A 129,248-nucleotide genomic window follows, 5' to 3' on the forward strand; every position below is an offset into this window, starting at 1 on the left:
CTACCTAGGGGAGTTGTTGGTATGCTCAGCTCAGTTTTGAACTCTCGGGTGAGTTTCTTTGCCTCATGTACGAAGCTGCTAAGTTTGAGCCGATTCTTTGTGTAGCCATCTAGCTTGGCTTTCATGGGATGGTCTTGAAAAGACCTGAACGTCTCTGCTTGAAGCAGAACCTTTGCATGTCTTCTGTCTTGTAACGGCTGTGCGCCTGTTAGCTTCTCCATGAAGGAGATTGGTGTAGACTTTGTAGCACCTGTCATGATCCGCAATGCTTGGTTCTGAACCTTGTCTAAAGCCTGTTGGTTAGTTTTAGGCAGCCAAATAATAAGACAAGACTGCATATATTTTGATTCTATTTTTATTCCAGACCAATTATCTATTTGATTACCTTACAGGCAAAATTTAAAAGAATAAAGGGGAAGGCAAGCTTGCCTGTTTAAATGTTAAGCTTGTTAGGTCTTCTTGAATTTTAAAGGCAATGAAAGAACTTCTAAATTCAGTTTTAAAAATATAAAAAATGTGAACAATGCATTATCTGATCAAATGGCAGCCATTTTGTTTCCATGGCAACTTAAACAAAATGGCAAATTTGATATCCATTAGAATATTATTTGGATAATATTTTCTTAATTCTGAAAAATAACTGACTTATTTTACCAACTAAGATGACCAGACAACATAATATGGTTTGCATTGCTTCCCTTCAAGTACAAAAAGGGAGATAATTTGAAAATAGTAAATACAAAGTTAAAGTTCCATAAGGCTTTTGGTTTCATATTTAAAAATGTATAAACCAGGTGTCCAATTAGAAAATATGTGTAATTAAAAGGTTAGGAAAACAATACTTTCAATATTACACATGAACTTATACAGTCAGAGTCATAAAGGGAGGTAATCAAAACAACATATTCAATAATACTTACTTCTGTATTGATCAAATGAAACTACAGGTGTAGGTGTGCCAATATGGCTAGATGGCACAAACAGCCATAATTACTGACATTTTTATTATATCTCTTTGCTTCATATTTACCTTGGTATTTTCATTTTCCATATTTTCCACAAACTTCAAGTAAAATTTACCTTAATATTTCACCTTTAGTTTTTACCTTAAACAATTAAAGATTTAAATAAAGAAAAAAAACAACAATTAAATCTAAATTCCCTTTAATAGTTTGAAAGCTATTGTCCGGAGAAAAATGTGTGATGCACAGACAGACGGATGGATGGACAGAAATTTCTATATCCTTCCCGATTATGAAACAGTGGGTTCTGAACGGGCCTCTTCCCATTCAAAAATGAAAATTAGCCAGGGCCTCTTAGTTACCTCCCTTGTGTTTATTTTCATCCGGGTTACGTCTGATGCAATATGGCGGAAAGACTGTAACCTAGCTGACTTACTTTCACAACTAAATGAAATGTATTCTGGAGTAATCGCATACCTAAACTGGAAGCATTCGTTACATTTACGACCGAATTACAATTAGAGACTAAAATTTTTAATCATGGAGAACGATTTAGAAATATTCGAACCAACAGAGATGGAAAAGCTGCCTGCAAATTTGCCTCCAGAGGTAACGGTTTTGTTGTTTTATTTGTTTTATTTTATATATTAACTGAAGAAATGACAAGTTGTATTATTTTCATTATGGATTCGCTTTTTGATTTATTGACTTTTTAAGTACTGTAGCTTTTGTTTACATGACATCATCTCGGTATTTATTTTGACAGCTGATTTCATGCGGTCCTGCAATAAACCACTAAGGACCACTAAGGACCGCTAAGGACCACTAAGGAGGCACAAAGGACCACTAAGGACCTCTAAGTGAGCACTAAGGACCACTAAGGGGTGACTTAGGGTACAATAAGGACCCTTAAGAAAAATGTAAGAAATAAATGTTAAAATAAAAAAGATATGAGTAAATTATTTCAGGCAGTTTTCCTAGCAAAGACCGCTAAGGAGGCACTGTGGGCCACTAAGGACTATTAAAGATACACAATGGACGAATTAGGGGCAATTATGATAATAATTATTGAAAGCAGTGCCAATAGATTGTATTACTTTAATTTTCAAGTTTAAATTTTAATTATAAGATAGCATGGCTAGCTATATAACTGAGTGTTTATAAATGTCTCATGAATAAATATGCATTTTGACTGTATCACATAACAACACAATAAAAAATTAGTAACTTTATTGTCATCAATTTAAAATCATGAAATCTTATTTAACCTTATTTATTGATATAATAATTATAATATATTGATATAATGTACCTTAACAAATTCATATACTATATGTCATATCAAGAAATCAGATATTAAATATTTACAGAATAATAAAACACACAATTATATTGCTTACAAACATACTAATCACTAAAAGTCATTGAAAATTTTGATTAACCTTACCGTATTTTAATTTTGTACCTTAACAAATTCATATACTATATTATATGTCATTTCAAGAAATCAGATATATATTTATAGAATATTAAGTTATCAAAAGTTCTATATACAAACATACTAATCACTAAAGTCATTGAAAATTTTGATTGACCTTATTTTAATTTTGTACCTTAACAAATTCATATACTATATTATATGTCATTTCAAGAAATCAGAAAAGTAAAACCATTATATAATGTAACATCAAAAGTATGCCCACTTATTTAGCCTGATTAATGTATAATAAACAAGATTATCATTACCATACAAATCTATATAATCAAAAAGTGTGCCCACTTAATCAGCCTGATTAATGTGTGATAAACAAGATATTAAAGGGCAGTGCTATACTGCTACTTGATTATACAGTAGCAAACATGCATCTAACCTAATCAAAGTTGACATGTGGGGAAGAACTTTTGTGTTCAAATAATTCATAATTAATATTTTATAAAAATAAGGGAGAAGCTTTTCAAATTGTCAATATTATTTCGAGATTATTTTAAAATATCATATGTTAACTCAAGTCAAGTCAAGTCAAGTCAAGGCAAATAGTTTATTTACGTCTCTTCATACGTATAGCATGGTAAAACATTTATATATACAATATTTTCAAAAAAAACACGTATGCCTTTCTATACAGAAATATAAGAGACAATGTGATCTATACACATTTACATATTCTAAAACCTAATATCTATTAAGATGACTAAGTCACCAACATAAAACTATTAAAATCTTTATATGCAGAAATACCTTCAAAAGGTTACTTACATAAAATTAAACAAGTAAAAAATTAAGAAGCATGAGGAAACTGTGAATCTATCTGTGGCTAGGTGCAGATAATTACTGTAGGGAAATTTTGTGTCTAAGATGTTATATGGAAATTTGAATCTATATGTGACCAAATAAAGTTAATAAGCGCTGTCAGAGGACAGCAACGCTCAACTATTCGACAGCCTTGTCAATTGAATGAAAATTAAAGTCAGTAAAGGGGCATAACCTGTAAAATTCCATAACAGGGTTAAGGAACTATAATGGGTTTAAATTAAATAAACTAAATTTCAATTTCATGTCAAGGAAATATGTGACAGATTCAATAATCCTTTACTGCTTATCAAGCAGATTGTTAAATTTACTTAGACTTTAATATTTAATTTGTAATTCTTTAAACAACGGACATACTAGAATATTCTGTTATATATTTTTTGGCATCGTTAATAAACATAACATTTTTAGTAAAATCAAATAATATCAAATTAGTAATTATTCATACATCAGACATACTAGAATATTCTGTTATATTATTTTTTTCAGCATAACATTATTCTAGTAAAATCAGATAATATTTTATTCATACAACGGTCATACTAGAATATTCTGTTATGTTATATTATATATTTTTTTTTTATTCTGTTATATTATATTATTTTTGCATCATTAAGCAGCATAACATACATCTCTGAGTCTGTACATAGGTTTTTTTACGTGGTCTTGCAGGCATAATGACAGACTTTAAACAGTAGCAACGCTCGAACATGTATATCATAAAAGATGATAAATTTAGGTGGAAATTTTAACATTAGAGTCAGTGTACCCGGTTTCGCACACATTTCCTAAGAATACCTTCATGTCTAGCTAAAAATGATTAAATTTGAATTTACCTCTATATGTTTTAATAAACACACTTATTTCGGTTTGAAACACGCTACTTTCACTTCCCACTACAATGACGTCATACCTCTAAGTGTACTTGATTCGGATAACATATTTTGACCAGTTGTTGCATTTAAGTGTACCCGGTTTCGCACACCTTGCTATTTATAGAACTCGGTGATAACAATGCAGTTACTCAACAGAAAAATATTAATTAACTTTTTAACCATTTATATAATTCAATTTAAACATGTATTTTCCAATAAAACATCTGAAAGTGAAATTTAAAAGCAGTTATGAAGTGAAAGCTAGGTACCAAACCCTGTTTTTACTTCTAAAAGCAGAAAAGGCTAAAACAACTGAATACATGAAACAAAAATAAAACAATAGAAGCTGTTGAATCACAAAAGACCCCCACAAGTCTAATTATTCGATTAAGTTCTCTGTTTTAATAAAAACGTAAAGCAAACAATCAAATTCATGAGACATTTATAAACACTCAGTTATATAGCTAGCCATGCTATCTTATAATTAAAATTTAAACTTGAAAATTAAAATAATACAATCTATTGGCACTGCTTTCAACAATTATTATCATAATTGCCCCTAATTTGTCCATTGTGTATCTTTAATAGTACTTAGTGCCTCCTTAGCGGTCTTTGCTAGGAAAACTGCCTGAAATAATTTACTCATATCTTTTTTATTTTAACATTTATTTCTTAGATTTTTCTTAAGGGTCTTTATTGTACCCTAAGTCACCCCTTAGTGGTCCTTAGTGCTCACTTAGAGGTCCTTAGTGGTCCTTTGTGCCTCCTTAGTGGTCCTTAGCGGTCCTTAGTGGTCCTTAGTGGTATATTGCAGGACCCTATTTCATGAACTTGGCCTACTTTTGAGACATAAACAAGGTAAATGTAAGCTTTATTCAAGATGCATATAAATAACAGATCATATGCACCTAGAAAGACCTTATCATCATTATGCAACAAACTAGCACTCCAGCAGTCCAAATAATAGTATGTTTGGGGACAGCATGATAACTTTTGCCTAGCTGCCCTGTCAGGTCCAAACTTACTGAACAACATATTTTCTGTTAGGAAATCCCCAATGAATTAAATCCTTTGGGAACATTTCCTGGTATATTTGTTATGATTACATCTCCACGGTGAGGATGCGTACACCGGATATTGCCACCAAGTGATAAGGTATTTTCCGAAAACATGATTATTTTTCGTCAACAAGGTAAGTAAAATCCCGATTTACTATTGTATTATACTACTACAGAAGAAAAGATCATTACTTTTCATAACTAGATACTATGTATATGCTTTCATAAGCGTAAAATGGGTCAATCTTAAGTAGAAATGCTAAATATTTTGATAAAATGACAAGTTTATCATTTGATAAATGCATGCCGTAAAAACATTTGTCCCGATACCATAACATGTTTGCATTGTGGGGAAAATCTGAATCGTACGTTTTATTTAGTCACATACAAAGAAAAAATGTGCAAAATTTCAGCTTTGTAAATGTTCAAATTACGGAGAAATCGGTGATAAATGAGCGTCGATTGTGTACTGTGTATTGAGTTTTCAAGGTAATATTTGTACTGTGTATTGCAGTTTGGTGTACTGAGTATTGATATTGAAAAATGTGCATGTTTTCAGCATTTATGGTCATAAGATAGACGAGGCATGTAATTCCATTGGCCTAAATGATGGAATGTCTTTTTCTGTTTGCAGATGAAATTTAACTTCACAGCGAAAATAACAAGCACCAGTTTGAACACTGTTATTACAACTTACAATTACAGCGATATGCCAGTATCACTCCGAGAAACTGTCTAGATTGGCCACTGCCGAGTAAAGACCCAGCCACAAGTTCAGCCGTGAATTTAAGTTTTATAATAATGGAACACAGGATATGATGACAAGTGTGGAAAAGGTCTCACTTTATAAGAAGAGCAAACATGAAAATATGTTATCCTTTCGCTTTCATACTACAAAGAGACATAAACCTTGGTCAGTAGACGACCTTTATCGATTATTGTGTCAATAGTTCAAAGGTCAATATGGTAGGGGCTTTGAACTTTTAAAGTTGTTCCTCCTCAATAACCCTAGACACATTTAACGCAAAACTTTCGAACTAGTTTCACTTGAAATGTTCTTAAATAATATAATCAAAGCTATTCATATTGGTTTAAATGCATTGTTCTGAAAGGTAATTAGCTCACCACTTGCTTCATACGAAACAAAACAGGAGTCATATGCACTGAGCAATTTGTGTTAAATGTAGGAGGAATCAGTGCAATTCGTTATCACTTTTATGTGACCAACTTCCCTGTTGACCAAAATTGTATATTTATTGTCAAGGTCAACTTCGAACTATAAAAAAGATCGGGAACTCACTTGTAGATCATTTCGATTTTTTTCATGTATACAAACTGTTGAATGTCAAATGTTTATGATCTTTGGTTTAAACATATATTTATTCCCAACAATATACATAACTATATTTATATACTAACATTACAAGTACAGTTGGTGGAAAGGATTAGAATGAAAAACAAATCTTATAGAGTTCTTCTACCATCTTATTATTATCTTTGCTATTTTATGAATTTGTTATTACGTTTCAAGTTTATTTAATAAATATTTCAATGTACATGGCTTTTTTACTTTATCAAAGTAAAACATTACTTTTACAATATTACTTGGTGGTAAAATAAATCTGTCACAAGGAACCTATTTCAGTATCAATGCCCAATCTTAGTGGAAGTAATGTACACTCATCACATTTATGCAGTAACTAGCTGCTTCTTTTAATGTCAATAAGTATTCGTCTGTCTTGCTTTTCTCTTTCCTCTTAATTTAGCGTCAGAAACGCGGTCTCTGTTATGCAAGAAGTTGTATAACTGTAAAATCAGTGGAAGAGTTATAAGCCAGCTCTTCAGAACAACTTGTAGTCTTCACTAAACCTCGTATTAACCAAGTTGTCGATGAAAACATTTTGCGACGTCAAGAAATATAGGGAACTATAAAATCGAAGAAAACATTTCTTGGCATCTAAACTGATTAAAGGTTATTTATTCATCCATCGTATTTTGTCACATTCTTCATAGACTGGATAACAATACTCCCTGAAAACCCTGGCTATGGAATTGCACTCTGTGTAACATTGAAAGTTCCATGTACACTGCCGTGTATGTGTCTCTACATTATATTTTTGTACTGGTAGCATGTGTAAATGGTGAGTTCTGCTAGATGGTGAGGTAGGTAGCATACATTTCCACTGCCGTCAATGAACAGGCTACTCACCATTTGTACAAATCAAAGGTTTCTTTCTGTTGCAAATTGGTCCCTTTTGTGAACGGGTTCCTTTTTGAAACAAGTATGTTGATATTATCTGAATCAACAGTGTTTTCTGCTTTTTTTCTTTGCATATGTCTGGTGCAATCTTGTAATTTACTTTTTTGCCGTTTTGGTCGTTAGCGTACTATAATATTCTCGTCATTTGGGTGGTGTTCAACAAAATGACATACAATGGCCTTAAATTCGTTCGTCCAGCCAGCCATAAACACACATAAACAAGTTGAATCTGCAAGGAAAAAATCACAATTTAGTATTTATTAGTAGGGCTGGACTTTCTGCTAGATATTGACAGTAAGTCTTAGTGACATCCCAATGCAAAATTATAAACTGTTTTTGAGATAATTCGTGTAAAATCAACTTAAAATCAATGCTCAATGGAAGAATAGAATATATATTTACAACTGCTAAACGTAACAAAACATATTACCCGCTGTTGCACTATGGTGACTGAGAGTTGCGTTTAGAGCTTATTACATGAATTACAACAGAGTAAACGCTATAAAAATCAATGTAAAACATCACGTGTCTTCAGGGCTAAAGAAAATACTGTTTTGTACTTTGGAAAGGAAATGATAATGTACATTTTGTAAGATTAATTCTATAAAACTCAGCGATAATGTAAACAATACACAGTACAGTAAAATTTGATACAAGTCAATACTCAGTACATATATTTGCAATACACAGTACACCATCGACGCTCATTTATCATCAGTTTCTCCGTCATTTGAACATTTACAAAGCTGAAATTTTGCACATATTTTCTTTGTATGTAACTAAATAAATCATACGATTCAGAATTTTTATCACAAGACAATAAGTGACGATACCGGGAGAAATGTGTCCCTGACCTGCATTTATCAGATGATAAAGATGCCATTTTATCACAAATTTTAGCATTTCCTTATAAGATTGACTAATTTTACGCTTGTGAAAGCATATACGCAGTATCTAGTTATTAAAAACAATGCTCTTTTCTTCTATAGAAGTATAATACAATAGGCAATAGGTGTTTTACTTACCTTGTTGACGAAAAATAAACACGTTTTCGGAAAAATACCTTATCATTAAGGTGGCCCCGCTGACCTTTTCTGAATATAGATTAAAGTGTGTTTTGTTTCATGACAGTCAATGTAGATATCCCCTCGCACCTGTTCACAACACATTTCCAAATATTTAAAGTCTCTTAGGCCATCCTTAAAAAATTGTTTGTTTGCAGTAACGCGACCCAGAATTTTTAGTGTGGGTAGGTAGGTAGGGATTTTTTTTTTTCGTTTTTTTTTTTTTGTATGCTAATTGTACAACACCTGCATTTTCTTTTTAACCCTCTGGTTTATACACCTTTTGGGTACTAACACTTCTCTGTAGAATGCTAACTTGATTGTAACATATCTGCAAGGGTGATAGTTTTCACATAGTATGAATACTAATATTAATATCACCTTTTTAATAACAATAAAAATAACAGATAGCCTGACACCAGTCAGAAACAGAGTTTATTATCTCCATATGAAACTAAAAAATTTAAGATTATCAATATATTAAACAAAAATAATTGGGGAGACCTTTTGAATGGCCTTGCACTGGCTGGGGTAATAAAAAAAACATTACATTCCTTAGGATTCCTACTACAATGGACAGCATTGAAGTACATAGCAAAATCTTTGATATTTTACCCTGTAGACCTGAGTCTGATTACTAGCACCGCACTCCTTCAAAGCCTATGCATCATGTAATTTTTAGACAATACTTAATTGTTTTACATTGTTTACTCAGGGCTAATATTTTAGGGAGAAGTCATTTCTTCCTCAGCTAAGATTATGGAGAAGTGGAGAGATTTTAGGGAGAGGTGGAGTGATTTTAGGGAAACGTGGAAAGATTTTTAATAGCGCCATGACATGCAAGTTGAAAATGGAACTAAATATACTTATTTTTTTTTATTATTTCCTGTCTTTGTTTAAGTCTATTGATTTAAAGTAAATAACAAATTCACTGAAAATATCACTGATTCTGTTTTCTTAACCTTCAATGTAAACCTAATTTCTTATCCTTGTGAATCTAATGTGATTAAACTGCAAATTATAATTTTTTTTTCACTCTTGCAATGATTGCCGTAACCAAGAAAAGCCTAATCTGAATATGAATACAATTAAAAAAAGCTAGGTTAATTCCATATCAGCAAAAAATAAATCAAGCTCCCAGTGCTAATGCACTCAAAGTCAAAACACAAAAACCCATAAAATCATTTCACAGTCACTTCTTGAATTAAATACATGTCAATAGCAGTGACATCACTATGACATCACACAGAATACACGTCTTCTTTGATCTGCTAGTGTCTTCTTTGCTACTGTCGGCACACATTAAAAGAAACAGTTGTCAAACAGGTTAAACCCAGTTTCTGATGGCAGGTGTCAAAAATTTGCATGAATTTCAGTTACATTATTTAAGTCACAGAAAGTTTCAGTAATAATAACTATGTTTCTAACGTCTGGGTTTTGAAAAATAGGAAAAAGTGGACCCATGGAAATTTAATTTCACTTAAATAGGAAAATCTAGAAATGTAAACATTATGGATTTCTTTCGCTGGTTTTAGTCATTGCATTGAAAGGATGTTTAACTTTTATAAATAAATTTTCAGGTAAGAAAATTTTGTTTGTCTAATTTTTTTGACGTTTATTGTGCTCTTTCCAAGTGACTTGTGCAGTGTCACTGCACTTTTATCCTCGGGGCAGATTAAAAAGATTACGCAACGACAAAAGATCGAAACTAAAATTATTATTTGTTTGCAAAATTGTTTGAGAAATTATAATAGAATGATATCCAAGAATTTATCTATCCCAGATGTTTTACGTACGAGAAAAATCATTATTTTACAAATCTAAAACGTCTGCAGTATTGCACAGATAACACTATGTACCACGATTTGTTGTGGAATTTTCTAAACAACTTCTTGCATGATTTTTTTGTAGTATATCAGGAAATCGGCAGGGCGTTCGGTAGACCCGAGGTTCTGGGTTTTCACTCGCACTTATCGAGAAAAATTCGTATTTAACCCACACAAAAAATGTCCCGTGCGTCGGCTTGACCCGAGGAAATTTTCTTTTATGCGTCTCGAGTTTGAAAGTACTGCCCCTTGTCAATCAAAATCCCGGTGAATTCCAATATTGTTCGCCGCCATAAGCGGAAGTATGGCAGTAGGCGGAGCTTGGTATATTAATCAGCTTCTGGCAGATGTCAATCATGCCACGCGCCGACTGACACGTGGGCTTCTCGCGGTTTGTATTTGGTACAATAATGTCCGTCATTGCCAAAGGTATTTATTGATCAATGTGTAAAAGTTAATTGATAAACAATGCATAGAAGAGCAGCCTATTATCGTATTTGTGTCACTTGTTAATTAGCGGTATACAGAAAGCGTAACATTCACATATTTTGTTTCTTATCGGTCATATCGATTATTCATGTAGTTGAACCTCAACGAACACTGTCTAGAAAAACTTAGCGATACAAATAGTTACCCAAAAGAAATAACGAAACAGGAAAGAATAAAAACACGGCACCGATAAAAAAAAAATCCGAGTTTTGGGTTAAAAAATTGTTTGAGTCGCGGCGATTTTCGTGAGTCGGTCGCGTTACTGCAAACAAACAATTTTTTAAGGATGGCCTTATTTAAAATGATTCATGTTAAGTTTTTAGCTCGACTATTCGAAGAATAGTCTAGCTATTCTACTCACCCTGGCGTCGGCGTCGGCGTCGGCGTCGGCGTCACACCTTGGTTAAGTTTTTGCATGCAAGTACATACAGCTATCATTTAAAGGCATATAGCTTTGAAACTTATTTATTCTTTTTCTAGGTCAATTACCAACCTCACTGGGTCAAGTTCCATAACTCTAACATGTATTTTGAGCAAATTATGCCCCCTTTTGGACTTAGAAAATTCTGGTTAAAGTTTTACATGCAAGTTACTATCTCCAAAACTAATGCAGATATTGAATTGAAACTTCACATGTGTCTTCGGGGTTATAAAACTAGTTGATAGCACCAAGTCCCATAACTCTGACCTTCATTTTGGCCAAATTATGCCCCCTTTTGTACTTAGAAAATTTTGGTTAAAGTTTTGCGTGCAAGTACATACAGCTATTACTAAAAGGCATATAGATTTGAAACTTATTTTTTCTTTTTCTAGATCAATTACCTACCTCACTGGGTCAAGTCCCATAACTCTGACATGTATTTTGGCCAAATTATGCCCCCTTTTGGACTTAGAAAATTCTGGTTAAAGTTTTGCGTGCAAGTACATACAGCTATTACTAAAAGGCATATTGATTTGAAAACTTATTTTTTCTTTTTCTAGATCAATTACCTACCTCACTGGGCCAAGTCCCATAACTCTGACATGTATTTTGAGCAAATTATGCCCCTTTTGGACTTAGAAAATCCTGGTTAAAGTTTTACATGCAAGTTACTATCTCCAAAACTAATGCAGATATTAAATTGAAACTTCACATGTGTCTTCGGGGTTATAAAACTAGTTGATAGAATCAAGTCCCATAACTCTGACATGTATTTTGGGCAAATTATGCCCCCTTTTGGACTTAGAAAATCCTGGTTAAAGTTTTGCGTGCAAGTACATACAGCTATTACCAAAAGGCATATAGCTTTGAAACTTATTTATTCTTTTTCTAGGTCAGTTACCAACCTCACTGGGTCAAGTTCCATAACTCTTAACATGTATTTTGAGCAAATTATGCCCCCTTTTGGACTTAGAAAATTCTGGTTAAAGTTTTACATGCAAGTTACTATCTCCAAACTAATGCAGATATGGAATTGAAACTTAACATGTTTCTTCGGGGTTATTAAACTAGTTGATAGCATCAAGTCCAATAACTCTGATATGCATTTTGGTCAAATTATGTCCCGTTTCGAACTTAAAACTCTTTTGATATTTAACATTTTGGGTAATAATTTCCTGCTTCTGTGACAATATTTCAAATAGTCGAGCTTGGCTGTCTTACGGACAGCTCTTGTTACATGAGTATTGACATTAAATTTATTGTAGCAAGTAAGTCTGACCACTTGCAAGGTGTATAGGGCCAAGAAGTGGTAAGTATGAGAGGTGTCCCTCTGCTCATGTTAGGGTGGTTAGGGGTCTTCTCTTGAAATTTTTGAAATACATAAAGGTATAAAATGATGATTCTTTTGTCTAAAATTTGAGGTACAGGAGGACGTACCTTCTCATTAGTCGAAGTTGATTAATGTTGAAACTTGAAATTGGCCTGAATGTTCCTTAGGTGGTCTTTTCTTAAAATGATCTTGTGGTTTCACTTGGTTTCACATGATAGGGGCTTCCAGAGCTAAAATTAGAAAGATCTTTAAATGACATCTCCTGAACTACTAGTTGGAATTTGAAATATTTTCACACAAATGGTTCAGCTTCTGTGGCCCTCTTCCAATATTTTCAAATTATTACAACTGGTCTTAAAACATGGCTACCTGAGGGAGTGTGGTCAGTTTTCTGTATACAATGTGTACAAAGAATTAAGATTGCTGAAATTACTCAGATCCATCAAAAAAAAACATGGCTGCAAGGGTGTGTGGTCACTTCCCTATATGTGTATATAACTTGGAACTTTAAAGGTCTTCTTGTATGGAATAGCTGGCCTGATTTTGAAATAATTTCACACGGATGTAACCCGCTGCCATGAGTGTTGGTGTAAGTATATGTATGTTGTAGAAACTTGAAAAATCTTCTTGTTTGATATTATCTCTTAGTGTCCTAAGAGAGAACCATTTGACCCAGAGCCTTAAAACTTCATAGGGTGATAGGATTTACAGAGTAGACGACCCCTATAGTTTTTGGGGTAACTGGATCAAAGGTCATGGTCACAGGGGCCATCCGTCTGTTACACTTCATTTTTCGATCAATTACTGGAGAACCATTTGACCTAGAACCTTCAAATTTCATAGGATGATATGGCCTACAGGGTAGATGACCCCTATTGTTTTTTGGATTACTTGATCAAAGGTCAAGGTCACAGGGGCCTGAATATGGAAAACCGTTTCCTATCAATAACTTGAGAACCATTTGACCCAGAATGTTGAAACTTCATAGGATGACTGGACATGCAGAGAAGATGACCCCTAGTGATTTTTGGATCACTTGATCAGAGGTGAAGGTCACAGGGGCCAGAACCTGGAGAACTATTTCCTATGGAGTATCAATAACTTGAGAACCATTTGACTCAGAACCTTTAAACTTCATAGGGTGATAGTACTTACAGAGTGGATGACCCCTATTGTTTTTGCGGTCACTGGAGCAAAGGTCAAGGTCACAGGGGCCTGAACATGGAAGACTATTTCCAATCTATAACTTGAGAACCACTAGACCCAGAATGTTGAAACTTCTTAGGATGATTGGACATGCAGAGTAGACGAACCCTGTTGCAGCTCACCGTCGGTGTCTCTTTGACTTTCGCTTCTGTCCGCTATTAACTTTTTGCCTGTTACTATTATGCTTTGGGGGAGACATGCGCTTTTCTACAAAAGCATCTTCTTGTTTTTGCATGATTTTAGTAAATTCATGTTACAACAATGATAAATACATTTTATCAGATAACATCTCAAAGCTAATAATTACCAAAATATTTTTATTGACATATTCTGGGGTTTTTTTTTTTTTTCAGGTTGAAGAAGGTAATATAGAATATAAGGTACGTATGCATCACTTTACTTTATTATCAGGAAAAAACTCAATTTAATATACAGTGCATTCGCGGTGCTACGAATCGCAATTTAACGAAATACCGGTATACTACAAAAAGATGTTGTGGTCCAGGCTGCTTTCCTTCTTATTTCTATGTTACAAAGTCGCGGTTTTACGAAAATGCAATTTTACGAAAAATGCGCTCCTGCGAATGTATTTTTATGCCCTTAAAGCCTGTTTTCAATTTTTTTTTAGTTCCGATTTTACGAATACCTGTATCGTCTAAGTTTTCACACCTTCCATAATGGCGTGAAAAAAGCTTTAGAGTGGAAAGTGTCACGATCAATTAACTTGGTGTAAACAGTAATTAAAGTGTGAAAACTTAGTTATTAAATTCGAAACATACGCTGTGTTAGTGGTTATTTTTTTCTTCTCTAACTATCCGATTGGATGGCATATCAGTCACACTTGTTTCAATATCTATACGTCTAAAACAATCACTAGATAAAACAGATAAAAATATTTAAGTCCTGATCGTCTGTAAATTGTCGTTTTATTATACCAAACAATTCAGTGAAGGGTAGCTGAATCGGTATAGGCAATTGCTATTTTTGTTCTCATGCAACAATGTACCCTGTGTATGTTTTATGTACAGTGAATAAAAAGTGAACAAAAACAAAACAACCCGTTTTACATTTCAGATTCGAATAAGATTTGTAGTAGACCCAGATGTACATATAAAATTTGTATACATGTACATGTACTCCGATACGAAAATAACATGTTTAAAAATCACGGGTTACAACGTGTAGATATCAAGGTGCTGTGTAGCGAAATTTCCTATGCTGGGCTCGAACGAAAATGCAATATTACGAAAAAAACGGCCGGTCCCTTGGCTTTTCGTAGGATCGCGATTGTACTGTACTTGAAAAAAAAAGTTAACAATTCAGCGTATATTCTGTAAGATTTTTTCTTTTTTTTTTTTTTAAATGTATAATTTGAATCATAGTTTGTTTGAAAGTAGCTTTGGTTGATTAGAACCTCATCAGAAATACAATTTGAATTAGAGTGTAAAAATCTGTTAATGGATCACTGGTTGTAGGTGTAGGTCAAGGGTTCAGGCAGTAACAACTTCAAGACTCTGCTAAAAGTTTAAAACCTGCAGCCAAAACTGATATCCTAGAACCTGATAATCCTGTCTTCAAATAGAACCAATGACAAGAGTCTTTTTCTTGCATACCATATTTTCTACAAGTAATAGAAAAAGGAATAGTATCTATGAATTCATACATCCATTGATAATACATACATGTAGCAATCATGATGGGGCAATTCTAGTCGAGTGCCCTGAAAGCTTTAAGATATTTCAAGGGCAGCAGTTCTTCAGTGTTACATTTTGAAAGTGTTACAATTCTTCCTTTTATTTGTAACATAAGCAAAACTGAGATCTTTCTGTTTACATTTGTAGCTAAAGCTAGTAAATCCAAGTCCACATAGAATAGAACATTTAGTTACTCAGATGAAATGGAGATTAGAGGAGGGACAAGGGGAGGCAATCTATGAGATAGGGGTGGAAGATAATGGACTGCTGGTTGGTCTGTCACCCATGGAGCTCAGAGCCTCTGTACATACACTGGAAAATATGGCTGAAAGGTTAGTATTTGATGGCATGTATCTTGAACGACTTGATTTTGTGTTGTACATACATCATGTATATTAAAGTTAATTGGTTGGTCTAATGCTAATGGTGCTCTTAACCTCATTGCGTTCACAGTGTATATACTAGAAAATATGGCCGAAGGATTGATTGATTGTATAGGTCAAGCAAATTGATCTGTTGTATACACACACTGCCTGTTTGATCTGTCTCCTGTTGACCTTAAGGCCTTAGTATGATTGACAATATGTAAAACTTGAATTGAGGAGAAACTGTTGAGAAAAATGGTATGTTAGAATACACTTTACAATTTTTTGTCATTCCCATTCTGAAGCTGATATTGCAGTTCACAAAAATAACAGGCAATTAAAGCATGGGTCATATATTTGAAATAGGCAGCTAGACTCAATAATATTGTCTGCTTTTAGATATGACCTTTTAGATCAAAGTGGTATCAGGTTCTGATACAAGTAGGAATATCAGTGATTCTGGCTCTCAGGGTAAGTGTTTTTGCTATAATTGAACCTCATTACCACCAAAACAGTTACCCTAGAACTGAATATTCCTATCTGCCTCTCCTGCCAGTGACATATTGTTATAATACTGTTTTGTCTTATTGGCAAAATTTATCAGTACTATAAATTATGCTCATCTTTTTTTTTTCACAGCTTTCTTGAATAATACAAAATATGTTTAATATGGAAAAAGTGTAAATCTTCATATAATATATTTACAAAGCACTGTTTATTTCAGGCTCGGCGCTACATTAACGATATTGAGAGAACGTTGTGTGGAGGGTGACTATGGTGAGGAGGACAGGAGAGCTCTAGAAATTCTAGTCCGCAGAGTCCCAGACGATCAGAAGGTAGCATTTAGTTAAACTCTGAGAATTGCTAAAACAGCACTGTAGATTGGATATTGTTGAGTGATATTAATTTCATGCTTTGATTGTTAAGGTAGATGAAAGTAATGATTTAGTTTTATATTTATTTAATAAAGGCAAGTCTCTCATTTTCTGTCGGACAGTCATTTTTCAGACCTAAACATAGAAGAGAATCTAAATATGGTAAAAGCAACATGTTTTGTAATATTTCCAGTTTATAGACTTAAGGATGTCGGTGTTAGGGAATGTGGATGCTGGGAAGAGTACACTTCTTGGCGTGTTAACTCACGGAGAGCTAGATAACGGCAGGGGAAGGTCGCGTCTCAACTTATTCCGACATTTACATGAGATACAGTCTGGTAGAACGTCCTGTATTAGTCATGAGATTGTGGGCTTCAACAGTTCAGGAGAGGTATAACTACTGTCCTAGATTGATGTAAACTAGAGTCGCTGAATTATTCCTTAAAAACGCTATATCATCAAAAAGGCAGACAGTGTTTGTTTTATCTGCTATTTAGGTGTAATTATGGAGTAAAGAAGAAGACTACAGCAGGCTTTGTGAAGACAGGTGTCAAGAGTTCAGATACCAGTTCTGTAGAAAGTTACTTTTTATATGGAAAAATAATCATAACATTTTACTGATCAACATTAATAGAATGAGGACAATGAAGTTTAATTGTTGATATAATATATCCTTGGAGTCATATTATGCTTTACTCATGCTGAAGCTGTGAGTAAATTAATTATTCTCTTATCTCAGTTAACTAATAACATAACCAAAACATAAATAGGTTTAAGGTATATATTTGGCTACAGATATCGTGAACAATGTATCGCAGAGTAAATATTCAACACTACAAAATGTCAAATTGTTGTTGTCCTTGACTTTGCCTTCGTCTCTTGACATGACTCATTTGTGAAATGACACTAATATACATATGAAGATCATGTAAAAATATAGATGCAGTAGAATAAAATAGCTATTTCACATATATTGTGCAACAAAGAAGATATTTGACATTTCACTTTAAAATAGGGAAATGATAATGATAAATAAATGAAAGTTAAAGGGGTTCCCTCGTATTGAAAGCCTCAAACAAATTTACCAAATTATCAAATTTAACTGGGGAGGGAGGATGGGCATAAATTTTTATGTGCTTCCAAATGTTAAACTCAAGTGTATAAAACTAATGAAGGATAGTTAATTTCGAAGTGATAATAATTACATTTATCAGTATTGTTGAATTATGGTAAAATAACATTGTGAAGGAGAAAATTGAGTTTTGCATTTCTTGTTTACAGGTAGTTAACTACAGTGAGTCTAGGTCTGTAGAGGAGATCTGTGAAAACTCCACCAAGTTGATTACACTGATGGACCTGGCAGGACATCATAAATACTTGAAGACAACAATCTTTGGTCTGACTTGTTACTCTCCTGACTTCTCAATGCTTGTTGTCAGTGCTAACACTGGAATGGGTAGGTTTACTCAAGATTAAACTGTTACAGCAGTTCTGTGTTTGATAATGTTGCATTCACAGCATATTAACAGAACAAATTCAATATTCTTACAGCTTACAGTTTTATCTTAATTGGATCGTTTAACTTTAGTTATAGTGCGATCAATTCGTAACAGAAAATGCCAAAATACTTCAGAAAATGGGAAAAGCACCAAAATTGGCACAGCTTTTTATTGAAGCATTAAAAATATTTTTCTCATGGGACCCATTTGATATCTGCCAAGATGGCCGATACGGCGGCCATTTTCCAAGATGGCCGCCAAAACTCAATATTTACCTTACAAGATTCTAATGAAAGGTCATTATTTTTACATTCATCCCCAAAATGCACTAAATACAAATGTAAATAATAAAATAAATCCTAAATTTGCATCAAATGCAAAAATAACAATTCAAATGATGTTAGTTTCTTTCTGTTTGCATGGTAACGGCTAAAATCTAACCTTTAAAACTTAGTTTAATATTATCATTGTGTAATTTTCATATTTTAAAGGGTATTTTTTCTTTTACTATATGTAATTTATTTTATTACACTTGCATTCACTCCACAGCAGCATATTGAAACATTGTTGTTATTCCCTTACCAGTGTTTAGCCAGAGTGGGTTTATGGGTTGCCCCTATATGCATGTCAATACGTCAGCCATGCAGAGTTGGATACTGCAATAACTTTAAAACTACAGCAGAATTGTTCATGATACGTGGTACATGGATAGATGGCTATGTAGAGAATGCCAGTGTCATTTAAATTTGTTCCTATGGCAACAAATGTTGTCGCTATGGCAACAAATAGTGCACAAATATGACAAAATGTGTCATCCTGCACTTCTTCAAAACAAGGAGAGATCGTTTCTTGAGAAATTTTACATAGACAGAGGGACAAATTGAAAACATGCTTGTTATCTTATTTTCTCCTTTTGTATTTTGTCCGTCTGTATGTCCGGCCACCATTCGAAAATGGCGGATTCTTCAATACTTCAAAGTGCAAATTCTGAAGACTTCTTTATAAAACCCTTGTTTATAGATGGTAGGTAATATGGAGAATGTGAGGGTCAATTAACTTAGTTTCTATATAAAATTGTAGTTCCTATGACACCAAGTACGACAACTACCCCTTTGAGTATGGGACTTCGAAATGCAAGAATAGATTATAGCGACAAATAGTAGGATCAAATGAAACAATGTTCCTTATTATGCACCACGATACAATAATGAATTGCTAACTGTGTAACAAAGAAGAGTAGACTGAAAATACAAAAATTGCTTTCATGGACAACACTTAGTAACTATTCTGTGAAATATATTAATCTGAACAGTGAGCTGAAATCTGAAATAAGGTAACATGTCAGATACTCTTGTCAGTACACACAAGCTCGAGATTGTCGACAACTTTAGTTAACTTGCATAAGGCAGTGCAGAGCATTTCAGCACTTTTGACAAATTAGCCTTTATCGAGGTTGCAAATGCACTTGAGGAGCTATTGGTACGAGACTCAGGTACTTGAGGCAAAAACTATTGGAAAGGTTCCAATATATCAAAGATATCTCTGGTCAGCCTTATTTGTCTTGACTTGGAATTTTAGGAAAGTGATAGAACACCTGACCCCATATGTGCCCGACCTAATGGGCAACCTTTTTTAGTATGTTCAAGAGGTGTAGCAGACGATGCAGGAATGCACATTATAGTCCTAATCTTTGTGTGAACATATGGTTGATCAGCTACTTGACACGTTTTGCTGTAAAGAAGAGTATCGAAAGCCTCCATTTATACCACAGAAATATTATATGAACAGTTTGTTTGTAGGAAGGTGTAGAAAATGCATTTAAAAGCTTGATTCACCGGTAAGCGCGAGCTGTACTGGTTAGTTTTGTTTGACAAGACAGTGTTATTCTTACATTGGATTGCTTAACTGGAAGTAGAATAGCCTTACAAATGGTAAATTAATAATATTTTTTGTCTTAAAACTAGTAATTTAAATTGGTATTAAAATTGTGTTTCGAATACATGTGCTCATTAGAAAAATCCTCAAGTACTCACATTTAATTTAATTTTAATTTCAGTAAAATGTCCAGAAATAGATATTAGAGCACATTTTTCTGTAGAAATGATAGATTGTGCTCTTAATTTAACCCCCCCCCCCCCCTCCGTTACACTCAGCCACGTTCCCACTACGTCGTAAAAAACTGGCAGGTCGCAGTAAGAACTTGTACAATGTATAAGAAATACAGTAGACACCGATAAGAACATGATGATTATGGTCTCCACGAGGACGCGGTCAAACTTTGGACATGTTCAAAACAAAAGTATTGAAGAGGTGGTCTAATCAGGAAGCAGGAAGAACTAAATAAGGACGTAGTAATGATGTAACTAAAACCTAGTAGGACATAGTACAAACGTGGTGCGGACGGGAAAGACTGTATGGCGTGCTCATTGCGCTGTCATTGGGTTGTCATTGCGTTCTTGCTACGTCAATGGAGTTCTCACTACAACTTATCTACGCTTGTTTGCTATGACCATGCTACGTGCATGCCACGTTGTAGAATACCGCATAAGGTTATCAATACGTTCTTTCGGTGCTTAACACATCTATGTCACGTTTGCAGCAGGTTCTCACTATGATTGGTTCAGATTCTGAAATTGAGTATGAATACTGGATCCAATTCCCATCACTTCGTTTTCAACCAGCAGTGGGTATCGAACATCATCAGGCATTGTCACATAATCATGGACTCAGCAGCACTGGCAGCTTGTAGTGGACTTCTGGACTTCGTATACCCTTCACGCTGCTTTTGCTTTTTACGCCACGGCCTCTCTATAAGACTGCTCTTATTTCTTCGTTGGGAGGGGGGTGGGGGCGGTGCTCGTCGTTTATTGTAATTTATGGTTGTTGAGTGTAGATGCGTACACAATATAACTGGGAGAAGGAATGAAAAGAGGCGCGTGGCGTAGTATTTATAAGTAGCCGACGAATGCAGTGAGAAGGTGATAAGCGTATGGTTAAAGCATGGTAAGCGAGAGGTGCACAATCTGACCGATCGTACTAAGAATGTAGTAAGAACACACTGGACGTGAAGATGCGCGTGGTAAGAAAATTAGTGTGAACATGTTGGACGCCGTGAGAACCTGGCAAGGATGTTGAAAGCGCGCAGTATGAACTTTAGAAAATGCACATTTTTCGAGTTTGACCCCCGTCCCTACCGCGTCAAAATTTTCAGGACGCAGTGTGGTCTTAATGGTCTTTGTCTGAGAATGATCAGGGCATAAGTGACTGTACATTATATGCTTATGACATTAAACTATAATACTATTGCTATGGCACAATGTGCTACAATTTGAAAAAAAAAACAACAACAGATTATTACAGGAACATGCAAATGTAAATTTGATTACGCTGATCAAACGGCAATGACTTTTTCCAAAGAAAACATAATGGTCTGACAGGCCAGGGATGTTCACATGGTCTATCGCACTAACATAGTTAATGAATTATATAGTTTTATTAAGTGTTATTAGTTCTCTTAGTGTAAATAAATTGAAATGAATACAGCAACACTAACAAATTCTGAGTCGCGAAACTAATGACAAAGTGAAACACGTGTCATTTATTCACTAATACACATTACAGACAAACTTCGTTTGCTCAAACTCTGATGATTCGAACACCATTCTTCACTTGAACCTATCGTCAGGTCCCAACCAAATTCCTTTATAATATATTCTCGATCACTCAAACTACCGATAATTTGACTAAATTTTGTCGGTCCTGACGGGTTCCAGTTACCGAAGTTCGAATGTATTTATAATAATTTATAATTGTTGTAAAGTTCTGCACAGGACTGTTGCCATTTTAACATTCTTGAAATGCCAGTTACCATTATATACTTAATTTTGACTCATATAAATGCATTATGACTTTTCTTCTGCCTAATAGCAAATTTTATCCAAGGGAGACAACTTCTTTCATTTTTGTTGGAAAGAGCGGCATTTTTGTTAATATGATATGTTTGAATTTATTCAGACAGGTGATTTTAGATTATGATACTGATGACTGTAAGTGTCTATAGAAGTTTTATATATAATATTAAGTATTTTTGAAGAAATATACATGCATGGCGGCCATCTTGGATTTTTCGGCCATATTGGATTTTTCTGAGTGGGTCTCATGCTCATTTTTAGTATTTTGCCCTAAAGTAGTTATATACCAAGTTTTGTGCTTTTCCCATTTTCTGAAGTATTTTTACACCATTTTACTGGACTATTACTGTCATACCAAATTGAAAGAAACAGTTCACATTTCTTCTGACATACAAGTTGAAAAATAGTGGTTACGTTCTAATTCATTTGTTTATAGTAAGTTAAAGATTTTAAAAAGAGACTTTGCTTAAAAGGAAAATCAGTATTTCATACAATATTAAAAACATTTAAAGAAAACAGACTTTGTTATACATACTTTACTTTGTAGTTGTTGTATTAGAATTTTACGCGTGTATTTTTCACAAGACAGAGATTTGCCCTTCACCTTTGACAGAAATAAGCCCAGTTCCTATTCTCTAGTCGTTTTACATGATGTATTTGTTGCAGCTGGTACTACAAAAGAGCATTTAGGGTTTGCCCTAGCCTTGAAGGTTCCTGTCTTTGTTGTGGTGACAAAGATAGATATGTGTCGCAAGTTTCTGATTGAGAAAACAGTGAGCCAGTTAGAAAAGATACTGAAATCTCCTGGATGTAAGAAGATACCAGTGAGAGTGGAGACTGAAGATGACGCAATTACTGCTGCTCAGAACTTCGATTCTGAAAAGTATGTATGTCAGTACGTGTGTATGTGTATTGAGACATTACTAACACTTTTAGAGCTACTCATTCTTAATAGAAATGAAAAAAGTAAAACATTCGAATTTTACACAGAAAAGGATAGAAAATACAGAGTGTAAACAATAGGTAGTAACAGTGGAAAACTTGGAAGCTGTAGTTGAATAGTGATTGTATTCATTATTTTAAAAGCATCACAGAGTGTTTACTCCTTTCTTAATTCTGTTGTTTGTGCAGTAGATTGGATAATTTCTGTATTACTTTAATCTTGCATTTTTGTTAGACAACAAACATACTTGCGTTGTTAAAAATTCAGACTTCCTAGTTAATTACTTCTGGAGTTAGTAATTGTTAATTTTCGAGAGTGATATGAATTTTTGCATCATTTTGTTCATGGATATTTGTGGAAAAAAAGCATCATAAATTTATCCAGTTTGCAGTACTTCAATACAATGACTATTTGCTAAAATCATGAGCTAGTGAGTTGGTACGATACGTGAGTCAACAAAGTGCATTAAATACAAAATACAGATATTTTAAGCATTTTAGATAGTTATTATGTCCCACACCATACCAAAGACGTAAAAAATGGTACTGGTAACTTCCTCGCTTGGTGCTCAGCATTAAGAGGGTAGTGCTAGGACTGGTCAGCCCGGTGTCAGTATAATGTGACTGGATGGGGTATCATGTCACGTGTATAGGCCATGATATTCCAGTGAGGCAGCACTATAAAGTTGGGCATTGTGCTCACTGCTACAAGTAGACACCTTTGATAATATGACTGAAAAATTGTTGAAAAAGACATTAAACCCTAACACACACACACACACACACAGTATTGATTTATTCCAGTCTGTGTCTGTCAGTCTGTCTGTCACAAAGCTTGTCCACACTCTAAGTCGAACATTTCTCATCCGATCTTTACCAAACTTGAACAAAATGTGTTTGACCATCGGCCAAGTTCGATAACTAGCCAAATCCGCCCAGGCACTTTTGAATTATGGCCCTTGAATTACTGATTGGATTCACTCTTCCAGACTATCAAATTGGATCCACTTGTCTAGACCATCCAGAGAAACTAGACATTTTTAGCTCGACTATTCGAAGAATAGTCTAGCTATTCTACTCACCCTGGCGTCGGCGTCACACCTTGGTTAAGTTTTTGCATGCAAGTACATACAGCTATCATTTAAAGGCATATAGCTTTGAAACTTATTTATTCTTTTTCTAGGTCAATTACCAACCTCACTGGGTCAAGTTCCATAACTCTAACATGTATTTTGAGCAAATTATGCCCCCTTTTGAACTTAGAAAATTCTGGTTAAAGTTTTACATGCAAGATACTATCTCCAAAACTAATGCAGATATTGAATTGAAACTTCACATGTGTCTTCAGGGTTATAAAACTAGTTGATAGCACCAAGTCCCATAACTCTGACCTTCATTTTGGCCAAGTTATGCCCCCTTTTGGACTTAGAAAATTCTGGTTAAAGTTTTGCGTGCAAGTACATACATGTACAACTATTACTAAAAGGCATATAGATTTGAAACTTATTTTTTCTTTTTCTAGATCAATTACCTACCTCACTTGGTCAAGTCCCATAACTCTGACATGTATTTTGGCCAAATTATGCCCCCTTTTGGACTTAGAAAATTCTGGTTAAAGTTTTGCGTGCAAGTACATACAGCTATTACTAAAAGGCATATAGATTTGAAACTTATTTTTTCTTTTTCTAGATCAATTACCAACCTCACTGGGTCAAGTCCCATAACTCTGACATGTATTTTGGCCAAATTATGCCCCCTTTTGGACTTGAAAAATCCTGGTTAAAGTTTTACACGCAAGTAACTATCTCCAAAACTACTACAGATATTAAATTGAAACTTCACATGTGTCTTCGGGGTTATAAAACTAGTTGATAGCGCCAAGTCCCATAACTCTGACATGTATTTTGGGCAAATTATGCCCCCTTTTGGACTTAGAAAATCCTGGTTAATGTTTTACGTGCAAGTACATACAGCTATTACCAAAAGGCATATAGCTTTGAAACTTATTTATTCTTTTTCTAGGTCAATTACCACCCTCACTGGGTCAAGTTCCATAACTCTTAACATGTATTTTGAGCAAATTATGCCCCCTTTTGGACTTAGAAAATTCTGGTTAAAGTTTTACATGCAAGTTTCTATCCCCAAAACTAATGCAGATATTGAATTGAAACTTAACGTTTCTTCGGGGTTATAAAACTAGTTGATAGCATCAAGTACCATAACTCTGATATGTCCCCTTTTGAACTTAAAACTCTTTTGATATTTAACATTTTGGGTAATAATTTCCAGCTTCTGTGACAATATTTCGAATAGTCGAGCTTGGCTGTCTGTCTTACGGACAGCTCTTGTTGATAGGAACCATATTCGTCTGAACAATCCAGACAAACAAGGCAGTTGTGGGAGACATGCGCTTTTCTCAAAAGCATCTCTAGTTTTACCCAAAAAGGGTGAATAAGTGGCTTGAAGAAGAAATAAAATTTGTTGGAATCTTTCTGTGAGTTTTATTGTTTATTAAACTTGTCTGTACAACCCTTTTCCTACTTTCAGAATAGTGCCAATATTCCGAGTGTCATCGGTGACGGGAGCTAACCTAGATCTTTTATTCAAATTCCTTAATGTTATACCACCATTAAATAAAGAGAGGGACAAACTTGTCCAAGGACCAACTGAATACCAGGTATGTTCAACTAATAAATTAATTGTTTTAAGGGTCAAGCCTCCAGATGTCTGTCATCTATAATTATCAAATGAAAGTATAAGTAACAGTATTCTTCAAGTTGTTGTTTTGTGAGAGTGCTACAGAGAATGGTTCAATTTGCATAAAGTTTGTACTGCATAATAAATGCTGTAGATGCTGGGTAGATTAAAATAGTGTTTTGTCTATTGCTAGCCACTAAATAAGAATTGGAAAGTAAACAGAATATTCTTTTGTTTTACTTTTTCAGTTTCTTTACATTTTGATTTTTTTCTCTGTGGCAGAAAATTTACTTTAAATTCATTATTACTGGTATGTGGATTGTTGTTGCTAAAATGGTTGTTACCATTGAGAAAATGATGTGACTCAAAGTATATATTTATATACGTTAGAAGCTAGACATCTGAAATATTGGCTAAAACTTGTCTCTTTTTCATCTTTAAGCAGAATTATCATTGGCTCTATCTATAAACACAAAAAAGATTTTCTCTTGGAAAATTATCACAGTGTTTTATGGTTACAGGTAGATGAGGTATTTAATGTTTTATGGTTACAGGTAGATGAGGTATTTAATGTCCCAGGTGTTGGTAATGTTGTTAGTGGCAGACTTCACAGGTAATTCACATTTATTTATTTTTAGCTTTTCTTAGCACAAAATGCCCAGGAGCATAGGGGTACATCAGCATTCCAGCCTTACAATCCTTAGCAAGTAAAATATTATTATGAAATAAACAGAACCGTTAACTACAGGCATTACAGTAATTAAGAAAGTTTATGACATTTAACTGCTTTCATTCAGTAGTACTCTAGACACCACATTTTGTATTATGTTAAACAGGTCAAGTAAAAACTGCTATATCATTGACTTGGCAAAGATAACTTTATATATACATTTTGTACTAAATCCGAATAAGTACTGAATAACGTCCCTTGCCTTTACAAAGTAATTTTCTGCAGTGTTTTAATTTTTTTAACAACAGTTTCAGTGCTTTGTATTAAATTTTTATCTTTTTTCTGAAACCATATTAACAGATTTATTTTATATTATTATATTTAAATTATTTCAATATTTCCATATAGCAAATTTTGTTTACTTATTAAAGTGGACTGTTCATAGAAACCAAGAAGTTCAACAAATTTGAATTAAAAATCTTTATAGAAAATTCTTGAATCTTCTGTAACAAAACATTCCAAATAAAAACAAATATACTTGATGGCTTCATACTAAAACAGTTGTAGGAATGTAGAATGAAGTAAATGTATAGTTGTTTTAAGGCTTTTTATGAAAAATGATTGATGTAAATCATTTTCAATATGTGTGTTTTTAGTGGGTCTGTACGTGAAGCGGATGAGCTCATGTTGGGTCCATGTGACGATGGTCAGTTTCAGAAGGTCACTGTGAAGACCGTCCACAGAAACAGGCTACCCTGCAGGTTGATACAGGCAGGTCAGGCCTCTACTGTAGCTCTGGAGAATGTTGAAAGGGGGAATCTCAGAAAGGTAGGTTTTCATAGTTCACATATACTTAGACATTGTGTTTGGTTCCTGTGATAATGGCTAGGTCAGAGAGAAGACTTTGCAAAGGCAAATACTACTGCTATATACTGGTACATGCAGACTGGACCAAGGCTTGGTTTTCAACCCAAAAGTATTTAGAGGTTGGGGATAAGACTCTTTTAATTACCCACTTGCACACAATCTGCTTAACTTGCTTGACATATCATAAAAACATTTGTAATTTTTAATTGTTACATTTGCATTTATATTTGGTGCACATTAAATATTCTGTGCATTTCCTATTTTGTTTCTTCCCCTAATTTTTTTATTGGTGCACTTTGCAAAAATGTATGTTTAACTTTGTTGTAGGGTATGGTATTAGTCAGTAAAGAACTGGTTGGATGCAGTTTGGAGTTTGAAGCAGATATATACTTGCTGTACCATGACACACAGATCTGTAAAGGGTTTCAGACCACTATACATATTGGCAATGTCTGTCAGACCGTGCAAGTGATGACAATTAAGGAAAAGGTAAGATTTCCTCTGTACGCTTGCTATATAATGACACACATGATCTCATTTTCTATACTTGGACCCAACAAATCAAGTAGTTTTAGGATTGATTTGTTGGGGAGGCCTTTGTCCATCTGATTCATGGGCAGAGAAATCTTCACTCACTTGAAATATCAGGATTATTGGTAGCAGGCCTTGTTTTTATCATTTTGGAAATAATATCAAAAACAGTAGAATTGGGAAAATATCCATAAGTTTTCTAAATTGGGGGAAATTGGAACCTTTTATATACAGGTGTTTCTTTTGAGTAACGTTTTGTAATTTGGGATGGCATTTTAATAATTATTTACACAACCTAAATAGGTAACAGTTTACAAAGTAGCAAACTATTTTAGAGCAGCAATGAAGAATGATTTGGGAATTTTACACTTATAATTGGGAAAAATATATGTTTTTGCTTCGGGATTGCCTCCTTTTGCCGAAGGTAGCTTTACAGGAAATAAAGCTCTAGGTAGATGTTTTACCTGCAGCTACTATTTAAATCAATTTATTATCTGTTTGGCTAAAAGAGCTGTTGGCCTTAAATGCCAAAGCCCACAGATTCAAATCTAACTTGGTTCGCTTTCACAATTAATAAGTTAAGGATGTACGAGCGAATTTTTTCTAATGTTAAGAATTTTTTCATATCCTGTGATCTTGAAGAACATTAGTTTCTAAGACAAACAAGAGCAGAAAAAACATAGGTCACTGAACTCGTTTTAATTTTGTAGGGCATTGTCTTCACCCATTGCTTAAGCATTTCTGAAATTTTGTAAAATTAGAAAAATGGTGGTACTATATAAAACATATAATATTCTACTTAATCTTATAGGGATTTCAGGTCTTACAGGTTAATATGAGTATATGATGATGTCAGTATTATATAAGCATAAATGTCACTAACAAATCTCTTTAATTTTTACATGTTGACATAATTACCCCACCCACATTATTTTCAGTGGAAAAAACATATTTAGATCTACAAAAAAAAATCTGACGTTAAGATTTTCAAAATATTTTGCAGCATTAAAGACACACAAAAATGCTTCAAAATGGTAAGAAAAAAAGTTGGGGTCACCATGCATCTAAGAGATTTATTAAGAAAAAACTGCTAAAAAGTGGTGAATTTTGATATTTTTTGTTCTTTTTGTTTTAATTTATATTTTCTAGATAATATAAAGTGCTATCTTGAAAACTTTTATTTTATTTATAGCTTAAAATTATATGTATCAGTCAGAAAAATATCAAAACCAAACCTGATCTACTTTAATAGATATTTGAAATTACCTACCCCTACCCCATTGTAAATCTTACGTTAATTTTAGGCAAATGCCAGCCAAAAATAAGGGTGAAAATTTTTTTTCGCAAAAAGCATAATATATTTGGTTAAATGGTACATTTTTAGCCATATTTTAATTATTTAGCATTAATTTTTAGCAAAACTTTTGTTAGAAAGCAATATTCGAAGAAACATTTTTTAAAATGGCGGATATCCCGAAAAAAACGCTCGTACATCCTTAAATACTAGTCTCTTCAGGAGTGTGTTCAGGATTGGTTTTCTTTTTTCATTTGTAATATGAATGCTGAATATTAAAACTAATGACTGTTTTTGTACAGGATGCTGTAAAGACAAACCATAGGGCTCAGGTTGTTTTCAAATTCATGAACCGACCAGAGTATGTTAGGGTTGGGAGCCGACTACTCTTCCGACAGGGAACCACAAAGGGAGTTGGTGAAGTTATAAAAGTTTATCCTTACATTGATATACCTGCACGGTAGACACAGTAAACAAGAGTTGATAAAGGAGGATAATATGAGTACAGCAACAGACCTTTATAGAAATCAGCTCCCAATTCCATATTTATAATTCTGAATGGAGTTTTACTCTAAAATCAAAAAGAGACAGAGACTCTTCAATGTGATTTTATTATATATTTGTGGTGCCAGTCATAGGGAAATTTTAATTTTTTCTTTTTTGAAGTTTCAATTTTTATATAGTCTTTTTTGTCAATATATTGCTTTTTATGATATATTTTATATATTTATCAATGTGTGTGCTTTGTATTGTGCTCATGAATAGTTTAATAAATTTGATTCCCACAATCATTATTGCCTCATAGTTCATAGGGAAGTTGATCATGCATTTAAATAAGGTGACAAATTGATGTAAACTGCTTGGTTTTTGATAATTTTGAGACAGGATTAACCACCAGCTGTTAGCTACTCATTTTAAAACTATGGCATTATTTTTTTGGCTTTTTCATAATACCTTGAACAATGACCTACAGCATTTTAAAGTGTACCACTTAAAAGTTGATTTTTTTTTCTGAGTAAATTGCCTTAAAATTGCTCCCTGAAACAGTTTCTGCTGAAATAAATTATTATTTGTTAAAATGCTGGAGATTTCCAGTCAATCACTGTTGTTATCAGTCATAAAGCCATCAAATGTTCATAAAATACATAAATCTTGTGATCTCCTTTGTCAGTATATATTTGTGTTTAATGTTGTATAATGTCTGTATAAATGTTCAGTGGCAATATAGCAAGTATAGGGCTTTCATGTGGAGGTGAAGTGTGGGGTTCTGACATTTGTGAAGCGTTTTCTTTTTAAAGTTGGGTAAAGTTCGAAGTAATGTTCAGCTGTGTGTAGAGTGGGGAATTATCTCAAATTATAGGTTTTGTCTTGATATTGAAAATTGCCTGGGTTTCAATGAAAATCAGTATGTACATACACAACCAGATAACTTGTCAATGATCAAATTGTGTTTGAAAAATTGTACGCCATAGTTTAATTCAAAATAATGTTTCATTCTTTGGGGGTTTAAGAAGTTGATTTCTATGATGACAGGGTACTGTTTTAATTTTGTTCCCTTTTACTGATTCTAACTTGTACTTTACCAAGGTTAATCTGCTGTCAAGCACAGTCTGAAATATAATGCTTGTCTCAAATTAATTGTTGGAGATCTGGGTTTCCTTTAGAATTATATTGTGTATTTGTTACTGTTGCTGTTCTTTGTTTTGAATATGTTTGATTTTTAATCAGTGAACAAAATGTTGCATATTTGTAATTTTTAAAAGTTATCAGCTGTTCTGTTAAGTTGTTTCAAGATTTCGCTTTGTATTAGAACTGCCTTTGATATCTATCTACCACCTATATCCAGTTTTTTGAATATGATATGATCAAGCATACAAAATTTTCTATACAATCAGTGTATAAAGTAAATAGGTTTAAGAAATTTCCCATACATTCCTCAAAAACATACCCTGATGTTTTAGACTATACAAAACACTTTGTAAGGGACATAAATTACAAAACAAGAGTAAAAAGTTGGGTTTTTTTAAACCGTATTTTCCAGATTTAGAAAATTTGCCTAACTGAGCTAGTTTGATACTTGGTTTCATTATTTAATGTCTTATAATGAAATCTGTTTGTGTGAATTTTTATGCAATTTATTTACAGTGATATATAATACAACTGTATGTGAGATTTTTAAGACTGCATGATTATGGCATATTGAAATCTTTCAAAATCTTATGCAATTTTTAACTTTTTTATTATAATACAGTGGAACTTCCGAAAACCAGACCTTCTAAAAACCGGAAACCTTTGAAAACCGCACGAAACCCAAAGTCCTGTTTTTTTTTGTTTTTTTTCGTTCTTGTATATATTTTTAACCTCTGAAAACCGCACTATTTTACAGGAGAGTTTATATTTTAACGCTAAAATTGAGTTCGGAAAACCGAATAGCAAAATATTTGCGGGATTATAAGTGTCTCCAGTCTTTAACATGTTGTTAAGCCAAAAACGCCTTTGGTAAGTTGTCATCATGTTATTTCTTTTTTTGCGGGGTGTGTTTATTTTGACTCGCGATGTTATCACAATGACCATTTGATGCAAAAGTAAAGATATAATCGGCAATTACTTTAATTTGTTTTCAATTTATGAAATTTAAACGTTATGAATTAAATATCTTACATGTGGAAAGCTTTCTTAATATTTGAATGAAAGATAGATCAGTGTTTTAATTGATTTAGTTACATCGATTAAACTATGCATTATCAACATCAGTTAAATATTGACGAACTTGGGACTTTAAAGACGATAAAATGTAATTGGAAAATATTTGAGGAAATGCTATTATTTTTTTATATACATAATGGCAAGAATGGTGTTTTGCTTCATCAGATTATTGTTGCTTTGCAAAATGTCTGCTACACCTCAATCTAAACGCAAAAGAACAGAATTGTCCCTTGAGGACAAAATATTTTTTTTTTGTGAATTGGAGTCTGTACCAACACCAACACTGAAGGTGTGTATTTTTTAATAAAATAAAAAAGCGGCACAATAATAAACAAGAATAATGAAATGAATTTTAACTTTTCTTTATAAAATACAAATAGGCTCATATTAAATGATCTAATTAGACAATCTGTTCATGTCCGTTTTCGGTATTGCAGTAGCTGATGATTTATTTTTGATAAAAGACATGTTTTTATAATTGTTATTTATGTATAATACATACTTGATTATCCTTAATGTTTGTAATTAATTAATTAATTATTTAATTAATCAATTAATTAATTACTTTACACAAACTTATAACATTAAAACAGATAATATTCCCTTCATCCTCCTACGTGTAAGAAAACATAACTAGTTCACCATGTCCACTTTGCCTGAAAACTTCCAAACTTCTGAATTCCGGAAACTTCCAAATACCAAACTTTTAGGCTGGTCCGGAGGTCGTTCGGTTTTCGTAAGTTACACTGTATATTTTTTATAGCATGTTTCAAGATGCAACAGTGATAAAAAGTCATTTCATATTTAGTTTTAGTTAGATTGAATATAGTACTTATTAATTTATGCCAGATAAATATTTGCATTGCAAATCAGGTTTCTGTCATATCAATTTAAAAATGAAGTTTTTTTTGAAAGAAAATGGTAAGAAACCCCATTAAGAGTACTTTGTTAAGAAAAGCTTTCTTTGTTATTTGCTTGTTTTGACATGCTAGAGTTTGTAACATTATGTCTCATTTTTAATGAATCCAGTTATTTGTGAATAAATTTGTTTAAGTTTTATAACTTAGTTATTGTCTTATAAAATCCAAAAATAGAACTGAGTTATCTTCAAGTGATATTGTTGCTTTCTAAGAAGCATGCTGACAAAAATGAAGTCAATGTGATACTTCGGGATATTTCACGCATGGTAATGTTTAGTTTAATTAACCATATCAGCCCGTCAGCTTACTCAATACAGAGCGCACAGATCTGTGGATTGCGGGTTCGTGATTTTGATTCTTGAGCGAGGTGCATAGTCTCCGTGACGAATTGATAAAAGGTTAGTCGTCCTCTACCTCTTAATCATGTGGGGAAGTTGGCAGTTACTTGCAGAGAACAGGTTTGTACTGGTATAGAATCCAGTAAGACTGGTTAGGTTAATTACCCGCCGTTAAATAACTGAAAAACTGTTAAAAATTATACCCAACAACCATATCATTTAGACTAGAATGTTAATTAACTGTAAACATGAACGTACACTATTACATTAGCAAAAATAAAAACCGATGGGGTTTTTTTTGATAAAATAGTTTTAAAAGTTACCATTCCAATGTATAGTAGTTTCCAAAATACTGACTTCATAGGAATTACATTACACTTGGAGGTGCAGTTGTGAATGTTAGTGTCTGGTTAGTTGCAAGCTGACTGGCAATATGCATAGCTGTGACAAAAGTGTCTATGCCACAGAATCAACTGGTTAGATGTCAACCAATTTGGACGTACAGAACTAAGTCTATGTCCACATATTGGAATATTTTCAGACTGAATGGACTTGTATAAAGTCAAGATCATTTTAAGCTTGATAGAAGAATAAGAGTGGCTATTTTTCTTGCCTTCACTTTTCCCTGTAGGTTAAACTTTTGTTTCAGTATCTTAACATCTGTGACAGACCCGTTTATCGTCAGACATTTCATAATATGACTGGTCTTGGTAAAGGGCAGAAATCTGGTTCGGGATCAGGTACCTTAAGGTCAAGGTCACTTGATTCAGATACTGTAATGGTGCTCTTTAAAGTTATACAAGTTCTTCCTTACATGAGTCCCATGACCATTTGTTCCAGTATCACTTTATGGTGTTCCTCCATATTGTCTCTTAGTAACCACATACACACCTCTTTTTCCTCAGTCCTTTATGTTTATAGTTCAGCTGATGAGATATTGTGATCAGTGGTTGTCCAATAATTTTAGGATTAACAGATTAGAGGCCACATTTCTTGAGCAATCTTGATGAAATTTACATGGCATGCATACAGCCATAAGACCTTGTTCAGTTTCAATAATGGAAAATTGGTGAAAGTTACTACAGAATTATATTCTGTGAGTTACCCTTAGCCACAGTTGTAGTAGTTTTTAGCTCACCAAAGCACAAAGTGCTTAAGGTGATATATTGTGATCACTCTATCTCCGCCAGTCGTTTGTCCACACTTTTCTCCAAACGACAACTCCTCTGGAATCCTGAGGTGGAAGTTGATGATGTTTGTCCTGGATGTTCCTTGAGTGGTCTTCTGTTCTGCTTGGTTGCACATAGGGTCACCAGAGTTAAAAGTAGGAAAAACTTCAATCAACATGTCCTTCTAAACCGCTAGTCCAATTTTAAAGTGATTTTAAAAAAATGGTCCTTATGTAACTTTTTACCACGATTGCTCAAATTATTCAGATTCACAAAAACATGACTGCCAGGGGGTGTGGTCATTTTTCCCTATATCACAGTACATGTTTATACTAGTGGAGTACATGTTTATACTAGTTGAAACTTTAAAAGTCTTCTTAATATATGTAACTGCTGGCTTGATTTTAAAATAATTTCAAACAAATAGTCCTTGTGTGACCCTTTACCAAGAATGTTCAAACTATTCTGATTTCTGAAGAAACATGGTGGCCAGAGGGCATGGCCATTTTTAGCTCGACTATTCATAGAATAGTAGAAATGAATAGTAGAGCTATTGGACTCGCCCATGCGTCGGCATCCACGTCGGCGTCCGCGTCCCGATTTTGGTTAAGGTTTTGTATGTAAGCTGGTATCTCTGTAACCACTTGTGGGAATGGATTGAAACTTCACACACTTATTCACTGTGACAAACTGACTTACATTGCACAGGTTCCATAACTCTATTTTCCTTTTTTACAAAATTATGCCCCTTTTTCTACTTAGAAATTTTTGGTTAAGGTTTTGTATGTAAGCTGGTAACTCAGTAACCACTTGTGGGAATGGATTGAAACTTCACACACTTATTCACTGTGGTGAACTGACCTACATTGCACAGGTTCCATAACTCTATTTTGCTTTTTTACAAAATTATGCCCCTTTTTCGACTTAGAAATTTTTGGTTAAGGTTTTGTATGTAAGCTGGTATCTCAGTACTTACTAATGGGAATGGATTGAAACTTCACATACTTGTTCACTGTCATGATCTGACATGCACTAAGCAAGTCCCATAACTTCTCTTTTTTTTTCAAAATTATGCCCCTTTTTCGACTATGCAGTTTTTGGTTAAATTTTTGTATGTAATCTGATATCTCAGTATCCACTAATTGGAATGGATTGAAACTTCACACACTTGTCACTGACAAGGCTGTTGAATAGTCGAGCGTTGCTGTCCTCTGACAGCTCTTGTTAGCTCAGCTGTCACGTAGTGACAAGGTGAGCTTTTGTGATCGCCCTTCGTCCGTCGTTGTCTGTCCACAATTTCTTGTGAACAAGATAAGAGATCACATTTTGCAATTGATTTTTATCAAACTTGCACACAACTTGTATTGGCATGATATCTTGGTTCCTTTCGAAAACTGGCCAGATCCAATCATGGGTTCCAGAGTTATGGCCCCTTAAAGGGCCAAAATGTGCTATTTTGGCTTGTGAACATGATAGAGACCATAATTTAGAATTGATTTTAATTAAACTTGCACACAACTTGTAATGGCATAATATCTCGGTTCCTTTCGAAAACTGGCCAGATTACATCATGGGTTCCAGAGTAATGGCCCCTTAAAGGGCCAAAATTTGCTATTTTTGGCATGTGAACACAGAGACCACATTTTGCGATCAACAATAATATCTCGGTTCCTTTCGTAAACTGGCCAGATCCCATCATGGGTTGCAGAGTTATGGCCCTTAAAGGGCCAAAATTTGCTATTTTTGGCTTGTGGACACGATACAGACCACATTTTGCAATCAACTTTAGTCAAACTTGCACACAACTTGTATTGGCATAATATCTCGGTTCCATTGGAAACTGGCAAGATCACATTATGGGTTCCAGAGTTATGGCCCCTTGAGGGCCAAAATTTGTTATTTTGGCTTTTGCAGCCATATAGAGACTTCATTTATGGTTTGATTTAATACAAACTTGAAAAATATCTTCAACAACAAAAAATCTTGGATTCCAAAATGAATCTGTCAGATCCAATCATGGGTTCCGGAGTTACGGCCCCTGATTGACCCCTGAAAGAGCTAAAATTTGTTAATTTTTTTCTTGTGAACACGATAGAAGTGACATTTTTTATTTGATTTTAACCGTACTTACATACAACTTAAGTCATAATAAGATCTTGGTTCCTTTCGAAAATCGGCTAGATTCCCTCATGGGTTCTAGAGTTACTGCCCCTGAAATGGGCAAACTTTTCTATTTTGGCCCTTTCAGCCATAAAGAGTTTCATTTATGCTTTGATTTGTTTCAGCTTGTGCAGAATGATTATCTTGATGATCTCTAGGCCTGGATCGAAACTGGGTTATGTCAGATCAAAAAGTAGGTCATCAGGTCAAATCAAAGGAAAAGCTTGTTAACAACCTAGAGGCCACATTTATGACCCTAACTTCATGAAACTTGGTGAGAATGTTTATCTTGATGATTTCTAAGCCAAGTTTGAAACTGGGTCATATGGGGTCAAAAACTAGGTCATCGGGTCAAATCAAAGTAAAAGCTTGTTAACAATAATCAGGCCACATTTATGACCCTGTCTTCATGAAACTTGGTCAGAATGTTTATCTTGATGATTCCTAGGAGGCCAAGTTCGAAACTGGGTCATATGGGGTCAAAAACTAGGTCACCCAGTCAAATCAAAGGAAAATCTTGTTAATACTCTTGATCATTTGATGTGCATGAAACTTGGTCAGAATGTTTGTCTGCATGAAATATCGGATTAATTTTTATCTGGGTCATGTGGGGTCAAAAACTACTTTTTTGGTCCAATGTTAATGACAATTCGTCAGAATATTTGTCTCCATGAAATCACTAGCTAAAACATGTTTACACTGTTATGGTGTGTTACTCAGGTGAGCGACCTAGGGCCATCTTTGCCCTCTTGTTGCCTGTATGTATATATAGTGGAACTTTAAAATCTCGTATGAAACTGCTGGCCTGATTTTAAAGTGATTCATACAAATGGTCCTTGTTGGACCCTCTACTAAGATTATTCAGATTATGCTGATTCGTAAAAATACGTGGCCGACGGGGCTTGGTCACTTTTCCCTATAAGTATATAATGGAAACTTTAAAAATCTTCTTGTATGAAACTACTGGCATGATTTTAAACTAATTTCTTGTATGACTATCTACCAAGATTTTCGAATTATTTTGATTCATCAAAAACATGGCTGCCTGGGGGTTTTCTTTAAAAATTTGTCATAGGCTTTCATAGTGAAAACGTGCTTGTGTTCCTTTCTAAAAATCATTACAACAACAAAAATATTCTAAGAACTCGACACTTTATAAGAATCAGTTTTCTTAAATTATAAATTGTATAATAAAAAGTTTAATCTACCATTAATATGTGTTCTGCAAATTGACTTGTTACAAGTTGAAGGTCATTAAAAAAGCTTAAAACAGTTAATCTGCTTGAAATGTTTGCCCAGGTACGACACCTCTGCATAAATATTCTCATGCATGTAGATAGCTTTTGGCATAAAGCGACTTCGACATTCAACATGTACATTGCGGAATGATTTAGTCTAAATCTGCTTAAAAGGGTTCTGTCCGGTCAATGGTGAGCGACAATTAAATAATAATTTTGATCTCATTAAAATTTTTAATTTTGGCACCAGGAATAGGAGCTATGTTTATACGTACGATGGATTTTATACGGTGTGTCGCGCTTAAACAATTTAAAATACTGGCACATGCGACTTAAATCATGTTTCGATCTATGAAGTCAAAATTAATATATTCAAAAACTCGAGTATGTTTTGACTAGATGATTATTCTCCATGGTGCTAGGAAAATCACTGTCTCTAAGTGAGAACAATATACCGACAATTGCAATTAGGGAACTTTAACATGTGAGAAATATTATGCAGCCAATTCATGCCACCATATCTTTTCGCGTTTTTCTTTCAGATTAATTTTCATTAATTCTCTTGGTGTTATTCTACTGTAAAACACTGGAATGTGACTCGAAATAAAGAAAAGAAAAAAGTAATCTCACAAGGTGATACCCGACGACGAGAAAAACAATCACGTGTTTTTGTTACTTTACCCTCATATTTTTTTTTCTAATCATGCCCATCCAACTTCAAAGAAGAGAGAACATTTATATTGTTTTGCTCATTTTTGGTCTGTCCATCCGTCTGTCTGTCTGTCTGTTAGTAGACCATTTGGTTTCCGATCAATAACCAGAGAATTCTTGACCTCAGAAATCAAACTTCGTAGGATGACTGCACGTTTTTAGTATATGACCACTATTGTTTTGTAGGTCAGTAGGTCAAAAGTAAAGGTCACAGTGGCCATAAGACTGAAAACGCTTTGGTTTACATTCGTCTTCATAGGATGACTGTTTGTGGCCAGTAGATGACCTCACTTGTACTAAGGGTCAGTAGGTCAAAAGTCAAGGTCACAGTGACATCTAAAGTCAAAATGGTTTCCATTCATTACTTTAAGAAGTTTTTGGCTGCCAATATTCCTGCACCTGTTCTTTTTTAGGTCATCTATTCAAAAGTCAAGGCCACATTACACACAATTACATATATCCACTTGCCTCCGACAGGCCAGTATGGGGGCATATGTGTTTTACAAACAGTTCTTTTTTTTTGTTATTTTGCGCGGAATCTTTTCCTTATTCCGTCTTTCCGTTATTTTGCTTGGCATTATTTCGCGGTTAAAAATCCAAAGACGTCACTCTACCCAGATTTGAGTTTATATTTCTTTTTTAGCTCGACTGTTCTAAGAATAAATAGAGCTATCCTACTCACCACGGCGTCGGCGTCACACCCTGGAAGTTTTTCGTACCAGTCCACATTTTGACAAAGTCTTTTGAGATAAAGCTTTGAAACTTTCAACACTTATTTACCATCACCATGTCCAGTTAAAGGCAAGAGTACATAACTCTGTCAAGCATTTTGACTGAATTATGGCCCCTTCTGACTTAGAAATCTTGGTTCAGTTTTTCGTACCAGTTTATATTTTGTGTAAAGAGTTTGACATATGGCTTTGAAACTTTTATATCTTGTTCAGTATTATAATCTCTATCAATAGGCAAGAGTACATAACTCTGTCATCTTTTTTGGCTGAATTATGGCCCTTTTTTAACTTGGAAATTGGTTCTGTTTTCGTATATGTCCATGTTTTGTCAAGACTATTTGACATATGGCTTTTAAACTTTAAACACTTGTTTATCATTATGATTTCCATCTGTAGGCAAGAGTACATAACTCTGACAACTATTTTGGCTGAATTATGGCCCTTTTTGGACTTTGAAATTTTTGACCAAACTATTTGAACTGTGGCTTTGAAACTTTTAACACTAGTATATCAACATGATTTCCATCTATAGGCAAGTGTACATAACTCTGTCAACTATTTTGACTGAATTATGACCCTTTTTGGACATGGAAATTAGTTAAATTTTTTATACAAGTTCATATTTTGCCTAACATATAACTTAACATATTTGCCATCATAGTCACACATCACCATTTAGTGCAAGACTAATCGAAATCCACAAATACAGGAACATTTTTTGTTTAATCCATTGTTTTCTTTTGTCTGAAAATATATGGAAATATTTTGACCCCATTCTTCAATCAATTCTTCGAATAGTCGAGCGCGCTGTCATCCGACAGCTCTTGTTCGAATAACCTGTACTCGGAGCACGTGTACGTATATAGCTCCTATGATGATTTATTCATATCTCATATATGGAGCTATCTCCGCCGTTGAAAGTGGGGCTATATTCGGAGTTCTGAATTTAGCTTCCAGCACAGACCATGAAATATGCATGATATACTTTGAATCACTCTAGATCTAGCGTTTCATAACATTGTAATCCATGTATTATTTTTTTCAAATATACATATATAACTAGCCATATCCCGGATAACTACATGCTTGCTTTCTTGTTTACAACTCCATCACCGTATCAAAGAACTCCCCAAGGAGATATACACGAAGAGACAATGTTATATTTTAGCAAGTAGAAAATTTTATATAGTCTCAATCTATATTTGAGCCGCGCCATCAGAAAACCAACATAGTGGATTTGCGACCAGCATGGATCCAGACCAGCTGTGCATCCGCGCAGTCTGGTCAGGATCCATGCTGATCGCTAACGGTTTCTCTAATTGCAATAGCCTGCTGGTCGCAAAATGCACTATGTTGGTTTTCTCATGGTGCGGCTCAAGTGTCTATGAGTTAAGCAGGCAGGCCATTTAAGTCTTTGAACGCTGATGAAACGACACACGAAGTCTTATTTTTCCCTAAGAGTATATAAAAATCCACCCTCCTCTTCATCGTCATCATCATTATGATCATCTTCCTCCTCCTCCTCATCGTCATCATTATCATCACTGATTGTATTTTGTTATTAGATAAAAATAGAATACAAACATTTTATATTGCGCCATAACTCAATCACCAATTTTCTAAATTTAACGAAAATCTGGCACCCGATAAAGTGCTATCATTGTTAGATGTAAACCGAGACTATCTATAATGAGCAGATTATATTTACTTTCAACTGAGTCAATATTTTCATGTTGATTTCATGACCACTTTAAGTGGAAATCAAGTGTTGGTTTTATGTTCAAAAGGTATTTTTCTAACAGATAACGATTGGGCAAAACAAATATTTTCTTTCCCCCTATCGACAGGTAATCCGTTATTTCTCTGCGATCAGAAGATGGATTTAAAGTTTTTAATTCCACTTAGAAGTTCTTTGATACTGTAATTTGTTGAATGAAACCATTTGTTGAAATTTTATACCGTTTTGTATATGATAATATTTATTTCATTGAGGAGGAAGCATTTTAAACGGAAGGTGTCACTAAAGCTAACAGATCCCGCTTACAGTTTAAAGTGCGACACTTCGAATGTCGTTGAGGGGTGGGGGAGCTGTATCCGGAGTATGGTTAGGATAAGCATTCATGAAGCTATATTCGCCATATATAGCTTCTTTGTTGAAAGCGGGGCTGTAGGGAAAACCTGTACCTTTTACTCGGCGATTTAGTGTATCAAAAACTGACCAGGTAGTTGATCATGAGTTCATTTAAGGACGTAGGATCGTTTTTCTTGTTCTTACGTTAAGAATTATTTGAGCCGTGTCATGAGAAAATCAACATAGTGGCTTTGCGACCAGCATGGATCCAGACCAGCCTGCGCATCCGCGCAGTCTGGTCAGGATCCATGCTGTTCGCTAACAGTTTCTCCAATTCCAATAGGCTTTAAAAGCGAACAGCATGGAGCCTGACCAGACTGCGCGGATGCGCAGGCTGGTCTGGATCCATGCTGGTCGCACACCCACTATGTTGGTTTTCTCATGGCGCGGCTCATTTCATAATCTGTGAGCTTGAAGAACATTAGTTTCTAAGACAAATAAGAGAAGAAAAAGCACAGGTCACCGAACTCGTTTTAATTTTATAGCGCATTTTCTTCACTTTTAAAATAGAAAAAATGGCGGCACTTTATAATACATAATATGATATCCCACTAAATGTTATAGGGATTTTAGGTCTTACCGGTTACTATGAATACAAGGTGACATCAGTATAATATAAGCATAAATGCACTAACACATCTCATTTCATTTTTACATACTGACCGGAAATTTAACCGTGAAATATGCAGGAAAATAGTTCTTGAAGGAGTTTTTATCGTATGACGGAACCGTTCTGTGTTTCGTTATAAAATATTCTTTTCTTATAGGGATCCAACTCTTTGTAATTAGTTTTATTCCTTTAAGTAATTTTAACCGTCTGTCAGAATATACGAAAAATGAAAAATGTCATAACAGGCCAATAACATTTAAGCAACATTTTATGACATTTTCCTGCATATATTAGTCCCCAGAACGGCAAGGGTATAGAATCAAAACAGTAGCAGCTAGTGGTTGGTAAGTAGCTATTTATTAACTTTGATTTTGTTGTATTCTTCTCATGGGTTTCACGGTTAAATTTCCGGTTAACAGTGTATGGCGAGTTTCTACACCGGTCATTACACCATCAGGATTAGAAGTGCAACTGGATAAAACTCATTCCTTCTCCAGACCAACTAGATAGTTTCCTCATCCGAAACAATATCGACCACGAGCAAGCCACAGCACCGAGAGACAAATGTCTAGAAGTCGGAAAACAAGTTAAAAAATGTAGATGTTGAATAACATAAAACATACTACTAAATCACGGGTTTCATAAAGTCTTTATCCAACCTGTTTTAATATAAATGAAATTTTCTATCTTTATTTGTGACATTTTCATTCACTTTTTAAACCTTTTAAGCTTTCTTCATGGCCAGGCTTTCCTTTTTGAACCCTAATACATTTTTTATGCTGGATGAAATATTGACGTAATTAAAAATACATTGGAAAAACATCAAGTAAAGTTTAATAATTATTACCATTTAAACTGAAGTAGATGGATTAATATCACAAACACAGTATTAAACATGTCAATCAAAGTGATCAGATTTAAACTTTTTGATCGGAAAATCTGAAATACTATACTTAATCTATTGGATAAAGTCTAAACTGTATACATTAAACATACAGTGTACCCAGATTCTATAGCTGGCATTGAAGCCAAATACAATAACTGAATTAGCGACGAGCTAAAGTTGCATAGACTGTTGGAAATAAGAACTTATTGATGAGCTGTTTAACAAAGTGTTGAAATACTGACAAAAATATTGCCTCCAATCAGTGCTAAAGTTTTTATTTTTTTTATTTTACATGTTGTAAATTTTGATTTTTTTTTAAGGACATAAATTGAATATTATCAACGGAGAGGATTTTATTGTTTATTATTCAGTCGAAACTTAGATGGTTCTTACTGGATGATAGTGTTTGTACGAGGTAGGTGTATATTTTCTCCTTTAGTCATGGTGTTTATATATCAAGTAATCAAAGTGCCAGAAGGGTTGGAAGTTTGGCTAGACATTTTATAATAAAGACGGAATGAAATATTTAAAAAACAAAACAAATACTAGTGTCATCAGTTCTCTATTGTTGTCGGAAGACAATTTGTTCGTTATTTAAGTTGCCTAATTTGATGCGGATAAAAATGTTGTATCTTTTTTAACTTTTCAAATTGTAATTAAGCGCGATTATAATTCTTTTATCGACATATGTCGACGGCATCCTGCAGATATTGGACAAATTACTGTAAAAAAAAAACAACACACACACAAAAGGCATTCGATATTTAAACACGTAAAAATAATAACCACAAAAGGTAAATTTACACATAATTTTATATCGAGAAGACATCGTACCCTTATCATACCCTGAATCTTGTCGATATCTCTCCGATACGGGCATGCCTGTTATGGTTGGACATTTACGGCAGCGCAAGCCTTGGTTAACCGCTGAAATGCTAAGTAAAATCATCATAAAGTATTAATAATGTTATAATATTTGGAAAGATTTCTTGGGTTATCATATATTCATAACCAAGCTAAGGGTAGGAGTTTGCTTACTTGATGTACTTACTGTTCAGCGATCCTTTCACCCGCCCAATATTATACAAGCATGGAACCAGGGTGGTTAACTGTGCTTTATAGTATCATTTTTGTACGTTATGTAGTATTCATAGATTCAGCCGTAGGGAACTAGTTAAAATTAAAATGTTGTGTATTTCTGTTAGAGAAAAGTTTATGGTTTACACCCTTTATAAAAAAAATGTTCCAAAAATCCGTGTAGTTGTATTTGTTCACCATAGCAGGAAAACAAATTTTAAAGTTCTGAGCATGAAAAATGAAAAGCATTCTGTAAATTATCAGACCAAAATCCGACTGACCAGCATGAGAATTAGACTCGGCATTAGATTTACTTGAAAGTGATATTAAATAAGTTAGTACATGTTCATACAAAACTAAACTTAAATTGTTAGATTCGTCACGTGAGTTCTTTTCCTTAGAGAGGTTCTGTTTTAAAATGTAGAGATGCATCGAGCTCAACAAATAATACCAAAGTTTATCAATCTACTCTCTTCTTGATTTGAACATGCGTCTTTTGTTAGTAAATTGTTCTTTCATACTTGACAGTAAACTTCACACAATGTCAGGATTGATAAAATTGAATAAGAGGATTTTATGGTTTGAAATGTTTAGAAAATCAAGATAAATAGCGATTCAAGTAATAGCTCGCAAATATCGCTGACACTGTCAACGAAAAACGTGTTAAAAAGAAACTTTTGCATTAAAAAAAATTTTGAACGGTGTTGCAACGTAATCAGATATGAGCAGCGCAATGAGAAAACCAACATTGTGCGTTTGCGACCAGCATGGATCCTGACCAGACTGTTGCAATAGGCTTTGAAAGCGAACAGCATGGATCCTGACCAGACTGTGCGGATGCGCAGGCTGGTCGGGATCCATGCTGGTCGCAAAGGCACTATGTTGGTTTTCTCATGGCGCGGCTCATATATTTTTCTATGTATAATAAAGCATCGTGATTGTGTATGTAATATTTTAAGAGAAACTTTTTTTTTTGCAATATGCATTTAAAAGAGTAGGTTAAGTTTAGATGTTGCCTATAAGATTGACGTTCTGCAAGATTATCCCTTTTGACGTGACAACTCACAAAAATGTTTCTGTTTTTTGTTTTATCATTTGCCACTATTTCTTTTTCCCTTTTTTACCATTTTTACACTAAGTTGTTTATATACCATTAACGTTTTTGAATAATTATTTTGTCAATAATTCTGTACCACAAAGGAATGACACTAAAATGACTAAAGTGACATTGTATAGAAGAGAAAGTAAACGGTTTCTTTATGTAAAACTTCAATATTTGTTTAAACCAGACTGACTTATGTTAACAATATTAGAATATTACAACAAAGACCGTTAAAATTGTCTTAGTAATTAACGTTGTTGAGGTAATTTCATGTCACATGACAACGGCTACAACAATTTACCGTATTTCCGGACATGTGAATTTGTTGATTTAAGAAAAAAAGGTAAACAAAATAACCTGTTATTTTTCTTTATTATTTTATTTTCTATTTTATTTTAATTATTTTTTGTTTTAAAATTATTTCTTATTGTATGTCTTCGTCAGAAATAACACGAGACCCTGTTTTGAACACGTTGTGTATACCTTTATGTGTGCGCGCTTATTTACAGTAATCACCGATAAGCCATATGGACGACATCTCAAACTTTTAGTAGAAAGATTGTGCAAGATACAGGCGCTCCAATTTCAGAAGCTTCTCTGGTTCTTTAGCATGTCAGGTGTAAAGTGCACATACACGGAACTCTAGTCCAAATATTACTTATTTTGATTGGAAGAGCGGGTGGTTGAACTCACAACCTCTGGTTTTGTAGTCCAGTGTTTCAGTTGGACCGCTGCACCCACTGTAACGTTGTAACGCGATAAAACGAGCCTTTTACTCCAGTTCTTTGATATTCATATCGTTTCATAGGCATGGATACTGTTTAGTCCGGCAGATTTGTTCTTTTAGTAATAGAAAAAAACAACAGCTTTTGGGTTGGTGAAGCCATTCAGCGATAGGCTATGGCTATGCGCTTTCCGGGTTTGTCCGACGGACATCTCAACGCTCATACACTTGAATTCAGTTACAAAAGTCTGCGGAGATGAATGAGACCAATACATTGATTGCGTTGGTAAAAACTACCGGAAAATTGCCGTTTTTCAAGTTTCTATAAATTGCATTTACAAAAAGTGTCAATTAATTGAAGCAATTGTTTGAAGTTGGAAAAGATGTATGGCTGCCTGTAATGGTGTTATCAATTTTAAAGACAGCCGTACATAACAACTCATTTAAATGTTCAATGGTATCTGGAATGGCATCAATTTTCTTCGAAAGTAATCGATGCTAATGTGAGAAATGGTTAAAGGAGGCGTCTTATGCATCACCTCTTTAACTCATTAATTATTCGTTTACTAATTTCATGTCACTTATGTCAGATAGGTAGCCATATACACTAATACTGTCCAAAAGTAGTGATTCTGGGAGCCGGGCTATAACATATCTTTCGTTTCGACCCAGGCGCGATACAAGGCTACATATGATACACTTTATTTGATACTTGATACCTGATGAAACGCATGTATAATATTTGAGCCGCATATCATGAGAAAATCAACATAGTGTGTTTTGCGACCAGCATGGATCCAGGATCCATGCTGTCCGCTAATGGTTTCTCTAACTGCATTAGGCTTTGAAAGCGAACAGCATGGATCCTGACCAGACTGCGCGGATGCGCAGGCTGGTCTGGATCCATGCTGGTCGCAAACGTTAGGATGTTGGCTTTCTCATGGCGCGGCTCATTTAAGTTTCATCGGTGGTTGCTCGAGATGGACAGAATTTCGTGTATGATTAATTACTTAAAGAAGGTAAACATGCGGTACTTTTGTTCTTTATAAAAAAAATAAAAATTTGCATGTGAAACCGTTGATATCATTAGTTTAGATGTAACAACATAACTTAGTCTGTTTGACTAAGAACAAAGAACTACTCTATGTATCTTCCTCTGTATCGTTGACTGATATTATGAATATCTTCAACTGGAATCCATATCAGGTTTCTAAAACTGAAATATACGCGCATTCTAAAACTTCCTTCATAACTTCTTGCGATCGCCGCTGCACTACAGAATGTGTGACCACACACGACTGCTAGATTAGAATACAAAGAACTCTGTTACATTATCTTTTTATCTAGTCCCTTTCAAGTAAATCTTATGTACGGTTTGATCAGAGAAATAATAAATTATTATAAGATTATAATTAATACCGCTTTGGTATAATTTAGGACATTTTATATATATGGCTGAATTCAGCAAATTTCATAGGTTTGATAGTTATCCAGTGTTCAAAGTCCAAGATATTAAAAATTATTCTCAGATCCTAATTATTTAACCCTGCATTGTGCCAAGATGACTTGGTAAATTTATCGAATTGCAGGCTTAAGTTTTTGCATGTTTAACATCAACAGGTTGCCAAACATCTTATTGTACAACCTACCAGCACGATCACTGAAATTTGCCAAATGGTGGTATCTTGTAGATCGTTTGTAGTAATGAATTTGCATACTTCAATTTTCTTGTATGTCTGATATTGTAATAAACGGATACATACCTTACTCATTAAGACCTTCCAAACTTACAATATAAATACGTTCCAGTTTACTGTAACAAAAATACGTTCCAGATTACTGTAGCATCAAAACGTCCCAGCTTGTTTCAACGGCAAAAAACGTTCCAAGTTACTGTAACATCAATAAATAAAACTGTCAAATTATTGTAACATTAAAACGTTCCAATTTACTGTAGCATCAAAACATTCTAAATAACTGTAACATCTAAACGTTCCAAATTATTGTAACATCAAAACGTTCCAAATTACTGTAACATCAAAACGTTCCAAATTACTGTAACGTCAAAAGGTCGTTCCAAATTATTGTAACATCAAAACGCTCCAAATTACTATAACATCTAAGCGTTCCAAATTATTGTAACATCAAAACGCTCCAAATTACTGTAACATTAAAACGTTCCAAATTATTGTAACATCAAAACATTCCAAATTACTGTAACATCTAAACGTTCCAAATTATTGTAACATCAAAACGTTCCAACTTACTGTAACATCAAAATAGTCCAATAATTCTAACATCAAAACGTTCCAAATTACTGTAACATCTAAACGGTCCAATTATTGTAACATCAAAACGTTCCAAATTACTGTAGCATCTAAACGGTTCAAATTATTGTAAAATCAAAACGTTCCAAATTACTGTAACATCTGTTCGTTCCAAATTATTGTAACATCAAAACGTTCCAAACTATTGTAACATCAAAACATTCAAAATTACTGTAACATTAGTAAATAAAACTGTGTCAACAAAACGGTTCAAATTATTGTAACATCAATACGTTCCAAATTACTGTAACAACAAAACGTTCAAAATTATTGTAACATCAAAACGTTCTAAATTACTGTATTATCAAAACGTTCCAATTATTGTAACATCAAAACGTTCCAAACTACTTTAACATCAAAACATTCAAAATTACTGTAACATCAGTAAATAAAACTGTGTCAACAAAACGGTGTAAATTATTGTAACATCAAAACGTTCCAAGTTACTGTAACAACAAAACGTTCAAAATTATTGTAACATCAAAACGTTCCAAATTACTATCACAACAAAACGTTCCAATTATTGTAACACCAAAAACGTTCCAACTTACTGTAACATCAAAACATTCCAAATTACTGTAATCAATAAATAAAACTGTGTCAGCAAAATGTGTTTTAAATTATTGTAACATCAAAACGTTCCAATACTTGTAACATCAAAACGTTCCAAATTACTGTAACCTCATAAACGTCCAAATACTGTATCATCAAAGCGTTCCAAATTATTGTAACATCAAAACGTTCCAAATTACTGTAACATCTAAGCGTTCCAAATTATTGTAACATCAAAACGTTTCCAAATTACTGTAAATCAAAACGTTCCAAATTATTGTAACATCAAAACGCTCCAAATTACTGTAACATCTAAACGTTCAAATTATGTAACGTCAAAAACGTTCAACATTAATACTGTAACATCAAAACGTTCCAATTACTGTAACGCAAAACGTTCAAACATCTAAGCGTCAAATACGTAACATCAAAACGTTCCAAATTACTGTCACATCAAAACGTTCCAATTATTGTAACACCAAAAACGTTCCAAATTACTGTAACGTCAAAACATTCCAAATTACTGTTACATCAATAAATAAAACTGTGTCAGCAAAATGGTTAAATTATTGTAACATCAAAACGTTCCAACTTACTGTAACATCAAAACGGTCCAAATTACTGTAACCTCAAAACGTTCCAAATTACTGTATCATCAAAGCGTTCCAAATTATTGTAACATCAAAACGTTCCAAATTACTGTAACATCTAAGCGTTCCAAATTATTGTAACATCAAAACTTTCCAAATTACTGTAACATCAAAACGTTCCAAATTATTGTAACATCAAAACGCTCCAAATTACTGTAACATCTAAGCGTTCCAAATTATTGTAACGTCAAAACGTTCAAATTACTGTAACATCAAAACGTTCCAAATTACTGTAACGCCAAAACGTTCCAAACATCTAAGCGTTCCAAATTACTGTAACATCAAAACGTTCCAAATTACTGTCACATCAAAACGTTCCAATTATTGTAACACCAAAAACGTTTCAAATTACTGTAACGTCAAAACATTCCAAATTACTGTTACATCAATAAATAAAACTGTGTCAGCAAAATGGTTAAATTATTGTAACATCAAAACGTTCCAACTTACTGTAACATCAAAACGGTCCAAATTACTGTAACCTCAAAACGTTCCAAATTACTGTATCATCAAAACGTTCCAAATTATTGTAACATCAAAACGTTCCAAATTACTGTAACATCTAAGCGTTCCAAATTATTGTAACATCAAAACTTTCCAAATTACTGTAACATCAGTAATTAAAACTGTGTCTGCAAATTATTTGTCTTAAAGAAAAATCTGATTATTTGTTTCTTTTCAACCACTGATGCACCTTGTGATGTGTATGTTTGTCTGCGTCAAAAATGTGCATAACAGGAGAAAAATCAAATTTTACTGTAATAGACAAAGATTCAAACTGCATTGTGAATGAATACTTTTGGACTTTTTTTTTTGGATAATTTCTCTCTCGAATCTTCTTTTTATATGAACAGGTGACGTCGTGACCTGCTCTTGACTCAAACCCAAATAGTGGTTTCCCTTACATTTACTTACCGGGCCAAAACCCTGTAGTGGCCAGTGTTAATTGAAAATAAAATAGCAGAACCATGATTTTAAATACCGGAAAAACCCGTATATAGAGATTATACGCTTGCGGAGTATTTTCACCTCTTCGTACTATTTCGGCATGTCAAAAATGGTTCTTCGATATATCATTTCTTAAATAAGTTCTGTGACATGTAATCTGGTTGTTATATCAAAGTCGTCAACCTGATCTGATTTCTGATCATTGACTTTATGATCTTGTATAGATATAGGCGATGATGTGACATTTAAAACCTACGCTGGATAAGTATGCCTGCACGAATGTAATGTAATAACTAAACAGCAGTAGTTTTCTCTTGTCGAGGTGACTCAAGAACTAGTCAGTTATATCAGATATGCCAGAAAAGTCGCGGAATTGTCTTCATTTTATGTATTTAACCAAAGTCAATGTGTATAAAGATTATGATGATTTGGATACGGTTTTATTGGTGGCTGCTGACACCAGTGTCAAAAATATATGCCTTGGGGTATGTACCGGTTCTTAAGACCATCCTAACAGTAACCCTAAAATTGTTTCCAACAACAGGCTTTCCAACAACAACAATAATATTAATGATAATATTTTCACAACATGCAGACATGCAGTGCTACTAAGTATGCCATATTTTATTGTAAATTCGGCGACTAAAAACAACATAATGTGGATTTTGAAAAAACAAACAAACAACAACAACAACAACAAAAACATGGATGTAAGTTTTGTCGTAGTTTTCGACACAAATAACCAAATAAAGACCATAACTACACACTATTAAAGACTTAATCAGTCTGTATGTAAACAATGAAAGGCAGTGAAAAAAAACATTACTTTTGAATGAAAGAAATTTCAAAAGCTGAATACTGCTGTAGAGTAAGACACTTTCTTTCTGGTATTTTATCGACGTTGTTGTTTTGGTCAAGTTGTCATCCTGCATCTGTAGAATTAATTTCATATCCATTACTAGATCGATACCTTTTTTACATTGGCAGAAAATCACCTAACGTATTATTATGTTCGAAGACCATTTCCTTTGAGATTAATGTAAGCACGTTCAGGTTGTTGACAACTATGCTTAAATCATTAATCTTCTTTGAAAAAACATTTTGATCAATCCATTAATTGCTTAGATCGTGTATTGCGACCATTAAAGATCTAATTTCGCACTTGCAGACTAACATCAATGCGAAGCTGGACGAGTTTAGATTTCCAATATCTACAAGAATCGGATTTGTTATTTGACTTTACGTAAATTGGTTCACCGATAAGTCTTCAATCAGACAGTTGATTAAATTACATGCACTTACATCAGTCCAGTTATTTCTGATTAGCCAAGTTATCTTAGATAATTCTTCATGCGTTAATTCTATTTTGGAAAAAGATAATTAGTTTTTATAGAATATATATATTTACGTGATAGTCACGTGATAATAGATTTCACGCTAATGTAGTAAATAATATGCATTGTGGTGACTATCAGAAAAACATAAACCCGTAAACTAACTTACTAAATGCTTTTTCAAATGTGTTCTTTCAAACATATATTATGACATTATTTTGCAGAGGTTGGGTGTGTGTGTGTGTGGGGGGGGGGGGGGGGGGGGCGGGAAAAATGAAGAAAAAAACAACAACAAAAAACAACAAAAAACCGGACTCCATCCCATAAATAAATACATCCTAATATTTTTGAAGATCATGAGAATTTTCAGATTTAAATGAATAACAGTTTTGTTACTGTTAAAGTACGTATGCATTTGCTATAAGATTAAGTTAAACCGAAATGAGCTTTAAAACTAAGATTCATTTCGAAGAACAAATTTATTCATACTTTAAGAATATATCTACTGAACTAATGTGGCCGAATTTGAAACTGAAACACTGTACTATCGTGCTTTATTCGTTTTAAAGTGTCTTTAATTACATCTTTCAGTTTTATGTAAACTATATCAGAAATATTTGACACTATATTGATTATGCTACACTGCGAAAGTTTAAGTCGCGGAACAATATGACAGTTTTGTATGTTTGACAGTTTTACGACAATCATCGATAATTTCAGAGTTTATTAACGTGATTTAGTGATAGGAAAATGTTTATTTTAAATCTACCTTAATGCATGTGGACATTTGATGCCATATATTAAGGCATCATAGGAATTTTGTATTCAATTACGGAAATCCATAGTCCACAGGAAGAAAAACCGCGGCAATTATTTTCAAAACAGAAAAGGTTTTGATTTTGACTGAGGTAAGATTTTTTTTTATAACTGAAAACAGCTTTTTTTTTCAAGAAAAAAGAAAATATATTTTTGAAAAACTGTCGATTGAAATACTGTCTATCATTTTATTCATAGAAATTTCAGAACACTGTTCTTCTTTAACAACAGAGGACTGCGTGATCAGTTCTATTTAATTTTACATACTTGTAGATGTAAAACAATTTTTAAAAATGTAATTGTCATTAAACATTTATGTCCAATTGAAGATTTGAATTATTTTCTACATTGATATTAACCGCTTTTTAACATGTTGAAATGAAAAAACCAAATCAATTTAGAACTTTGAAATTTATTTCATATACTTCTATGTAAATATAGTTTATGCATACAATTTTCATAATCGGCTTTTGTAAGGTGAATGAGGGATTTAAATGATCAAAATGTAGGGCGGATTTCAAACAGATATTATATTTAACCCAGTGACACGGATTATCCTTTGATCTTTTAATCTTTAACATGATAAAATACACTAGATTTTAAATGTGGAAATATTTAATTTCATGAAAATGTGTAACTGAATCCGACAGCGAAACTGTTTACCATAGCAGTGATTTTGTGGGTGTAGGCCTCACTGATAGCTCAGACAGGAACCACATCGTCAAATATAGAATGATCGAGGAATAATGTAATAAGTTTGAAAAAGAATACGTCTTTTTGTCAGTTTGCCCTGATTTTCTATGACCACAAAAGTACAAGAAAAGTCGACTTTTCATTTTTCTTTGTACCGCACCTCACGAAATGTCTTTTTATTTTGTCGCCATTGCCAGAATCACACAACGAGACTCGAAAATAAATTACAGAAATTGAAATAAATACGAATCAACTTTTGAATAGACAATACAGTTATGTATTCAAAAATATATATGGAATCTCTTTCTACATATTATGAAAAAGCCCCATAACATTGATAGACTGGTCAGACCAATGACGCAATGGCGACCGCTTTTGTTGGTTTTGTGATTAACCCTTGGACATTATCCACTTACCAGAGTAAATAAAGCTACAGGTTTATTTCACAATGCACACTTTCTAGGTCTAGTACATGTATTGTTCTTCAGAAGTTCTACAAATAAATGTTTTAATTGTATTTTGGTATATGTATTATGATTAAGTTGTTGTATATTTAATACAATGCGGCCGGTTAATGATGATATTTAATCTATTTCAGAGCTGAGGAAAACGAAAATGTAGCTTAGACAATAATTCTATTCCATTGTTGATAGAAGTTAGCTAAAACATCATGTCATCTACGAGTGACGTTTTTCTGGCCGTGAGTGCACAAGCACCGGAACCAAGCGGCAAAAGACATAGTATGCTCACACCAGTGATTGAAGCAGATGACGAGGCCGTAACAGACAGAAACCCTGCTGATAAAGCGGAAATATCGCATCCTGAATTTGACATAAGTTCGGAGGAAAAACAAATATTTTTGACGGAAAGCCAACAGTCGGAATATGTTGCAAGTAAAAATGGCGGCATGTCTATTTCCGGTGATGCACCGGAAGACGTCGTCGATGGACCTGTCGTAAGTGAAAAATTCAATAGTGATGGTGAATATTTTGATGAAATGTACTCTGACAGTAGTAGTGAAGATTCGGACACACAATCTAAAGATGGAGATTATGAAACGGATTTAGAATTTGACGAAGAAAGTAAGTAGTTACGCGTTTGACATCCATAGGTAAAACAGGGTTCTTCACTGTGTTAAAGATATCCGCTGCCTATTTTTCACTAAAATAGATGTTTACATCCTCAACAAATGTATCTTTACTCAACATACAAATTAATTGTGTATGTAGAGAAACATTCATAATTAAACGAACCATTAAGTGTTTCAAACTAATGCATAGTACTATTAATACAAATAAACTTACTTTACGGGCCTAATATTATGTTTACATGAACTATATGTAGTAATTGTTCATATCTCTAGTGTACCTGAGAGAAAACAAAACAAAACTCCTAACTTGAATATGTTATGACAAAATAGCAGTGGTATTAGAATATAAAAAGTTGCTATCCATGCAGAGAAATGTGAGGTGAAGGAGTTAAAGATTAATTTTAAATTTGAATACGGTTTAGAGAACGTACTGTGTAAATATTTAGTAAACTGCAGAATTCAGTATAAACTCTCTATTTCCGAAGTGGTTCAAATATATATATTTATCATTTAGCTCTTTAATTTATACTAACTTGAGTATTTTACAGCCAGCGCACTTCATATTGTTCGGCTTGAGCCACTTTTGGCTCCCCTCCCGATGAATAATTCCAAGTGTTTTTTTTTACCGTTTCAGAATGGCTTTACCCAGAACGGTTCGACATTGACTTGACGGGTAAGGCAAAATATGTCAAAACTTGTGAAGACATGGGTATCAGTCCGACAACATACTTCATTAAACACATTCAAGACAGGGAACTCAAAATGAAATTTCACGGCCTTGGTCCACAAAGAATGAAGGCCTTAGCAGTTCCGTTACAGGTAAGTTAACACCCTTACCTTCTTTGTGAATAAGTAGCAAACACCACATGCCTAAGGTGACTGTCAAAAGTAGTACATATACTATAAATTATATTATAGAATGCATGTCTCTAGACACATGTCATTTGGGTTATCATAGAAAAAGGGTGAGTATAAAAACGTGAAACTGGCAGTAATAATCTTATAATTCAGTGAAAGTCAAAGGTGGTAAAACACTAAGAACCTATCTTATAATTCTGAGAAAGTCAAAGTTGGAAAATACCGACTAGTCTAGTTGTTGCGATAACTTAAAAATTCTGTGTGATAATATGCTAAATGACTCGTTTTGTTTGTCACAAGTTATTGGCTCTACATAACGAACAGTTTTCTGTTTAAACAAGATGGTTTTAATCAGCTGCAGCCTGCTTGACGGCTTCCTTTGACGTTACATATGACGGGTTCTCCCTGTAACGTTCACGACTTCCGGTTTCCAGGCAGAAAGTTTTATTTATTTTTTTGTTTTTGTTGGGTTTAACATCGCACCGACACAAATATAGGTCAGCTTTCGTGGTGGAGGAGGACCCCCAGGTGCTCCTCCGTGTATTATTTCATCATGGGCGGGCACCTGGGTAGATCCACTGACCTTCAGTAGCCAGTTGGATGGCTTCCTCACATTAAGAATTCAACGTCCCGAGTGAGGCTCGAACCCACATCGGTGAGGGGCAAGTGGTTCTAAGTCAGGGACTATGGAGGTCCCACAGAAAGTTTCACACTTAACAAATATATGTCATTGTAAGTTGTAACTTAACCTTCACAAAAAGACGTATTTCATTACCAGTTTCAATTTGCACTTTGCGACCTTAATTCTATCTCTATGTTATGTTGCAGATGAACACAAATATTGAGATACTTAATCTAGAAGGCAATGCAATAGACGAGGATGGTGCAATATGTTTAACTAAAGTACTTCGAGAAAACTTCTTCATAACTGAACTGGTATGAAAAGATCATTTTATAGTAATATGCCCGTTAGACTGTAGTCCGTATCAGTGCTGCCTAGTATCCTTGGATTTGGTAGCAGTGCACGCTTTTCCCCCAAAAAATCAGACAATTTCTTCCCAGTGAAACGGAGGTGGGTGAAGAACGGTTTCTGATATATTGTCTTCTATCAAAAACGTCATGGAAAACTGCCTTGTCCGGGAACCGAGCATGCGACCCTTTGTTAGGCAATATTTGCTTCAACCTAATGAACAATTTCTTCTGGCCGATATTTGCAAGTCTAAATTTACCAAAAATGGCATTTACTTAAAAACATTTAGCATTACAAAGCAATATTATTAAAAAGCATTATTATATACCTTCTTTGATATAGGATCTTAATAGCGTTTTACACCTTGGTTATTACTTCATCGACAAAGAAGTTGTAAATTAAAACTCTCCGGTTTGCCAAATGATTTCCACACAGATCGAAACGTTCAGTAGAGTATAGAAAAGAATTGCCTTGACTTACATGACACAAGATTTAATGATAAGAAATTTATTTCGAATACATAATGTGAGACTTCGCGTTTGTTTGGCAAACAGAGTGATTAAGAATTTTATCTCCCAGATAAGTGTATATCTATATTTTAGACTTGTTTGTATCTCTGAGTGGACCAGTTGTAAATTGCTTTTTAAATTCAACATTTAAAATACCTTTTTTTTTCGGGTTGTCTGAATAAATAAAGACACACACATTGTACTCTAATAAAGAACATGGTGATAAAAAGTTCAATAGAAGTATTTTTCAATATAAAAAGAACGATTTAATTTTGCAGTGATTAGATATCTCTAGACCTATAAATTGATTTAATTTTACTCTTATTCAAACCGTGTATCGATTTAAAAGTCCTCACGTTTTACTTTATTCTTTATACTTCATTTTTCACAAATAAATCTGTCAATAAAGAAGCGAAAGTCAAATCGAATATGTTACTGTTGTGATCAAAACTTCAATGTGTACATGCAATAAATAACTGGCACTTGAAACAATTACAGCTGATTTTGTATAATTGTTATAAAGGTTTATTTGCAGGTGTATATACACACTTCAAATTGATCTGGTCTGTAGTCTCTACTCATATAGGTAGACTGTAACCAAGATTTCACTTTACTGAAGAAAGTAACTGCAGTTTGATCAGCACAAATTATTATTCAACCTAGTGGCCTTTGATCATAGATAATTTCAATTTATGTCTACTGCTGTGTTTTAATGTAGGTGCTTGCAGAAAACAATTTGAGAACTGAGGGAGGCAAAGCCATTGGTGAAATGTTGATCAACAACAGAAATCTGTATAAAGTTGATCTGACAAATAACGACATTGGAGATGGCGCATCAGCCACATTCTGTGAAGTCTTAAACGTGAGTGGAACTTTCAAAATTATTTTAATGTTCTTTTTCAACAGTTTTTCAGTTATACACAGCGGTCAGTTAACCTAGCCATGCAGTGTCTCTAGATTTCATATTTTTAGAAAGTGCTGGCATAAGGCAGGGTCGGCGGTTCTGTCCTGGTGTCCGCCCGCAACTACAGTAATGTATCAATAATGTGAGGAGGGGCACTGTGTTCTTCATCCACCATTTAAAGCTGAAAAGGTGTTAGAGGATGTAAATTCTGTCGGTGTTACTAAAACCCCAACAAAATAATTTACAAGACATAGAAATAACAAGCAATAGAAGCAGGTAAAATTGTAAGACGCTGAGCTAACATTGACAACAAAAACTAAAGTATTTACCAAAATATTTTGAATGTACTAATACAGAATTAATGGTTTGTTCTATATGTTTTCTGTTATACAGTTATTTTAAAACAAGTTTTCCTTTTTTTCCAGAATAACAAACTGTTAAAGATAATGTTGCTTGGCAACAACAGTTTTGAGGACGAGGGTGCTCGATTGTTTAAATCTGCAATATCAGACAATACAACGCTTGAAGTGCTCGATTTAAGTTGGAACAATTTCAAGAATAGAGGTGCCATTTTGCTCGCTGAAGCCCTACAGGTATATGCTTACATACATCACAGACTAATTTTAAGATGTCTTACGTTTTTCCATTTAAATCTTAATTCAGATGTACTGATTAATTTGGTCTACATATTTTAAAAAACGAGTTCTAGATTTCCAGCCATTCACATTGTAAAGTTTTTAAGTGTCCATTTGTAGGAAAATATTGGTTTAAAAAGTTTCAATATGGCCATGGATGGACTAGGGAGAGATGGGGCCGAGGCGATAGCTAGGGCACTGCGAGAAAATAGAACCCTTCTGGAACTAGATATCAGTCTTAACAGGATTAACATGGAGGGAGCAATTGCCCTAGCTAGAGGGGTGAAGGAAAATGACACACTAACGGTGCTGAAGGTACGTTTATACTTAAAAACTTCTAAAACTTCTGGAAGGCATATAATAGCATTTAGTATGACTTCTTTGCTCTGTATTGAAAATAACGTGTCACTGAAAAACATCAAGGAAAGAGGGGTTTTTTGTACAATATAAAACTCAACTGCAAACGGACAAGGATCTTTTATTACAGGTAGACACGTCCAAACAAATGCCCTGTTTACGATGATACCAGTTCGCATTCCATAGACAGGGATCAAAACCCCGACTGGCTATCACGGGAATTATAATCAATTGATTAACGTGCTGTTTTCTTTTCTGAATATAGATTTACATTAGATTTACTACATGTATTTTGTCATTCATCTATTTATATTGTTCTAGTGCGGCTCCAACCCTTTTGATTCTGAAGGTGCAATGGAAATTTTGGAAGCAGTTGACATGAACGATTCAAGTGAATTGAAACTTCTTGATTTCAGCGTAAGTTTATAATTTATCTATTAAAAAAAAAAAAAAACACACGAAACATAACAATAACTTTGATAATCTCTCTTGTGCAGACATAGTATGTTTACATCGAGCGCTTCGTGAGCTGAACCCGAACGTTATGTTTTGTACGCTGAATTAAAAACCTTCCGTTGACTATTTTCATTCATTTAGCTGGGATAGAGCCGTATGCTGTATACGAATGCCATAAACATTTTGTGGAGTTTTCTGTTTTGTGGGTAGCTCTGTACTAAAGTCTAATTCTGATGATGTCACGTATCATGCAGATGTTATAGTCATTATACGATGTAAAAAAACCTAGATCTTTGTCTTCTAGAAACCTTTTGGTTAGAAATTTTGTTCAGCGTATGTAAAAGTAACCGATGATAATTTATAACTCCACTTGTGTGCCAAGGTCTGCAGGTCTCTGTGAGATTTGTCTAACGCCATATTTTCAACACTGATTAGGCCACGTTACTGTGTTCAGTTAATCTAATCCGACCGGGTTTGTTACCGGTGCTAAATATTCTCGAGAAGTAACTGACAACTTCCCCGCATGAGTCAGACGTGGAAGAGGAATATCTTCATACACAAAGGGCTTATTACCCCTTGATTTATATTTGCTCTTGTGCATAGTTTATCTACCGCATAGCCGGACGGGCCTTGCATCTTATTCTATGTGGGATGCTGTTTGGTCTTCAGATAACTATTTAGTATAGATCTTTTGCAGCTGAACTCTGTCTATTTGATTGCAGAATATTATGGTGAAAATGAACTTTGCAAAGTTACAATGTCGACTACAAGATGAACGGGGCATGAAAATTATCAATGAAGGAGTCATTCCGGAATTTGCACGTACAAATAGTGCGCGTCTTACAGCTTTCCGGGTAGATCCGATTGGAACGTTCAAGAATAACGCGGAGCGAGCCGATGTAGACCTTGGCGAACTGCTGGTTCCATACTTGGACGAGGAGTATTCTTTAGACATAAAGGAGTTCAAAACCATAATAAAGGTAAACGAATACTGTAACCAGTTGTTTATAGACGACCCTAGTTAAATGAATCAGGTGCTTGACTCTCAATTTACTGAAGCTGAAAAAGCATTGCTGCAGGCTGGCAAGAGCTATGAAGTCTATGAAAATTCGGAAGTTACTGAAAAAACTCAAATGACTGGAATTCATCTCGCCACAAAAAAAATAATTGTGATGGAAATGAACTTCTTTATTCCGTCTTGGAATCTTTTATATGCAGTTTCTAGTTTTATTGAATATGCGGTTTGACAGGGTAGTCTGCTAAAGAACCCTTCCGCACACTCACACCCACTCACTTACCCACACAACCACACACATCAAATCTTTTTATAATTATGGTTTTCAAGTCTTTCAATATTGATCTTTAATTTCTTTTTGTAATTGCAGAACACAAAGATTGACTTGTCCTCCGAACAAATAAATATTATTGCTCTTCGCCTTTCACTTGATGGAAGAGTCCAATGCAGGTATGTTTTCTAGCAAAATGCAGGGATTTTAATGTTTGATTACAATTATCTAAATCTAATTAAAATATCTGCATTATAATGCTTTTGTCAAATGAATAAAAACGTTCGTTTATCTTTGTGTATTTATTGAAACTATTTTTGAAACTTGGCGTCTATGGTTCTCATACTTTTATAATCGATACGGATCAGCACTTATTACAGATGGCTATCTAAAATGTTATGAAAATAAGACCTGAATCAGTTATTGATCATTCTTCAGTTCAATATTTTACAAAGATATTATCATAATTGCACTAATTATACTCGAAAACAGCTGTGTCATTTACTCACCGAATATTACTGTTTTTTTTTCAGAACTTTATTCGATATAAATGAGGACGAAGGTGATCGCAGTAGCGGAAACAGTAGGGTAGAATCTCCAGCCAATACTGACCGGTCTGACAAGTCAGAACGTAGGGGATCAAGAACAAACAATAAAATGATTCCACCAAAGTTCGTGAAAAACCACGTGGTCACTTAGTACATATTGTTGATGAAACATGAGCCTCAACCTTATTACAGAATTATGAGGGATGTCAGAGAATGGTCGGTATATAGTGTCGTGTGACGGATCATTTGGTTGTTCTGCATGGAATATGGTCCCCCAGAACATCAAATGCTTTGAATCGAGGGGTCATTTAGCTATAAATGATGGAAATGAACTCAGCATAGCAATATACTGTCTTATGAGTCCGATATTGTCTCCGCAGTCAGCGTAACCTCCATGTTAACGACAATTTATGATATCTTCCATTCCATCATTGCGCATCATTTCAATTTATTAAGTTTCATACGGAATAAATAGAATGTTGTACTTTAAAACTGAGGCATTCAGCAGCTTTTTTTTCGGAAGCAGAACGATATGTGTCGAGAAATTCATCTTTAAATATTTCCGTTTGGAATCGTGTCATTTACAAAGAGAGTGCTTTCAACCATATTTTTGTATCAGAACAGGAAATAAATATTTCGTAAAAATATTCTTCTTTATATTTTTTATGAAGGTCAAAAATACGTCCAACAGGTACTTTATTAAATGTTATGTAATGAGACATCTTGCAATTTATTCCAATGACCTTTTTATACTAACAGTAAATAAACGCCGCTCTTGTGATAATATATTTGAATCGACCAGGGAAATATTTTGAACGTAAAGCTGAAAATTAAAATTTGAGCTGCACCATAAAAAACCAACAGTGCATTTGCGACCAGCATGGATCCAGACCAGCCTGCGCAGTCTGGTCAGAATCCATGATGTTCCCTTTTAAAGTCGATTGCAATGAGATAAACCGCTAGCGAACAGGATGGATCCTGACCAGACTGCACGGATGCGCAGGCTTGTCTAGATCCATGCTGGTCGCAAATGCGCTATGTGGGTTTTCTCATGATGCAGCTCTTTTGATGACTATGATGAAGAGACCTCAATTTTACATCAATAATGATTATTGTTTTCATCATGTTTGAAGACTAGACATGCATATGATAACAACTGGAAATTTTAAAATCTGGAAGCGTGCCCAGTAAATGCACATTTTTAATCCTTAACCCGCTAAATTTCTGTAATGAACTTGTCCAGCTTTCAGTTTGGACAGTACCATTAACTGTTAAAAGGGGTGCATACGAAACGATACTGACTGAATGGCGAACAGTGCGTGCCATGACCAGCAGGCTGATCTTGATCTGCACTAGTCGCAATAGCAAAATCAATCGTGTCCAGCATCATAATATAGTTTATAATAAAGCTGTCAAATGTCAGTGTACTTTGGATTAAGAGAGGTCAGTTTATTTAATAATTGTATGTAAACAAGGACATAAATCCAGTTTACAGGGGCTATGTTCAACCGACAACATGAATGGCATGAATAATAGATTCCATAACGATTATGGAAACGTTTGAAATCTTCTAAATTTCAAATGAATTCCTAGCGATCATAACTTAAAATTTGCTTGAAAATTGACTCGAAAAAATAATCGTAAGCGTCGTATTTTTTTTTGTAAGATGACTTTGTATTTTCTATTTATGGCCGACTCATAGGTCCGATACAATCTGAAATCTGCTAAAATCTGCTAAAACATCAGTCGTCCCATTATACTCACCTTTAGTTACTTGAAGCACACATAAATAAGTAGCTGCAAGACAACGGTTCCAGTTCGTATAAGTGCTGTTTTCTTGCATTAGTACTATATAGCCACTATTCAGTTTGAACCGCTGATTAAAGATTGCGTTGGCATTCTACTGAAATAGTTTGGCTGGTAAAGGAAAAATTAGATGTAGTTTGACTTTGAAAATCTGTTCAAGAATTATATAAAAACAAATGCAAAGATCCGATGGGAACAGCAACCTTCAAAGAACGAAGTCCTATATAGTGTTGGCATGTATGACTATGTATATCATAAAACTGTACACCCAAAATACAGACCTTTGTGCGTGGCCTAGGAGAGATAGCGTGTGAATATAGTCATGTAATGGTAAATCAATGAATCAGATATTTTCACAATATCTTTATGAAGAAAGATTTTTAATCCTACACAATGATTTTGTAACATCTGTTTTCTGTGAATCAATAAAAAAAATTCATGTACATTACTTTGTAGCAACTTTTTTTTCATTATAATAAGTAGCTTTCTAATCAACTTATACATCAAAAGTTATAATATATAAGTTTTATATGATAATAATATTCAAAAAAGGAAACATTTTGAGAAAAGGAATTCCATACAGCTAAATCACTCTGTATAAAACGATAAATTAAAAAGAGTTATTTGCTAACAATTGGACTTAAAGAGCACGATCTTTTGAAAACGGTAAGTACCGATGACATACCATTCAAGTTCTTTTTTGAATGCAGGAATTTCTAATATTTCTTTCAATCAATTATGATTACTAGGCGTAATCAGTATATTATCACAGTGATAATTACGTCGTGAGTTGGACTAATGAGAGACATGTCGTTTTGGTGTAGAAAGATATCAAAATGCTTTACAGAAAAGTAAAAAAAAAAAAAAAAAAAAAGTCAAAACAAAAGGCGCAAACGGGCCTAAGTCGCTCACCTGAAGCATCTACGGTGGCACAGAGGTGACACTTTATTTATATTGTGGCCACAAGTTGTGGCCACAGCTTATTAAATTGTGGCCACAACTTAGTAAATCGTGGCCTCAATTTAGTAACTTGGGGCCACAAGTTAGTAAATTGTGGCCACAAGTTAGTAAATCGTAGCCACAATTTAGTAAATCGTGGCCACAACTTAGTAAATTGTGGCCACAATTTAGTAACTTGTGGCCACAACTTAATAAATTGTGGCCACAAGTTATTAAATTGTGGCCACAATTTAGTAAATCGTGGCCTCAATTTAGTAAATTGTGGCCACAATTTGATAAGTTGTGGCCACAATATAATAACTCGTGACCACGACTTATATCAGCCAATCGAAACTATAAATAGATGGATAGACAAACGGACAGATGAATAGATTGGATGATACCTACGTACGTACCTACTTATTTATTTGTCAGCACTTCCGGTCGTCTATCTATCTTCCATTCCTGTCTTACCCTTTGCAGTGACGTAGACATTTTATGCGTCCATTTCGTATGGTTGCTGATTTCTGCCATTTTGCGTTTTCTCCCTGCGACCCTTTTTGAGCGAAAACACGAGATTTAACGATTTAAATGCGGTGACGCAGGCTGAAAACTCTCTATTGAGTGGGGAAGCGGAGCGAAAGCACGATAATTACCGGGGCCACGGGGTGAGAATTAGTAGCTGGTATGTCAGGGGTGGGGAGCGAAAACACGATAATTAGCGCTGCTTCAACATAGTATTTCCGAACCGCGCCCCGACATTCAGTTACCAAATTTTACCCCGCGATCTTGTTAAATATCATGTTTCTGCTCCTTGCCCCCACTAAATAGCGAGTTATCACGCCGGACACCCACCATTTTAACTTATAAATTTCACGTGTTTTCGCTGTGCGCGGTAACCAGGCGAAAACTCGTTATTAAACGTTTAAGCAATGCTAATTATCGTATTTTTGCACCGCGCCCCAGACATACCAGTTACTAAATCGCCCATGTGGGGTTTCGGCCTGCGTTCTCGACATTTTAACTTGCTAATTCTCGTGTTTTCGCTCGACGGGCCCGCGGGCTGAAAATATAATTTAATTGGGCTAAAACGCGATTGGCAGAATTTAGCATCCTTACAAAATGGACGTGAATAAAAGTGTCTACGTCCCTGCAACGGGTTAGACAGGAATGGAAGATAGACAGACGAACAGAAAGACAAATAAATGGGTAGATAGGTAGGTACCATCCAATCCATCCGTCCGTCAATCCATCCGTCCATCGGTCTGTCCCTCCGTCGATCCATTTATATATCTACCTTTTATTCCTGTTTAACATTTGCTTGTACGTAGACACTTTTACGTACTTTTGGGCGCTCCTATTTTGCACTCCTATGCAGCAGCGAAGAAAAAACATTCGTTTCGATTGGCTAATTCTGTCATTCCGCGTTTTAGCCCTATTAAATTATATTTTCGTCTCTCGGCCACGTCGAGAAAAAACACGAGAATAAACAAGTTCAAATGTCGAGAAAGCAGGTCGAAACCCCGCCAGGGAGAATTAGTAACTGGTATGTCTGGGGCGCGGGGCGAAAACACGATAATTAGCGCTGCTTAAACTTTTAATAGCGATTTATCGCCTGGTGACCCCGCCGGGCGAAAACACTTGAAATTTACAACTACTAATGGCAGGGGCTCGGGGTGATAACTCGCTTTATAGCGGGGGCGAGGAGCGGAAACATGATAATTATCAAGATCGCGGGGTGAGATTTAGTAACTGGAATGACGGGGCGCGGTTCGAGAACACTACGTTTAAGCAGCGCTAATCATCGTGTTTTCGCTCCCCATCTCCGGCATACCAGTTACATATTCTCACCCAGCGACCCCTGTAATTATCGTGTTTTCGCTCCGCGTCCCTGCTAAAATAGAGTTTACAACCTGCGTCCCCGCATTTTAACTTGTTAAATCTCGTGTTTTCGCTCGTCAGGTTTGCGGGGAGATAACGCAAAATGGCAGAAATCAGAAACCATACGAAATGAACGCACAAAAATGTCTACGTCACTGCAAAGTGTGATACAGGAAGGGAAGATAGACGGACGGAAGTACAAACAAATAAATTAGTAGGTAGGTACGTAGGTACCATCCAATCTATTCATCCGTCCGTCCGTCTATCCATCTTTTTATCGTTTCGATTGGCTAATAAGTCATGGTCACTAAGTTGTGGCCACAATTTAATAAGTTGAGGCCACGATTTACTAAGTTGTGGCCACAATTTAATAAATTGTGGCCACAATTTACTAACTTGTGGCCACAATTTATTAAGTTGTGGCCACAATTTACTAAGTTTAGGCCACGATTTACTAAGTTGTGACCACAATTTACTTACTTGCGGCCACAATTTACTAAGTTGAGGCCACGATTTACTAAGTTGTGGCCACAATTTAGTAACTTGTGGCCACAATTTACTAAGTTGTGGCCACAAGTTTCTAAATTGTGGCCACGATTTACTAAATTGTGGCCACGATTTACTAAGTTGTGGCCACAATTTAAATACAGTGTTGCGGATGTCACCTCTGTGCCACCGTAAGCATCTGACCTTTCTTCTAACTATAGGTTTGGTGAAAATCGTTTAATCTGTTCATTAAAACAAAAGCTATTTAAAGGTTGTTTCTACATTTTGCTGTCGCACCAAAAACAGATATCCATCAGAAGAAATCATTTCAAGGTTTTTTCTAATATTAACTTTAGTGGCCCCTAAAAGGGCCCAAGTGCCCTAATTTGAACAAATTCGGCATAATACCTTATAGTGATGTTACAGACATAGTTTGATGAAGATCCATCAAGCGGTTCATGAGAAGAAGTACGCAAGTGGTCCCTAAAAGCGGCCAAGTGCCCCCAATTTAACAAACATGGTAAAGGACCTTATAATGATGCCCCAGGCAAGGTTTGATGAAGATCTATCAAGCAGTTCATGAGAAGTTATTTAAAGTAATTTCTATTTTTAACACTATCAGCACCTAAAAGGGACCAAGTGTCCCCAATCGAACACATTTGAGAATAGACCTTTTAATGGGTAGAACCACCGGCCCTTCGTAAGCCAGCTGGATGACTTTCTCACACGAAGAATTCAAAGCTTCGAGTACGGATCGAGTGAGGCTCGAATCCACATCGGTAAGTGCTCAAGTACATAAAATATGAAAATTAATGACCAATAATAAAACTGATAAAAGGAAGAGTCATGATTGTTATCACCTTAACTATATCAAATTAAGTAGAGAATGTATACGTTATTCTCTGTATCTCTGGATGTATCGACACCTTCATATTGTAAATTTACATCTATTTTACCCCACTGAAATAATTTCTCAAAAAGTGTTCAATAAATGACTACTCTAATGAAATGCAATAAATGCATTTGCAGCGTCATTTTATAATACGCATCATTTTGCTATCAATAATACGTAATGAGTACGTTTTTCTAATGTTCAGTTTTGACCTTTGACCTCTCTATGACCTTGAAATGACCATTGAATACGAAAGTACTAAAAGTATGTCTGCAGTCGACCCTTAAAGAAAACATAGATGTCAAGCACTAATACACTTTGCCGCCGGCGGTCACTTTTTCCACATGTATATGCTGACTATATCAATAAGATAGAAACAATTTTTCTTGATACTTTTATCAAATTTATCAATAAATTCGTAAAGGCGTTGAGATGCAATATTTAAACCAACTTACGGGGTTAAATTAAAATAGCACGAGAGTACAGCGGCATAGTTTATTTGTGAATGCACTCATTTGACCTTTGAACTCACTATACCGTAATGCGAAACCCTAGAAGGCGACAGCTCCTTTTGAATTTCACGTTTTTCCTAAGGAACATTCACGTTTTGTCCTAGGGAACAATTTTATACTTATCTGAGCATTGACAAAGAATGCCACCAGACGTTACGTTCTCCTCCATTGGCAGACTATCGATCATGTTGATGTCAAGTCTTTTTTTGCAACAGGATGAAAACTGTGGGAGGAATGGAATATATAAGAAAGTGTGACGGACGAACTGACTGACAAAAGTCAGACAGACGGAAATTTCAAACACTATATGCCGACACCGGGTGCATGCAAATTGCTTGATGAACAGTAGCAAGGGCTCTCCATTAAACAAACCTTTACTTTGAACATTGAAATAATTCAACTGTTATCCCAAATTTGTGAACCCTAGCTTACTTTGAGATAAGATTAAAATGGCATAATCAGAGCATTGGAGCCGTGCCATGAGATAACCAACATAGTGGCTTTGCGATCAGCATGGATCCAGACCAGCCTGCGCATCCGCGCAGTCTGGTCAGGATCCATGCTGTTCGCTTTCAAAGTCTATTGCAATTAGAGAAACTGTTAGCGAACAGCATGGATCCTGACCAGACTGCGCGGATGCGCAGGCTGGTCTGGATCCATGCTGGTCGCAAAGGCCACTATGTTGGTTTTCTCATGGCACGGCTCATTTCTTATCCAAATCTAATATAAAATGCCAAATATAGCAAGGACTCCCAGTCACGGACATGGCGGTAATGAGACTAGTCCTAATTTCTCTGGTGCTGATTTTTCTTACAGTCCATCGTGAGTATTAATAATTATGTTAAGATGATCGAACCAAAGTATGCTTTAAAATTCTAAGAGTAAGGAGTTGAAATTTGTATAAAGTGAGTTTGTTTAAACTTTGGTAAAATTTGCTGATTAGCAGAAACTAAAATCTAGGTTCGTTAATTTACGGTAGAAAAGAAAATTAATTTCATCAACAAAATTGGGACATGTACACGAAAATGTAGATGCATGTTTTGCCCGAATCATTGATTTCACTCTTAAAAGGCCACCATAACTCGATCTATTGCGTTATTACTTTAAGACTAATAAAATCAATTACTAGTCAAATGCTGAAAAAAAAAGAACAGCAATGGTATGTTATGAGGAGTCACGGTCATGGTCGAATTGAATCTGGAAGATCCGAGTAGAGTTTTAGATATCTTATCCACTACACGTAGAAAATGGTTTAGCTACATAGTAGTAAATAATATAAAAATCATGACTATGGAAGGTCTGTGAGCTATGTAACAAAGGCCGATGACTATTTCAAAGATGGATTCGTACACTTATATATTAAATGTTGTTGATTTTGTTGTTTTTTAAAAAATACGCACTTTCGTTTTTCTCAATTAATAATTAGCATTTATCGTATGAAAATGACCGTTTGACTGTCAGTATTTGACATTCAGCATTAATTTGCCAATTGACATTTTCATTAACTGTTTGTCATTTTGAAAATTCTATGTCTTACATAATCAAATGTTACATGATAGAAATCATTGATTCATAATGTTGAAGAATTTGAAAATTAGCGTTTATCATTTAGCAATTAGCATTACCTATCTGACATACAGCATTTACCATCCAGTAACTGGCATAAAGCATTCGGTATGCAGCATTTAAGCATTAAGAAATAGGCACTTAGCATTAAATAATTGGCATTTATCATTAAGTAATTGGCATTTAGCATTAAATATTTGGTATTTGGCATTTGGGAAATAGCAAGGCGCACCTGCCTTCCATAGTGAGCTATGCTAATTGCTAGATGCCCATTACTTAATACTAAATGCTAACTGATAATTTTTTCGAATAACTATGTCAAATAACGATTTTGAAATGGTAGTTGTCTATGGAAGGCCGTTGCGTCATGCTAAATGACAAATAGTTAATTCAAAATGCTACTAGTATGTAAAGATTGAGTATCAAACGGAAATCTTAAATGATAAATGCTGATTGTTAATTGCGAAATATGAAACAATATATGCTAAGTGATTACATGTATTCAGATAACAAGCTAAATATATCAGCGGATGAATGTATCATTTAAAAATCATTGGCTTTTTTACATAATTTTGTCTCAAATTACATTCATCAGATTAAGAGATACAGGTCATATGCCAAATGTTTATTGTGCTTATTCGTCCTTATAAAGTCGTTGACCTATGTTACATAACTTTTTTTCTGTTAAAAGTTTGAACATTAAAGTAAAGAGTTTCGGCCCAGTGTTCCAATCATCGATAAAACATGTTATTGCTTCAGTTAAAATTGATAGAATACTATATGAGCCGCGCCATGAGAATCCAACATAGTGGCTTTGCGACCAGCATAGATCCAGACCAGCCTGCGCATCCACGCAGTCTGGTCAGGATCCATGCTGTTCGCTAACAGTTTCTCTAATTACTATAGGCTTTGAAAGCGAACAGCATGGATCATGACCAGACTGCGCAGATGCGCAGGCTGGTCTGGATCCATGCTGGTTGCAAAGTCACTATGTTGGTTTTCTCATGGCGCGGCTCAAATGTTTTGAAATAATTAAAAGTTACATGTATCTGTTTAAGAGATACAGGTCACTGACTCATAAAGTTACAAAACTGGACAACTAGCATTTATCATTTGGCAATAACTGTAACATTAAGCACTTGGCATTAAGCATATGACATAGAGCATTTTTACGCAGCATTTAGCATTAAGTAATTTTAGCATTTAGCATTATATATGTATTTAGCATTTAGCATTGCCCCTCAACCTTCCATAAGCCCGCCCGCTCAGCTCAGTAGGTAAAGCGTAGATCTACTGATCGCTGGGTCGTGAGATAGATCCCTGGGCGGGGCGAGGCGTATGTTTTCCGTAACGATTTGATAGAAGACATTGTGTCTAAAATCATTCGTCTTCCACCTCTGACTTATGTTGGGAAGTTGGCAGTTACTAGCTTTGTACTGCTACAGAATCCAGGAACACCGGTTAGGTTAACTGTCTGCCGTTACGTAACTGAAATACTGTTGAAAAACGGCGTTAAACCCAAAACAAACAAACAAACAAACTTGGCCGTTGTAACATGACTTCTTTTATATACAATGTCAGTCACACATTCGCATGACCATTAGAAAATGCCGTGGCTGCAACAGACTAGTAGATCAGTCTTTGTTTTCAGATACTAGTAATTGAAAGTTACATTCATTAGTTTGACCACTCGTATTGGGAAAAACAATCACAATAATTATTTCCCATTTGGCAATAAGCAATAACATTTGACACGGACATTTAGCATTAAGTATATGGCATATAACGTGTGGTATTTAGCATATGTTACTATGTATCCGACATAATGCAGCATTCAGTATTTTGCATCTAACATTTTGCAGTTAGCATGGCCCACCAGCTCTCCAATACCTAACTCATGGAATCTCCAATTCAACTGATAATACAACAGATACCTGAAAGAATATTATACATAGGATATGGTATCACTAGTATGATGGTATTTACTTTCTGGTCCTGTGCCAAATGGCGTTTGTATGCAGGCACTACCAAGTGAATTGAATGAAATCGCCATTAGCACACAAGTAAAATAATTTAAAAATCAAATGTAAAAACGGTGTTGGAATATTTGAAACCACAAGGAAGTAAGCAGTGCAGTTGCCACGCGATAGAGGAGCACGAATGAAAATCTGAAGCAGTTTCACCCATTGATATTTCAACAGAAATAGTGTATGTTGTACGGTTTAAAAGTATTGTGTTTCATTATATCTGAAATAAAGGTTGCATGGCTGGAAGACTTCACGTACAGGGCACAAAGTTCGTTAAAGATGGACAGCGCGTGTTCTTATCCGGAACAAACCTAGCTTGGGTAAACTATGCTCATGACTTTGGAAACAACCAATACAGTGGTGTGAGGACGAGGTTTGAGCAATACCTGAGCCAGATCCATGCCTCTGGGGGTAACTCCATAAGTAAGTAAAGCCATAAATAGATTTTTAAAATGTTGATATCTACACAACAAATCTTTTCAGATTTTTTAAACACAATTTGAAAGCTAAACTGAACAATATGAAAGGAATATAGCTTTATGTTAAAAAGCTAGCTTCGTTAAGTTTAGTACGAACCATTCTTAACACAGGTTGGTCACCATACAAGGCGACTGTTCTCCACGACAATTTTATAGCAGACGGTACGTTTTTAAAACTGGCATGAAATCCAGTAAAACTCTAGACAGTTTAACCGACCATCGTAACATACTAGCTACTGATCTACTATTGAAATTGAAAATTAAACCGCCATATCCAACAAACAAACGTTGTATTTTGGTAGAATTCTCGTCATAAATAATTGTTAACTTCACGTAGGGTTCAAAGCCTGTGCTGAAGAACTGTACGGGTGGTTCGAAGTTATAGACAGCGACCAGCCGGCCACGGCCTATATCCAGATCCCGTTTAGAACTGAATCTAATATTAGTTATGGATAAATTATATATAAATTCCACTTCAAAATAGGCATTAACAGACTAAGTATAAGTCAGTCAATATAAATTTCTTCTAAAAGGAGTGTGGCTTCACATCGAAGGGGAGACATCCCCGCATTTCAACAGCCAAGGGTACGTAGACAAGACCGATGCCGCCGGAAGTCTGATTAGCGACATGAGGAGCTTTCTGCACTCCGCCAGACATTACAACATTTTCGTCTTCTTTGTACTTTGGAATGGTGCAAAGAAACAAAGCACTCATTACAGGTATACACAAAGTAATGTATTGTAACGTGTTGGTCGTACTAGAAAACTGCCCATGAAGTCCACAAGGGGTGAAATCGCAGTCCGACTTGCAAAAATTGTTGCTATCTGCTGCCGCATTTTTATATACTGGTATCAACTTCAAATATTAAATGGACTGAAAGGCATTACTACCTGGAAGAATAAAATATGTCGGATGTTTCCAGAAATAGCATTGCAATTGCTCCGTTTTAAAGAGATAAGATGTGAGAAAGAAAAAAAGAAACACATAACAGACAGACTCACGAGTAACGTGCATTTTTAATGATTTATTTCAAAATTAATTATGTACGTGTACTACAATGCCATATTCACTGCATAATGTATACTTGTAAATGTGTTATTTTAGGCTTGATGGTCTAATCAAAGATTCGCACAAACTACAGAGTTACATTGACCACTGCTTAAAGCCGATGGTGAGCGCCTTAAAAAACGAACCAGCCCTCGGAGGATGGGAGATCATGAACGAGCCTGAGGGAGAACTGATACCGGATCACCATAGCAACAACCCGTGCCACGATACATCGCAACTTCATAACAGCGGTGCCGGCTGGGAGGGACACCTGTATTCTGCCGCTCAAATACAGAAGTAATTTCAGCCATAGGCTCAAAATTGAGTTGACACCTGGCAGTTAAAACTTTGAACACTTTTTAATGTCAAGAGGGTTTTGTTAAAATTTCATCAGTACTGATTAGTTTTAACTTTTGATTCATATTATTTAGATCAACACTTTTATCATAGCCAACTTATATATCCAGTTTGTTCAGTTTTACATGGATAGACAAAGCACTCCATTTTTGCATTATGTGCACAGTGCAAAGTAACTAACTCTTATAGCAAACCCATTATGGAAAGGTCTTTTAGGACTTTTTGAAAAAAATTGTAAATTTTCTTGCAGAAGTATTCGGTTTTGTTTTAAGAGATTGTCCTGACCTTCTACTGACTAGTGACATAGTATAATTTAGTATACGTTCATTAAGGTTCGTGAATTGGCAAGCAGATGCTATACGAACGACAGATCCGGGTGCCATGGTTACTGTTGGTGTATGGAACCCTAAATCCAACACAGACAAATTTGGCTTTAAGAACCTGTACTCGGACCACTGTCTTACATCAGCTGGTGGAAAGGCACATGTAAGTAGAGTTAGAATATTTTTTTTTCCAAAATTATAAAATAAGATACAACTTTGCCAACCTAAGATTTCGTAGCATATCTCTCTGCTGCATGTGGAAGCACACCTGGTTTACAAGTTTAATTGATTGAAATAATAATGTTGATCAAACGAAGCACCAATGATTGAAACACAGGTTTAACCATAGAGCATGGAATAAGAAATGCAAAGTATGCGAGAATGAAAATGTTGACTCTCGTGCTTAATGTGCGATACCCGACACAAAAATTCGTAATGTACTTAACTAATTAAAGTACTTTTTTTCTATTGCAGGGAACCCTGACATTTTATCAGATGCATACATACGCCTCCAATGGTCACTTTGATGGATATTCGCCATTTCAGGTTAGTGGCAGTTGTATACTGTTTGTCTGTGTGTAAAAGAGTTTTCATGTGTCAGTAATTGACTTACCTGTCTGAAATAAAATACATTTGTAGACAGAATGTGGTCGTTCTTCAGTTCAACAATTGGGCTGAAACATACCCAAATGCCAGATACATGTCATTTTTGTTAGCGTCAAACTTGAATCTATCTAAAATTACTTAGAAACTGAATATTGTAAATGTAGTCTTTTGTGAAAACTAATTCACAGTGTATAGACCACACCTCTGTACGCCCAAACGGAAGTCGCCAAAAACTAGGCGTTCAAAAATCAAAACAAAAATTTTTGCTGTCGCGGATGGCTTGGATTTTCTTTGTTTATTTCGTTAATATCGCAGAAAGTAAGTGTATTTTTAATTTACATATTGTCTAAGAGCTTCTGTTTACGTAGATACCAAACACGCCTGATAAAACTCATTATATACTTAATTTCATGTCAAATCGATCACGTGTTGATATTTGTTCGATTTTGTAATGAAACTATCATTTCTTTGAAATACATGTATCTTGAGCTTTTGCAAAGAATTGAAACCTTTGCTACTTCGTAGATAAATATCTTACGCATCGATAAATACTAACATGGCTCTATGGTAACGAATAAGTTTTCAGGAAAATGTGTTTTTCTGAGACATGTATGCCGATTACACTGTCCCACTATTCGATATATTACTGGCCCTCTAATCGCAATTTTTAAAATCCGGACTGTACGCTTAGTCGAAAAACTGTACGCCTATTCAAAACTTCTTTTCATTCTTACATTTCCATGTTTTGACTTTGTTTTAAGATAACCAACAGTTAAAACAGATACAGTTATAATTTCTTTCGCTTTCAGAACAGTCATGGACCAGTTTAGATGTTATTACTGCAGTTTCGATTCCACTACTAGGTGTTTATTAGTAAGCATTATCAAATTAAATTGGTCTAGCGCGGCGCAGCCGCGCTAGACCAATTTAATATGATAAATGCGTACTAATTAACTCTAACCTGTATAGTGTTTAAAAATTTTTTTTTGTAATAATGACTAGATTCTTTACACAGTTAGGAACATTAATCACTAACGCACCATTCATGCAATCGTTATGTGGCACAACTCAGTGTTTGACCCATTTCCGGCATCTCAGAGATTTGTTCGGACTTTACGACGGGGACTTATCATCAATCACAGAAGGGCGCGGTAACTGGTAATTTCAATATCCGGCTCCAGAGCACCGCTGATATCATTCAAAATCTAACATGCAGGTCTTTCTCGTTTTCATTCATAATTATTGCAGTATTCTCTACAGAACAAACTGAAAATGACACGGCTCCGCTGTTCTACATGTATAACTAATTTGAATAAAGCTACACAGTAGGTGAGGGGACACTACTAGGTAATCAGGTAGACAGCGGGTGTGTCTGTAGGCGGAGCTTAAAATTTAATTTTTAAACAAAAAAAATTCAAACACTAAGTATAACACCTTGGGTGACCTTGACCTTGGGTATAAAGGACACAGCCCCTGCATAAAAAGGCTTTTTTGTATGCTGCACAATATTTATGTGAAGTTACAGTAAGATATAAGCAAAAGTAAAAAAAGATGTGACAGAAAAACAAAGGTTGCCGACAAACTTTAACGAAGAACCGGGGCGAGTAGAATAGCACCGCTATTCTCCGAATAGTGGAGCTAAAAATACAAAGAAAAAACAACAACCTGTCAAACTGAGCGGAATAAATACTAGTATATTTTTCTCGTATATTAGCGGAAACACGCATACAGATTCTATTTCTTGTCGAAGACAAGGACATCGTTGGTGAAATAGACCAATAAATACTGTTAGACTGTCGCAAGTAAAATACAATACAAAACTTATATTTATTAATTCAGTGAGTACAGTGTATGGAGCTTATAAGCCCAAACACTTCATTTCTTTATTGAATAGGAGTACAGTGTTTTGGCGATTAGTGGAACAGTTTTATATCAAGTTTTGCGACTAGGCGGTGAGTGCATAACTCAGATGCATGTTGGATCAATCTGACTAAAGTACTTGATCTTCTAAACGAAGATCTGAGAACGACCTATTCACATATGTCTTCTGTACATTTTGGATTTCCAGTATTGCTATTTTTATTTTCGCAAATCTATTTTTATTTGAACCAATCAGACGACTTGTTCGAATGTCAAAGAGTAAGAAAAATGTAAAGCCATTCCAAGACTCGAACCCGGGACCCTTACAGAGCAAGTGGCCTACCGACTGAGCTAACCGGCTATCTGACATAGTACGACATAAGAATTGTAAATATCAAAAATCAAAGCTAAATGTAGATTTGCAAGATGTTGTAAGTTAAGCTCTGATTGGCTAGCGAAAGGGTTGTCAGAACGAGGCTTTCAACAGGTCGTTCTCAGATCCTATGCGTAGCGTAATAGGATATGTACTTTAGTCAGATTGCATGTTGGATTATGTTGGATTAAACAATATTTCAACTATTCAGGATTGTAAATGCATATTTGTAGGTATAAACTCATGTGCATGAATTGATAATGAAACTTTCAGAAGCGGTTCTGACAGGAACTTCCTTCGCAATTCTAAAATAACGGGCATTTTTAGCCTGAATGCTTCGTCTTTTGCTTCGGCCATCTATGTTTTGGTGAAAATACGTTTTAATTTCAATCGTTAATATCTATTTAACGACTGAGTTTGCAGAGACATTTATCATACACTGAAAAATATATACAACAAGACTATTTATTTCAAATAGTTAAGAGAAAAACATAAAAATACGTATTACCGACAGCTATTATTGAGATATGTTGTTTTGATGTTCATTCTGTCTGTCAGTTCTTCTTAGATCATTAAAGGCAGTGGACGAATTTTCAAAATCGGCTTAAAAATTAGAAAATTATGAACATTTCAATATTTGATAAGAATGGAAGCCATTCTGTTCCCACAGCAACACAAAACAAAAATGGCCGATTAAATATATTCTAGACTGAATTTCCATAATTCTGACAAAATCCATACCTTTTCCATCTGGAATGAAAGGAATGTCATACATTACATTTTAAAATATAGATATCATTCTATTTAAAAGTGTACAATATACTTGCTATTAAAAGTGCATAATCTGACGTCATAAAAAACAAAACGGCTGTCTTCCTGATTAGTCATTTAACTTTCCGACTTTGCTGTCTTTCAGCGGCGTTATCCAGTGTTATGAAGACTATAATTCCACTTGATATTGTTTTTAAAATTGCACTTATGAAACAGCAATACTTAGCATTTGACAGTATTTTTCTAATATTATTTGCAGCACCATGCTACAGAATTCGGACTGAACAAACCTCTTGTAATTGGTGAATTCCGAGAAGAAAGTGGAACAGGAAAGATTACCGACATGTATAACTACGCCTACTATTACGGTTATGCCGGTGGGTGGGCGTGGCAAGCAGTGGATAACAACTGGAGTAACATTAAGACAGGAATTGCTTGGCTGAAGGGGAGAAACGATCAACAGAAGGGTGGTCTTGTAGGCGTTCACTTGTAATATTGGGATGAATAAAATTGCCGTAAAAATGTTGATAGGTGTGTGTGTGTGTGTGTGTGTGTGCCATGGTGTGGGGGCGGGGGGGGGGGGGCTGGGATTTTAATATGGCAATGGGAAGGGGTTGTCTTATAATCATCACCTATCAATATTTCATGTTTCAAGTTAATATCTTGAATAGTTTTTAAGTTGTGCTCCGTACACAAAATAAGAAGGACGGATTTGACATTTGAACTAAAGCAGTAACCTTGACCTTTGACCTACCGACCCAGTTCATGTGTCTGCTTATTGTCTCACCGCCCGCGCAACCTACATATATGCCAAGACTGATGTCGATACCTTTGATGGTTATTAGGTTATGCTCCGGGCACGAAATATGACTGACAAATTTATCTTTGAGCTCCTTGTTCAAGCGCTTTGCACATCGTCTCATCGCCACCGGACGGACAGACGCATGCACCATCACATGATATGCCCAAAATGTGCGTATAATAAAAATATGAGGTATGGGATGATCAAAACTTTTATATCTGCTGAAATCATAGAGAACAGCAAAACCAAGTGTTCATGCCCCATTTGTCGCTTCTTGTGATCTTGTAAGGTTAAGACAGTGATTCCAATTATTTTTATACACAAATTATCCCAGGACCACATGGGACGCAGTACAATTGACGTTTAATATGCTACCTCTACATCGTACAACAGATAACTGCATAAACATATCAATTGACGTTTTTACAGGTAAAATTAGGCTAATTTTGCAAAGTTCTGTGAAGTAACTTCACACTATCTGATAGTAGTAGTAATAATAAAAATAATAATAACAACAACAACAACAATAATGAAACATTTTTTGTTTTACTAAGACATCTTAACAGAAAGCATATACTGAACAAAAACTTGGCAACTAAACACATGAGTTTATCCAAGTAAAATCGTGCATGCAGTCTTGTTTAGCGTTTTCTTGTCATTGATCAGAAACACTTTTGATTTTCTCGCTAAAAGAGTGGAAGACTTTGAACTTTGACACATCGCCACTGTCTACAGCGTTGTTCACGTGAGCAATACTTGTACCCTGGAGGATATTTTTTTTTTGGCACAAAGCACATAAATTTGCTCTTACGCAAATTTTGCGCGGACATATCTTTTCGTCATTTGAACCAACAGTAAAAATACAACTTGCGCAAATTGGTCGAAAAAAATCTTTAAAGCATTCTATTTTTCACTATTTTGATTAGAATTTGATAGAATGTGACGTCGACAAAAATATAACATTTTCACTTTTTTGGTGTATCTTTTTAAAAAATAAATAAATAAAAGAATGCACATGCTATTAATTTGTCATTTTCTAATTATATCTAATCAAAATAGCCCATTTCCACCCTCATCTGGCCAGATTTCAATTTTCAACAACGTTCCTTTGTAGGCATGAACACACTCAATAGCTGCTCTTCTTTATATAAAATTTAAAAAATCCCAATCGCTGCTGCACACACCAGGACCAATTTTAAATGTCTGCAACGTACATTTTCTTGAAGAATATTGTCAGTGCTGTATAAAAACAAAAGAAAAGTGAGGGTCATGTTTGATGCAAAGAAAATATTTTCAGTCAAACAAACACACTGTAAATTTCAGCTAAAAATGAGACCCTAATTGTAATGGTGGTGTATGACCTAAGTTTCCGTGAAAATTCTGAAATGCAATATTTTCATTATGAAAATGCTAGCTTAATATCAAGCACAGATCTGCCATGTGATTTCAGCAGAAACTGCGATAAAATAAGGGGGGGGGGGGGGGGGGGGGGAAAGGGGGAAAGCTCTGCAAAGTCAAATAAAAATACTGCGACTGTATGAATCGGCCATTTTCCTATTTATTGTTTGTATACATTAAAAAAAAGACCTTGGTGCCAATTTCATTTTAAATGCGCAAGCATCCTACAATAGAACATTTTGTTAAGGTTTTATGGCATTTTAGTAACGTATGCATTGTATGTCGATGCGTCAGATTTTGTCAAAAATAGCTGTCGCGACATAATTTTCAATCCAATGAAGAAGGCTTGAAAGTGTTGAAAATTAATCCCTAAAAACAAACCAAGGGTTAAATAGAATGATTTTGTCATTTCGACGGACCAATGATTTCCTGAAAAATGTCGAAATACGAACTGCCTACCAGTATACGCAGTTGGTTATTCGAACGCGAATTGACAACTGGCTCTCCTGAATGTTTTAAAGACTGATCTTTATATTGAAAGTGTTGGATATTGATATTTAAGAGGAAATTATTAAGCGCTAATTTGTATGATTCTATCCTTTTGTGTCTGAAAAATAGATCCGCAAATTGGCAACTGGCTGTCCTCGTTGTTATGAAAATTGCTGAATACTTCTAAAGGCTATGGTGAAATTGAAAGATTTCATCACTTTCAACCAAAAACAATGATTTCCTGAAAAATGTCGATTACTCATCAGCGTAAAGTTGGCAGTACAGCAGTAGCAGCAGTTAACTGCTGTAATTGCTGACAGTAGCAGCAGTTAACTGCTCCTACTGCCAGCAGTTACATCAGTTAACTGCCGCTACTGCCAGCAGTACGAGCAGTTAACTGCTGCTACTGCCAGCAGTTACAACAGTTAACTGCACCTACTGCCAGCAGTTACAACAGTTAAATTGCTTTTACTACCACAAGTGAAGTGCTGCTGTTGCCATGAGTTATTGTTCGGTTTTAAAGTTAGCGATGCTTTATACATTTTTTAAAGGAACGGTCTATAATTTGGATAGTGTTTGCAAATACAATATAGAAGTATAGATTTATTTTGTATAATAATTCTTTTACCAACAAAACGATGAACCGCCTAAATAGCTGTGACAGTATGGTAGGTATAAGCAGTGCTTGTATATCCATCAGTATTTTAATCAATTTAAATTTTCATCTTTAACATAGTGTTATGTAAAGCCACAACAGATCAAACGAAATTATATGGAAGTCTTATGCGTATTATAATATTTTTTACAAGTAAGTACAAACTATTTTATATAATGCACAATGGATGTGATGCATGCATATGCAAATAAAATTATTTATAGCTTTATTTTATGAAATTCTTGGCTAAAAAAAAGTGTACTATGGACTTTGACGAATTAGCTGGCGAAACTTACCAATAATGGTATTTTGCTATAAGATGAACAGAAAAATAGAAAACATATACTAGTAAGTGAAAGGATGAATTAATTTTATCGCACATAAAAGGTTAATAAAAAATGAATTGACAGAGTACAGTGTCCCAACCGCTTACGTGACAATCCACGCAACCACAACACCATTTTATTTAGACAGGAAGTGAATATACATTTGTAATAAAACACGGCAGATTTACAAAATTGAGAGACGAGCCTATAAATTGAACTTATAGTATAGTGTATTTAACTCTTGAGTTTTGGCCTTAACTATGATGTAATTATCTCCCCAGAATGTATGAAACTGAAAGTAGAAAATCCCGCGCTTTTCTAAATGGCAAGGGATGGTTTCGAATTTGGCCCGGGCACGTTTTCTAAATAAAATGAGTACATGTGTTTTATAGGCGTTTTCTAAATAAAATGAGCACATGTGTTTTATAGGCATTTATATTCAAATAGTTATTTTTAATGATAACTGAAGTAAAAATACAAACAACAGCTTGAAGGAAGTTGTTGTGTGCTAAAATCGAATTTCCCAGCTCCCGACTCAAAATTGAATGGCGAGGAAGATCATGCAAAACAGGAAAGGACAATTATCCATCAATGTATTCATTCATGTACATTGTATAGATTAACATCATGACTGTTAAATAAGACAGAATTTTGGGGTTCCCCAGCTGCGCCCCGGACCTTGACTTTTGAATCGGACCGGGTGGCCGTTGTAGAGGGGGTCGTCCCCCGACCGGCACGGGTGGCCGCCATTCGGAGAAAACTCTTGTTTGGGAGGAACCAGGGGTGAGGTGTGAGGCGGGGGTGGCCTAAAATGCTTACAGCAGTTAATAGGAAGACCCTACGGCACCTTGACTTTGGGACGGGACCGGGTGGCCGTTGTAGAGGGTGACGGTGTATGGGGGGGGGGGGGGGCGGCATAGTTGCTACCCCGGGAAAACTCTTGTTTACTCGTGGGCGGGTCTCAAACTTGGTCCGAGGCCGGTTTTGGAAATTTTCACATTTTTCAGTTTGGGCACCCCCAGCTGCGCCCCGGACCTTGACTTCTGGATCGGGCCCGGCGGCCGTTGTAGAGGGGTCGTCCCCCGACCGGCACGGGTGGCCGCCATTCGGAGAAAACTCTTGTTTGGGAGGAATCCGGGGTGAGGTGGGGCTGTGTTTCCAAGGCGAACTTTTGTTTTTAGGAACTCGAGGCTGAATGCGGCTTGAGTGGTTTTCTTTCAACAGTAAATACACCAGAAATATATACGAAACTTGTAAATTGCTCTCGTTAGCTGTAACAGGAGCGTTGTTATTTGCTGTCATAAAGATTTTACTGCTAGCAGTATAAGGAGCCCTGTAAACATTTAATCGCTGGTAAAAAAAAACTGGAAAACTGGTCTTATAAACCATTTGACTGCTGCCAGTAACATTTGACTCATTTCACTACTGGAAGTGACATGCTCTCATAGACCACTCTGCTGGCAGAAACATAAATGAGACTTCTAAACCATTTAACTGCTGGTATTACATAGTTTACAGGAGAATTTAAGGGTGAAAGGGACAATTTTCTATAGGGCAAAAATTTTTCCTACTGGCAGAATTTCTTTAAACTTTGTATACTGAATGAGAATCAAGTTTAGAACGAAAATATGTATTAAAGATCATAGGTACCCAGGCTTGATCCTGAATTTTCTGCCCTTGAATGTCGGTTTCAAGGGCAGATAATTCATGATAGCAATATATTAAGAACGCTTCAGTGATCTTTAAACGATACGCGAGAAGGGTAGGTTTTACGGCCTATTAACATCTGAAGGAATCTTGTAAAACTGATTTTAATAACACAATTTAACTGCTGGCAGTATTATATGTAGGACACTGACAAAATAAATGCCTTATGTCATTCTCATCATCTGGTAATACAGCTTGATTAACTGTTATAATTACTGGCAGTAGTAGCAGTTTACTGGTGTTAGCAAACACGATCAATTGCTGTAACTGGTGATAGTTAACTGCGACAGGCAATAAACCTCTGTAACTGCTGGCAGTATGAGCAGTTAACTGCTGTAACTGCTGGCAGTAGGAGCAGTTAACTGCTGTTACTGCCAGCAGTATGAGCAGTTAACTGCTGCTACTGCTGCTACTGCTGTACTGCCAACTTCTGCCGATCGAATACTCAACTGCCTACCTGAATGTTTCAAAGACTGATCTATGTATAGAAAGTGTTGATATCGAAGAGCAAATTGAGCATTTACTATGATTGTATGATTTGGTTACGGAATTAAAAAAAAAGATTAACCAACTACCTTCCAGTAAAGGAGTTGGATATTCGTGCAAAAAAAAAAAAAAAAAAAAAAAAAAAAAAAAAAAAAAACACTCACAAACCAGTTGATAACCAACTGGCAACTTTTGTGTAGTTGGTTATTTGAATGTTCAAGTACCAATTGCCAACCTACTTAAGTAGTACCTTGAGTGAGATGCAAATAGTTTTACTGTAATATAGCCAGCTGTTTCATCTAGCAACGTAGTTGTATCTCAGGGTAACAGACACTTCGGCAGGAGTTGTATTCTTAACCTTTATCCTGCTGGCGGCAAGTGATTCTGCCTTTGCGACCAGTGCAGACCAATTGATCTTGGTCTTCCCTGTTCGCTATTCAGTCAGTATAATTTCAGGGAACACCCATTTGAATAAGAAATGACACTGTCAAAATTGAATGATAGACCAGTCCATTTTAGAAATTTAGCAGGGTTAAGGTTAAATTCGGAAAATGAAGATAAAAAATTAACATGTACGTTACACATATGTTTAAATAGACTTCGGATATAAGTAGAAAATAATTTTTACGGTCTTTTTTTTTATTTCTTATTTTACTTTTTTTCTTTGGGGGGGGGGGGGGGGGCGGAGAGAGAGAGAGAAATTGAAATAGCTGTAATGAGGTAAGTATTGTATCCAAATTATAATTTGATAATGAAAAACAATCTCTAAAAAATAATGAGGTCTAAGTACACAAATTTGGATGTTGTGACTCGGGAAATTGAATCACAGCAATCAAAGGGCAGCCTCCTGTGTACAGTTAATAACTAACTGTCTGCCCATTGTTGTACGATAGTAGTCACGAACTGTATTGCTTAGTCCATGCAGTTGCAAACTATATATTCACACTATATCTTGCATTCCGACTTAATTTCAGTTGCAGACTATATCTTCAAACTATATTTTGCATTTCGACTTAATTTTTATTTATCCATAATTTGTAACGGACCTCATTTGAGTTATGTACAAGTCGAAAGATTTCCTGCGGCCAGAAGTTAAACAGACCAGAATTGTTATTGGTTTGTGTGACCACAGTCTAAAAAGTAATTTATGGGTTAAAAGCGAGCTTGTTTTTTTATCGTACCATTACGCTTTAATGTAGGAAATATTACTTCATTCTACGTGTTTTACAAGTAGATCTATGAAATATACATTTCCAAATAAGTATGAAATACACAGAATCGCAACAGGAGATAATCTATTTTTAATCTAATCTAAATTTATTTTTTATAGCTCTTTGGTATTTCTTAATTCTGAAAGTCACTGTTTTGAGCAAAATAACTATATTTTCCTTTTATGTATAACATAGCTTTTATCTCAACTGGTCACATTCCTTGACTATTGAAACGCTTTACTAGAGCTGTCACAAATGTGATTCATGCTTTCACCTGGACGTCGTTGACATATAGAGTAAAACAACACAGAACCATAATTCAGGAAATTAAAGAGCATTTAAAAATCTCTTATGCACAACTAAGTATCAATATTGATCATTACTGAAAGTTTGAATAAATTATATGAAATAATGAATGACGAATTCAGATCACAAGCATTTCTCTATATATCATATAGCTCGCCAGCTATATTGCGAAAACGGCGTTCCATAAATGCGATAAACAAATCACATATCGGTAAAAAATCACTTGATATCACCCATTTCCCCATGCGCTACACTACTTGTTGCATTCCAATATACCTGCGGCCTTCAGGTAACAAGGTATCATTTTATAGCCGCATTAGACACTTTTTACTTCCTGTCAGCTATAAAATTATCATATTCAGATATACATATTTAAACATGCACATAAATACTTAGGGTACAGCTTTACAATGGCTGCTATAGCTTTTGGCAACAATTTCATTTTATGCAAATATATCCTTGAAAATATAACTGAAGTTTCAAAGTAAGACTATCAAAAGCTGAAAAACCCAGGTTAAAATAAATTAGAAAAGATCAAGATAAATTGTACATCCGGGTTAAAATCGGGTTCATGAGTGAATACATCATACTTATTATCTAGAGACGATCATAGTCAATTCAAAATGGACACACAAGTTTTATACAAACTAGACCACTTGTTACTTTTAAAAAGAAAGGTTGTAAGACATGAAGATCAAACCAATGCAGCAAAAATACTTTGTTTATGTGTAATGAAGACCTAAAAATCAAAACTGGTATGTATGTTTTGTCTTTGTTATATATTTGTATCTCAGTAAAAGATATGAAATAAGCGGTTTTATTGTTGTTTTGTTTTCATTTCGTATGTACAGGTAGTTTGAGAGCTAATAATTATTAAGACGAAAAGGTCTGAAATTAAGTGTATGCGTGCAATTTAGCTATCCATTTGTTATTATTATATGGTAGACCTATTTGATAACTTATCTTAAAGATTTTACAGTGACCCGGAAAGAGGGACCAATGAAAACTAACTGAAATTTCTTACTATTAGAAAAAGATTGACTCCGTTTTTGTTATGATATGTATTTTTAAAATATCTTGTTTTAAAACACACTTTGATAACGATTTTGATATGTAAAAGGTACGTTGTAAAAGTGTTGGGTTGAAATTCTGTAGACTTTCACCAAACAACAATGCAAGTCTTTGCTGTCTTAAGTGCAAATTGCTTATCCTCGGGGTACATTGGTATCCTCGCCCTACCGTGGTCGGGCACCAACCAAAATTCTCCGGATTCTGCTGAAAAAATGCGTAAAGTTGACGAAGCTTAGTTAGTTCTGCATCTCTATCAATATATAATAGCGTTATTATAACAATAGCTTGATCTGGGATATTGTACTCGGTTTGACTTGATTTTGCCCGGCAAAAAATCAGTACTTTCAACTACAATATTTTATTAACTGACCGATACATTCATTTTTTTATCTTGTTTTTAAATTATACTTGTTTTCATTCATGATTTTTTGTTAATGTGGAATGCATTATCTTTGTATACGTATTTGTTTGTATTTTTGCAATTTATTCTGTAAAGCGCTTTTGAACGTGTACAAGTGCATGAAAAGAGTGCTATATAAATGTGGTATAATAATAATAATAATAATTGCTATGATAATGAATATCTCTTCCTTCTCAAGTCCTTTTTTTTACAAAATTTATGTTAATAACTCACGCATTAATAAAGTTTTTATACACTTTTTCAGAAGTTCTGAAAGATACTCCATTTGAATAAAACGAATATCAAAACTAATCCATGCCGTTTTAATCACTGATTTCATTGAATAAATTATAAAAAAAACCCATCATATTATATAGAATATAATAGTTTTATTATGCAATAAACCTGACAAGATTCTTGAGCATAGCATGATCTAAAACATGGCATGGCAAGATGACAAAAAGTACAAATTGGATATTACTTTCACTGTCTAAATAAATTGTTTTAACGGGAGAGACAACATGTATTGGATCAAGTAGTTGATATGCATTAATATCATACACAAATAGAAAGTTAACAAGTAAAGTAATAATATCATACACAAATAGAAAGTTAACAAGTAAAGACATTCAAATTAAGACAACAGCTGTATGTATATCACAAATGTACGTCTACATACCTTTAGGCTCTATTTGTATTATTTCGTGCTTCAAAAGCTTTGTATATTATAAATGGAAAAAATACGTACATCGATAATATTATCACTTTTAAGTAACTGTAAAAACTTAAAAAAGCTAGGATGGGGCCAGAAGTAATTTCTAATATACTGTTTTCGTAGGCTTAAGAAATCCTGACATTCCATAACGAAATTTTTTATAGTTACAATGTCCAGATATTCGTTAAATTTGAAGTCAAATAGATTTCTATAAAATATAGCTCTACTCGGTTCATTTAAACTTGTTCTTAATTCTTGTACGTATATGTCCTCAATACGCTGTTTCAACTGACGCAGAAAGATGTTGACATCCCCTACCCCCTGCGAAAGCCAGACATCATAATAACCTAACCTTGATAATATATGTTTAACCTGTGAAACCAAGTTTATTTTCTCTGGATTTAACTCGACATCACTTTTTGTATCATGGTTTACCTGCAGTGTCATTATAACTGTTAACTTCTATCTGTAATATTCTTCAACTGAGGAAGAGGCGTGGCTATAAGCCGTACTAATACTAAGTTAGAGAACATGTCTTAGGTCCCGCCTACATATAGAATACTGTAGGGAAATGTTGAACTTTCTGAAAACGTTATCTATTTCAGTTAGAGTACGCTTGTCACGTGATAGTACCAACGCTTAAAATGGAATGTTAACTTGTCAATCAAAATTAGTAGCCGAATGCGTTGTTCATATTGGCGGACCACGATACAAAACAGAAAGCGTAGGGGCCACTCGAATAATGAGGTTATTCTCGTGAACCCCTATTATTTCTATTGCTTAAACAATTATAGACCTGTTTAATATATTTACCCTCATTAGAGTTACAGATTTTCAACCAGTATTTTATAATGTTTAAATTTCTGCCAGTTTGAAGATTCATTCTACCCGTATCTCCATAAATGAAAGAGTTCTGGGTTGTGAGTTTAACACCTAGTAACATTTTACAAAAATCTAAGTGTATACGTTCGACTTGTGTCCCTTTGTTGAATCCCCATACTTCAGAAGCATAATTAAGTATTGGTAATATGAGTTTGTCAAATAGATCAAGCGTATGCTTAGGCTGTAGGTCTGTAAATTTATATAAATATTTATTCATTTTGAAAATGGCTTTTAGTGCTTGGAAATAACACTCCTAAATACTTAAACTTTTACTTACAATTTCCAATTCTTTATTTTTGTAAATAAATCTTATATTTATATTAAGTCTACCCCCTTTTCTTAAAACCATGAATTTGTTTTCTTTGCGTTTACCGTCGACTTCCATCTATCGCAATACTCAGCTAAAACATCTAAAGACTTTTGTAACCCTTCCGCGCTTTTCGAAAATAACACGATATCATCTGTGTATAGAAGTAAACAAATCTTTATAGTTCCGATGTCAATGCCTTCAATGCCTTTTAATAAAAATACCTCCTCAATATCATTACACTTGGATGTGACTGGTCAGAAGTTATATTGTGTAACAGTGTTTGTGATGCTTGGGAAAATTTCAAAAAAAAATCATTGAATCAATTGACAAATTTTCACCAGTGAAAGAAATTAGGCTGAAACAAAGGACTGAAAAATGGATCAATTCTGATGTTTTACAATGTATTAAAGAACGTGACAAAGCATTTGTAACTTATAAGAGCGATAAAAGTGAAGAAAATTTAAATTATTTTAGAGAATGTAGAAATAAAACCCAATCTGTAATATTTGAAGCTAAGAAGAATTATTTTACAGAATCTTTAGAGAACAACAAGACAGATTCGAAATCTTTGTGGAGTTACTTGAAAAAATTAGGTTTACCATCAAAAAAGGTCGTGCAGAATGTAACATAGGTTTAAAAATTGAGGACGACATTTGTTTTGACAAGTCAAAAGTGGCTGAAGAGTTGGCAATTACCGTCTTGTTTCAGTGTTAAGTGTTTTGTCTAAAGCTTTGGAAAAGGTTATTTATGATCAGGTTGAGGAATAGCTTTCTTCTAATAATCTTCTCTATGCTTTCCAGTCTGGCTTCAGGCAAGGCTTCTTCACTGACACATGTCTCATCCATCTTGGGGCAGTTTTTTACAAAATTTATTATAATAACTAACGCATTAATAAAGTTTTTATACACTTTTCAGAAGTTCTGAAAGATACTCCATTTGAATAAAAAAAATATCCAAACTAATCCATGCCGTTTTATTCACTGATTGCATTGAATAAATAATAAAAAGACCATCATAATATATACATGTATAAAACACCCAGACGTTGCGTAAGGAGTTCAGGCTAACGCGGATTTCAGGGTAATATGAATTAAAGGCGGTTAATATTGTTGAATAATCTTACGATATACATTATTTTATACCAAATTAAAAGTAAATTCTTTTTTTCTGGAACTGTGGCATTTTTTGGTTATCTTCATGTAGCTTATGTGCTTCAACAGAAAACCACGATGAGATATCAAGCGTTACGAAATAAAAAGCGATTATAGGGTGAAAAAAGCGCCAAATTGTTTTCAAAACACGTATGGCGTTGACACGTGCACAAACGTAAAAAACCTCAAAAGGAAGGTTGCGGCGACAAAAGAAAATAAATAAAATTATAATTTTTAACGAAAGAAAAATAATGAGAGTTTGAAAAAGTATGAATGAAGAACACCATGTATAAGTAAATTCATTTCCCTAATTTGGGTGTCCGGGTTTAGTGTCTTTTTCAACAATACTTGCAGCAGTGAGCACAATGCCCAACATTATGTTGCTGCCTCACTGGAATATCATGCCGTAGACACGCGACATGATGTCCCCATCCAGTCACATTATACTGCCATCGGGCTGACCAGTCCTAGGACTATTCTATGCTGAGTGCCAAGAGAGGAAGCTACTAGTACTATTTTTTACGTCTTTGGTATGACGCGGACAGAGATCGAACCCACGACATCCCGCACTCTACCACTAGGCTCCGCTATTTTTTTCTGCTATTAACCGTATATCAATTTTATTTCAATTACGTAGTAGTGTTTTTACAAAGAACAACATATACTAATATTAATGTAAAGGTCCAACGCATAAAAAAGTTATAACAATTTATTCATTTCTAGTAAATTATTCACAACACTAATTTTTTACTCGATGTGACGTTGCGTGTATATGAGAAAAATACAGTTAAAGGGGCTAGGTTCAATAATTAAATGAATACAGCAAGATGTAATTGTAAAAGTTTGCTAGCGCTAACAACATTTTTATCAAACAATTATCAAACAATTATTGTTACCTATATTACTAGAAATACGGAGTTTTTATATGATGGCCAGCCTATAGAAATTGTTAACAAATTTTGTTATTTGGGGATTACATTTACTTCTGGTGGTTCACTTAGCACAGCGCAAAATACGCTTTCTGGTCAAGCACAAAAGCTATATTTAAGTTGAATAAATATTTACATAAATTTACCTACATACCGCCAAAACACCAGTTGGACCTATTTGATAAGCTTGTATCACCCATATTGAATTATTGTAGTGAAGTATGTGCTTTTGTTAACGATCCGTCAGTTGAAAGAGTACACATGCAATTTTGTAAGAAACTTTTAGGCGTTAAAAAGTGTACACAAAATGATTTTATATATTGGTAAATTAGGTCGTGTCTCTTTCAGAACAGTTCATATGTATAATGTTATAAAATACTGGTTAAAAATACTACAACTTAGTCACAATAAGTATGTGTATATGACATATAACTTGTTAAAGGATGATCTTGAACAAAACAATGTACGTAATTGGTGTTCTTTAATTAAAGATTTATTGTGTTCTTTAGGTTTTGTTGATGCTTGGATATTTCAAGGTGTGGGCAATTCAGATCTGTTCTTGTGTTTAGTTAAACAACGACTAAGTGACCATTTTATTCAAAATTGGAATTCAAGACTAAATAATTCAAGTAGAGCTTTATTGTACAGACACATTTCGTCGTTTAGATTTCAACCGTATCTTAGTTGTTTCAATACTAATAAATTTTGCCAGCCAATTTCGCGTTTACGAGTTTCCTCTCATAGGTTACAGATTGAGGCAGGAAGATGGGTTAGACCAGTTAGTATTCCTGTAAATGAAAGAAAATGTATTGTATATCAAACACTTGAAGACGAGTATCACTTTGTATTAGAGTGTCAAATATTTAAGGACTTAAGAAAACAATTCATACCAAAAAGATACTGGCACAGACCGAATATGTTCAAATTCGTAGAACTTTTAAATTCAGAAAATCAAAATATAGTACGAAATTTAGGGAAATTCATACATAATGCATTTGAAATCAGAAAAACAATTTTGTAGGACATTACATTTTCAAAACATTTTGCTTTCATCTTCGTAGAACTTTTAAATTCAGAAAATCAAATTATAGTAAGAAATTTAGGAAAATTCATACATAATACATTTGAAATCAGAAAAACAATTGTGTAGGACATTACATTTTCAAACCATTTTGCTTTCATCTTCATTTATTAAATTAAAAAAAAAAACTCTTACGCTTTCGGTTAAAAGAAAAAAAAAATATATAATAAAATAAATAAATAAACCCCCCCCCCTGAATTTTTGTACTATCTCGTCGGAATGAAACTCATTCAGTTATCCTTTGTCTTTTGTCTCCTTTCGTTAAAGGTTAACTGTTTAGTTTTGTTCTGTTTTTAGTCACATATCATCTTTGTTATTATATTATATGTGTTACATAATTATATGTATGTATATGTAAAATTGTGAGTGTAATTTTCTTCGTAATCTTTTAATTATATATTGATATGTGCCACATGTATATCTGTATAGATAGGTGTAATATGTGTTTGTTATTGTTTTCTTGTATGTAAATGTATCTATTATATACCGATAACAATATCTAAATTTTGCACTCTTTACACTGTCGGTATTTTGATAATGTCAGAAATATCTAAGAATCTAAGAGTATCTTTTTTTTTTTTTTTTTTTTTCATACTGAAGGTCAGGTAAAACAAACACTTTTGGAGTAGTTACTGCCACGAGTCCCAAATTGTTTAACAATTTACAGTAAATGTTTTTGGTTTTTTTGTTGTTTTTTTTTTGCATTATTTTCAGTAGTAAAGCGTTAGAGGACAGATTTTTTTTTTCTCATAGCTGTTTCTGACCTCCGGAACAGATTTTTTTTTTAAATTCCAATTAAATTTTTTTTTTCGCGTAGTGTGATGTTCACCACTGTTTGCTATATCTTGTATTATGTAAATTATATGTCATCATGGGTTTTTGTAGCCTATATGAAAGTAATAAAGTTATCTATCTATTACATATATTGTAAACATAAAATATAAAATGTTTCTCAGTTGATGGTTCAATGGTTCCGATATATTCTTTATAAAACGTAAATGTTCACATAGTTGTCACAGATAGCTAGACTCATTTCAGTGTACAGGTCGTTGCGTCATTTTGAAGGATTATCCTTAAACTGAAATAAAATGGGTCTGGTACGGTATCTTCTAACAGACATTAACTTTGCTTAAGTATACTCATACTAAAACTGAGATTTTCCTAACCAAATAAAACATTAGCTCTCATTATTTTCTACCAAAATTTCCTTCATACCTATATGGCCACCCCAAGTGAAAACTTAGACTAGACCAGCCGGCTTCCGCATTGGTTCAGGGCCTTTAATGCCGTTAGGCCTGATATGTTAACTCAGTTGCTTTAACGATAACGGAAAAGATTCGGCAGCGAATAAAAAGTAGATTTTAATGTAATTTCAAAATTCTTCTTTTTCAGGGAAAGCTGGGGATGGTCTTCTTAAAATATCAACGTCATTGGAAAGCCTCTGCTGTAAGCATATTCACCGATCTTTAGCAAATACAAAAATATAACTATTGTTATTTAAGAAATAATATATCCATGATTTGCCATTGAATAAAATCATTGTTTGGAGTTTAGATGCGAAGGAATTATATCACGAGGGTACAGCCCGAGTGATATAATAATACGCATCTAAACGACAAACAATGATTTTATTCATGAGCAAATCACTATGTACAGGTTGAAATTATTGATAAATTTACATATTTGGGAATTGTTTTTACAACTGGGGGATCTTTCAACGAAGCTCAAAATACCATTGCTGGCCAAGCTTTGAAAGCCATGATTAAAATGAATAAATATTTACATAAATTTGTTAATATATATTGGTTTTACATAGAATAGAGTTGTTTGATAAACTTATTGGTCCAATACTTAATTATGGAAGTGAAGTTTGGGGTTTTATACACGGAAATGCTATTGAGAGGGTACATATGCAATTTTGTAAAAGTATACTTGGGGTAAAGAAAACTACACAAAATGATTTCATTTATGGGGAACTTGGAAGAATATCTTTTAAAACGCAACGTTGTTATAATATACTGAAATATTGGATTAAGGTTATTCATTGTGAAGCAAATAAATATGTTAATAAAGTTTATAAAATGTTAAAACAAGATTGTGTAGATCACTCAAATAAGACTAACTAGTGTTCTCTAGTTAAATCATTGTTGTGTTCTTTAGGATTCAATATGTATGGCTATCGCAAAGTGTTGGTAATATTGATTTATTCTTAAACAATATTAAGCAGAGGCTTCACGATCAATTTGTACAAAATTGGTCTAGCAGATTAGAAGAATCAAGCAGGGCTTTGTTGTATAGACATTTATCAGAATTTAAATTTCAGGCATATCTTAAATATATAACTATTAATAGGCATTGTAGGAATTTTACTAAATTGAGAGTTTCTTCACATCGATTGCATATTGAAACAGGCAGATGGACAAAACCTATTAGTACTCCTATCAGTGAAAGAAAATGTTTAGAATGTGGTGTATTAGAAGACGAATATCACTTTATATTTGAATGCCCATTATATTCAGATTTAACAAAACAATGTATACCTATATATTATTGGAGACGACCATGTATGGCAAAATTAATTGAATTAATAAACTCATGCAATGAAAATATTGTGCGTAAGCTTGGAAAATTTGTTTATAATGCCTTTCAAATCAGAAGAGAACGTATGTTTGGAAACTAATGTATATTTACATTATGCAATGTTTAATTTAAAAAAGTTACATGAAATCACAGAATTTGCAATTGTGCTATATATTGTAATATCACTATGCGTAACTGGCTATTAAGTTAAGTTAAACCCGCTCTTGCGTTTCACTTGAACATTTATTATAGATTATGGTAAATGTTGTTTGTTTGTTGTTGTTTTCTATTTCCAAACAATATGCACTTACTAAATTTTTACAATCATGTTAAGATAATTGAACCTTAACGTTTATTATGACCTTTATGTTTATGTCTGTCAATGTTTCTGACTGCTTATTTACCATATATCGATTTCTAACTGTTTATTTGTCAAAAACCAGTTATACAAAGTTGATATAGTCTATAATCAGTGATTACAATATGATGGTTATCATACGATGACATATTTACAATTTTATGTCTTGTCAGGAGAATAATATTTCAAGATAAAATTGTCTTAATCGTTGCCGTTTTTGACATACGCATTGTGATAATTAATTATATTAATTGAATAAGCATTTGACAATAGTATCATGTAAACATGGTATGCTACGCAACACCAGTTGCTTGTTAAGCTATTATGCCGTTTCTGTAATTCAGTAAATCTTCACTAGACAATTTAATACGTAATTGTATGTATAGTGATTTAGTACCATACAACCTTCTCCGTTTAAACGTTTGTATCAATGTATTATTTGTCTCGCCATTATATGGATTGTAAATCCTCATGGGCCTTTTGGCCTAATGGAATATTTGAAATAAATTTATCAACTTATCAAAACTTATATTATTTCGATTCTAACACGTTATCAAGGATTATTATGTACGTCGTCCTTGACGATATCTATCAAATATTTGCATGATTTCTGTTGATTTCTTTTCCAGCGCGCCGCTATGCCGTCTAACGCTATGACGTATTAAATGTGACGTCAGAAAAAATGAATTGTATAACAAATAATCAAGGCCTTCGAGTTGTTTATCGTCAGATTTACCACGGTTCAGAGTTCAGATGCGTAGGGATTGAACCACGAGGGCGTTAGCCCGAGTGGTTAAATACTGAAGCATCTGAACGATGAACCGTGGTAAATTAGACGATAAATAACAAGAAGGCTTTGATTGTTTTCATTCTGACATGCTCATTGATATATTTTAATAAATATTATACTGGACTTCATTTACGCGAGGAGTAATGAATCGGACGTCATGCGGCAATTTGACGTCATAATTGACATCATAATGCTCTCTTACCGGTCCGCGCGTCAACCGTGGTTTATCGCAGAATATACAGAGCTTGATTTCCTTATTTGTTTAACTGGAAATAAAACCGAGTCATGTTAGAATGAATACTAACACACAGTTTTCAGCTTTGACCTAAGCAAAATTAATGCAAGGTATTTCTCTTCATAGAGGAAAAGATGTTCCATGCATTTTTTGAAGAACGCTGTAGGCTTTTCAAAGAAAGAGGCTCCTTATTTTATTCATGAGCAAATCACTGTTTGAGATATATTATTTCGATTCTAACACGTTATCAAGGATTATTATGTACATCCTTGACGATATCTATCAAATATTTGCCTGATTTCTGTTGATTCTTTTCCCAGCGCGCCGCTATGCCGTCTAACGCTATGACGTATTTTAAATGTGACGTCAGAAAAATGAATTTTGAATAATAACACAGAGTTTTCAGCCTTCTTTGTGTTTAATAGGAAAACAAATCGGGTCGTGTTAGAATACTTCACAAACCTTCTAACGCAACATTTAGTGTTTTTTTTGTCAATATTTTTTTATATCTATTAATCAGCACTTTTGAAATGTTTCATACATTCTGTTGTGAATAAGATGTCAAAATTACAGTGAAATTGAATTATACAGCTATCTTAATACCTCAACCAATTTAAAACTGGAATTCGTTAAGTGTATTTTGGTGATTTGTAGTTTAACATTCTGGAAACTTAAATCTATTTATAATGAAGTTCCCTGAGTAAAAAGCTATGTCGCTTTGAAAATAAGCGTCTGTAGGCTATAAGAGCAAACTATTATAGGCAAATTGACTTATTGTTTTGTCTACTTTATAGTCACATCAAGGTATCCATCTCAATCGTTTCAGCTACGACAAGAATGTATCGTGGTGAAATTTACGTCGAAACATCTGTCTATCTTACGGCGAACTACAAATTGTCTGATACTCACTGGACTACCTGGAGAAGGTAAAACTGCCATGGTTACTAAACTGATCAGTGAGATCACAGATGTCGATTCCGTCTTGAAGCTAAGACAGCCTTGTAGATTTACGTTCGAATCGTTTCAATACAATATTCATTGAGCATATATTTAGAGCAGGTTCATTTGATGAAAGTTACATAGAGGTTGGTCAACATACTTGCCGGAAATAGAAAAAAAGCTGTTAAAAAGAACCAATTTTAAGTAATTATAACAACCCGACATTATATTTTCGAGGAAGTAAGAGAGAAAATGCGCCGAATGCACCTGTTCAAAGATAAAAACGTGATCAGTCTTGATTCAGCTAAGTGCTAGAAAACCATCTAAAACATGCGGATAAGGAATTTGCGTCTGCTTTTATCCACAAGTGCAATACGACATATGAATATTCATTCTCAAATAACAGTTATAATTATTTGCCAAGAAACCTACCAGACACAAGTACATATATATGGGGCGGCAAACGGATAGGTTTTCCTGAAATTGTTTTTTAACATCTTTGTTAACTCAGAACAATTCTATAAACAAGGAGCCTTTTTCTTTGAAAAGCCAAAAGCGTTCTTCAAAAAATGCATGGAAGATCTTTTCTTCGATGAAGAGAAATACCTTGCATTAATTTTGCTTTGGTCAAGACCTCACAAAGAATTAAAGGTTGAAGAACTTTGTCCATCCTCTATTCAGTCTGATATTAAAGCAGCTATATAAAAATTCAATTTCGAGTTAAAAGGTTCTACGCAAATCATTACAACGTCATAAAGGTGGATATCTGAGATTTAACCCCAGAACCGGTACATACTCATTCTGTCACAACATTGTGAAAGATATGGTTGGGCTTGTTGCGGGCCAAGCATATCCCGAAGCAGTTCTAGAGTTAGCGGATAAAGAATTTTATCATGCAATATGTTACAACAGATAAAGGAAAAGATCATGGTTTTCATCTGTATATATAGAAGAATTCATGTTCGAACAATTGCGACAAGTTACATGCCACACCCTACTCTTTAACCCCTCTAAAGGAAGATCAACGGAGTATCTCTTTGGTCTTTGGACTGCACAACCAATTTCATCTGAATACGTTAGGGGTTGAATTCGCAGATACGCATTTAAATGCATCAAGTCTTGCCCATGATTGTTTCTGCAACAGATCGTTCATCACTTCGTTTTACAAGAGCAAAGTGGGACAGGATCTTTTGTCAAAACCAGTTGCTACTCTGTCTCGCAAGTTTAGCTGGCGATACGGGCTTCGTTTACCAGTCAAGAAATGTATGGTTTATCTCCCTACACTTGCGCTCTTATTTCGAAATATTGAACTATTGGAAGAATCATTCATATCGCTTGTGTGTAACAAAGAATGTAAAGCTATTCAGAATGCCTGTCATAGATTACAAAGCAGATGTTCGGATGCTGACAAAAGAGGGCGAGACAATATTTGGAATTAAGAAAAACCCGTCAACACAAACACAAAAAAGGAAGACGATGAAAAATGACGTGAAAGGGTCTTTATCCGCAGCGATGTTTGAAAAATGCATTCAGATAGTTGAAAGCGTTGATGCTGAACTTGCACACAACTGGAAAGCCTTATCTTCAAGCTCATTGCCATGCAAAAGTGGCAGTTCCGGATGAAAAAATATGAGTTGCGACTTGAAACTTTCCAGATGAAAATTGACATGTCTGAATAGAAATGAATAGCGCAATACAATGTATATCTGGAACACTTTACATTTGAAAGCCGTTCAAAATGCCAATCATTTATATACTAAACAAGGCAGTCTGAAAGACAGCTAAATCCCCCGCCACTGCTATGGATAGTGAAAGGGTAAAACCTTTGATTTTAGCTGTGACCTTGACCTTGAACTGACATGGCTGACTCATGAATTCTGCACAACGTCTTGATGAAGTGATCATTTGACCAAAGTTTCATGAAAATCCTTCAAGGGGTTTAGGAGATAAAGAGCTGAAACCTTTGACCTTCAGTTGTGACCTTGACCTTGAGTTGACATGGCTGACTCATGAGTTGTTGATGAGGTGATCATTTGACCCAAGTTTGATGAAAATCCTTCAAGGGGTTAAGGAGATACAGAGTGGACACCAAATGGAAGGCTCAAACCTTCGACCCTTAGTTGTGACCTTGACCTTGAGCTGGCATGGTTGACTCATAATTTTTGCACATCGTTCTGATGAGGTAATCATTTGACCCAAGTTTTATAAAATTCCTTCAAGGGGTTTAGGAGATATAGAGCGGACACGAAATGGAAGGCTCAAACCTTTGACCTTCAGTTGTGACCTTGACCTTGAGCCGACATGGCTGACTCATAAGGTCTGCACATCGCCTTGATGAGGTGATCGTTTGACCCAAGTTTGATGAAAATCCTTCAAGGGGTTTATGAGATATAGAGCGGACACAAAATGGAAGGTTCAAACCTTTGACCCTAAGTTGTGACCTTGACCTTGAGCCGGCATGACTGACTCATGGGTTCTGCACATTGTCTTGATGAGATGATCATTTGACCCAAGTTTTATAAAATTCCTTCAAGGGGTTTAAGAGATATAGAGCGGACACAAAATGGAAGGTTCAAACCTTTGACCCTAAGTTGTGACCTTGACCTTAAGCCGGCATGACTGACTCATGGGTTCTGCACATCGTCTTGATGAGATGATCATTTGACCCAAGTTTTATAAAATTCCTTCAAGGGGTTTAAGAGATATAGAGCGGACACAAAATGGAAGGGTTCAAACCTTTGATCCTAAGTTGTGACCTTGACCTTGAGCCAGCATGGCTGACTCATGGGTTCTGCACATCATCTTGATAAGGTGATCATTTGACCCAAGTTTTATAAAATTCCTTCAAGGGGTTTAGGAGATATAGAGCGGACACAAAATGGCAGGCTCAAACCTTTGACCTCGAGTTGTGACCTTGACCTTGAACCGACAAGGCTGACTCATGAGTTCTGCACATCGTCTTGATGAGGTGATCATTTGACCCAAGTTTCATGAAAATCCTTCGAGGGGTTTAGGAGATATGGACCGGACACGATTTTGTTACGGACGGAAGGACGGAAGGACGGACGGAAAGACGGACGGAAGGACGGACGGACGGACGGACGCAGACCATACCTATAATCCCTCCGCCACGGCGGGGGATTAATAAAGGTTTTAACTAGACTCCTAAATTTTTCATGACCACAAATATTTTGGGTTTGGACCAGCTACGACCCTGTTTTGGTCTACAATTACTTTTAACTTTTTTAAAATCAAAGAAATACTCACCGATCTCTAGAAAGGTAAGAGACCGTTGGGCATATCTTTGATTTTAAAAAAGGTGGATTGGTTTTGAATAAATTGTTATTTTGGGAGCCGTTATGATATTGTTTGATGGTCTTTGTTACATTTGGCCAAATTGCAGACCAAGGCAGGGTCGTAGTTGGTCCAAAACAAAAGTATCTTTGGTAAAATATGGCCAAAGACAGACATTTTACTGCAATTTCTGGGTTGAGATTGCGTGTCTGAACTTAAATCGACATCTTATTTCTTTGCTGATTGTTTTGGGGGTGGGCACTACCAAATTTTTAAGTGTATTTCTGACAATCATAGAAACTTTATTTTATTCCTAATCATATCAAAAATATGACAATGCACTACATAAAATAATTCCATATCATGAACTTTGTGGATGAACTATCAATGATCAAGCAGTCGTAATTTAAGCCGTCTCCACACTGACCATTTAGCTTATAAGGTCTACTGATTCAAAACGTTTAATTCCCGATCCATATGAGGTCACATATAGTTCATCTTAGATTCGATGCACATTTATGTTTGTTTCCCAAACATGTATTTTGATAGTTTAGTATTTGTTTTATTACAAATAAAGTGTCACAAAAAGATCGGAAGTATATAATTAATAGTAAGAGATGTTTAAAGTAAACGTAATGAATGCTAATTTTTCACAGTGAAGTTTTTTTTGTGTTTTTTTTTTATTTGCATGAAAAGTGTTGTTTTTTGTTTTGTAAAGTTACATTTTGTACAGGCAACAGGACATTATATTTTCATAGAGACAAGGCAGTCTGAAAGACAACTATATCCCCAACCACTGTTATGGTATGGAATCCCGGTGCGACATGCTTTTTGCTTTTTGCGTTTTGCTTTTTGCGTTTTGCATTTTGCTTTTTGCTATTTGCATTTTGCTTTTTGCACCGGGATTGCATATTATGCAGATATGTACATGTTAGAAAATACGACACCCAAAACGCAAAAAGCAACACGCAAAAAGCAAAAACCATGAAGCAAAACACAAAACACAAACAGCAAACAGAAACAGGAAGAATCAAGACGCAAAAATACCATAAAATCGAAACGCTAAAAGAATAAAACATATTGTATAGGGATTTCCTAAAATGCAGCCAATCTCACTGCTATAGAAATTCAAAATACTACCAATTTTATATTTTTTAAAGATGCTTTACGTTGATTTCTTGTGTTCGGCTTAAGCCGGTGCTAGGGGGTGTAAGAGGTGTTGCACATTTCATTACATGTCATGAACAGACTCAATCAAACCGAGTCTGCTATTATTATTCTTCGTTGCATTCTTTGCTTCCAAAGGATCTTTTTACATATTTTATTTTTTATTGCTATAGGCATATATTTTTTAAAAAGCAAACTAGCAAAAGACAAATAGCAAAGCGCAAGTGGCAAAACATAAATGCAAAAAGCAAAACGCATAAAGCAAATAGCAAATAGCAAACCTCAAAAAGCATGTCGCACCGGGATTCCATAGTTATGGATAGTGAAAGGGTTGATGGTATTGGGTGGAACCATTAAATATTTGAGTTGTGACCTTGACCTTAAGCTGGCAGTGGTGAATTTTGAATTATGTACATTGTGCACATTGTCTCGATAAGGGGAATATATTACAGCCAAGTCATATTAAAATCCTTTAAGGGGTTTAGAAGATACAGAACAGACATAAAATGGAAGGCTCAAACCTTTGACCTTGAGTTGTGACCTTGACCTTGAGCCAACATGACTGACTCATGAGCCGGCATGGCTGACTCATAGGTTCTGCACATCGTCTTGATGAAGTGATCAACTGACCCAAGTTTCATAGAAATCCTTCAAGGGGTTTAGCAGATACAGTACGGACATAAAATTGAAAGCTCAAACATTTGACCCTGAGTTGTGACCTTGACCTTGACAGGGGATTAAAAATGTAAATTTAGGTATTTTCTGCTTTATCCTAGCTGTTGACGAAAGGCGTCGAGGTTCAGATATAGAGCGGACACAAAATTGAAGGCTCAAACCTTTGACCTCTAGTTATGACCTTGACCTTGAGCCGACATGGCTGACTCATGAGTTCTGAACATTGTATTGATGAGGTGTACATTTGACCCAAGTTTCATGATTATCCTTCAAGGGGTTTAGGAGACGAACACGAAATGGAAGACTCAAACCTATGACCTTGAGTTGTGACCTTGACCTTAAGCCGACATGGCTGACTCATGGGTTTTGCACATAGTCTTGATGAGGTGATCATTTGTTCCAAGTTTCATGAAAATCCTTCTAGGGGTTTAGGAGATACAGAGCGGACACGAAATGTTTCAGACGGACGGAAGGACGCACAGACGGAGTCCATTCCTATAACCACCCACCACTTGTGGCGGAGGATTAAAAATGTAAATTTAGGTATTCTCTGCTTTATCCTAGCTGTTAACGAAAGGCATCGAGGTTCACAACAGTTGACATAAAACAGAAAATCAATAATTTGGAATACGCTTGCACAAAAAAACGAGAAAAACTAATCAATGAAGGATCGAGACTTACACTTGAAAAGTGCGTGGATATAGCACGGACTTATGAGCTGAGGAAAACACAGGTCAAGGACATTAATTGTCAATCCCAGTCGGTGAATGCTATCAGACGAAACTCACACCACAGTGCGGCGCAGCAGAAATAATGGACTATAATGCACCATACTAAATCCAGAAACCTCCAAGATCGCCAAACAGAGACCATTTCAAGGTTTGAAAAAGGTGGACAATAAGACACGCGTAGTAACAGCAGTTTCTGTGACTACTGTGGAAACTTAAAGCATTGTGTCCCGCTATAGGGACATTTTGTGATTATTGTGCCAAATATAATCATTTTGCCAAAGTATGCAGAAAAAGAAAGCTTGACAACAACAAAATCAATGAGAAAACGCATTTTAATACTACATCTCATCTTGAATATTCCACCCCTGACACCCCTTCCCATGATTCTGAATTCTATGTCAGTACAGTTGAGCATGATCATATCACACATCAAGCATTGCCACAATCACAATTGGTTCAACACCAACTGGCATGAAATTGATACAGGTGCATAAGTCAACTGCCTTCCAAGGGCCGTTTTTGCATCTCTTGAAACTGCAGGCCCACTAATGCCTTATCAGAAGCGTTTTAAAGGCTAAAACGGAAAGCCGTTAAGGATAGATGGTTTCATCAAATAGCCATTGAAATACAATGGGCAGACATTTCATAAAGAGTTCTACATAGTAGATTTACAAATATGTTTGAAATGTAATGTCATGAAGTTAGTCCTGGCTATGGGCTCAGACTCACATCTAACAAAAGAGTCGGTACTAGGCCAATACCAGGATATATTTCAAGGTATAGGGCAACTACCAGGTGAATGTCAAATAAATTTACGCGAGGATGCAACTCCAGTTACACATCCTCCACGAATGTGCCCAAAACAATTAAGGACAAGCTGAAGGAAGAGCTCGACCATATGAAATCCCAGAACATAATTGCTAAGGTCACAGAGCCAACGTCTTGTCACTGTTGAAAAATCTGAAGGATCTCTGAGAATCTGCTTAGACCCGAAAGACCTAAACAATGCCATAAAGAGGACACACTCTTGATGACATTCTTCCTGAATTGTCACATGCTACAGTGTTCTCTAAATTTGACGCTCGTAGTGATTAGGCCTACTGGTCAAATGTACAGAGGAGTCTTCATACCTTACATGTTTTAACACGCCATTTCAAAGATATCGTTTTTATACGGTTACCCTTTGGAGTTTCATGCGCAAATGATTTGTTTCAATAAAAAAATGGACAAATGCCTTGAAAATCTGCCAGGTGTAAGGATACTTGTTGATGATATTGTCGTTAATGGTAAAAACAATACTGAATACAACACAAATCTCCACATGTTCATGCAAAGATGTCGAGAAATCAAACTAAACCCGGAAAAAAAACAGAAATGAAGAAAAATAAAATGCCCTTTTTCGGTCACCTTCTCACATCTCAAGGTTTAGAAATAAATCTATCCAAAGTTAAAGCCATTGAACAGATTCCTCCACCCACGACAAAGTCAGAACTTCAAACAGTACTTGGAATGGTTGCATATCTGCAAAGCTTTGCACCTAATCTTTCAGAAATAACTACGTACCCTCTCAGGCAACTTCTGTCTCAAGATGTTGAATTTAGATGGGATACACTTCATGAAGAAGCACTTCAAGAGGTCAAAAAGTTCATTACGCAAAGCCCAAGTCCTATACTCGCATACTTTGAGTCAAAATATGAGGTTACCCTGCAAGTTGACGCTTCCAAATATGGCGTTGCTGCAGTTCTCATGCAAACTTTTACATCAAAAGCATTAACAACCACAGAGGTCAGTTATGCGCAAATCACAAAAAGCTATATACTATGCTATTTGGCTGTAAGCGCTTTCACCAATACACATACGATAGGTGTTTCACATGCCAAACAGACCAGAAACCACTCCTTGCTCTCTGGAAAAAAGACTTACACTCTGCACCGCCTCGCATACAGCGCATGTTGTTACAGTTGCAGCAATATGATATAGAACTGGTATTGGTGCCGGGAAAAGACATCCTTATTGCAGATATTCTATCTTGCAAATTCTTACTTGACAAATATCAAGAAATTGCAGATGACTTAGAGTATCATGTACGCGCAGTCATGTCCAATTTACCTGTGAGTGACAGTTAAATGCAATTAATCAGGTCAGCAAATCAATCAGATTCGCAAATGCAGCATCTATCCAATGTCATTTTAGATGGTTGGCCAAATGACAGAGCTAATTGCCCCTATCAGATATTATATTTTTGGAATTATATTGACGAACTCTCTGAAAAGATAAATCTTGATTCCTTAACAATTAAGGCCAATGATGCTTGAAAAAAGCTCGTGACTCACACTTAGGCGTAGACAAGTGTACACAGCGTGCTAAAGAAATACTTTTCTGGTCTGGCATGTACAAAGACATCACAGCAAAAGTACTAAGCTGCCCAATATGCACACAACACAGGTGTTCAAACACAAAAGAAACTCTGCAACCCACAGAAATTCCCGATATGCCATGGCAAGTTTGCTCAACATATTTATTTCACTGGAACAACAATGATTACATACTGCTAGTCGACGCATACATTAGGTATTTCGAGGTCAGTCAGCTTTCCATTACAAGGTCAAAATCTGTAATTGATAAAGGTTATTTTAACCGCCATGGTATTCCAGAAGTGTAATACTGCCTTAATACATATGTTATTATATATAGTAACAAAAATTAATAAATTATACGAAATTTATTGAAGTATGATTATGATTCCATGAAATCACAAATGTATACTGAGAAAGTCACGTGAGAGATCAGATGCGTTATCAATCAGTACAGATGTTGCTATCAAGCAGATAAGACGAGAATTTGCTGCTTTGAGTTTTTATAGTAGATGATTTAATTTAGGGACTACGTGTAATACAAAAATAGGAAATATTATAACTAATCTCAGTATCATGTGTGATTTCATGGAATCATAATCATACTTCAATAAATTTCGTATAATTTATTAATTCCACTTCAATCACACATGTATACTGAGAAAGTCACGTGAGAATTTTAGAGACCATCCAGCTACAACTGCTAATTCAGAGACTACAATTAAGAATTAGAAATAATTGACATACTGCAGTATCCTTGGATTAATCAAGTTTATTAACATCATTATACTGTTATCAGTGAAGCATAATGCCTCTTACATGCATGAATCTGTACTGTGACCTATCAGCAAGATCTGTAAAATTTCCCACAGTCTTTGACGGGATCCTGGAAAACCTGGGATGGGCTCATGGGATGGGCTAGTGGGATGGGATGGGATGGGATGGGCTCAAGGACATGGGCTGAACTTATTTGCCCCTAAAATTTTCTCAGATTCTCGAAGGTTTCTTAAGGTGAACAGTTCTCTATAAAATAAATGATACTCCTGGGAATTCATGCCATACTGTCAATAAGATCTGGCCGAGAGTAACAAAATGGGTTAATGTCTTATTCTGTAGGCTAATAACAGTATATTGTTATCATTATATTGTTAATTCTCTGATTCAGTCAGTAGTACACTTAATAAAACAGTAATAAATTTTAAAGTAATATATGAAAAATAAAAACACGTAGAACAGTAATAATTTTAAAGTAATATTATGAAAATTAAAAAATATATACTTCTTGCATGTGTATTTATAATTGATACCTTTATGAAATAAAAGTAGACTTATTATTATAACAGAAGAAGTTGAATATCAAAACAAAACAATTTGGTATAATGAAGAATTATGAAGATAAAGGGTAGAATTACATGTATATATGTCACAGGGAGAAAAATGATGAATTCAGCAGTTGACCTCTGACCCAAGTAAGAGAATGAACCTACAACATTAATGTTTGATGAAAATTCATTTTGAGAGAAAATATGAAATGGAACTTATGATAAATCAGTTCTGAAAAAAAAGTTACTGAAAAGAAAACAATAATTGACAAAGTTCAAAATAAAAAGATGACAGAAATGAATTTAATATATTAGACATATTATAACATATGAAAAGGGGGGTTCTCAAACATATGACAGTTTTCAATTTATTGGTAATAGATTTTGATGTTTACATTAACACCAAGTGGACAATAAATGATTATATTTTATCCAAATTAATTGCTTTTTTTTTGCTTTAAATATAATAAAAAATGATGTTTATATTAACACCAAATGGACAATAAATGGTCATATTTTGTTCAAAATAATTGCTCTTTTGCTTTACTTATGATAAAAAATACAGTCCATAAATTTTTCATCACTTTTATTGGAACCGTAGAAGTACATTCTAACAAGTTAGAAGACTAAGTGTTGGTATTTTCTTTCTTTGTTTCCCTTCTTGGCAGCCAATACAGTGTGAGTCTCACTCTGGGAATTGTAATTACAGGCTGTGTCCCTGTTATCCTTAGCTGACCTCTTAATTGCCCAGTTGAACTTTTAATTCATGTTTCTCACTATATATTTCTCTGACCTTGGGCCCACGATCCCATGACCTTCAGCCCATCCCATCCCATCCCATGAGCCCATCCCACGAGCCCATCCCAGGTTTTCCAGGCTGCCGTCTTTGACTGCCACCTGGGTAAATAAATCCTGGATAAGCAATTTATCAAGTTGAAGGTAAACAGATCTGAGTTCTAGATAACACAGCTTCAGCAAATGAAGTGTCATTAGTAACTGGCCTATCATAAAACTTTCTAAATGTGCACTCCCTTGACCACCCTGCTGTTCTCAATATTGTTGCCAATGGCAACCTTGTTCTATTTGCCTGAGAAACTGATGCTGATCTACAGCTGTGGGGCCTGAATATAGAAACGTCTATCCCTGCATGTTTTAAAATTTCTTTCACCCATCGTCCAATAGTATCCTTAGATACTTTTCTATGCGGTTTGCAAAAACTTATAAACAATGATTGTTCATTCATTCTAAGTGGTATTGTCTCTTTGAGGAGATTTAATTTTTGGTGAGTGGTGAGTTTCGAGTTAAAAAAGTGAGTTTCGAGTTGAAAAAGTGAGTTTCGAGTAAAAAAAGTGAGTTTCGAGTTAAAAAAAGTGAGTTTCGGGTTTAAAAAAGTGAGTTTCGAGTTGAACCTTTAAAAAAGTGAGTTTCGAGCTTAAAAAAGTGAGTTTCGAGTTAAAAAAGTGAGTTTCGAGTTAAACCTAAAAAAGTGAGTTTCGAGTTAAATCTAAAAAAGTGAGTTTCGAGTTAAAGAAGTGATCTACGAGTAAGAAAATGCAAGCTTCTGGACAAAATATGGAGTGTTTCAATATGGCATGTTCTAATCTCTGGCCTGGCCTGGCCCGATGAGCCCAATTTCCGACTGAGCCGGGCCAGGCCAGGCCAGGCCATAGATTTCACTTTCGTGAAAGTGATTTCTATAGCATCGTTAAAATCTGACTTTTGGAATAAGTTTGGATATTCCAGACATTATATAAATACATTTTGAACTCCCACTCTGTAAAATCATACACCTGGGAATAAGCCTGTAGCTAACATACCTATTATGTCTAATTTAAAGGTGATGCCTGATTAATTGTTATGACTATTATCAGGGGATCTCCACCTCAATTGACCCTTGACTGGTGGTTTGGTTTTCCCCAAATTGAATAACCTAATTTTATTATTTTGTCTATTGAGGATTATTTAGTATTGTCCGAAATTATTGAACTAGCACTCAAGTATATATTTTGTATGCTTCCGTAAGGCCACACCAAATTGATGTCTTGTTCTTCGGATTTTTTTCAAAAATATTTGGGACGAGCGAGCGAAAAAAAAATAATTTTTTTTTTTTTCAAATCATCATTTATTGATGCGAGCAAAGAGCGATGAAATAAAATAAAAAGTAATTATCGCTTGTGTCATGTTAATCTATCTATCTATCTTCCATGTTTAACACCAAAAAAGTGTATTTCCATCTATATTGTATGACAAGCCGAAACAATCTTAATTTTGGTTCAGCAAAAATGTGTACAAAATAACCTTATCGGCTGATGCTCAAACAACAGTTTCGGAGAAAAGTCTCTTCACTGAAATGAGACTTGGACGTAGTAAGTTAGGAGTGCGAAAATACATTTATTACTGGATATTTTATTGTGTTCCTCAGAGTAAAAGGCACATGTGGCAATCAGTGGTTGAATGTTTGTCTCATACATACTTTCAATGGGTCTTCTTTATTAGTATACTTAAGTGGACATGAGAATATTGCCAGGAGTTTCATGTTTGATAATTATCTTTTGAGTTAGGGAACCTGGTTAGAACTTTATTCAAAGTAATTTGACTTGATCCTTGGAAAATTGAGATAAGCTTTTTATATGCGCAATATCTCCACTCGGTTAGGTTGCCCGACAGAAATATAAAACAATCATTAATGTGACCGTCAAATTATTTGGACTAGTTTGAATTTTTTCGGCGACACCGTCTAAATTCGTTTTCGTTACCTATGCCACGTGACTTCAGTTTGCAAATCAAACTACTTGATAACGCATTATAGATAATTTATCAAAATGGAAGATTTATGCAACACTCTGCCTGATTGGACGAGATTGTCAATTTCTTTCACTCTGTTGATTGTGCTACGCTGAGTAAAATGTAGACAAAGCGTTTATCCTAAACGACGCTGTTCACAGTTTTAAAGCTAACTTTGGCTCAGTATATTTAGCAAGAATATTGATATATCTCAAAATGATAAGTAAGTTTAATAAATATGATAAAAACCTGTTCAAATACCAACATATATCAAATTAAAGAAAGAGCTGAATACGGTCTGCGTATCACATGAATAAGGGTGTGATAAGAGTCGTTTATGTAGAGAAGTGCTTTTTAAAAGATTTTCTTTGTTACAATTGTCGTCTGTATATGTAAAGGTTTCTTGCTTTTGTGACTTATTCAGATTGCATATTAAAATGAGTACTTGTTTGCTTTAATATATTTGTTATAAATTATTTAACTGATTTATTATATATGAATATTTTTCTTTAGTATGGTATGCAAATATTGAACTCAGTTGAAATCTGTTTCATTATATATATGCTATATAATGACTGAATCTCATTACACTGAAATGAAGGTACGTTGCATACAGTTTTCTATGTGATATGACTACGGTCAAACTTTGCTTATGAAACGAGATATTGAAATAATTACAATTGTATGTTTTGCTTGACCTTCACTTTTTTATAGGTGTGACGTCATTGTCCAAAGATTCATGAATAGCGAATATGCATTTGTTAAAGCGGGATCAGTTGGCCTATTTTAGAAATAAATAAAAAAAATAAATAAAAAATCCTTTAATTGATTTTTTCTCATGTATTATAATCAAACTTGATTTGTAGCATCTTCATTACGCCCGCAGCCAACTTTGTTCAGCTGGGACATTTGATCCCTTTTAGGGGCTGTTAGAGCTAAAACTAGAAATGCCTTTATACAGCGTCTCATGAACAGCTTGGTGGATCTTTGTCATACTGGTCTGGAGCATCATAAGGTCCTCTTCCAAATTTATTTATATAGGAACTTGGGCCCTATTAGGGACCACTATAGCTAAAAGTAGATATGCCTTTCTTCGCATTAACCACTAAAATGTAATGGATTTTTATCAAACTCGATGTGTAACAATATCTTAAGATCTCCTGCTATTGTGTTACAAATGGGGATAGGGACCAATTTAGCTAAAAATATAGACACGATTAATGACCTCTTCTCATGAACCGCTTCATGAATCTTCATCAAACTACTGCTGTAATTATTCGTCTAAGGATAAACGAAACAAAATTGCAACCCTACGAAACCTTTGCGAAAAATTAAAAGAGAACCATTTAAATGGTTAAAATGCGGTGTTTAGTTTTGCAATTTGAAAAATGTTAGATGAAAGATGAATGTTAGATGAAAAATTTATAAACGTCTTTCCTTATTACAATTCGCCGACCATCATTTTTAAAGATATTTCTTGTTTATCATGTGTTTGCATTTGCAGGGAACATCATTTTTCTTCTCTGACCCCTAATACTTCAAAGGAAAAGACTCCAAATACTTCGAAGAAAAAAATGTTTTTACAAGCTGGAGTGGTACTCACGTTTGCTCTTCCATTTCGCCATTTCTTTGGTGTCTTTCCTTTTTATTAATTGTGGTATTTTTCTGGCAGTCCCACATGAATTTGATCGTTGTCCAATTGTAATATACAGACAACAAATCTCGTACATGTGATACGCCAGATTTTTCAACATCTGGACAGCGTTGTTAGTGAACGTCATTTTAATGAAAACAATCTGAATTGAAATCGAACCCACGGTAACATGTGTGAGAGTCGGAGAACTTATCACTACGCCACTGTGCCATTGGTAAACTTCGCATGTTATTTTGGTCAATTTAGATATTTTCAGGTTACAAATATGATATAAAATAAAGAGTGGCACCTGTCAATACTAACGGACAACAACTTTCAATTTCTAAAATAATGCTACCTCCGTTCTAGAACCTGGGATAGTATGGTGCGGGGAAGCGATATATAAATTTTGTAGTTTAGGTTATACACATACTGAATATTTTTGTAAGATTGTTTTTATATTGTTTTAAGTATGTGGAAAAAATATCATACAAAGTCTTGTGAAACAGGCTCAAGAGCATCTTTTAGCATGAAATATATCACTTTAGAAATAACATAAACACAATGCAACATTATTTTTTTGTGCAAGAAAAATATCAATAATCTAAAATGCCAACACCCTGACAATGAGTTAGAGGTCCCACAATTAATGAATATTATTTTCATTACTCTTCCATAAAACTGAACATCAGCTTAACTAGACCAAACACATTAAAAGTTCAACTGAACAGTTAAAAGGTCAGCTAAGGATAGTAGGGACACAACCTGTAATTACAATTCCCAAAGTGACGTGTTCTCAGTGCATGTAAATATTCAGTTATATTGCAGCTGGTAAACTTATCAATGAAATTAGCCATTAGTTTTAAACCAAGTGTTAAAGTTGACTTTAAATAATTTGATTACAGAAAAAATGAGTAGTTATCATTTAGTTACACCATTTTCTTCAGTCCAAATCTGTATCTAAAATAAGATGAATGAAGGCTAATTAAGGATTCTCCAGAGGACTGGTTGACATGCAGCAAGTAAACAATGCAGGTTAATACTGCCTGCTATTGTGATTGTATATTTAGATTTTATGCCATTCATTTCTCTATGTATAATAAAATCTGGCCTGGCCTGGCCTGGCCCGGCCCAGTCGAAAATAGAGCTCATCGGGTCAGGCCAGGCCAGGCCAGGCCGGACCAGGCCAGGCCAGAGATTAGAACATGCCTTTCAATATAGATATGTTTCAAGTATATCTATCAAGGGTCCGTGCTGGGACTGGTATTTCCAGAATCTGCTACTTCTCTGTATAGGACTTAATAATATTTGTATCTTATATAGCATGGATTTACTAACTGATACCACAAAAACACAGAGGTGATTACTGAGAGTAAATTGTGAAAAATCTGTCTACCGAATACGGCATGTTCTAAACTCTGGCCTGGCCTGGCCCGGCCCGGCCTGGCCCGGTGAGCCAAATTTTCGAGTAGGCCGGGCCAGGCCAGGCTAGATTTTATTGTACATATAGAAATGAATGACATAAAATCTAAATATACAATTACAGTAGCAGGCAGTATTAACCTGTATTGTTTATTTGCTGCAGGTCAAACAGAATGAGAAACCGGTCCTCTGGAGAATCATTAATTAGCCATCATTCATCTTATGCCAGAGATTAGAACATACCATTTGAAATAGGGATTTGCGCTGAAGAAAATGGTGTAACTAAATGATAACAACCAGGTTTTTTCTGTAATCAGATTACTTAAAGTCAACTTTAACACTTAGTTTTAAAACTAATGTATAATTTCATTAATAAGTTTATCTGCTGCAATATAGCTGAATATTTGCATGCAATGAATGCATCTCTTTGGGAATTGTGATTAAAGGCTGTGTCCCTACTATCCTTGGCTGACCTCTTAACTGTTCAGTTGAACTTTTAATGTGTGTTTGGTTTAATCAAGCTGATGTTCAATTTATGGATGAGTAATAAAAATAATATTCACTGTGGTTGGGGGGGGGGGTTGGCATTTTAGATTATTTGATAGTTTTCTAACACAAAAATTAATTAGCATCTAAGTTTTCTTTTCACTTCCTGTGATAAAGTCACGAGAGCTGTTGCAGAGCTCTGAAACCCTCCCCCACCCCACTACTGGCGCCGGCAATTGTCTGTTCATCTGTCTATCTGGAAGGAAGTAATGGTTTTCACTTAGTCTCTAAATGTCCCTTCACAACTCCCTCCAATCTTTGTTGCAGTTCTTAATTTTTTTTGAGATGAGTCCTGTTTTATATTTTTACTTTTGACAGTTTTTACTTTTACTTGACTGTGTTTCTCAGTATTGTTTCTTACTCATCATGACTTCATCCACAACACATCCCATCCCCAATAACTGCCATTCAGAGTCTTTTCATCTTTGTGGCCCATCTTCGTTGTCAATGGAGAACTAGTTGTTGATATGTTAAGCGACCTAATCTTTATTCTTGATTAATATATGCATGTAAATCATTTTAGTATGTAATATCTTGTTATGTTATATATTACAAAAATATTTATCATTGTGTTTATGTTATTTCTAATTGATATATTTAAAACTAAAAGATGTTCTTGAGCCTATTTCATAAAACTTTGTAGGATTTTTTTTCACATACTTGGAACAATATAAAAGCAGTCTTACAAAAAATATTCTGTATGTATATAACCTAGACTACAAAATTTATTTATCACTTCCCCACATCATATTATCCCAGATCCCGGAACGGGGATAACAGTTTTGTTGTTCGTAAGTATTGACAGGTTGCACTCAAATGACCAAAATGGTGCGAGGAACCAAAACATCTTGTCTACTAAATTTAATTATCAGATGATTCACCCATTTCGTTCATTAACTAATGGCCAAACAACCGTTATTTTAAACACCCTTTATCGTCAGAATCGAACATTAGTCTGATCATTGGGAGATGTCAAATGTGCTAGTAGTGGCAGTTCAATTTTGGCATGGATATTAGCAGAATAGAACAGAAAAGAACGAAGAATTTATTTAGATATAAGATTGATCGTCTTATACAAATCAGCAGATAGATACAATGCAAATGAATGACAGAATGAATATTATTAAAATCATAAGCGGGTGAAAATTATATAACTGTTTGAACACTTTAAACAGTCGTCTCTTAAAAGATTTGCTTTGATAGACGATGTAATAGTGTCTTATTAGAGAGTATAAAATAGTTGTATACAATGTATTAGCCTGCGGAATGTACTGCACTTCTGTCTCAAGAGTATGCATCACGAATCAGCAAAAATGTATTTCCCGTTAAATATTTATTTTGTTTTATATTGCAAACTGTTTATTTAAACTCATTAAGTATTTTATAACTCGTTGTTAAAATTTAACGTGAAATTCACGTTTTTAAAATATAACTCGAAACTCACATTTTTTTAACTCGAAACTCACTTTTTTTAACTCGAAACTCACTTTTTAAAATTTAACTCGAAACTCACTTTCTTTAACTCGAAACTCACTTTTTTTAACTCGAAACTCACTTTTTAAAATTTAACTCGAAACTCACTTTCTTTAACTCGAAACTCACTTTTTAACTCGAAACTCACTTTTTAAAATTTAACTCGAAACTCACTTTCTTTAACTCGAAACTCACTTTTTTAACTCGAAACTCACTTTTAAAATTTAACTCGAAACTCACTTTCTTTAACTCGAAACTCACTTTTTAACTCGAAACTCACTTTTTAAAATTTAACTCGAAACTCACTTTCTTTAACTCGAAACTCACTTTTTAACTCGAAACTCACTTTTTAAAATTTAACTCGAAACTCACTTTCTTTAACTCGAAACTCACTTTTTTAACTCGAAACTCACTTTTTAAAATTTAACTCGAAACTCACTTTCTTTAACTCGAAACTCACTTTTTTAACTCGAAACTCACTTTTTTAAAACTCGAAACTCACTTCTTTAACTCGAAACTCACTTTTTTTAACTCGAAACTCACTTTTTTAACTCGAAACTCACTACTCGAAAGTAAGAAATCCTCCTCTTTGAGATACTGCCGAAGAAGGGAAACAATACACAATGTTTTGACTGGATATTCCTTAAACATTAATTCACTTAAATGATAATTTGGCCTGGATTGTTTCAAAAGGTCTCCGTACCTTATTTTTACATATGAGTCTGAAATTTCAATATTCCTAATATCAATTAAGTGCAAAGATTGCAGTCTTTGTCCAGACAATAAACATAATAACATAACAACATTCATTGTAAGCTGTTTCAAATTATTCTCAACACTTACATTTTCAAGGTAACTAAGAACTCTATTTACATCCCATGTAACATTATACCTGGGCAAGGCAGGTCGTAACAAGAAAACCCCTCTCATGAATCTTTTCACCAAATTATGTTGACCCACAGAGTAATTTAGACCATCTGTCATGACAAATGAACTGATGGCTGATCTTGCAGTATTAATGGCACTATAACCTAATCCATAATGATACAAACTAGCTAAGAATTCTAAATCATTATTCACATGTGGTGAAAAGGGATCGGTGTTCCGTTCACAACAAAAATACACCCATCTTTTGAAATAACCCACATACTGAGTTTTTGTGGTACTTTTCCATGATTGCAAAATGATGTCAGTAACATTGTTTGATAAGCCTTTGGCTTTGAGCTGTCTCCCGAGACTCGAAAAACTGCTAAATGTAGTTTCTTTAGTAGTGGATGACTGCATATTTTGTCCGGCAACATGAGTAGATTGTCTCTGACTGGTAACAGAAGTGGTCATGTTATGCACATTTTTATCATTTGCGGGAACCAAACTTGTGTTGGCCATGCTGGTGCAACAATTATCGCTTCCGCTTGCTCTTGTTGTATTTTCTGTAATTCCTGCCCTATCACGCTGAAAGGAGGAAAACGATAGTTTAGTTCATTTGACCAAGACTGCAAAAATGCATCTACTGCAACAGCATTTGGGTCTGCCCTCCATGAATAATATCTAGACACTTGACAATTCAGTCTATTTGCAAAAAGATCGATATCTGGTGTACCGAAAACCTTACAAATAGATTTGAACACATGTTCATTTAATTTCCATTCTGTGTCTAAGTTAAACTTTCGTGATTCCTGGTCTGCCTGCACATTGTCAGAGCCCTTTACATGTTCCGCAGGTAACCATATCATCCTCTCTATAGCAAACAGCCATATTTCCCGGGTTATATCATTAAGCTTTGATTTACTTGACCTTGTTTGTTTATGCAAATAACTGTGGTTGATTTATCTGATCGTATTCTGATGTGAATATCCTGCATATTTTTACAAAATGACTGTAATGCTAATAAAACAGCCTTAAGCTCTAGGTAGTTAATATGGTTGTTTTCTCGTTTATATCCCATAGACCAACTGTTGATTTCCCATTCATAACTGCGCCCCACCCTTCAATTGAAGAGTCCGTGAAAAGTGCTATGTTGTAATCATTTGTAATCACAGATTTTTCATAGGAAGGCAGATTAGTTATCCACCATTTGATATCCTCTCTACAGGCGTTGGTCAAATGTATTACTGAATCATAGTTCCCTTTACTGACCTGCAGCACCTTATTTCGTAAGATTTCTAAGCGTTTGTAAAATACTGTAGCATGGGGAACTGCAGGGGAACAAGCAACAAACTTTCCTATAAGTTGTGCCAGATCTCTAACAGATAACGGCTCCTTATCCAGAATAGACTGGCAAAGAGATATGATTTTCTTGCACTTTTCATTTGATAATGTTACTGTCATTTTCACTGAGTTTAAAACAAACCCTAGAAATTCTATAATCTGTGTTGGTATGAATGCCGACTTTTCTGGATGGATTGTAAGACCTAAGTCATCAAATAATTTCACAGTTTTTTGCACATTTTGAACACACTCTTCGTAAGTATCACCTTGGAGAAGAGAGTCATCAATGAAACCAGTATTTAAATAGCCTTGCTTCCTTAAGTGTGAAAAAGCACATTTCAAGAGTTTAGTGAAATATCGTGGACCTAAATTTAATCCGTTTGGCAAACATGTATACTGATAACAAATGTTTCCCCAGAAAAACCGCAAATATTTTCTGCATTGTTCCGCCACATTTACGCTATAATAAGCATCTTTAAGATCGCAACTTGCGAAATATGAAAATGGTTTCATCAGTGATATAGCAGATTTGAGCGTTTCCATTTTAAAATGATTCGAATCAATATGTTCATTTAATCTTTTAAGGTTTAATATCAATCGAAGTGAACCGTCTTTCTTATACCTAGTAGACACATTTGAAATGAAACCATTACTGATACAAAGTTCATTATCTGGAACTCGTTCAATTATGTTTTTCTCAAGCATTTTGTTTATTTCTTGTTGAATAAGTAACTGTTCTTCTGCATTAAAACAGATATTTCTAGGAACAGATGTTTGAATAGGTATATCAATAAAAGGTATTTCTATACCTCAGACTGTTTGTAATACCCAAGGGTCGGATGTTATTTCTTTCCATCCATCAAAAAACAAATTGATTTTTCCAGCGGTAAAATTTTCTGGCACATTTTTCAAATCAAACGCAAGATTTTTTCTCACCTGTTCAGTCGGACGAACATGGGATACTACCAGTTTTACATCTCCTTGTGTCTGAAAGGCTGCTTGTGACGCTTCCCTAAAAAACCTTTTGGTTTGTAGGGTTGTTTTCCCTTTCTTGAGTCCTTTCTTCTTTCGTAAAAAGGTCTGGACCTGTATTTGCTAAACTCGCGATCTCTGCGCATTACAAGCTTTTCAGACACTGATTTGGTATCTTGAATTTCTTTCATTCGTTTAGCCAGGTCATCGCCGAAAATCCAGTTTGTTGAAAGCTCATTCTCAGAGCTGCATAATCTGTTTTTGTACTGGTTTGACATGCTCATTTTAAAATTTTCACGTCTTGTGAAAATCAACTCTGTAAATGCAGCTGACAACAGAACTAGAGCATCAGTGCATTGACTGATGCGGATCTCTTGTTTTTTCTTACTAAGGCACTTTTGTGCCATTTGTGTAATAGGTATGGAAGCTTTAAGAATCATATTCTGTACCTTTGCCAAGTTAATGTCCCGTACTCGCACATGGGCTTTGGCTTCATCCCAAACCTCGACGTTCACTTTTGGGGCTGTCATATTTTCGCAGTTCTCTGGTCTTTTAAATTTTTCCATCATAGCAGTTTGGTCTTCTTTCGACAACCGTTTTCTAAATGACAAGTTCACATTGCATGCCAGTTTATCATGAATTTTTTCACCAACACTGTCACTTTCATCATAAAATTTTTTCATGTCAGCAAGCCCTTCAAACTCATCTGCACTATCCTCTTCACTTTCCGATGACACTTCGTCAAGGTCATAGCATGCAGGGGCAGTGTCCTTCACATTACCTACATTTTTCCTAACCACACTCTCCGGGTTTTCCACAGAATCGGTGTCTGATAAAATCCCTTTTTCTTGGTCATTTGAACTTGAACTCTACATAGTTTTCAACGTATTCATAAGTAAAGCCTGCTGTTGCAACATTGCTTGCATTAGTTTATTTGCAGACATGCTTTGGTCCGCAGATTTGGACATACTTTGGTCCTCGTGAGTGGGTATACTTTGACCCGAAATATTGGGCATACTATGGCCCGCAAGCTTTGTTGAACAGGATTGTTCAGATGTTTCATCCATAACCACAAGCTTTGTTGAACAGGATTGTTCTGATGTTTCATCCATGACTAAATCCTTATCACACTGCATGCAATAAACACAGTATAAAATAATCCACAAATGTTTTGATAACTAAATCACAATTAAGGTCTGATTAATCAATGTATCAATTTTCCAAATTAGTTATAATATTTCCTATTTTTGTATTACACGTAGTCCCTAAATTAAATCATCTACTATAAAAACTCAAAGCAGCAAATTCTCGTCTTATCTGCTTGATAGCAACATCTGTACTGATTGATAACGCATCTGATCTCACGTGACTTTCTCAGTATACATGTGTGATTGAAGTGGAATGATTGTGTTTTCAGCAGGTTATTGCTTTCACGCACTGATTTTCACTTATCGGCCCGGGCCGAAAACTCATAATCATAATCCGCCCGTTGAACACGTACGCGTGAAACCAATGGCTACATCAAACGTCATCATGGTCAGTGCGCTTTCAACATGGCAGTCGAGTGGACGTTGTAGTCGTTATTGGACGTCATAATGGTCTGCCACTGGTCTACACGTTAAACTGTTGTTTATCACTGAATTACATTGCTTGGTTTTTAGTAATAAAACAGGACGTAAAACAATATTTACATTGGAGCTAGAATTCCGAGTTTCAGCAGTGTTCGGATATGTGGTGTAAAACGGCATAATTCGCACCACACAATTTCAAAATTTCAACGAAGTTGCGGGTTTCGTCTCAGTGAAAATGTTTGACTGCTTTTCATAAACATAGATCTACTGCTAAGTTTATTTTCGTGGAATGGCTTAAATTAGGATCAAATTATGTGTTGTTCCACCGTTTTAGAATTGCGAACCATTTGATGAGTTTGATATGTACAAAAATACGAATTATTGCGCTCATTGCCGTCAAGAAAGTCTGTAATTTGTCTAAATGTGCTAGAATGCGTTTAGTGTACGTACTTACTTATATTTTCCCCATATTGACCCTATGTTGCTTTGGGGTACGATTAAACACAGATTTTGTGTACCCCCAAACTATTTAGCCACTGAAAGCGTGTCAGGAGTTGTAATTACTTCGCTAAATTAAGTAATGCAATCAAACATATGTATTAAAAACATTAATACACGCCTGAGCCGGGCCGGGAGGTGATTATCATACTCGGGCCATTATTTATTTTCCGGACCGATTATCACCTTCCGGCCCAGCTCTGTCGTGTATTAATTTCTAAATAATGGTCCTTGTTACGAAAGTTTGAGTTCAAAGTGTTTTCACACGCATGCCACTTCCTCCCCAGGTCACCTGTCAGGAAATGGATTAGCAGAAATTACTCTGAAAACAGTCAAAGCACACTTTACAAAAAGAAAACAAGCTGGAAAATACCTATATCTTTCACTTTTATAGTACCGCAATTCCTCGCTGGCATGCGGTAAATTGCCAGCTCACTGACAGCTCAGGTCGACACTTCCTTTAATTTCTGAGAAACTGCAATCCAATGTACCTGACCAACAAATGATCCGTGGTGGACGGATAGCTCAGTGGTTTGCACACTGGCCTTCCAATCCTGAGGTCTGGGGTTCGATCCCCGGCAGTTACTCGGGAATTTTCAGAAACGTTTTTTAGTGTTTCCCACCCAGCTAGAAGTGTACTGGTCAGGAACCCAGGCAATCCTTGCGTGTATCAGTGCTATACACTGGGCACGTTAAAGAACCAGGCTGTCTATTCGCAACGAGCTAGGCTAAGTTAGCCGGACAAGTCTGTATCTGATTTCTGATCTCTCTGTCGTGGGGGCTTTGTCTCACTCTGTCCCTCTGGTCAGATCGCTCTGTGTCTGTACTAGTACAGGATGAATTATGCGCCCTGTGTGGCTGCATTTGAACTATGTAAAGCGCCTTTGAACGTGAAACTGATCATGAAAAGGGCGCTATATAAATCTGGTATAATAATATAATAATAATAATAATAAAAGGCCACCTACAGAGATCAAAAGAAATCTCAAAAGCTTACTATGACATGTCCACAAAAAACGCAAACCATTAGAACTTGGATAAGGTGTACGGATCCGACAAGATAAACAATGGCTACCTGCCATAGAGGAGATAAAACGTACATGATAGGTCATACTGAAAATGGGACAAGCTATAGAAAAAATAGGCATCATCTTCTGAAATCAAACGAACAGCCATTCACAGAGCATGAACTACGAACAGCACCTTTCCCATTAGAAACAACACACAACACAAATAATTCTGCAGAAAGTTTCAAACAAATTGAGTCTGACATGCCTCAATCGCACTGTTCTATCCCGCCTTTGCCGGAGCAGTCAACACAGCAATCTCCGCAAAACAAAACACAATTCCCACAAAAAACAGTAACTGAGCCGCCCGCGTCCAGTCCAGCCAATTATAGTACAAGATCAGGTCGTATTATTAAACCGCCTTGATATGATATTAAATATTACTGTTCTGAAGTGATAGAAATAGCTCACAATACAAATATAGGTGATATGATGAATGATGTTCAAGTTAAGTGAATGAAATATAGTTTACAACTGAGAACTGTGTCATTAGATTGACAATCGTGCAGTTTGGAAATAAACAGAGATCTCTGATTGTAAATGAGCTGTGAAGCGATAAACATTCGGTGGAACAGAACTGTAACTTGATAGAGTCTACCTGGAATACATTTATCAATCTCTAACTGGAGGCTTGATCTTTCATGAGACTTTTATTGCTTTGAACTGACAATTGCTGGAACTGATTTTAAACTGATTGATGACTTTCATTTTTTTATGAAGAAGGGAGATGCTACTTTATAGGCTAGTCCAATAGCGAAACACAGCTGTCAGATCTACTGATAAGCACCACCAACTGACCACTCTCTTACTTGTATGTTTGTTGTACTCATATAGATTTAAGCTTAGAAAACAGTTGTGTCTGACATTATAACAACGGGCTTTGTCTCTAAACTATAATATGATAAGAAAAAATAACCTCTTTAAAAGACTGAGGACTAAGTGCACAAATTTGGATGTTGTGATTCCATCAAACCACAATCGCTAGGTCGGTTAGCTAAGACGACACAGTAAGCACTTCTGCTGGCCCAGGTGGGCTCACTAGTGCTCACATGGGCACAGAAGTAGTACTACTGACCTTAGTGTTACCCAGAATTTGCAACGGACCTCAGTACAAACTTACTCTTTTAATGTATAATATTTATAGTCGCTTTTGCTATTTTTCACTTCCTGTCAGCTGTAATATTTTAATATCCAGATGTACAAATTTAAACATGCACATAAATTGTAAGGGTATAGCTATTACAATGGTTTCTATCTGTTTGGCAACAATTTCATTTTATACAAATATAACCTTGATCATATAACTGAAATATTTAGAGGCGTTTGTAGGTAAGACTATCAAAATTTAAATGCCGGGTTAAGATCAATATAAATTGTACATCCGGGTTAGAAGCAAAAAAAGTACATCCGGGTTAAGGAATTATTATTATCTAGAGGTGATCTGGAGATGGTCAATGTCAAATGGAAATACAAGTTTTATGAAGACACAAGAAGGTTATGAGAAATGAAGATCGGAATAAATCAGCAGTTAAAAAAGTCGAAAGCGGCAGGAGAGTGTTGTTGTGGATTTTTTTAATCTCTGACAGCAAAACTTAAAGGTATAGGTCAACAACGTTTTTTGAGCCGTAGCTGATTCATGCAGGACAGTTGATTCGCCAAAATAAGGGTAGGAACATATATGTAATACATAGTAAAGCGGTATAAGTTATCGAGGAATGTAAACGAATGCATAGTCGAAAGGATATGACGTTGGCTTTAGAAGCTTGCTTTTCGAGGTTCGAGCCTTGGGAAGTTCACATTTTTATTTTCATTTTAATTGTTTGTATTAATAAAAAACCTTATTACGGAGGGTTTGCAAACAGTTTCATCTTCATATTGGTCTAGGTGTATTAACCATGTACTGTCAGTTGAACAGAAAGTGAGTTAGATTCTTCCAGCTCCGATTATCATCGTGCTTAACTCGGATTCCGATACATCATCTGACTCAGAGACTGACAAAGCAAGTGAGGTTGAAATTGTGTGACATGAATTGAATTGAAATGAAAGTTGCAAAATATATTAAAACTATAGAAACAATGAAAACAATAATTAAGGCAAACAGTATTATTAAAATATATAAAATCAAGTTCATGGTAAACAAAACATATATATTAACTTACTCTATAGAGATTTTTCAGCCAGGTAAGGACCGAATATCGATATAACCCAACTGAAAAGGTGTATCTTTCCGCCACGGCTCAAAACACGCGGTCGAACTATGCTATAAAGTTGTTTTGTTTCTTTTTTTATTTCGCATGCCATTGGAGTGTTATTAACTTAAGAACGCCAAACATAAAGATAACGACATTTAACTGGCAGAAAAACGCCTGAAATTAGCTGCATATGCGCAGAAGATGTTTGTTATTTATTATATTTTTTCAAGCCACCTGAAAGCGTATCTTAAAGGTTTTACAGATACCCGGAAGAGAAGACATAAAGGAGATAACACAAATATTTCAACAATCGAAAGATTGACCCAGTTTTCGTTATAACATGTGTAGTGTAGTATATGGTAATCTGTACTTTATAAAATGGTAGTTAATTGCCCTCCCGATCAATGTCTTATCAGTTCTAAAAATAAGATAGACAGATTTGTATACAAACACGCTCTCTCCTAATAGGAAAATAATGAGAAAACATGCAAAACTCAGATTAATTTTAAAAGAATGAGACTTATCTTTAACAGACATTTTGATAGGGTGGACAATTGTGCAATGTTAATAGCGATTCACATGCTGGAAAGTGGATGAAAATAAATTGGCGAACCCGAGTGTCAGTAGTAAACAATTTCGGATAAGAATTAAACGAGGCATGGGGGTGTATAATATGTGCTTGGTTGGTTGTATTATCTTGATCAACACATATATGTACAATTTTGTGTCTCGTTGCCTGCATCTAAAAGGAAATGACTTTTAAAGCAGTTTTTATCACAGTTCAAATGATATGATACTACAGAAAATAAATAGGAATTCAAAAAAAAGGTTACTTCTAGAACTTTACTCATCAAAAATATCTCTCAAAATTATTCTCAAGTACTTACATACAATTGTTTTACTGGCTAAAATGATTATGATTTCTAAAATAAGTCTAAACACCTTGTCAAGATTTTTCACTTGAATGTGCATAGCTGCCATAAGGTAACTCGAAGAGTTCTTATGCTGTTACCGCCAACAGTCGAAAGTTGAATAATAATATTATCATTAATCAAGCGATTTCATATTGGCCTAGTTATTTGTCCTCGAGCAGTCGTATTGGCATGAAGCCGTAGGCCTCGTGCCAATACGACAACCCTTGAACAAATAACAAGGCCAATATGAAATTGTTTGATTAATAACATTATGATATTAAAATACCTCGATGAATGGCAGAGTTATGGACCGGACACGAAACTGTGGACGGACGAAATGGCATAAAAGCGCAATCCTATATAGTTCCCAAGAACTGGTCTTCAACCAGTTGGGGACTAATAACATGCATTGTAATGTTATAACTGTTCGGAATTAATTTTAGATTTACACAATATGTATACAGTAACCCTATGACAGATATCGCTCTGATAATGGACATAACTGTAACAATAAACAAGAAATATCTTTAAAAATGATGGTCGGCGAATTGTAATAAGGAAAGAAGTTTATGAATTTTTCATCTAACATTCATCTTTCATCTAACATTTTTCAAATTGTAAAACTAAACACCGGACTTTAACAATTTAAATGGTTCTCTTTTAATTTTTCGCAAAGATTTCGTAGGGTTGCAATTTTGTTTCGTTTATCCTTAGACGAATAATTACAGCAATAGTTTGATGAAGATTCATGAAGCGGTTCATGAGAAGAGGTCATTAAACGTGTTTATATTTTTAGCTAAATTGGTCCCTATCCCCATTTGTAACAAAATAGCAGGAGACCTTACGATATTGTTACACATCGAGTTTGATAAAAATCCATTACATTTTAGGGGTTAATGCGGGTCATATCTACTTTTAGCTATAGTGGTCCCTGATAGGGCCCAAGTTCCTATATAAATAAATTTGGAAGAGGACCTTATAATGATGCTCCAGACCAAGTATGACAAAGATCCACCAAGCTGTTCATGAGACGCTGTATAAAGGCATTTCTAGTTTTAGCTCTAGCAGCCCCTAAAAGGGGTCAAATGTCCCAGCTGAACAAAGTTGGCTGCGGGCCTAATAAAGATGCTACAAATCAAGTTTGATTAGAATACATGAGAAAAAATCAATTAACGGATTTTTTTTTATCTTTTATTCTTATTTATTCTTAAATAGGTCAACTGATCCCACTTTAACAAATAGCATATTCGCTATTCATGAATCTTTGGACAATGACGTCACACCTATAAAATGTGAAGGTCAAGCAAAACATACAATTGTAATTATTTCAATATTTCTGTTTCATAAGCAAAGTTTGACCATAGTCATATCACATAGATAAAACTGTATGCAACGTACCTTTATTTCAGTGTAATGAGATTCAGTCATTATATAGCATATATATAATAAAACAGATTTCAACTGAGTTCAATATTTGCATACCGTACTAAAGAAAAATATTCATATATAATAAATCAGTTAAATAATTTATAACAAATATATCAAAACAAACAAGTACCCATTTTAATATGCAATCTGAATAAGTCACAAAAGCAAGAAACCTTTTCATATACAGACGACAATTGTAACAAGGAAAATCTTTTAAAAAGCACTTCTCTACATAAAAGACTCTTATCACACCCTTATTCATGTGATACGCAGACCGTATTCAGCTCTTTCTTTAATTTGATATATGTTGGTATTTGAACAGGTTTTTCATCATATTTATTAAACTTACTTATCATTTTGAGATATATCAATATTCTTGCTAAATATACTGAGCCAAAGTTAGCTTTAAAACTGTGAACAGCGTCGTTTAGGATAAACGCTTTGTCTACATTTCACTCAGCGTAGCACAATCAACAGAGTGAAAGAAATTGACACTCTCGTCCAATCAGGCAGAGTGTTGCATAAATCTTCCATTTTGATAAATTATCTATAATGCGTTATCAAGTAGTTTGATTTGCAAACTGAAGTCCCGTGGCATAGGTAACGAAAACGAATTTAGACGGCGTCGCCGAAAAAAAGTGCAGCAAAATTTTTACTCAAGGGTCACATGTCATGTATATTAAGTTATCATGTCTTATGTACAGAATATCCATTATTGAAATTTGAAGCTGCAACAATAATTCCAATGTTAATGAACAGCTATACTCTTTCATGCCGCGTCATATAGGCTAAATGTTAAAGCACTAAGTCATTGCTTCTGAATTTTCTTTCAAGATAATTCGTTATTTTCGAATGAGCCGTACAGACAGAAGGAATTATCAATGCCGTTTTCTTAGAATATTCAATGAGTTCCGAGTCTCACGTGTAAGAGCTGTGCGAAGATAATATGATAGTACATTTGTTAGTTTAGCATTAGGTTTTCTCTTGAATGATCCAAGGCTGTTTGTGATTGCGTTTGTATAGTTCGACCGCGTGTTTCGAGCCGTGACGGAATGATACACTAGCTTTTTCATTTGGGTTATGTCGATATTCGGTCCATACCTGGCTGAAAAATCTCTATGGAGTAAGTTGATATGCATATTTTCATTTTGTCTACCATGAACTTGATTATATCGCTGGCGCAATTGGTAGAGTGTAATGATTACAAACCTTGACGTGCGAGTTCAAGCCCAGATCACTGCCGTATATTTCTCTAGTATACTAGTACATTATTTTTTTATATTTTATTTTAGTCAAGAATCTTTGAGGACACTTTTTTAAAGTTTTAATAATAATGTTTGACTTATTTTTTTATTGTTTCTATATTTTAATATATTTTGCTACTTTTATTTCAATTTAATTCATGTCACATAATTTCAACTTCACTTGCTGTGTCTGTTGACGACCTTCATTTGTGTCAGTCTCTAAGTATGATGATGTATCGGAATCCAAATTAAGCTTTTGCTGATGATTTTGCGAGCATCATCACTATATTTGTAACGTGTTGAAGCCATTACACGGTAACTAAGACTAACAGGCAAGTAGTTTTGACTAGCTAACACATCATTAACTAATCGATTCAATGAACTGCACAATTTCCTCCTGCAATATTTATTGAAACAAGAAATAAATGTGGACTTACCAAGGCTTGAACCACGATAAGCAAGTCTGTTCAGCCTACGCTATATCCTTTGGGCCATTCAGCCAACGCCAAATTCTTTGGACCATACATTCGTTTGCATTCTACGATAACTTATACCGCTTTAGTATATATTAAATATATGTTCCTACCCTATTTTGGCGATTCAACTGTCCTGCATAAACTAGTCACGGCTCAAAAAAATGTGGTCGTATAACGCAGATATGAATTTGAAAATAACCAGTGTTGCGTCGTATACCTTCTAGTGTTATTTTAACATGTATGACATCGCAACGCATTCAAGGGTTTCGATGGACAATTGGTGGTTAATTGAATGAATCCTCGGTTGTTTGTAATCTTATTTCAATGCATTTCAGTGGTTGGCATTAATTATCCCGTATTGAGTATACGCAGGCATTGAATGTACCCTATTAAACCTATGTTAAACCTGCATTTCAGTCAAATTTTATACATTACATAGGCATAAATTGTAGACAAATATAGTATATTTACTGGTCAGACATCCAATTTCCCATTCTCATTCGACGCCGCCAGGAGGCGGTGTCGAGTATATGGGATACACTTTTATTTTGGACCATGTAAAGATGGTAATGAATAGTTTCGGAATGATAAACTGAACACAGTGAATAGTTTGTAAAAGGATCCTCGATATTGCACGACAGATTTTAGTGAATAAACAAAAAAAATGGCCAAAAGAAAACATAAGAAATGTTTGTAATGCAACTTATTATGTGATATAAAACAATGTTATCTGTCTGTCCTCTCCTTATTTCAAGAGCAGAAAATAGTTTTTTAATTTACAATTTCGTCAAAATGTTGATCCGATTTCTTGATAAGGGAGGTTACTCTGTAAGTCAAGTTTTCTATTTCTGACCTTAGCATGACCTACTTACCTATCTAATTTTCTATAAATAGAATACACCGCCGATATACCATACTGTAACACGTGATTTTCGGACAAGGGAACGTTCATGCATTTTACAATAACCTTTCAGTAAACTTCGAAGAGAATATTAAAAAATAAAAATACGGAAAATTACACTTTGCATAAAATTCCTTGAAAAAAACGTATTAACAAATTAAATAAAGGAATCAATAAGCACATGTATGTTTAAATGAACGTAGGAAGTGCCGCTGTTAACTTAAATTATTGTTAATCTTTTGTCTTATTTTCTTTGTTGATAGGTACAGTGATGTAATTTCAGAATGCGCACATTTTTGCAGATTCCTTTTACAGTAGTATATTTATATAATTGTTATGGTTACCTTAACTTTTAAGCATAGAGTTTCCCATTTGTGACCACATGTACAACTGGTCAGAATATTTCTAAATATTTTATAAACTCATCTTGATTCTAACCTTTGACTTTTTTTTGCTTATGTGTCATGTACTTATTGTTTACAGATATTCACTGTCAACTAAGGTGTGCAATAAAGGGCCATCATTTGGCTGAATTTGTCAGTGACAAGTTAATACTTCTTTAAAATGTAGTTAGATGGAAATATCAAAAGCCATGGGACCATAACTTATCAAAGCATCAGTGATTTTCAAATAGATTTCCTTATTGAATTTATATTTTCATTAATTTTATATGACTAGTCAGTTGCTCCGTTTGTATTATATCTTGTTACTTGTTTCTTTTTTCTTTTTTTTCTTTTTTTTTAACTTGTATAGATAGTTTGTTTTTGTATCTGTCCATTCCTGTCTAACTTAAAAAAAGATTTTCATTAAAACATTTTCTAAACTTTGGCAGTGGGTTATTATGCTTGCTAAATTTCTTGTAATGTTAGATTTGAATCAAGTTTACCGTTGGTCCAAAAAAAAAAAGAATTCTATGATATTCCAAAAGTATATAAGAAAGGTTCATGACATTTGCTTTGTGAATAGGGGAAATATAGAGATTATGCATGTTATATCATTCTTTTCTTGGACAAAATTTTTGGTTGTTTTGGCAACGGAAACTGTATAATCTGCATTCTGAAATATATAATGTAGGTGACTAAGGACCATGAAACTTCATCAGTGAATAGAAAACACTCATTACATTATATGATAATAAAAATAATGGTTTCTGTGAACCACAACTTTGAAATAATTATCTTTCAACATTTCCTCATTTCCCAAATAACTGCATTTCTGTGAAACTTCATACACATACTCCTGTATATAAGAACTTTTCACAGGTGCTGACCTTAGTTGGTGAAATAAATTCTTTAATTTTATATGTAAAGGGACCACCTGCTCGCAATGTCAATGTCATTGCAGGTAGAGGATTTGTATTGCATGGTAATACTTTTCTATCATGCTTATTTTTCATGCTTTTAACAGTTTATAACATATATTGTATTATGTGCTAATGTTGATAATTTGTAACCAGTCAGACTAACTAAACTAATAATTAGGTGATTTCTCATATTGCAATAAATGTACTTCAGATACAACACTTGGCGGCGTCTTTGATGCTTGCATCAATGAATTTCCTTGTACTGGCTTGAGTGTTCTTTAATATACCGTGACTGGAGTGGAGCCAACCTCCGCGCAGGAATATTGTCAAACAATCACTGTACCGATAAGGGGAAGTAACACTGTGTTGGAGTTTGGAGAGGAGCAAGAGTAATAGAATTTCAGATAAAAGGGAGAGTAGTATTTGTGTCTTCATACAATATGTTTTAAATTGTAAACTGTAGTTGCCTCCCTTAAATTCTATCACCCACAACTATTTATACCTTACACCTATATTACAGGTCACTGAAACGTGACGTAAACCAGTTTATCGCTTTGATACGATGTTTGTGGCGCTTGTCATGTGCGTTATCGATCAATTCATTATGCCCCCCTTCGAAGAAGGAGGGGTATGTTGTTTTGCAGATGTCGGTCGGTCTGTCGGTCGGTATGTAGACCAATCCCTTTCCGGATGATAACTTAAGAGCGCTTGGGCCTAGGATCATGAAAGTTGATAGGGAGGTTGGTCATCACCAGCAGATGACCCCTATTGATTTTGAGGTCAGTAGGTCAAAGATCAAGGTCACAGTGACCAGGAACAGTAACAGGGTTTCTGGACAATAACTCAAGAACGTTTAGGCCTAGGATCAAGAAAATTGATAGGGAGGTTGGTCATGACCAGCAGATGACCTCTATTGATTTTGAGGTCATTAGGTCAAAGTTCAAGGGCACATTGGCCAGGAACAGGTTAAAGGTTTCCGGATGATAACCCAAGAACACTTGGGCCAAGGGTCATAAAGTTGATAAAGAGGTTAATCATGACCAGCAGATGATCCCTAAAGATTTTGAGGACAAAGGTCAAGGTCACATTGACCCAGAAGAGTTAAACGCTTTCCGGACGATAATTTGAGCACGCTTGGGCCTAGGATCACGAAACTTGATATGGGGGTTGATCAAGACCAGCAGATGATCCCTGTTGATTTTGAGGTCAATAGGTAAAAGGTCAAGGTCACATTGAACCAGAACAGTAGAACTTTTGTTTACAGTGAGCAAATAATTTCTGTTCCTTGTGCAATTACTGAATGCATCAAGGGGGACATTTCGTGTTCTACGATCTCTTGTTAATTATATATCCTGTTTTAAGTTGCTGAACCCTGTAATCTGGGTTCTTCATTTAAGAAAATTTAAATCCCCGATACAATGTCTTTGTCTTAGGAAATGAATACTATTAAGACACAACTAAGTACTAAATAAGGCCGAAAGAATTTATCTTTAAGTAACGGCTTATAAGCATTTAGCATAATACATTCAAAATTTTCATATAAATCAGTCACCTAGGTTATAACAAGCTTATCATGATTGATTAAGTTATCTTCATACCAAAGTTTATTCGGCGATTATTTTCAAATATAGAATATTAAATGGCATTACCGAATCAAAAACGCCAGTTCAGGTGGCATTGTCTACATCGCATTGTTTTACGTATAAACAGGATACGTATGACATTATATTCAGGTAAATCCAC

At 34.8% G+C, this 129,248-nt stretch overlaps 4 protein-coding genes across 7 annotated transcripts in view; all 4 read left to right on the forward strand.

Moving 5' to 3' along the window:
- The first annotated feature begins 1,344 nt into the window (after window positions 1–1,344).
- Window positions 1,345–32,915, forward strand: LOC123527492 (GTP-binding protein 2-like). The gene is made up of 12 exons (XM_053519912.1): window positions 1,345–1,571; window positions 14,156–14,182; window positions 15,644–15,828; window positions 16,586–16,697; window positions 16,930–17,127; window positions 18,018–18,192; window positions 22,813–23,029; window positions 25,636–25,765; window positions 26,340–26,398; window positions 27,112–27,283; window positions 27,650–27,811; window positions 29,450–32,915. The coding sequence occupies exons 1-12, from the start codon at window positions 1,503–1,505 to the stop codon at window positions 29,609–29,611; spliced, it is 1,668 nt and encodes a 555-aa protein (XP_053375887.1). The 5' UTR covers window positions 1,345–1,502; the 3' UTR covers window positions 29,612–32,915.
- Window positions 32,916–42,845: 9,930 nt separating this feature from the next.
- Window positions 42,846–61,230, forward strand: LOC123527476 (leucine-rich repeat-containing protein 74A-like). Of its 3 annotated transcripts, none has more exons than XM_045306954.2 (11): window positions 42,846–43,162; window positions 53,569–54,052; window positions 54,695–54,879; window positions 55,747–55,854; window positions 57,116–57,259; window positions 57,727–57,894; window positions 58,057–58,251; window positions 58,615–58,710; window positions 59,472–59,729; window positions 60,135–60,214; window positions 60,569–61,230. In XM_045306954.2, the coding sequence occupies exons 2-11, from the start codon at window positions 53,641–53,643 to the stop codon at window positions 60,732–60,734; spliced, it is 1,812 nt and encodes a 603-aa protein (XP_045162889.1). In that variant the 5' UTR covers window positions 42,846–43,162; window positions 53,569–53,640; the 3' UTR covers window positions 60,735–61,230. The 3 variants fall into 3 exon arrangements, with proteins under 3 accessions (XP_045162889.1, XP_045162905.1, XP_045162898.1); XM_045306970.2 differs by lacking the exon at window positions 42,846–43,162 and adding an exon at window positions 45,137–45,269; XM_045306963.2 differs by lacking the exon at window positions 42,846–43,162 and adding an exon at window positions 52,103–52,369.
- Window positions 61,231–67,848: 6,618 nt separating this feature from the next.
- LOC123545328 (mannan endo-1,4-beta-mannosidase-like) lies at window positions 67,849–77,045 on the forward strand. The gene is made up of 7 exons (XM_045331659.2): window positions 67,849–67,921; window positions 70,924–71,115; window positions 71,705–71,891; window positions 72,277–72,516; window positions 72,909–73,062; window positions 73,374–73,445; window positions 76,769–77,045. Exons 1-7 carry the CDS (start codon window positions 67,864–67,866, stop codon window positions 77,000–77,002), a joined length of 1,137 nt encoding a protein of 378 aa, XP_045187594.2. The 5' UTR covers window positions 67,849–67,863; the 3' UTR covers window positions 77,003–77,045.
- Window positions 77,046–120,467: 43,422 nt separating this feature from the next.
- LOC123527465 (uncharacterized) overlaps window positions 120,468–129,248 on the forward strand; it is a 17,290-nt gene continuing 8,509 nt past the window's right edge. Inside the window, exons 1-2 of one of the 2 annotated variants that reach the window (XM_053519886.1) lie at window positions 120,468–120,645; window positions 127,717–127,914. The gene's annotated coding sequence lies outside the window, so the exon portion shown is untranslated. The remainder of the gene's footprint in view (window positions 120,646–127,716; window positions 127,915–129,248) is intronic. The other variant, XM_045306944.2, reaches the window with a different exon arrangement.

Source organism: Mercenaria mercenaria, chromosome 1 (assembly GCF_021730395.1).
Source record: "Mercenaria mercenaria strain notata chromosome 1, MADL_Memer_1, whole genome shotgun sequence".
NCBI classification, from domain to species: domain Eukaryota; kingdom Metazoa; phylum Mollusca; class Bivalvia; order Venerida; family Veneridae; genus Mercenaria; species Mercenaria mercenaria.

Coding starts and splice junctions, on each gene's coding strand:
- LOC123527492 (XM_053519912.1), top strand. CDS start 1,503: ATGGAGAACGATTTAGAAATATTCGAACCAACAGAGATGGAAAAGCTG. Junction 15,829..16,585: donor CTGGAAAATATGGCTGAAAG/GTTAGTATTTGA, acceptor TGTTTATTTCAG/GCTCGGCGCTACATTAACGA. Junction 27,284..27,649: donor AAAGGGGGAATCTCAGAAAG/GTAGGTTTTCAT, acceptor ACTTTGTTGTAG/GGTATGGTATTAGTCAGTAA.
- LOC123527476 (XM_045306954.2), top strand. CDS start 53,641: ATGTCATCTACGAGTGACGTTTTTCTGGCCGTGAGTGCACAAGCACCG. Junction 57,260..57,726: donor CATTCTGTGAAGTCTTAAAC/GTGAGTGGAACT, acceptor CTTTTTTTCCAG/AATAACAAACTGTTAAAGAT. Junction 60,215..60,568: donor GATGGAAGAGTCCAATGCAG/GTATGTTTTCTA, acceptor TTTTTTTTTCAG/AACTTTATTCGATATAAATG.
- LOC123545328 (XM_045331659.2), top strand. CDS start 67,864: ATGGCGGTAATGAGACTAGTCCTAATTTCTCTGGTGCTGATTTTTCTT. Junction 71,116..71,704: donor CTCTGGGGGTAACTCCATAA/GTAAGTAAAGCC, acceptor TTCTTCTAAAAG/GAGTGTGGCTTCACATCGAA. Junction 73,446..76,768: donor ATGGATATTCGCCATTTCAG/GTTAGTGGCAGT, acceptor TATTATTTGCAG/CACCATGCTACAGAATTCGG.